The sequence below is a fragment of the Oryctolagus cuniculus genome, chromosome X (genome assembly GCF_051225735.1).
Source record: "Oryctolagus cuniculus isolate XC-2025 breed Fujian yellow rabbit chromosome X, ASM5122573v1, whole genome shotgun sequence".
NCBI lineage: Eukaryota > Metazoa > Chordata > Mammalia > Lagomorpha > Leporidae > Oryctolagus > Oryctolagus cuniculus.
In genome coordinates, this window is record NC_142888.1 from 131,518,035 (window position 1) to 131,639,930 (window position 121,896).

The 121,896-nt window shown below is 56.9% G+C and overlaps 6 protein-coding genes, 1 long non-coding RNA gene and 1 pseudogene across 25 annotated transcripts; 3 read left to right on the forward strand and 5 right to left on the reverse strand.

Moving 5' to 3' along the window:
* Window positions 1-12,051: 12,051 nt before the first annotated feature.
* PNMA6E (PNMA family member 6E) lies at window positions 12,052-15,431 on the reverse strand. The gene has a single exon (XM_017340195.4). The coding sequence runs from the start codon at window positions 15,410-15,412 to the stop codon at window positions 13,283-13,285; it is 2,130 nt and encodes a 709-aa protein (XP_017195684.1). The 5' UTR covers window positions 15,413-15,431; the 3' UTR covers window positions 12,052-13,282.
* Window positions 15,432-25,564: 10,133 nt separating this feature from the next.
* LOC127488382 (U2 spliceosomal RNA) lies at window positions 25,565-25,672 on the reverse strand (annotated as a pseudogene).
* Window positions 25,673-33,129: 7,457 nt separating this feature from the next.
* ZFP92 (ZFP92 zinc finger protein) lies at window positions 33,130-44,714 on the forward strand. 6 transcript variants are annotated; one of them, XM_089324604.1, is made up of 5 exons: window positions 33,130-33,422; window positions 38,686-39,297; window positions 39,382-39,592; window positions 40,141-40,245; window positions 40,521-44,714. In XM_089324604.1, the coding sequence occupies exons 3-5, from the start codon at window positions 39,559-39,561 to the stop codon at window positions 41,462-41,464; spliced, it is 1,083 nt and encodes a 360-aa protein (XP_089180730.1). In that variant the 5' UTR covers window positions 33,130-33,422; window positions 38,686-39,297; window positions 39,382-39,558; the 3' UTR covers window positions 41,465-44,714. The 6 variants fall into 6 exon arrangements, with proteins under 6 accessions (XP_089180730.1, XP_008251326.1, XP_089180729.1 ...); XM_008253104.5 differs by having other exon boundaries at window positions 39,466-39,592; XM_089324603.1 differs by having other exon boundaries at window positions 39,173-39,297; window positions 39,466-39,592.
* Window positions 44,715-60,078: 15,364 nt separating this feature from the next.
* On the reverse strand, window positions 60,079-61,988 carry TREX2 (three prime repair exonuclease 2). Its single transcript, XM_008250331.5, has 2 exons — window positions 61,443-61,988; window positions 60,079-61,049 (listed from the first exon to the last, which is right to left on the reverse strand). The coding sequence occupies exon 2, from the start codon at window positions 61,015-61,017 to the stop codon at window positions 60,307-60,309; it is 711 nt and encodes a 236-aa protein (XP_008248553.1). The 5' UTR covers window positions 61,018-61,049; window positions 61,443-61,988; the 3' UTR covers window positions 60,079-60,306.
* A 907-nt stretch (window positions 61,989-62,895) lies between these two features.
* On the reverse strand, window positions 62,896-85,760 carry HAUS7 (HAUS augmin like complex subunit 7). Of its 3 annotated transcripts, none has more exons than XM_008250330.5 (10): window positions 85,449-85,760; window positions 84,671-84,786; window positions 80,766-80,833; window positions 78,084-78,145; window positions 71,552-71,643; window positions 70,926-71,084; window positions 70,694-70,790; window positions 70,101-70,310; window positions 69,236-69,350; window positions 62,896-63,118 (listed from the first exon to the last, which is right to left on the reverse strand). In XM_008250330.5, exons 1-10 carry the CDS (start codon window positions 85,548-85,550, stop codon window positions 63,048-63,050), a joined length of 1,092 nt encoding a protein of 363 aa, XP_008248552.3. In that variant the 5' UTR covers window positions 85,551-85,760; the 3' UTR covers window positions 62,896-63,047. The 3 variants fall into 3 exon arrangements, with proteins under 3 accessions (XP_008248552.3, XP_089180496.1, XP_008248551.3); XM_089324370.1 differs by having other exon boundaries at window positions 70,101-70,364; window positions 85,449-85,635; XM_008250329.5 differs by having other exon boundaries at window positions 70,101-70,313; window positions 85,449-85,632.
* An 8,268-nt stretch (window positions 85,761-94,028) lies between these two features.
* Window positions 94,029-100,657, forward strand: LOC103345588 (extracellular matrix protein 2). Its single transcript, XM_051837491.3, has 9 exons — window positions 94,029-94,396; window positions 94,905-95,288; window positions 95,617-95,904; window positions 96,189-96,304; window positions 96,559-96,691; window positions 96,903-97,060; window positions 97,771-97,910; window positions 99,715-100,041; window positions 100,270-100,657. The coding sequence occupies exons 1-9, from the start codon at window positions 94,234-94,236 to the stop codon at window positions 100,442-100,444; spliced, it is 1,884 nt and encodes a 627-aa protein (XP_051693451.1). The 5' UTR covers window positions 94,029-94,233; the 3' UTR covers window positions 100,445-100,657.
* Window positions 100,658-104,324: 3,667 nt separating this feature from the next.
* LOC138847616 (uncharacterized) lies at window positions 104,325-107,177 on the reverse strand. 2 transcript variants are annotated; one of them, XR_011385499.2, is made up of 4 exons: window positions 107,043-107,177; window positions 105,854-105,941; window positions 105,204-105,450; window positions 104,325-104,574 (listed from the first exon to the last, which is right to left on the reverse strand). It is a non-coding gene; the product is annotated as an uncharacterized LOC138847616 (long non-coding RNA). The 2 variants fall into 2 exon arrangements; XR_016227732.1 differs by lacking the exon at window positions 104,325-104,574 and having other exon boundaries at window positions 105,362-105,486.
* On the forward strand, window positions 106,576-117,588 carry BGN (biglycan). 11 transcript variants are annotated; one of them, XM_089323637.1, is made up of 11 exons: window positions 106,638-106,777; window positions 107,721-107,811; window positions 108,461-108,504; window positions 111,961-112,064; window positions 113,537-113,791; window positions 113,946-114,058; window positions 114,355-114,568; window positions 115,098-115,208; window positions 115,292-115,385; window positions 115,485-115,623; window positions 116,446-117,529. In XM_089323637.1, exons 5-11 carry the CDS (start codon window positions 113,551-113,553, stop codon window positions 116,641-116,643), a joined length of 1,110 nt encoding a protein of 369 aa, XP_089179763.1. In that variant the 5' UTR covers window positions 106,638-106,777; window positions 107,721-107,811; window positions 108,461-108,504; window positions 111,961-112,064; window positions 113,537-113,550; the 3' UTR covers window positions 116,644-117,529. The 11 variants fall into 11 exon arrangements, with proteins under 11 accessions (NP_001182620.1, XP_089179763.1, XP_089179762.1 ...); XM_089323636.1 differs by having other exon boundaries at window positions 107,761-107,811; XM_070066302.2 differs by lacking the exon at window positions 111,961-112,064.
* Window positions 117,589-121,896: the final 4,308 nt, after the last annotated feature.

Sequence of the window (121,896 nt, forward strand, 5' to 3'; positions counted from 1 at the left end):
ATTCCCTCTCCTATCTGATGCAGTAACTTTAAACAGCCCTTGTCTCAACTGTTGAGGAACAATTCTTTTTCATACAATTTGTTGAACTCTTTACTTAGTATAGAGTTAATTGCATGTGTATAAAGTTAATTTAAAAATACATCTTAGTAAAAAAATGCATCTTAGTAAAAAAGAATGGGAATAGGAGAGGAGGAGAAAGAGGGGTGGGAGTGGGGGAGGGAGGGCAGGTAGGGTGGAAAGAATCACTATGTTCCTAAAGTTGTATTTATGAAATGTGTGAAGTTTGTATTCCTTAAATAAAAGGCTTCTGGGAGAAAAGGTGTCACCTTGTACAGAGACTCCCTGGCCAACCTCTGGTCCCAGCTCATCCCTTTAGTCTCTGGTCATTTCTCCTGACCTGCAGGTCTTTGCAGCTGCAACTAAGGCTGTGTATGCTTTGTCTGCTGCTGTCCCCGGCAGCTGGAAGAGATGGCCAGCGCACAGGAGAGCTACTTCTCCCTCCTCAGGCCTCTAGTGCTTTGCCTCAAGCTACTGCTGCGGCTGCAGCTGGTCCAGCCTTTGGGTCTCTTTGCTGCTGGCTCCACCGGTGCCCTGGGCCTGGAGTGTCCACTGCCACAAGCCTACCTTAAACTGCAAGACCCTGCTCAGGGAAGACCTCCTCAAAGAGCCCTTCCCAACCTTCTCCTCTTTCCCCGCCCACGTGAGAACGCAGCCAGCAGAAGATAGGGAGTAGTAACCCAGGCTCAGTGACCAGCAGACCCAGATGCTGGGCAGAACACTAAAGTGAGCCCCTATGAGTCACGTCTTATGTAATCTCACCTCTTGAGTACAGACAGACCCTACCGCGGGTCCATATGGCCAAGCCCACTGGACAGTGGTGGCCTCCAAGGGAGATGCATGCCTGGTCCCTGGACCCTGTGACTGGGCTTTGCAGTTACAGATGAAGGACCTTGAAGGGCAGATCATCCTGGGTCATCCGGGTGAGCCCCCAATGTAGTTACGTGCATCACTATGAGAACCAGCAGGGAGAAGACCAAGTGACCCAAGCAGAGGAGTTGGAAGATACAAGGTTGGAGGCAGAGACTGGGAGCTGCCCAAGCCCCCTGCTTCAGCACTTCTGACCCCAGCCCAAGTGTGTGAGCTCCCGAGCCCCTTGTTGACACAGGCCCCTCCAGGAGGGACGGCTCCCAGCAATTTTGTGTTGCTCATTTTACATTCTTTATCTTAAAGAGGATCTTCCAAACTTGTAAAGTTTAGGCCCCACAAACCACAGAGACAGCTCTACCTGTGCCTAAGCCTGTCACATCACGCCTGGAGCTTCTGACTGATGGAACTGCCAGCTGTCATGCTAGTGAAAACGGTGCACTTCGTGGTCATTTGTGGTGCAGAAGTAAAGACTGCAATGCGATTCTGCCCTGGTTGCAAGGCTGAGCACGTGACTGCGGCCAGCTTGCTCACATACGATGGGGCTCTGCTGGCAACGAGGGCACAGAACAGGGCAAGGTCAGCGAGTTGGGGGATGTGAAGCACCTGCCCAAAATTCACAGCCTTACTCCTGGTGGCTCTGAGGAGACATGGCGCCCTCCTGCCTGCAGTTAGATGATAACATGCATGAGGGCAGGAGACTGGTGGAAGTGGCCATGGTGCCTGGCACCAAGTCGGGGCTCAGGGCACACAAGTGGCAAACAAGTTGGTGCCCACTGCAACTTCACAGAATGGGCATGTGGAAGGCAGGGGTGCAAGGGTGAGGAGCAGTGCTGGGGTCCCAGTGGTGAAAACCAGAACAGCCTGCAGGGGGCTGGGACAAAGGCAGGTGGAACAGGGCTAGTGCCGTTTCCCATCAAGGTCACGGAATGTGGCCGGCGCCGCAGCTCAATAGGCTAATCCTCTGCCTAGCGGCGCCGGCACACCAGGTTCTAGTCCCGGTCGGGGCGCCGGATTCTGTCCCAGTTGCCCCTCTTCCAGGCCAGCTCTCTGCTGTGGCCCGGGAAGGCAGTGGAGGATGGCCCAAGTGCTTGGGCCCTGCACCCCATGGGAGACCAGGAGAAGCACCTGGCTCCTGGCTTCAGATCAGTGCGGTGCGCCGGCCATGGCGCCATTGGAGGGTGAACCAACAACAAAAGGAAGACCTTTCTCTCTGTCTCTCTCTCTCACTACCCACTCTGCCTGTCAAAAAAAAAAAAAAAAGGTCACAGAATGTAAAGAGGCCGGACGAGGGCCGAATGGGGGGTGGGGAGGAGATGCAGTGTGAGGCCTGAGTGGGGCAGGCCCAGGGTGTGCCTGTGAGAGCAGGGCACGAAGATGGGGGAATGACAACAGGGACACTTGAGATGGATGTGACCAGGTGGGGTGAGCCTAGGGCACCAGAATTTACCCACAGGTTCAGGAGTTCAGGTACAGGAAGTGATGTCGTAGGGCAAAGGGGAGTGCCGGACCTTTCTCCTGCACCTGTTGGCACGGGGGCGGTGGTCCCTGGAGACATGCAAGCCTCAACGGAGGCAGGAGGTGAGGAGAAGAGCAGGGAGGCGAGGTGGTGGCATCAGCTGCAGCCCAGATCTCCGAAAGGACACTCGGGTCTCCTGCAGGGGGATAGGAGCTGCTGAAAGCTTTCCAGCTCCTTCTGAACTTAAAGCCTCAGCCCTAGCCCAGGACTGGCCCAAGCCGGGGCTCCGTGAATGTTGTTGAGTTGAGGGAGGCTCTGGGTACCTCAGGGAGCCCTTGGGGAGCTTGTGTTCTCAAGAGGAAAAGAAATGATCCTTGCGCCAGTGAAGAAGCAAGGCTGTCAGGTAATTACACTGGTGACTGGCGCCCTGAGGAGAGTGGGGCTGTCAGCAAATCCAGTGCAGCAGAACGCACGCCACACTGCCAACGTGAGCCTAATACGAGGCCGTGCCACAGGTATCCCACTTCCATAGAGTTCTACCCTGCCCCTGGCAGGCTTCACATTCAAGTTCACGTGCTCAGAGTGCTTCCTTTGGCCTGCCCCGCATTAATCCCCATGCTGCTCCTGCACTTCCCAGAACTCCTCAGTGCATCCTTGGGCAGCTCCCCGGGGACCTCAAGCCCCCAGTACCAGGGAATCAGTGGGAGGAGGGACTCGCAGGAAGAGGCAGAAAGAAGGGGTGAGGAAAGGTGCCCAGCACTGCCTCTGCTACAGAGCGCCCCCAGCATTTCCTTGACCCGGGAGAGGCAGACACGGTGGACGTGTGGGCAAGTTGGTAAGTGCAGCAGCAGAGCTGGGATGCTGGCGCAGGGTGCCTGTAGCCCTCACCCACGTGCCCAGGGAGGGTGTGTGCAGCCCTTGCAGCCTGAGCCATGGGACTCCTGCAGTTACTAGTGCACATTTCCATTGGCTGAGCTGCCCACAGAGGACAGCTGCCCTTGAGAGCACTGGCCACTCGGCCAGCCCCAGTTCCTCCAGCTGCACTCGGGCTGAGGGCCAGTTCTCAACCTCCAGGCTTTGGGTTCTGTAAGCGGCTCCCTCAGGAGGAAGAGAGGTCAACTGGGCTCCAGGAGCTCCTGAGGGAGGCTCTCGGGCCATGGGTGCGGCGGTACCCAGGGAGAAGCTAGAGACCCTTGGGAGAGGATGCCAGAGGGGAGGAGTCCTGGCTGGGGAACGGATCAGGGTGTGCACGGAATGGAACCACCCCCACAGTCCTATCACCAGCCCAGCTGGTCTTCAAGGCCTGAGCAGGACACTCAGGCCGTTATTCCCAGGGGTCAACAGTGGGGAGTCCCCACTCACTCAGGTCGGGGATTTGGGGATCCACAGAGATGTTCGCCTTCACCCTGCAGGCGTGCATAGTTCCCGGCTCCTCCTCCTTCCATCATCCCAAACAGCAGGTCTTATGGACGGGTGGGTAGGTGAGTGTGTACGCACCAGCATTCTGCACAATGACGTCAGGCCCAAGCTTACCAGAACAAAAGGAGGCCCTGCCCTCTCGCTGGGCAGGGAAGAGAGGCGTGAGCTAGAGGGTGATCAACAATTGGCCTCGGCCTAGGAAGTTAGCAACGAGATCAAATCTTAAACTACAAGGTTTTGTCCTAGAACCCGCACTCATTCCTGCAAGTCCTGTGCACAGCAGGCGCCCACCCAGCTTGCATAGTGAGCTGGTGGCAGTTTGTCAACTCTTCAAACGGACTTGGAGCCACACAGGGCTTGTTTGCGAGAGGCCATGTTCCTCGCATGGATGTGTGCACTGAACTAAACCTGAGGCCAGCTCAGATAGGCTGGCTCCCGTTGTGACACGTTTGTTTACCAGTGTCACCATCTGCCCGACTGGCTCCATCTGGCAAAGTATATAGGCTGAGTTACACGGGACCCTGTGCCTTCCAGGGCCGTGCGTTCCAGATTTCCCTGGAGTTAAACCTCTTTCACAGCACAGGTCGCTGAGGAACTAGCAATCTGCATGTGGTTTTCGTAGCGAATCCCATCTCCCATGTCAGATGAGCAGTCTGCTGTTGCCGTGGTGAATCGGTATTATCCTGTGACCTTGATTCTGAGCCGAAATCTACGTTGCCTTGACCATGATCACACAAAATGCGTTGTCTTGGAAACAGCACAGTTCCGAGAACAGGAAGGGCTAGATAATTCTTGGCTTTCACTGGAAGCCACACAGGATTACCTTGTACCCAGCAGGGTCTCAGCTTCCCTCAGGGCCTCAGCTTCATGTTTGCGTGTGTCACAGAGCAAAAGAGAGGAAGCGGGGGCGGGTGGGGGGCAGGCAGGAAAGGGGAGAGTGCTCCACACCCCCACTGCCACTCTAGTTGGGATGCAGTACCCTCACCCATCTCTTACTGGGAGCTCCTGGAGTGGGGGCCATACTTCTGGCCTGTTGCCCAGCCACTATTAACCAATGCAGTTTCAGAACTGGGGAGGCAGACTCTGAGAGAGGGTATGTCCCACCCAAGATCGACAGACTCCATCTGTGGGAAGCTCCCAGACACACAGGCACACGTACACACATGGCGCCAAGCACAGCTGGACAGGACAGTAGCTTCTGGGTCTATTTCTCTCCTGTGAGCACCCCTGAGTACCCTCAGAACTGGATTCCCAAGCCAGCCGTCTGCACCCAGCAGAATGTATCAGCATGGTGGGGAGGCCATGTCCAGGGAAGAAGCTGCCCACAGGGAAAGCGGCCTGTGCTTGTACCCATCTGACTTCCAATGCAGTGCTTTCCTCTGCCCCCTTAACCAGGGGTCAGTTGCTCGGACAGAACATGTCAGCGCCACGCAGGACCACCAGCTTTTCTCCAACCACAAGCCCTGCCAAGGCGGTCTGTCAGGAAGGAGAGTTAGCTCCGCCCACAGAGGAGCACAGCAAATGCTTCTCCAGTCACTAACTGGAAAGGCGAGATTGGCAGGAGGCGAAGAGAGAACACATGCCTGCTGCAAAAAGCCACCTGTGAGAGAAAAGCCCAAAGATGAGACAGGTTGTGCCTCAAGTCCCAGCACCCAGCTACTCCCCACTAACATCATCCCAGGGCCACAGGCCTGAAAGACCAACAGTTGGACACAGATGCAGGAATGGGTGGGTGACATGGGACCATGCCACAGACTAAAGGAAAGAAGCCAGCCACAGACGGCTACTTGTTGTGTGATCCCATTGATACGAAATGTCCAGGATGGCTAATAATTCTGGCGTGAGAGGTTGCCAAGCACTGGAGCTGGGAGGAGTGGGCAGTGACCACTACGGGGTGCCGGGTCTCCTTTGGGGTGATGAGAATATTCTGGAGGCGGTGGTCGCACAACTTTGTGAACATACTACAAATGCCACTGAATCGTACACTTCAAAATGGTAAAGTTTATGGTGTATTAGATCAATAAAAATGAGATCATTTTATATGTATGCATGTGCATATTTTGTTGATACTGCAATTAATGTTTCTTCACAAGGAGTGTTTGATCCTAAGTCTGCTGAAGTGATAAAGGGAAATTATGGAAAACACCAACCTACTTGAAATACTATCTTCAGCTGCATGCCCCACCACAGGACCGAACAACTCCTCTGCAGCAGCTGGAAAACCCACCCTCACACTTCTGCCCACCTCCAGTCCTTGCCTCTGATTTTTGTCAATATTTCTGACACTTACATTCTGTCTGATAGCAGGTACACACAGACACTTAATTCCACCTATCTTTAATATTACTTTTGCATATACAGGGATTCCATGTCTGTGAGATTCTCCCACTCCTGAGTTCTTTCGACAGAGCTTGTAGGTGGCTAAACTTCACCGGCCAGTGGTAACTTTTACTTTTTTGCTTCTAGATTTGAAGGACATGTTGGATGGATGCCACATTCTTGAAGCAAACTGTTTTGTGCTCAGAAATTTGTAACCCTGGTCCCATGGCTTCCTGGCACTGAGAACTAAGGGGCAGATGGATGACGTCAGTGTGATTTTCTCTTCAGTTCTTTGCTGTCTGTCTCAGGGATACCGGTTGGACGTGTGTGGCATCTCTTTCTCTCTGCCATAGGTGCCATCGTCTCTCCAATCCTCTGCTCATTTCCATCCTTTCACATTCTTCCCTGAGCTCTGCTACATTCATTTCACCACCTTCTCTTTTCTCCTAATCTCTTCTTTGAACCCTGTATCTCTTCTCTGAGCTCTCTTTGGCCATCTGATTGGGCTGCCCCACCACTCTTGGGGCCCAGGGCCTTAAATGTCATTCATCTAATCAGAGGCCTGTTTTCTATTTCTCTACGGTGCTCAGGAATGCAACCTTTAACTTGGGGGCAATCTGATTTCTGCTCCACTTCTGAGGAGGCATTACTGGCTCAGCTTGCTCCCTGCTCTGTGTCCAGACTGAGCAGTATTTGGCTGGGCTGCTGGTTAATTTGTGGTTTGAGGTTGTAGCAGTTCCCAGTGGTATTTCTCTCTTTGAAGTTGTGTTTGAAGCAAGGCCAGTCCATCATTCTTCTGTTTAACGGGAAAGGAAACGAGCCCAAGGCCTTGAAGAAATTTCCTTTCTTGAGTATGTATCTTTTGCAGGCAGATAACATTACTAGGCCAGGAGCAGAGAGTACCCCAGCACCATCTGTTTGCAGGCCCGTCAGTCACTGGCACACAATTGACCAGAATTCTCCTCTGCACTGGGAAGGGGGCAGCTGAAGCCCTGCTCAAACCCTCTGTGCTGAGGGCCTGGGAGAAGACAGCCCTGCTCTCTGGCAGGTCTCCACCAGCGAGCTTTCCAAGGCCTTGGGAGGGAGCAGAAGGCAGTGCAGAGCAGATGCTGTCCCTGTGTCCCCAGATGCAGCTTGAAGTGGCTATTGGCCATGACTGCAACCCCCTGCCTCCTGTCCCTTTGCTGGGCAAGAGGAGAGACATGTCGGATGGCTGCTGTGCTCCTTTAACTGGGACCTGGGGTACTAGATAGAGGACCTTCTCACTTGCTTCCAGGACCCGTGGAAGGCAAAGGCAATGAGGTCTGCTGGAAACAAGGTCAGGGAGGCAGGAGCCCTGGGAGGAGAGAGCAGAGCCCAGAGTGAGGAGCTGTAGCCCCAGGCAGCCAGGAAGGGGTCTTCCAGGGAAACAGGCTCCTGTGGGTGGAGCACACGAAGGCTTTGCCAGTGGAAGACGCTTTGGGAGCTCCACTCAGGCCCCAGGGCCCTGAGACCCCAATCACCTGGAACTCTTTGGCTCCATGGGTACCTGGCTGGCAGGAGCCTCTTGAGCCTGCTCTGGGCTTTGCAAGACTCAGGACCCCACACAATGGCAGATGAAGGGGGAGTGGATTAGGCTGTTCTTTCTTTTCTTGTAAAGGGTAAACTTGGCATAAAAACCAATTTCTTTTCTTGTAAAGGGTAAACTTGGCATAAAAACCAATACACAGATCAATGGAAAAGAATAGACAGCCCTGAAATTAACCCACGTACATAGAGCAGAAATAATTGTTGGTGAGGCAGACATTTGGTTGTCACCACGTGCGATGCCCTCATCCCGTACTGGAGTGCCTGGTTGAGTCCCAGCTCTTCCACTTCTGATGCAGTTCCCTGGGAAGCAGCAGAGGTGCCCCAAACACTTGGGCCCTGCCATCCACTTGGGAGACCAGGATGGAGTTCTTGGCTCCTGGCTTCAGCATGGCCCAGTCTTGGCTGTTGCAGACATTTGAAGAGGGAATCAGCCAAAGGAAGATCTCTCTAGGTCTCTCTCTCCCTCTCTCTCTAATAAAATGAAAACAAGTCAAAATTTAAAACAAATGATCGTTGGCTTCCCCATCCCCCTAACTAGCCACTGACTGATCAGTGAGCATGGCCCCTGCCAAGTGTGCAATCCATGGTCCCTCTGCATGGCCCATGGAGCACAGTGGCAGCAGCTGAGGTGTGTAAAGAGCTTATGTGCAGACGAGAGGCTTGGAGAGGCTGTGGCTGTCATGGTGACAACACTCAGCTCCTGAGGTGAGACTTGCCTCTTTCGCTCTCACTGCAGCACTGGGCACAGGACAGAGTCACCTTCACCGATACTCCCTAAAGACCCACTATGCCTCAGCCCTGCCTGGCTGTGCCCTCCGACACAACAATCAACATGACACAGTCCCTGCCCTCTGGCTGCTCCACCTCACAGGAAGCTTTGCAGCGGCAGTGAGGACATGAGCAGAGTTGCAGGACGGCAGCTGCGTGGAATGGCCACATAGGGGCCAGCAGCACAGGCAGCATGTGTCAGTCAGTGAGCAGTACCAGCAAGGCCTGTGTCTTCTTTTCGTAATTTTTGTTTATTTGAGAGCCAGAGACAGAGACCTCCTATCCACAACAGCTGCGCCTGGGCCAGGCCAAAGCCAGGAAATAGAAACACAATGCATGCCTCACACATGAGTGGCGGGGACTCAGCTACTCAGAGCCATCAGCAGGCATCACCATACCTCCCAGGATCTGCATTTGCAGGAAGCTAGAGTCAGGAGCTGAAGCCAGGAATCAAGGCAGGCACTCCAGTACAGGGTGTGGGTCTCTCTCTCTCTCTCTCTAAAAGATTTATTTATTTATTTATTTATTTGAGATTCAGAGTTACAAACAGAGATCCATTCTTTGTAAATTCCATCCACTGGTTCATTCTTCCATGCACTGGTTCACTCCCTAAGATGGCCACAATGGCCAGGGTTGAGCCAGGCCAAAGCCAGGAGCCAGGAGCTTCATCCACGTCTGCCACATGGATAGCAGTGGCCCAAGGACTCGAATTATCCTCCACTGCTTTTACCAAGCCATTGGCAGGGAGCTGGATCAGAAGTGGAGCAGGCGGGACACAAACCAGCACCAATATAGGATGGCTTTACCAGCTATGCCACAATGCCGATCCCAGTATGGGCCTTTTAACCAGCATCTTAATCACGGTTAACTGCCCAGCCCACGTGACTCTTAAACACAGAAGGGGCCAGCAAAGTGGTGCAGTGGGTTAAGCTGCGACTCACAATGCCAGCATTCCATATCAGAGTGCCAGTTTGAGTTTCAGCTGTTCCACTACCAATCCAGCTTCCTGCTAATGTGCCTGGGAAGTACTTGGGCCCTGCCACCCATGTGGGAGATCAGGATGCAGTCACTGCTTACTGGTTACTGGTTTTAGCATCAGCATTGGCCCAGCCCAGCCTTTGCAACCATTTCGGGAGTGACCCAGCAGATGGAAGATCTCTGTCCGTCTCTCCCTGTCCCTCTCTGTTATTTGTCTGGCTCCTGAGAGGTCACAGAGCAAGCAAAAAGTTAGGGACCAGGTTTGGAACATAGGGATTCCCCAAGGGCTCCTCATAGGCAGGGGCCAAGAAGCAGAGCTGGCTGCCAAGCACACTGCCTCTGCCATGGCTTAGATCCAGGCCATCCCTATAGGATCTCCTATTCCGATTCAGAGACCTAGGACAAGGTATTTGATGAGCCAAGCATTGGATTGACCCACCTGGCTAGACCTGGGGGTAAAGACCGAAGCTGGTCCCTGGGTAAGAGGAGCCCATGAACCACTGCCGGGGGGGGGGGGCGGGGATGCTGGCTGGGCACTAAGAAGCGAGCCAAGGGTAAGTGGTGTCGCTGAGCTGGCCCAGGGAGGGGCACTTCAGGCACCAGCAGCTCAGATGGCATCTGCAGAGACTGGTCCCTCGCAGCTCTTAGTGGCGCCCAGCAAAAACACACTGGTTGATGGAGGTGCAAGGGGAACAGCCACGGGGCACCCCACCCGCGTCTCGGGAGGGTGGGGGAAGCCAGCTTGGGCGCTTTGCAGAGAGGAGCAAGGGTCCCGTCCCCCGCGGCTCCCACCCATGACGAGGCACAGACCCTGCAGGACTCCACACGCTGCCTCCAGTGCCCCAGCTGCCACAGCTCCTCGGGAAACAGGTGGCACTGCCCCTGCCGCTGCCAGCCTACCCAGCTGGGGTCCGTGCTTCTCCCATCGCAGGCCTCAGAGTAACTCAGCAGTGGGCGCAGCTGTCTGGCCATGTGCCTGTGGCCCGGCTGCGAGGGAAGCCAGGAGAGTGCACACCTGACATTCTTCACTCCTCTTTTGGAAGGTGGGCTACACAGCAGGTGAGCGACCTGCATGAGCAAAGGTCCTGGGGCTGAAAGGGACTTAGTGAGAGCTGGACTAAAAGATGGCTGATGTGGCTCAAAGAGAGATGGAGAGAGACAAGACAGATACAAATAGATAGATGATAGAGATAGCTAGATACATACACGGACACTAAGGTTGTAGAGGTCAGACCTTAAAGGTCTCAAGAGGGGTGGATCTTGGGGTCAGTGCTATGGTGTAGCGGGTAAAGCCATCACCTGCAATGCCATATGGGCACCAGTTCATATCCTGGCTGCTCCAATTGCAACCCAGCTCTCTGCTAATGGCCTGGGAAAAGCAATGGCAAAAGGTCCAAGTGTTTGTGCCCCTGCCACCCACATAGGAGATCTGGATGAAGCTCCTGGATCGTGGCTTTGGCCTGGCCTGGCCCAGCTCTGGCTGTTGCAGCCATGTGAGGAGTGAACCAGTGGATGGAATCTATCTGTCTCTCCCTCTCTCTGTAACTTTTAAAGTAAATAAATACACCTTTTTTAAAAAAAAATGAAAAAATAATAAAATAAAATGTTGAAAGAGGGATTGATCTTTATCCTAAGAGCCAGGCAGCAGGACATCCAGACCTAGCCCTCTACACTCCTCCTCATGGGAGCTGGGATCATCCTCATAACTCGTAAGGAAGCAACTCACTGGGACAGGACGAGTTCAATTGCCCACCATGCCTGCCTAAGTGGTCCAAGGGCATCTCAGGGCCCTTAGCAGGAAGTCTCACAACCCCCCATCCCCCAGAGTGCTGCCATGGTCTCATCTTCTGCAGTGTCTCTCCATTTGGGGCACAAAAATGCCAAGCTTGGACCCTTCTCAGAACCAGGGTTAAGTGCCAAGCCCTTGGCCTTGTTTTTAAAAATTAGGCTGACAGCCCTGGCATGTTGGATTCCTACGTAAGCAGTAAAGTGAAACACAAGTCCAGCCCTTCAGAAGGCTGTGCAGGCATCAGCCTGCTCATCCCCACACCTGCAGAGCAAGTGCCCGTTGGCAGTGGAAGGGTTATGGCCACCGTTAGCTCCATTCTCCCAGAAGAACCACAAGAGTCGGAGATCTGCTGGTGCTCAGTAAGCTGCCACTGGGGCCACAGGGGGAGATTTTGAGAATCTCAAATCTAAAAACATCCAGGGGTTTCAAAAACCCTGTCACTGACACTGCTTCCCCACAGGGGTGCTGTGAGCCTTTGGGGCACAGCCCAAAGCTCTGACATCACTCACGTTCAGCCATCCTGAACCCCAGGCACTGACCGCCAGTAGCATCTTACGCCACATCAAGGAAACAACCAGCACCACCTGCAAAGATCTTCAAAAGCCCCGAAGGACAGGACCACCCTGGCCACACAACTCACCTGTAACATAAAACCACCACCCTCATCACGCCCCGGCCTGCAGACGGTAGCATTCATCTGTCACTGGAAACGTCTCCAGTGGGCGCCGGGCACTTCCTCCACTCCTCCGCCATCCCATCCCCAGCCCACCGCCCCCTGAGGCGCCCACAGCAGAGGGGAGACAGCTGGAACATTAAACAAGCTTTATTGAACAGAAACACTACAACCATTGAAGAGAAGGGACGATGACATAGAGGGTAACTCCTGACGGTCACTGGAGGCCATGGGTCCCGGGCCTCCCTCCTCCAGGGTTCCTCATTTGCCCTGCACACCAGGGCCCTCCCATCTTGTTCTCCCCTCCTGAGGGCCCCAGGATCTGCCCCTCATCAGGACAAGACGCAGTCACTGCAGGGGTCCCCTGACCAGCTGGGCATGGTCCTGCCCATGGCCCACACGGGAAGTCAAGGGACACAGGAAACACTACAGGGAATGTCACATCAGGCTGGGAAACTGAGTCACAACTAACTCAGGGGGCAACATCAGAGCACAGTCCCTGTGGAGCCTCATGCAGCCCCCAGTCCATCGCCGGTTCAGTTCTTCCTCCTCTCCTCACCATCGCGGTCACCATCACAGTGGGAGCATCGGTTGGCTGCGCCCTCGGCTGTCTTTCCTGCTGCCTCCTGGGACTGGGCTCGGGGTCTCTGGGGAGGAGCTGCTCGGGTAAGTGCACACACACACACACACACACTCTGCAAGAACAAGCGGCAGTGGCCTACGTCTGCAGCGAGAAAGCAGAGGCGGGGCTCACCACACGCGATGGGGATGGGCAGGGCCTTGGCACAGGCCGCACAGGCCAGGACCTCCAGCCTGGGCACACACACACCTCCTGGCCTGCACAGAACGGTGGTCGGTGCGGCAAGGGACGCTGACTTGACACGTGGGTCACTACGGGGCCTACACAGGTAAGGGTGGGCTCCCCAGGACAGGGAGCAGCCTGCCCCAGGGGTGGTGAATGGGTCGGGGGCCCCCTGGGGAGCCCCAGGCAGCTGGCACCCTTGAGATGGTCTCTCCCCCCAACCCCATGTCTCGCAGGCCCAGGAGGGTGGCCAAGGTCCTCAGGTGCTAGGCCCTCAGGGGCATTTCCAAACTGGCCACCTGAGTTGTCAGGCGTAGGGCTAAGGTTGGGGCTACCATGGGGAGGGGTGCTCCTCCCAGCCCCATGTGGCAGCAAACTATCGCATTTGGGTCACCTAAAATGGCAGCTGGGAGTGGACAGGGCCCCTTGGGGGAGATGGGAGGCCGGGGGCATGGACTGGGCAGGGTGGGGCCTCGCGTGGACCATGGTACCCTCGTGGGGTGAGGGGGCACCCTGGCCTGGCCTCCCCCCCTCCAGGGCTCTGTGGCCAGTGAGGGGAGGAGGCCCCAGGGCCTTCTGAGCCTATTTGCCCGGCGAGGACTCGGGGGAGCTCATTTCCCCAGCCCCGCCATCGTTTCCCGACTCTTCCAGGGCAGGCCTGAGCCCCTCCTGGGGAGGCCCCTTGGCCTCCTGGTCTCCTCCCTGGGCAGGGGTTTCTGGCCCCCAGCTGGGATCGCCTAGGCCCGCTCCAAAAGCACTGCCCATGTGGGCTGGGGTGGGGCCCCCGGGGGCCTCCAAGGCTCCTGCCTGACCAAGTGCCACAGGGCTGAGAGGATATGCACCTTCCTGGGTGGCAGAGGGGCCCTCGGTGGCCTCCTCAGTAGCAGAGACAGCCTTTGTGGCCTCAGCAGCAGCTTGAGGGTCAGCAGCCAGCTGGGCGGCGTCTTCTGCGGCTGGGGAGGCCTCGGCTTCATCGGCACTGGGAGAGCCACCGCCTTCGGCAGCAGATTCCCCCAGAGGGGCTGCCGCCTCGGCATTCTCACCAGCCAGGGCAGCCTCGGCAGCATCTCCATGGGCGGCGCCAGCTGGGGCAGCGGCTGGGTCTCCATCATGTACTTGGGCCCCTTCCTCACCCTCCAGTTGCTCATTTCTAAATAGGGTGCCCTCCCACGCCTCTGTCTCCCGAATCAGTCGAAGCAGCCCCACGAAGCCAGGTGGCCTCCTCTCGAGCCGCAAGCTCCTCAGTTTGTTCTGCAGCATCTCATTCGGGCGGGCCCGCATCAGCACCTGCCGGGTGCGCACCTGGTCAGCCATGCTGGACTGGATGGCCCCCTTCTCTATGGCCACCTGCAGAAGGCTTTCCAGGCGCATCACGTACGCAAAGAGACTCTCCTGAGGCCGCTGGGAGCAAGTCAGGAACTTCAGCCTGGAAGTCATCCGGGTATCCTTGTTCCCAAACACCTGCACAAGCACAGCCAGGCAGTCCTGTGCGGGGGTGTCAGGATTTTCATCCAGCACCCCACATATGAGATCCAAGGCAGAGCCACCCAAGCTCTCCACCAGCCGCCTCCTTCTCTCTCCTTCAGATATGTGGCGCCACAGGTAAAGCATGTCATTGGCATGGTCCAGCCAGCTCTCAAAGGGCTCTTCCCCACAGTTGGGCCCTTCCAGCCCAGAAAAGGTTCTCAGCTCCTGGTAGGCCATGTTTTCCAGCACCGGCTGCAAGGCCTCCCTCCACTGGTGGGCCCAGGCTTCGGCTTCATCTGCAGCTCTGTCCTCATCTGGAGCTCCTGCCTCACCTGCCGCTCCTGCCATACCCACAGAGCCTATTACACCTGCAATCCCCGTGTCACCTGCCGCTCCCTCCTCATCTGACACTTCTTCTTCATCTGCAGCTCCTGCCCCGCCTGCAGCTTCTAAAACACCTGCAGCTTCTTCCTCACCTGCAGCCCCCTCCTCCCCAGGAACTCTGGCCACACCTGCCTCACCTGCACCTCCTATAGCACCTGCATCTCCTCTCTCACCTGCAACTCCCATAATACCTGCAGCTCCTGCCTCACCTGCACTTCCTGCTATGTCTCGCTCACCCGCACCTCCCATAACACCTGCCTCACCTGCACCTCCTATAACACCGACGGCTCCTGCCACACCTGCGGCTCCTAGGACATCTTCCTCACGTGCACCTCCCATGACACCTGCCTCACCTGCACCTCTTCTAACACCTGCATACTGGGCCTCACCTGCAGCTCCTCCCGCACCTGCAACTCCTGCCACACCTGCAGCTCCTCCCTCACCTAAAGATCCTTCTGCATGTGCAGCACCTTCCACACCTGCAGCTCCTGTAACACCTATACCTCCTGCCACTGCCTGCCCCTGGGGCCCTCCAGGGAGACCAGGTCTATTGTCCAACTCAGAATCAGGGGCCTGGGGCAGGAAGACCACAGACCAGGGTCCCCCCTTGCCTGGAATCTGCCGGGGGATCAAGTTCCGGTTTAAATACTCAGCAAACTCTACCAGGGCCACCTTGGCCCCCAGCTCGTTTCTGAAGACCTTGGCAAGCACTCGGAAGCGGCCCAGGGCCCACAGGGCAGCGTGCACGGCCTCCTGGAATTCCTCTTCCTCACAGTCGGCAGGGATGCCCAGGATAAGCAGAGACCTCTGGGCGTTGACGCCCATCCAGCCGCACCAGTCCAGCAGCATCTCCAGCGCCATGGCAGGGACCTGGGGGGAGGCAGTGTGATCAGTCGGGGAGGGTGCTGACCGGTGCAGTCTCACTGGGACCTGTGAGCAAGCACAAAGCGGAGGAAGGGAGGTGGGTGCCAGACAGCCCATCCCACTGCATAGCTATTCCCCACAGAGTGGGAGGCCCAGAGCGCTTCCTCTTCATTTTATTTATTTGATTTTAGAGAAGCTGTTTGAGAACAAATTAAATTTGTTTACAAGATACAGAGCTAGTGATATTTTCTATTTCATCTGGCATCAGTTTTAGTAAGTTGCTTTGTTTTTCCAAAGAACTTGCAACTTTAAGTTTTCAAATTTTTTTTCACAAATTTGTTCATAATACTCCTTCGTTATGTTTTTAATGTCTGTACAATCTTTAGCAATGCCCCTTTTCATTTCCAATACTGGTGATTAGTGAGTTTTTTCTCTATTACCTTGATTAGTGTTCCTAAGATTTATCAATGGTATTATTCTTTAAAAAGACTAACATCTGGGGAAATCCAAGACAGCTGAATAAGGTTTAGCCACACTAACTTCAGCTGCTCTGGCATACTAAAAGAACAAAGAAAGGACCACATTTCCAGGGGTCTGATGGAAATTTTTGTCGAAGAAGTGAAGAAGAAAAGAAAAAAAAAAAAGACTCTGTGGAACAAGAGGAGAGAGCCTCCATCTGACTATGTCAAGGTAGGAAGAAATCGCCGCTTGCCCCAGCACTCACAGTTTCAGCTGAGAGGGAATTCTACAGTCAGCCACTGACTTTGACTTCAGCCTGGGGAGCACTGGGTCTGTAAAACTGCCGGGCTTGGAGGAGGGAAGCCACATTGCTTCTTTTCCCTCTCCCACTCCTACAGGGTGCCATACACAGCAACAAAAAGTCACAAAGCGTACCTCTGTTCTACCAGCATCAAAGTCAGGGCAATGTGTGGGGCAAAGGACAGATACCCCACATCCTGCAACTGTAGGAATTTGGGTGATTTTGCCCTAGACATACACTTACACATTCAACATGAGCCAGGAGGGATTCACTTTAGCTTCTGGGGGCTAACACCAGAAGCAGCCCATTAAAAATCTGTTCCCACACTGGGGAATCTGGGTCATGACCCCACTATACCCTGCAACACCAGAACTGTAACAATCAGTTCTAAATATCACAGTACCACTGCAATCTACCTGGTGTACCTAGAGAAGAACCAGCCTGCATTCCACCACTCTGGACTCCTACCCTCCAGAGCAAAATCTCCTATACACCTAGTAGTCAATCTATAGGGCTGGAGCAGGGTCCAGTTCATATCCCCTCATCCTAGGACTAAGGCTTTTGGTGTTATAAGCTATAGCACCAGTTGGACTCTCCTGGCAGACCTGAGGAAGGGCCCATCTGTATCACACAGTCCTAGAGCCACAGCAGTTGGTGCCACAAGGCCCAGCATCACTCAGGCTTGCCAGTAGCATCAAGAACAAGGTCCTTGCTATCACAATCACCAGGGAGACTCACACCAAACTCTCTGTGGATCAAAGACACACATAGGATACCCATATTCATCTCAAAGCCATACTTCTCCCCCTACAAACTGCAGCAGACTAGACCATTGTGTCACTTACAGACACAACTGACATAGATTAAGGCAAAAGAAATCAGAGACTACATTCCTACGTACACCTAGAATCAAATCCAAAGCCACAAGCCAAGTGATATCCTGCATTCCAGCTAAACCATAAACTCTTTTACAATAAAACCTACTCCATACAGAAAAAGGGACAAATATACCACATGGGCAGATATCAACATAGGGACACAGGAGACATGAAGAAACAAGGTAGCATGACACCTCCAAAAGAACAAATTAATCCTCCAGAACTAGGTCCTCAACTGAAGGAAATCTACAAAATGACAGATATACAATCCAAAATAATGATTGTAAGGAAACTCAACAACATGCAAGAGAATACAGATGGAAAGATTAAAGAAATTAGAACAATCAATGAATGATATGAATGAAAATACTGCTAAAGAGATAGAACACTCTAAGAACCAAATAGAAATTTTCTAGATGAAATTTTCAATCAGTGAAACAAAATATATATATGTGTGTGTATATATATATATATATATATATATATATATATATAACCGAGAGCTTCAACAGCAGAATAGACCAAGTGGAGGAAAGAATTTCTGACCTAGAGGACAAGTCTTTTGAAAAAAACCAATCAGGGGCCAGCACTGTGGCACAGTAGGTTAATCCTCCACCTGTAGTGCCGGCATCCCATATTGGCACCAGTTTGAGTCCTAGCTCTCTGCTATGGCCTAGGAAAGCAGTGGAGGATGGCTCAAGAGCTTGGGCCCCTGCACCTGCTTGGGAGACCTGGAAGAAGCTCCTGGCTCCTGGCTTCGGATAGCCCAGCTCCAACTGTTGCACCCATTTGGGGAGTGAACCAGCTGATGATGCAAGACCATTCTCTCTGTATTTCCCTCTCACTGTCTGTAATTATAGCTCTCAAATAAATTATTAAAAAGTCAACTTCCATCAGAATTTAAAAAAAAAGAAAGAAAAAGCCCAATCAGGAAAAAATAAAGAAAAAATCCTTAAAAAGAATGAAGAAAGTCTATGCAAAATATAGGATACCATCTATAAGGAAAAAATTGTTGGGACTCTACTAAATGAAATAATAGTTGAAAATTTCCCAGGTCTTGTAAGAAACAGACATCAAGAAACAAGAAGCTCAAATAAACCCAAGCAGACTCAACCAAAAAAAAGATCTTCTCCAAGGCATACTGTAGTCAAACTGTCAAAATTTAAAGACAAGGAAAGAATCCTAAAAACAGCAAGAGAAAAGCATCAAGTTACATATAAAGTAAAACCAATCAGATTAACATCAGCTGTCCCAGCAGAAACCCTTTAGGCCAGAAGAGTGGAATGATATATTCAAGGTCTTAAAAGAAAAAAAAACTTCCAATGAAGAATTTTATTCCAGGGAAGTTATCCTTTAAAAGTGAAAAAGAAATAAGATATTTTCCAGATAAGCAAAAACTAAGAGAATTTAAAACCACCACACCAGACTTACAAGAAATTCTGAAGAATGTCCTGCATTACAACTACACATGAAACATGGCACCATCAAATTCACTAACAGAGCAGGTAGAATTGGTATCCAATCAACAAAATGCCAGGTCTTAGTTCTTATGTATCAAAACTAACCTTGAATATACATGGATTAAATTCTCCAACCAAAAGACTTGGAGTGGCTGAATAGATAAAAAACCAAGACCCCCCACTACATGCCGCCTACAAGAACCTCACTTCACAAAGATACACACAGACTGAAGAAGAACGGTTGGAAAAAGATATACCAGGCAACTGGAAACCAAAAACACACAGGAGTAGCTATCTTGATATCAGGTAAAACAGACTTTAAGTCAAAAACTATAAAAAGAGATAAAGAAGGACATTATATTTTTATAAAATGTTCAATTCAGCAAGAAGACATATCATAAATATGTATGCACTCAACACAAAACACACAGATATATACAGAAAATGCTATTAGACCTAAAGGGAGAGATAGATTCCAATATAATAATAGTGGGTGCCTTCAACATTCCACTATCATCAATGGACAGCTCATCTAGACAGAAAATCAATAAATGCACATTGGAGTTGCAACATGCCATCGAGCAAATGGATTTAATAGATATTTACAGGACATTTCACCTAACAGCTAAAGAATGCACATTCTTTTCATCAAAACATGAACATTTTCTAGGCTATACTTCATATTAAGCCATAAATCAAGTATCAGCCATTTTTGAAAAGATTTGAAAGGCAGAGTTACAGAGGCAGAGGCAGAGAGAGAGAGAGGTTTTCCATCCACTGGTTCACTCCTCAAATGGCTGCAATGGCCAGAGCTGGGCCAGTGCAAGCCAGGAGCCAGGAGCTTCCTCGGGTTCTCCCACATGGGTGCAGGGGCCCAAGGACTCAGGCCATCTTCTACTGCTTTCCCAGGCCATAGCAGAGAGCTGGATCGGAAGTAGAGCAGCCAGGACTCAAACCGGCACCCATATGGGATGCCCACACTGCAAACGGAGGCTTTACTCACTACGCCACAGTGCCAGCCCCAAGTCTCAGGAAATTTAAAGCTTGAAATCATACCAGGTATCTTCTCAGACCATAAAGGGATAAAACTAAAATTCAACAACAACAAGGAAAATAGGACAATAATAAATACTTGGAAATTAACCAACATGCTACTGAATGATAAATGGATCATTGAAGAAATTAAAAAGGAAATAAAAAACTTTCTTGAAATAAATAAAAATGAAAGCACAACATAACAAAACCTGTGATACAGCAAAAGCAGTATTAGAGGGATGTTTATAGAATTAAGTGCTTACATTTAAAAAGATAAATCTCAGCCGGCGCTGCGGCTCACTAGACTAATCCTCCGGCTTGTGGCGCCGGCACACCGGTTTCTAGTCCCGGTCAGGGCACTGGATTCTGTCTCGGTTGCCCCTCTTCCAGGCTAGCTCTCTGCTGTGGCCAGGGAGTGCAGTGGAGGATGGCCCAAGTGCTTGGGCCCTGCACCCCATGGGAGACCAGGATAAGTACCTAGCTCCTGCCATCGGATCAGCGCAGTGCACCGGCCGCAGCGTGCCAGCCGCTGCGGCCATTGGAGGGTGAACCAACGGCAAAGGAAGACCTTTCTCTCTGTCTCTCTCTCTCACTGTCCACTCTGCCTGTCAAAAAAAAAAAAAAGATAAATCTGAAACCAAAGAGCTAATGATACATGTCAAAGACTTGGAAAAACAAGAACAAACCAAACCCAAAATCAGCAGGAGGCAAGAAATAATAAGGATCAGAGCAGAAATAAATGAAATTGAAACTAAAAAAAAAAAAGATACGAAAGATCAACAAAACAAAACGTTGGGTTTTTCTGAGAAGAAAAACAAAAGAGATAAACTTCTAGTCAAAATGGCAAAGAAAAAGGAGAAATAACTCAAATAAATAAAATTAGAGATGGAAAAGAAGACATTACAACTGACACCAATGAAATACAAAGGATCATAAGAAACTAACTATGGAGAACTATATGCTAATAAACTGGAAAACCTCTAAGAAATGGATAAATTCCTGGATACTTATAATCTATCAAGATTAAATCAAGGAGATATAGACAACCTAAACAGACTCATAAAAAGCAATGGGATTGAAGTAGTAACTGAAAGTCTTCCAGGGCTGGTGTTGTGGCGTAGAAGGTAAAGCCACTACCTATGATGCCAACATCCCATATGGGTGCCAGTTTGAGTCTCAGCTGATCCACTTCCCATAAAGCTCCCTACTAATGTGCCTAGGAAAGCAGCAGAAGATGACCCAAGCGCTTGGGCCTCTGCACCCATGTGGGAGATCCAGAGGAGGCGCCTGGCTCCTGGCTTCAGATCAGCTCAGCTCCGGCCATTCCAACAATTCAGGGAGTGAACCAGTGGATGGAAGATGTCCCTTTCTCTCTCTGCCTTTGCCTCTCTGTAACTTTGCCTTTCAAATAAATAAAAAAATCTTTTAAAAGGGTTATGCTACTATTGCTTTAATTAGCTGAGATTACTTCTGAATTTACTGTATATGGGTGAAATGGTAATTTTTCCATTCAATTATTGTTTACAGCCATTGTTTATATTCTCACTAAGCTAGGCTCTTTTTGTTTTTTACTTGTTAAACTTCTTATTTGGGGAAGCATTAAGCCTTTTATTGCAATGTAAATTTAAAATTTTATGTCAAAAACTAAAAAAAACACACACAGAAAGGGAGAAGAAAGGAGAATGAGAAAGGGAGAGAGATAGGGAGGAAGAGATCTTATGTTCCAATGTATGGCCTATCTATGTTCCTAGAATTGTATTTACAAACCATGTTGAATCTGTTAAAAACTAATTAACATTTTTAAAACCAAAAAAGCAGGAAAAGTAACATTTATATTTGCTGTGTCCACAGTTCATTTTTTATCACTGATTTCCTCTCTTATCACTACTATTTCGTCATTTGAGTCATTTTGCATTTTCAATTTCTACAAATGGACTGTTCAGTCTTTGATCTATGCCTTTCTTCTTATCTAATATAAGCATTTAATGCAACAAATTCTCTGGTTGCCTCTGTAGTCTCTCGACACTAATTTTTGGCAAGTTGTATGTTTTGCTTGTTGTACTATATAGTTTTTATAAGTTTCTTAAGTCCCCCTGCAATTTCTCCTTTGACCCGTGGATTTCCAAATACTTTGACATCATGACTAATTTCAAATCTTCTTCCACTGTGATTAGAGAGCTTGCGTCAAAATGCAATCTTTTTAAAATTTATGAAGAGATCTTATGTTCCAATGTATGGCCTATCTAAGTGGATGTACAATATGCTCCAGTAATAAACCGGTATTTTCTTAAGACTAAGGCATTGCCGTCTCCCACCACGGCAACCCGTCACCACCCCGCACCAGGGCGCCCTAGAACCTCTGCAGTCTAACCGAAGCGGGCAGAGTCTGACACCGCTCCCGCCTTCTGCTGGAGCGGCTGAGGGCGCTCTCGGGGTCACCTACACCCCTACACCCGGGGCAGTCAGGCCGACGCCCTTTCCGCACCCACAAGTCCCTCAGCCGTTGTTCCCCTTCCAGCGTAGCTAGCTCCCGGCACCCCATAACCGTCCCATCCCACGCTGCACCCCCCAGCGCGCCTCCCAATGCACGTGCCGTCTGGCCCCAGGAAGCAGTGCGCTCCCGCAGACTTGGATGACTGCATCTCCTCTGGGACCTCCCCAAACCACCGAGCACGTGCCCACCACCACGCCGCGCTCCCCACACCTGGAACCAGTACCCGCCCCTATCGCCCTCCCAAGCTGGGCTCGCTCAGCTCCCGCACTCCCCAACCCCCCACCCAACCACCCGCTGCGATCCGTCTGCCACGCCCAGCCCACCCCCCACCCCGACGCCTGCAGCCTGGCGTCCTCCGCCGTCTTCGCTCACGCGCACCGCGGCCTGTGGGGCACCTGGCCCAGTCTGACTGTGCCCACCCACGAGCCCTAGCGTTTGCGCCTATGGCGGCCATGGCGTCCTCTCCTCAAAAGCGGACCGCCTCGGGGAGCCCTTCCTTTCGGGACTCCCCACGCCGCAGCCATATCCCTCCGTTTATCAACGGGCGCCCCAAAACTGGTGCCCTTCCCCGCCCCCAGTTCCCGGCCCAGACGCTCGGCCGCTAAGCGTGTTTTCCCGCCACAACCCAGCCCCCTAGGCGGCCGGTGGCCCGCACACCGTCCCAGACCCTCCACACTTGGCCAGGAGCTTCACTCTCCCGCCCCTTCACAAAGCGCCCCCTTCCCCTGAGCCGACAGCCAGTGGCCAGAGCTCCCGTCTAGCGGCACCACGCTTCTGCGAGCTGTCCTCTCAGTCCTTCCTCTTCCTCTGGGCCCAAGTCCTGTCAGCAAGGCCCCAGGGCTGGGAGCTCTCCGGTCTGTCCACCCCCACAGCCCCGCTACCAAAACCAAGCACGAAACACCCTGCACCTACTCCCCCAGCCCCCACTCGTGCCCTACCCATGCAGCCAAGATGCTCCATTGGAGTCCCAGAGCAACCCTGGGCTCCAGTGGAGTTGCTGGCTGTCCACTCGCCTTCTAAACTCCGCACACAACCCCGCAGTCCACTTAGAAGGGCCTCAAGAACTCGCCTCAGTCACACAGGCCAGGAACGGCGTCAGTCGCCCAACACCTCTGCGCTAACAGTCGCCTGGGCTCCCAGAAACCCCTGGTTCTCCCAACAACCTCAGGCAAATCGCAGAGAAAGTTCTCGGTACCTCTCCACAAGCAAATGATTGGATCAGCAGAACACGTAATGAGCCGCCCGCAGCACTCAAGTATAAATGGTAAAGACTCACTGTAACAAGCCTGGGAGCTTCCAAGAACACCAAGCACACGATTGGTCTTCCACCAGTGAAATGGCCTACCAACAGTCTCGTGGCGTTGGGGGCCTAAATTTGCAGAAGGAGGGGCGGGTGTTGTGCTTTAGCGGGTTAAGTCGCTGCCTGCCACGCCGTGACCGCGTATGAGTAATTCATATTCCAGCCACAATATGTCCAATCCACCTCCCTATTACTATGCCTGCAAAGCAGTAGTGCGACCATTTGGGAACGGAATGAACCAGTAGGTGGAAGATTTCTCTCTCTCTCTCTCTCTCTCTCTCTGCCTCCCTCTCTCCGCCTCTCTCTATAACTCTGCCTTTCAAATAATCTTTTGCAAATAAAATGTTTGCTCTCCATTATCATTGATAATCTCGCAAACATATTCTACATTTTTACTGGTTTTTAATTGTATCAATTGCTGAGGCATAAATATTAAAACTTCCAACTATAATTGTAGAAATACTTATTTCTGTCTTTATTCTGGTAACTTTTGTTTCATGTATTTGGAAGCTCTGTTTTTGAATGGAAAACCAATATTTTCATGTGTTCCTGATTAATTGACCCTTATTTTATTTCTACATTTTAAGTCTTTATATTTAAATTCAATCTCTTGTAGATAGCAAAAGTCCTGCTTTTTTTTTCATCCATTCTGACAATCTCTGCTTCTCAATTGGAATGTTTAGCTCATTTACATTGAATGTAATTTTTACATGATTAGATTTCAGTCTATTATTTTATTGACAGTCATATCCATTTTTATTCCTATGTTCATCCTTTCCTCCCTAGGTTAATCAAATTTTAATTTATTTATTGCCTATTTACCAATGCCACTTTGAATTGTGAATAGGTGTTACAATATATGTTGCATATATTTTCACTCTTTTCCTATGATTTGTATTGCACTATTTCACATAAATATAAAAACCTGTCCATTGTACACATTCATTCCCCCTGCATCCCATCCTCTATGCTGTGGTTGTTATATATTGTATATCTACATATGTTGTAAACCCTAAAATACACTATTAATTTAAATTTTTACTTTAAATTGTTATAATGTATTATGAAGAAATTAACATGAATATTATTTAATATTAATATGGTATTCTTCATTTCTACCCAAAAATCAATATTTCCCTTTTTCTTAGACTGAAATATTACCTTTACTATTTCTTTTAGTGAAGACCTCTTAAAAATTCTTTTAGCTACATCTATCTCAAAATGTTCTTATTTTAGTTTCATTCTTGAAAAAATTTCCCTGGATGCAGATATAGACTTCCGGGTAGAAAACGTTTTCTTTCAGCACTTTAATAAAGGCCACTGTCCCTTGTCTTTCATTGTTTCTGCTGAGAACTCAATGGATCATCTTATTAGTGTCCTGGTATCTGTAGTGTTTGATTTTACTCTGATTTCAACAGCTCCTCTTTGTCCCCTGCTCTCAGAACTCTGCCCGCAGCGTCTGCCTGTCGCTTCTCCCTGCACTTGGCCTTCTCAGGGGTTCACGGAGCTTCTTGAGTCTGTAAATCCCATCGACCTCCATACCCTGGACGATTCAATCACTCTTTCTCCAATAGACTTTCTTCTTCCCCACTCTTCTCCACGCACGTGGGATTGCATATGCACGTTTGTGAAACCTTTTTATGTTGTTCCACAGAATACTGTGGTTCTGTTGCTTTCATATTTTAGAAAAATCTTTTGTACTCTCAGTTTTTCACAATAGATCATTTCTACTTATTTATATTCAGGTTTATGACTTTCTCCTTTTTTGTCTACAATCTGCTATTAAGACCATACCATGAAATTTTCGCTTCATACACTATATTTTTCAGTTCTAGAATTTAGAATTGGATAGTTTCAATAGTTTTCCCTTCTTACATTTCCTATTTGTAAAAATTCATTATGAGACAGGACAGTTATTACATAGCAGGTAAAGCCGCTGTGTACGATGCTGGCATTGCATATGGGCAGCTGCGTTCATGTCCCAGCTGCTCCACTTTGATCCAGCCCCCTGCTAATGTACTTGGGAAAGCAACAGAGGATGGTTGAGGTGCTTCCGCCTGTACACCCATGTGGGAGACCCAGAGGAAGTTCCTGGCTCCTGGTTTCAGTTTGGCCCAGCCCTGGCAGTTGTAGTCATTTGAGTAGTGAACCAGTGGGTGAAAGATATCTCCCACCCCTCTCTCTCTCCCTCCCTCCCTTCCTCTCTCTTTCTCTCACTCTCCTGTGACTCTGCCTTTCAAATAGAATAAATGTTTTTTAAAAAATTCATTATTAAACTGATAAGAACAGATACTACACTTGATCTTAGCCAAAAGGGGCCATCAAACAAGGAGGTACCTTTCTCTGAAGGGAGGAGTGAACCTCCACTTTGACTATAACCTTGTCTGAATAAGATCGAAGTCGGTGAACTCAAAAAGCTTCCATAGCCTTGGCAACTTATGACTAGAGCCTAGGGAGATTACTGATGCCATAAACAAGAGTGTCGATTTGTTAAGTCAACAACAGGAGTCACTGTGCACTTACTCCTCATGTAGGATCTCTGTCCTTAATGTGTTGTTCAGTGTGAATTAATGCTATAACTAGTACTGAAACAGTATTTTACACTTTGTGTTTCTGTGTGGGTGCAAATTGATGAAATCTTTACTTAATATATACTAAATTGATCTTCTGTATATAAAGATAATTGAAAATGAATCTTGATGTGAATGGAATGGGAGAGGGGGCAGCAGTTGGGAGGGTTGCGGGCAGGAGGGAAGTTATGGGGGCAAAAAGCCACTGTAATCCATAAGCTGTACTTTGGAAATTTATATTTGCTAAATAAAAGTTTAAAAAATTCATTATTAGCATGATTTATATCCATATTTTATTTTTAATTATGTATTTATTTATTTATTTTTATTTGAAAATCAAGGAGATATAGACAAAGACAAAGAGAGCCCTTATATCTGTTTGTTGGCTTCCAAATACCTACAACAGTGAGGGCTGGGTCAAGCCAAAGCCAGGAGCCCAGAAATCAATCCAGGTCTCCTATGGGGGTTGCAGAGAACAACCACTTGAACTATCACTTGCTGCCTACTAGAACCAGGCACTTTTGATATGGAATGTGGACATTCTAAGAAGTTTCCTTTTTGTGTATTTGTTTGAAAGGCAGAGTTACAGAGAGAGAGAGAGATCTTCCATCCACTGGTTCACTCCTCAAATGACCACAACAGCCACAGCTAGGCCAATCTGAAGCCAGGAGCCAGGAGCCTCCTTTGGGTCTCCCACGTGGGTGCAAGGACCCAAATACCTGGGCCACTTCCACTGCTTTCCCAGGTGCATTAGCAGAGGACTGGATCAGAAGTGGAGCTGGCAGGATTCAAACCAGAGCCCATATAGAATGCTGGTACTACAGGTGGCGGCTTTACCTGCTACACCACAGCATTGGCCCTTCAAGTGGTGTCTTAATCACTGCACCAAGCTCCTGCCTCCTTAAGCACATTCTAAAACAGTGCAAAATACAATATCAGGATCATGCAAGGGTTGACATCCATTCAACGCTTTTTTTCTCCTGGTGGTGGTTGGGGTGGGGGGGGAACAGACATTTTCTTATTTCTCCGAATAAGTTAGTACTATATTATCCCAGACATCATCAATAATTAGTTCTAGGCAGGCGCTGTGGCTCACTTGGCTAATCCTCCGCCTACGGCACCGGTACCCTGGGTTCCAGTCCTGACTGGGGTGCCGGATTCTGTCCCGGTTGCCCCTCTTCCAGGCCAGCTCTCTGCTGTGGCCAGGGAGTGCAGTGGAGGATGGCCCAAGTGCTTGGGCCCTGCACCCCATGGGAGACCAGGAGAAGCACCTGGCTCTTGGCTTCGGATCGGCGCGGTGCGCCAGCTGTAGTGACCATTTGGGGGATGAACCAATGGAAAAGGAAGACCTCTCTCTCTCTCTCTCTCTCTCTCACTGTCTAACTCTGCCTGTCAAAAAAAATAATAATAATTAGTTCTAGTGGCTCTGGCTAGTTTTGGGAGTTCTCACGGTACTCTAGGCCCAAGGGATATAACCACCAACCATAGGTTAGCACCTTGGGTGTCTCTCTCTTCCTTTTGTCTCTCTGCCTCTCTCCCTCTCTCTTCTCCCCTTCACCATTCTCTTTCTCACTCTCCCATGGTCAGTGTCCCTGTGGGGATCTTTGCTGTGGGCAGCTCTGTAGAGAGACTCATGTGGGGGAGGAAATGATTCCCTTAAAAGCCAACAACATCTGGGGCCAGCGCTGTGGAGTAGCTCATAGAGCAGCGCCTGCAGTGCTGGCTTCCCATATGGGCACCAGTTCTAGTCCTGGCTGCTCCACTTCCAATCCAGCTCTCTGCTATGGCCTGGGAAAGCAATAGAAGATGGCCCAAGTGCTTGGGCCCCTGCACCCACGTGGGAGACCCAGAAGAAGCTCCTGGCTCCTGGCTCTGGATTGGCACAGCTCCAGCCATTGTGGCCAATTGGGGAGTGAACCAGCAGATGGAAGACCTCTCCTCTCTTTCTCTCTCTCTCTCTCTCTCTCTCTCTCTCTCTCTCTGCCTCTCTGTAAGTCTGCCTTTCAAATAAATAAATACATCTTAAAAACAAAAAAACTGAGCCAGCATCCAGGTCAGTGAGCTTGTGGCTCCCTCAGCCCCAGCCATGTCTTCAGAGCCTGCAGCCCTGGGTGACAGTTTGGCAGTCACCCTGTGAACCACGCTAAGCCAGAACTTTCCAGCCAAACTACAGGGGGTAGTTGGTTAGACAACTCACACTGTAATAGTCCCTTCGGGCATACGAGCTTCCAGCAGGACCAAAAATTTCCCCGCAAGGCCACTCTCTGAGAAGCACCGTTTCAGTAAATGGCACCAAAAGTCACCCACAGAGAGACCATCGGGTGGCACTTGAGGTTGTGTCATCCATCCGATAGGCAACAGGGAGCCTCCGAGCATTCCTAACCAATAACGAACCAGCAGTTTAAAGGCAGGCTGGGTAAGAGGAGCCCATGAACCACTGCCGGGGGGGGGGGGGCGGGGATGCTGGCTGGGCACTAAGAAGCGAGCAAAGGGTAAGTGGTGTCGCTGAGCTGGCCCAGGGAGGGGCACTTCAGGCACCAGCAGCTCAGATGGCATCTGCAGAGACTGGTCCCTCGCAGCTCTTAGTGGCGCCCAGCAAAAACACACTGGTTGATGGAGGTGCAAAGGGAACAGCCACGGGGCACCCCACCCGCATCTCGGGAGGGTGGGGGAAGCCAGCTTGGGTGCTTTGCAGAGAGGAGCAAGGGTCCCGTCCCCCGCGGCTCCCACCCATGACGAGGCACAGACCCTGCAGGACTCCACACGCTGCCTCCAGTGCCCCAGCTGCCACAGCTCCTCGGGAAACAGGTGGCACTGCCCCTGCCGCTGCCAGCCTACCCAGCTGGGGTCCGTGCTTCTCCCATCGCAGGCCTCAGAGTAACTCAGCAGTGGGCGCAGCTGTCTGGCCATGTGCCTGTGGCCCGGCTGCGAGGGAAGCCAGGAGAATGCACACCTGACATTCTTCACTCCTCTTTTGGAAGGTGGGCTACACAGCAGGTGAGCGACCTGCATGAGCAAAGGTCCTGGGGCTGAAAGGGACTTAGTGAGAGCTGGACTAAAAGATGGCTGATGTGGCTCAAAGAGAGATGGAGAGAGGGAGAGAGAGAGAGAGAGAGAGAGAGAGAGAGAGAGAGAGAGTATGATTCATGTACTGAAGCTTGAGAGACCAGATGGTGTAGTGACTGACATGATCGCCTATTTGAACAAATGAATGTTGTACTTACTGTCATATATACGAATACTTGTGCTTTTCTTTCCTTGGCCTTTTCAGGGAGAAATTGTGTGAGGGTCTGGGTGGATGCAGGGAAGACTGGCGAGGGGCAGTTAAGGGGCCGCTTCATGAGCACAGCCCCCTCACCATGATGGCAGCATCACAGAGTAGATGGGCATGACGGAAAGTGCAGCGTGAGCAAGGGGGCTTCCTTTCCCTGAAGAGGGGCCTCAGGCAGAGCACTGCTCGGGGGCACAGTCCCGAGTTCACCTGTGCCTGTGGCTCTGGAAGCAGCTAGCGGAGATGGCAATAAGGCAGCCCAAGCACAAAGGCCAGGAACTTGGAGGAGAGGTCTGCCCTCGGTGCGGTATCGGCGCACCATGCAGAGTTTCAGGGGAGCCAAGAACAACTCCACTCACAGACATGCCTCACTGGACCAGGGCACAGGCAAGCAGCAGCCTGGCTCCAAGTCGGCCTGAGGCTGGGCGGCTCAGGACAGCTTGGCAGTGCTGGATAGCTCTCTGGGTCCTCACCATTGATGATCCTCCCGGCTGTGTCCCCGTCACCTGCAGGAGGACTGGACCTTGCTGACTGCCCTCCCAACAGCAATTCTCCCCTCCTTCCTTGCCAAGGGGACCTTCTTTTTGTCCAAGTGTTTGTCCCTCCCCCAAGCGCCTCAGGCTTTCATAGCCCCCTTGCCACTCCCTGAATCCCTGAGCAGTGCAAGCAACACTGCACATAGCGTTCCCGGGGCCACTGTCAGTGGGTGGGTCTGAGCCACGGACTCCGACTCTGCCACACAGAAATTCTCTTTCCCCGGGCAGGAGCAGGGAGCACACGGTCGGCCTGACACTAATAGCCCCTCACCCACCTCCAGGGGGCAGCCGGAATCCAATGGCCGGAGTGGCCGGTGGGAAGACGTCGTCTCCTGTACAGCAGTGAGGCAGCTGGGGAGAGGGGTGTGCCGGGGACGGCTGGGGTCACAGGGGGAAGGAGGGCTTGGTGAAGGCAGTTTCGGGACATCCTGGGAAGGACAGTGAAGGGTAACGATAGCCACACCAATGACGGACAGCAGAGGGAAAGGGACAGCTTCCCTCCGGAAACTGCAGGGAGCAGAGACCCTGCAGCGCGCACAGGAGGTACACAGCCACCTCCTGGTGCCGCTGCCTGCTGGCCTGCAGCTCCGAGGAGTGAGGATGGCTCCTTCCCACCACCCAGGCAGGACGCTACCAACCCCCACTGGCCCCCCAGGCCTCAGAGGGCTCGGGGTGGGGGTGGGGGGAAGCACCAGGAATGGGCCACTTGCTTCTCAGAGCCAAGTGCCAGGTCAAGGAGCAGCCCATGTGACCTGGGGCAATGCCAAGTGCTGCTCCCCCACAGCCACTGTCTCCAGGGACTGCGGCTTGGACAGTCCCTTCCTCTGCCTGATCCAGAAACTGCTCACCCCATCCAGCCCCACGGCCTGTCCCCACACGAGCGCCCAGTGCGTGCCGATGCCCTCAGTCAGTGCTGGTGGCTGTCCATGGCCCCACACCAGCTCTCGGGGGCTCCCTCACTTCCCTCAGTGGGCTGGGCCTTACCCTGGCTCCTCCTCCAGCTGCTCCCTGCTAAGGCCCCTGGCCAGGTGGCTTCAATGGGTGCCTTGCTGCCCACTGGCCCGCGAGGGCCCTGGCTGTGGCACAGAGGGCAGCACCTGGCCCGGAAAGCGCCTGTTCCCCTGGACCCCAGCAACCCGTCAGCAGCCAACCTCAGACAAGAGGGGAACAGACATGGAGGGCAGCCCTCATGAGCAGAACAACACAGGGCGGTCCCCTCACCCCGTCCCTACTCTTCCTCCCCACTTTCTACATGTGGGTTTGCCATTCAAGAGACTCCTCCCCGGGGGGGATTGGCAGGGGCTGGGAGCTGGCCTGGGTAGCTGGGGGCATCCCTGTGGGTCCCCAGGCTGTGCACGCCGCTGCCCTGCCCTAACTGGGGCAGGCAAGGGACCCAGCCTGGGCTTGCTGCCCGCGAGGACCTGTCCCCAACTCTCGGAGAAGGTTCCAGGGCCCAGCAGGCAGGTGGTGGAGAAAGGTGGCCAGAGATGGCCAGGCCTGATGCTGTGGTGCCCACGGTGGCTTGTGGACCCCCACTCTCTCAGGCCTGGCGTGTGTCTGAAATTCTTCCTAATAGAGTGTGGAAAATTCTGGAAGGGGGGTTTCTCCATCCTGGAGCCACTGGTTTGGCCCTGTCGCCCGGGCCCCGAGCTAGGTTGGCCAGGGATCTTCAGAGCTCCACAGAGAAGCCCCCACGGGCAGGAGGCTGGGCCCCGGCGGCCAGAGACGGCGGGTGCGGGGAGCACTCCCGGCCCGGCCTGAGGCCCCTCCCCCAGCTCCCACGGAGGGCGGCTGCTCCGCTCTCGGGTGCTGCCGGGCCGGGGCTGCCCCCGCCACCAGCCCACAAGAGCAAGGTGCAGGTGCAGCGTCCCAGCCCCCTCCCCTGAGGGTGCAGGTCCTGGGGCAGCCCCCACAGATGAGCACAAACCCAGTGGCTCTCAACAACAGGAGTGTGGGCGTCCAGGCCTGGGGGCCAGAGCCCAAAGTCGGGGTGCCAGCTCCTCCTGGTAGCTCTGGGTGTCCCCATGCCTGCGTCACCCCGCCTCTGGCTCCATCTGCCCGGGGCCCTGTCTCCTGCCTGTCTCCTGGGAGGGCGCCTGTCATGGATGCCCACCTGGATGATGTCGTACGGTCTGCTCGCCACGTCCTTCATTGAAGAGCCCTTTCGCCTACAAAGCACAGACCCGAACCAGCGCCCAGGTTTAGTGTAGGATGTACCTCGGTGGGGGCACCGTCCACCCCACCACATCTCACTCAGCCCAGGCCTATCCAGCCCGCACTCCAAGGAGGGAACAAACGTGGGCCTCGAGAGGGCTACTGCTGCAGCGTAGCGGGCAAAGCCACCGCCTACCATGCCTGCATCCCACATGGGCGCCAGTTCGAGTCCCGGCTGCTCCACTTCCAATCCAGCTCTCTGCTATGGCCTGGGAAAGCAGTGGAAGATGGTCCAAGTGCTTGGGGCCCTGCATCCACGTGGGAGACCTGGAGGAAGCTCCTGGCTCCTGGCTTCTGTCTGGCTCAGCCCTGGCCAGTGCAGTCACCTGGCGAGTGAACCAGCAGATGGAAGACCCCCCGCCCCGGTCTGTAAGTGTAACTTTCAAATACATAAATAAATCTTAAAAAGCAAAAAGAAACCCTGGGCCTCAGGACACAGAACTGGGGGCCCTGGGGTCCGCCTTGGGCCCTGTGACCGTTATCTGTGCTCACAGAGGTGGGGGCAGCTCTGCCCCAGACCTGGGCAGGACAGCTGCTGTACTGGAGCACTGGTTGCCCGTGGCTGGAGGGCAGTAACCCCAGCTCTGGTTTCCTGAGGCAGGGACAGCCCCGAGACCAGGCCAGGAGGTGCCCAGCGGGCGCCCTATTCCTAACAGCCTGGCTGCGGCGGAGGGCTGGGTCGGGGGTTTGCTGCTTTCGCTTTGCTGCTTGTCTTTCGCAGGTTTTCCGATGCTCCTAAGTTTTCCTCAAGGGCCCCACAAGTGTCCGTCAGCCCTGGTTCAACCCCAGTTTCACCCGAGGACCATGACCTGTGGCAAAACGGGACACTGATGTCCACTCTGCATGGAGAGTGTCTGCCTCCCATCTCCATGCATCGGTCTCCCCAAGTTCCCCACCCCCATTTTCTGGGTGACCATAACCTGGCCACTTTCTGGTAGCTTCCCCGCAGAGGCTCATGGTCCCCAGAGAAACGGACAGATGAAGGTGCGGGCTCAGCACCCGGGACTCTGGCCCCTCCCCCTGCGTCCTCCGAACCTCAGGGCGCTGATCCCCGAGGCCCGACGCCTCCCAGCAGCCCACATGGGAAGCGAAAGTGCCCTAGGGTAAGCGAGGAGTCTGGCCAGACGCCCCTGTGGGGAAGGAGCGGGCCAGCCGCCCTCCCACCGCACCGCGCATGCTCCTTGCCCCCCCCCCCCCCCCCCGGCCGCCGCCGCCGCCGCGCTCCCCGAGTCCAGTTCCCACTCCGCCGTCGCCTGGGCCCCGCCCGCTCCCAGTCCAGCTTGTCGCGGGACAAACAGACAGCGGGGCAACACGGGCCTCCTAAGCAGCGGCCAGCGCCAGGGTGGAGACCTGGCCAGAAGCCCCACCCCACTCCACCCCGCCTCCTGCGGACGTCGTTCCGGAGGGCTTCTCGGAGGCGGCGGCCTTGATCGGGCCTGCCAGGGGGCGGGAGGGGAGGCCTACAGCCCCGGCCATCGGTGAAGCCCAGGTACGCCCCCACGAAGTAGGGTTGCCGGGGGAACGGATTGGGACCATCTCGGCGGGGGTTGTGGAAGGTGGGGACAGGTGACAAGGAGGGCAAGGGAGCAGCCGCGGCAGGGGACAGTCGAGGTCGCCCCTGGAGGCGGCAGAGCACTGACAGAGTGCCAAGGCTGCTGGGTCAGCCTGGGTGGGGTGGGCGCCTGGGTTTTGCCCTTATCTCTCTGGTTGATTTTCAGCGGCTGGGCTAGGGCTGGTCGAAGAGCATCCGGCCACTCCTCTGCCTGATAAGTCTGGATTTTACCCGTCCGGGTGTGGAAACACCAGCCACACCTACACCATGAGGTCGTGGCACTGTTATCCAAGAACACCGGGCCAGCTGATCACAGCCACCATCCCAGAGGAGCCCCAGATTGTGCTCCTGCAGTAATGGGTGGGGAGAGTGTTGACAAGTGACAGCACCAGGGAAGGTGGGCGAGGGGGAGAGAGGGAATGGAAGTCGGGTGGAAAGTTTGAGTAGTGTGAGCAGACTGTCTCATTTGAAAAAGAGGGCGAGCTCAGAAAAAGCCATGTGGGTGGCAAAGGACCCGCCCCGCCAGCCCGGAGGATCACTTTTCCAGGTCAGCCCTGCCTCCACAGGGGGTGACACCTGGAAAGCCATTGACAGGGGAGCTGCTCTGTGCAGGCTCCAGGGAGGCACAGGGTGGGAGTGACAGCGCGCCCAGGCCTGACTTCAGCTCTGGCTCCCTCAGATCTCCCTCCCTGGCTGCACCACCAGATGGGTAGCAGGTGACAAGGACCTCAGGCCTGGGAAAGCTGGTGGGACAGAGAGGGGGCAGTCAGGGTCTTGAGCTGCTGGACCCCAGAGAAGTTCCACCAGGAAGGAAGAAACCTCACCAAAGTGGCCCCGCCAGGCTCTCCTCGTGGATGCAAAAGCCCAAATTCCTGATGCAACATCAGTGACGTTACTGGATGCTTTTTCTGCATGTTTGCCTGGCTTTTTCTTTTTCTGGGGAAGCCGTGCCATCTAGTGGACACCTGCTGGGATGGCACAGAAGGCTGCAGTTTCGCTGCAGTTCACCATCTGTCTCTCTCGGTCCTGTCTTATCTTTCCCTCAGTGTGGCCGCCTGGCTCACTCAGTCTCCCTGCGCGCGGCGGTGGAGGAGTCACTCACGCTGTGCCACGATGCCTCCTGCGGAGACCTCCAAAGTGCATATTGAGCCTGCGGTTGTGGTGGCTAAATAAATAAATAAATAGGCTTATGCTGTTTTCCAAAATGATCATTTTATTCTAGATTGAAAACACATAGAATTCCCTAGAACCTTTCTTCACCCCACACGTGAAGCCAATACCCATCAGCAGTTTCTCCCCAGTCTGCTGTGCCCTAGCCCCTGGCAAGCACCGATCTGCTTCCAGACACTGTGGACCGGCCTGTTCTGGACACGTCCTATGTTTGATACAGTGTACCAGTTTTTTGGCTGGCACAGCATGCACCTGCCAATGGAGCACCCTTACCATTGGACAAGACGAAAAGCGGAATTCTTTGCTGCCTGCAGCCCTGCAAGAGAGGAGGCTATGAGGCGGGGCACACGGGGGCCACGCCCAGGGGTGGGGCGGGGCCCAACGAGGGGCCTGGAGCTGGAGGGGCACTCTGCAGATGGCCTGTGGCTAAGGTGGCCGGGGTTCTCAGGTGCTTGCAGGTGGGCTCCAGAGTATAGCGACTGTGCCCAAGGGTCTGGCTCCTGGCCCCAGAGTGTGGTGGGCCAAGGAGAAGTGCAGTCTGGGGAAGGGATTCAGCAGACTGGCCAGCACAGCTTCAAAACTGGGTGGAGACGGCTGTTGTGAAATAGCGTGTTACATCACAGCTGTGCAGTCACGCGCCATGTGGCCTTCCGAGTGTGTCTGCCTTTCTTCACTTACCACAGTGTCCTTGGGGTCGCGTACGCTGTGACACGTGTGCGGGACAAACAGTACTGCGTACAGGCACCATATTTGCTTTCTCTTGTCATCCATCGGTTGATGGCCACTCGGGTTGCTTCCACGTGTGGTTCATCCTTTCTTCTGCTTCTGCTGTTTTTATGTCTGCACTGAAATGTCTTCAAGTATGTTGCCGGCTGTCTCCTCCACAAATGCTTCCATATGCATGTCTTTAAAAGGCCATTTTCTGGCCGGCGCCGTGGCTCACTAGGCTAATCCTCCGCCTTGCGGCGCCGGCACACTGGGTTCTAGTCCCGGTCGGGGCACCGGATTCTGTCCCGGTTGCCCCTCTTCCAGGCCAGCTCTCTGCTGTGGCAGGATGGCCCAAATGCTTGGGCCCTGCACCCCATGGGAGACCAGGAGAAGCACCTGGCTCCTGCCATCGGATCAGTGCGGTGCGCTGGCTGCAGCGCGCCAGCCGCGGCGGCCATTGGAGGGTGAACCAACTGCAAAAGGAAGACCTTTCTCTCTGTCTCTCTCTCTCACTGTCCACTCTGCCTGTCAAAAAAAAAAAAGGCCATTTTCTTCCATCATCTGCCTAAGTCCCCGAGCACGTGCGATCCCCTGCAGTCCTCAGGGCTGGGGAACGTGTGACCCGCCAGCCGTGGAAGACCACAAAACCATTTGGTCTGGCCCTGCCAAGGCCAGTACAGGCAGGACTTGCGATTCAGTAAACTGACGGCCGGCTAATGTTGAAGTTGCTCATTTTGTATGGCCTGTGTATGAAGTGCTAGATAGCCAAATGGCCTCCGGCAGGAAAAAGGTCCACAGCCTTCATCTGCCATGGTTTAAATATGGTTGCCGGGTGAGCCCCACAGTCCATGCATGTTGCAGGCCTGCTCCTCTGTGTGGCGCTCTTGGGGAGGTCCTTACGGGACCCTGAGTGAGTTCTCTAAGGAGTGAGAGTTACTGATCTCTGGTTTCCTGTCCGGCTCCCGCACATGTGCCCGAGCCTACCCTGGGCTGCTTCCTGGTGGCGTCAAACTGGTGCCTTTGTCCCCACAACCCTTGAGGAATGTCACTTGGCAAGAGTGCTTCTCACCACTCCCACTGCCAACAGCAAACACTCAGAGGAGATGTCGCAGTCACCCTCAGGCTGTCACCTAAAGCTTCCAGTAGTGTCGTTCCACCTTGAAAGGAGCCTTTTGTTCCTCATGACTGAAAACTGTCATCAGAAGCAGCACAGATGTCGCAGGTACTAAGGCGTTGTGGCAGCTGTTGAGACACCGCCTGGTAGGTCCCCAGGCCTCATCATGGTGCCTAGGTCTCCCCGCCTAGCAAACAAAATAAAGAACGTAAGCCCCAGGTGAATACCGTAGCTGTGCCTATGCTCGGAGAGTCCCACCCCTCACTCGCTCTCTGTCCTCCCTCCCTCCTCTTTCCCACTGTCTTTCGCCTCACTCTCTGTTCCCACTTCTCTCTCTGCTGCACCCTACCCTCTGTGCCCCCTCTTCCACTCTGCCCCACCCCCTGGCTCTCTGTCACCCGTTCTCTCTCTGTCCCCATCTTTCTGTCCCTACCGGCTCTCTGCCCCCCATCTGTTCCCCCTTTCTCTGTCACCCCTCCTCTGTTTTTCTCCCTCCCTCTGTCTTCTCCATCTCTGTCCCAGCCCCTCTCTATCCTCCATCACCCCTTCTCCCTCTCCCCCCCTCTCTCTGTCTCTCTCTCTCTCTCTCTCCTCGCCCCCTTGCCTCTCTCTGTTCCCCTCCCTACCTCTCTGTAACCTGCTGTCTCTGCCCCCCCCCGTCTCCCACTGTCTGTCTCTGTTCCTTTCTCTTTTTCCCCCCTCAACTCTCTGTCCCTCCTCTCTATGACCCCCCTTTCTCTTTGTTCCCCCTTCTCTCTGCACCACTTTCTCCGTTTGCCCCATCCCTTGTTTCTCTCTGTCCCCCTCTCTCTCTTGGTCCCCACCCTGTCTCTGTGCCCCCCATCATGTCCCTCTTTCTGTCCCATCATTCTCTGTCACCCTTCTCTCTGCGTCCCCCTCTCTGTACCCTCAGCAACTTGGCTGGTCCCCTTCTCTCTGTCCCCTCTTCATGTCCCCTCTCCTGCCTCCCTCTCTCTGTCCCTCCTCTCTCTTCCCTCTGTTCTCCCCCTCCACCCCCCCCATTTCTACAATCTCTCGGCTCCCTTGTTCTCTCCCTTCTCTCCCTCACTCTGCGTCCACCTCTCTCTGGCCTCCCCCTCTCTTTCTTCCCCCCTGTGTCTTTCCTTGCTCTGTACCCTCATCTCTTCTCCCTCTCTGTCCCCACCCTCTCTCTCTTCAGCCCCTTTTCTCCCTGTCCCAACCATCTCCCTCCCTGTAGCCCCCTCTTTATATCTGTCCCCATTCTGTCTAGGTCACCTTCTCTCTCTCCATACCCCCTCTCCCTGTTCTATCTTTCTGTCCCCCTCCCTGTTTGTCATCTTCCCCCTCTCTATTCCCACTCTCCCCCTCTCTATTCCCACTTTGATCTCTGTCCTTGCCCTCTCTCTCTCTCTGAACCCCCTCTATTTCTCTCCCTGTCTCACCTTCTATCCCTCTGTGTTTCACTCTCCTCACTCTCCCAACCTTTCTGTCCCTAATCTCTCCCTGTACCCTCTCTCTCTGTCTTCATTCTCCCTCTCTGTCTTTCCCCTACCATTTCTGTCTCACCACTCCGTCCCCACTTTTTTTTAAAGATTTATTTATTTATTTAAAAGAATTACACAGAGAGAGAGGGGCCTTTCATCCGCTGGTTCACTCCCCAATTGGCTGTAATGGCAGGAGCTGAGCTGATCCGAAGCCAGGAGCCAGGAGCTTTTTCCAGGTCTCCCTTGCGGGTGCAGGAAACCAAGGACTTGGGCATCTTACCCAGGCCATAGCAGAGAGCTGGGTCGGAAGTGGAGCAGCCAAGACTCAAATGGGCTCCCATATGGAATGCTGACACTGCAGGTGGCAGCTTTACCCGCTACATCATAGCGGCGGCCCTGTCTCCACTTTTGTCTCTCTATGCCCCCTCTGTCTGTCCCCCTGCCTGTCCCCTATCTCTGTCCTGCCATTTTTCTTTGTTCTTCCACCTTCTATGTTCCCGTATCTCTCTCTTTCCTCTTCTCTGTCCTCCACTCTGCTTCCTTCTGTGTATCCCCATGTCTGTGTGCCCCCTCCACCTGTCCCCCTCTTTCTGTCTCCTCTTCTCTCCATCCACCCTCTCTGTCCCCAAGTCCCCTCTGTGTCCGCTTTCCATCCCCGCCTCCTGTTCACACCCTCTCTCTCTCTGCACTCCATCCACCACACAGCCCTCCTTCTCTCGCTTTCCCTTCTTTCTCCCTGCAGAAAACAGTTTGTCAAAGCACCCTCCAGCTGCTGCCTGGCGCACCTGCTCCTCTGCCTGGGACTTCCATGTTGCACTCTCCAGACAGATAGGAATAACATCTGCCTGCCCAGCTGGCTCCTGGCCATGAGAACTGACATGGAGAAGCACGCGGCCCTGGTGACTGCTGGCCCTTGTGCCCATTGCGTGCTGTCTGTGCTCGTGCTGTGAGAGTGACTCTCCCTGTGCCCACAAGGCCCTGCCAGTGCCTACATCTTTGACTTGTGGCCTCCAGACCTGGGAGAGAATCCATGGATGCTGCTTTAAGGACCCCAGGGGGCATTTCCAGAAAGGAAGCAGCAGGTGGCGCCTGTGCTCCGTGGGGTGTCTGGGGTCCTGAGTCCACGGGCCTCCCCGGGAAAGCCCCCTCGCTCTCTCCCTGCTCAGTGTCCCCTTGCAGGCGACAGGTGGACAGGAAAGACTAACCAAGCTTGTGCGACATGTCACCAGTGGCTCCCGAGCAGCCAGGAGCTGCCCCCGGCTGGACTCGTCTCACCTGGGGCTCTGTACACTTTCCCTAGTGTCTTGGTGGCTCCCTGGCGATGGCGGCCATCCTGTTGCCCACGAGGTCCAAGGTGAGTGGGTGGCCCTGGCACGGCCTGCCCCCTAAGCTGGCTCCTCCCGCAGCCCACCCACTGCCGTGCACCCTGCCCCGCCAGGTTTTCTTGCCGTCGCCTCCTCCTGGGACCTGGGGAGCAGAATCCCCCTGCCATCACTGGATGACTGGATGTGGCTTCTCTTAGGTACCGGTATCTTTTGAGGACGTGTCTGTGTACTTCACAAAGACAGAATGGAAGCTTCTAGACCTCAGCCAGAGGCTGCTGTACAAGCGGGTGATGCTGGAGAACTACAGTCATCTGGTGTCACTGGGTGCGTGTCCCCAATCTCCCACCTTTATGACCCTGTGACCAGAGGCGACCCTGCCAATTCAAAGGCAAAGCCAGGATTCGCCGGCTTGGAAGCCAGCCCACGCCGAGGTCTTTCCAAACATCTCCCTTGCTGCTGCCCCAGGCTTGACAGCTGAACATGGCTCCCTTTCCTCTCCTAGAGCCTCCACTGAAATCTCACCCCATGGGAGACCAGCTGCTTCTGCTGGCTTCTTCCTGACCCTCACCGGGTAGCTGTGGGGCTCCAAAGACAGTTCTGGAATCGTGAGCTTTGAGAGCTCCCGGCTATTGGCATGTCGGCAGGCATTCCCTAGGCCACGCCCCCCCGCCCCCCGCCACCACCACCCCCCCCCCGTGCCCTTCTTCCATGACCTCCCTGCAGGCCAAGCAGCAGCATGGCTACCCTTGGCCTTCCTCTGGGACCCTTGCCGGTGGCACTTTGTGGCGGATTCTTTGTTATCCGGGTTGAGCAGTGACTCCGTGCCCTTAGCCACAATGCTCCTGACTCCCTGCTTCGTTTCTCACGAACAGGATTTGCCTTCTGCAAGCCTCACGTAGTGTCCCAGCTGGAGCGAGGAAAGGGGCCCTGGGTGTCAGACTTCCCCCGGCTGGGGGACCCCGCAGGACTGCGTGCAGGTGAGTGAGGGGTGCTCGGCGGTTTCTGTTGGTGGAGCGCAAAGTGGAGGAGGGTGGGAAATTCTCTCCACTGGTCGATGTCCCGCCCTGGGAGCCCCCGGCATAGTGCCATCCCCTGTGTTCACTGTGCACCTGCTCTGTGGGCATCTAGGGGCATCTGGCGCTCTCCCCCAGGGTCCTGCACTGCTGCTCCTAGCTCCCCGGTCTTGGCCTGAGGGTGAAGAAGCATAGCGCCCTCAGTAGAGACCCAGGGAGGGGTGGCATTGTCCTTACAGGTGACAGGGGAACCAACAAGATGCCGAAGGCAGGGCAGGAACATTCTGGAAGAGAACTCCCCATAACAGACCTTCCAGCTGGCAAGGAGAGTCACGCCTTGGGGACAGCAGCCCAAAGAGGCCCTCAGGGCTTAGGGCAGAACCTGGCCCCGAGGCCACAGCTGCCCAAGGGCGCCGAGAAGCGCTACCCGTGCCAGCAGTGCGGGAAGTCTTTCAGCCGCAGCTCCAACCTCATCAAGCACCGGGTCGTCCACAGCGGCGAGAAGCCCTACGCGTGCCCGGACTGCGGCAGGCTGTTCCAGCGCAGCCTCGCGCTGCTGGAGCACACGCGCGTGCACAGCGGCGAGAAGCCGTTCGCGTGCCCGGACTGCGGCAAGACGTTCACGCGCAGCTCCAACCTCATCAAGCACCAGGTGATCCACAGCGGCGAGAAGCCGTTCGCGTGCCCCGAGTGCGGCAAGCTGTTCCGGCGCAGCTTCGCGCTGCTGGAGCACGCGCGGGTGCACAGCGGCGAGCGGCCCTACGCGTGCCCCGAGTGCGGCAAGGCCTTCCGCCGCAGCTCCAACCTCATCGAGCACCAGCGCACGCACAGCGGCCGCAAGCCCTACGCCTGCCGCCAGTGCGACAAGGCTTTCAAGGGCGTGTCGCAGCTCATCCACCACCAGCGCAGCCACAGCGGCGGCAGGCCCTTCGCGTGCGTCCAGTGTGGCAAGGCCTTCCGCGGCCGCTCGGGCCTCAGCCAGCACCGGCGGACGCACAGCGGCGAGAAGCCCTACGAGTGCAGCGAGTGCGGCAAGGCGTTTGGCCGCCGGGCCAACCTCTTCAAGCACCAGGCAGTGCACAGCGGCCCAGCTCGTGGCCAGGCCTCAGCGGCCGCCGGCACTACAAACAGCCACGCACGCGTGAGCCCTGCGGCTCGGCCCCCGCGGCCTCGGCGCAGCTGAACCGCGGCGGCGCACCCCTGGAGGCGGCGACAAGCCTGCGCGGGTGGCCCCCGGCGCCCTGCTGCCGCGAGGGCTAGTCGCTGCCCGGCCGCCACCAGCAAAGCTCAGGGTCCCGCCTTGAGGCCCAGAAACTGGGCAACGACCCAAAACGTGAGCAAGACCCCGTGCGCCCGGGGCAGGCACCGCTGTGCGGCACAGGTGAGCATGCAGTAGGGGCCGTGCCAGCAGAGCTGGGTCCAGGCGCTGCCCAGTGCTCAGGGCCCTCAGGGGCAGAACTGCCTGCTGGCCCGGGGCAGGGAGCTGCAGGAGCTCAGGCCCACTGGGTTCCTTGGAGTTGAGAAATGGCCTCACCCTACAAAGCGCTGGGGTTTCCCAGGATTTGCCACTAAAAGCACTTTAATCCTTTCAGAGGTTATAAATGCAGAGGGCTGGGAACTTTAGCTGCTGCAGAACTTCTAGGTGATGGGGTCCTCCCGACCCCGGGCAGGCTCGGCACAGGGGTGTGCTCTGACTTGCGGTGGTTGTGGGCAACAGCTGGCTCAGGAGACTGGCTCCTGGGCTCTGGAAGCTTCTCTTGAGGAGAGGAGCCCTTTGCCAGCGGTCCCTCACGGTGCTGGTTTCGCTGTCCCCCCTGCTCAACATGCCCCCAACTCGCCCACTGCAACCTTCCGAACCCCAGACCCCACCAGCAGAGGCCAGCCTGCCCCCCCCACCCCACCAGTGCCTTCCTTGTGGCTGGTGACAGGAGGAGAGCAAGACGGGTTAGGAATTTGCACTAAGCAGGCCCCGAAAGCAAATCGTGCATGGCCATTTTTGGCATGTCGGAAGGGTTGGCCTGCTTTGAGTGTTTTTGTATTCAGGGCTGATAATGTATGTTGGAAGCAGATTTTTTGCATATGAGACTGTCAGGGAGTCACTCCTTAAATGAAAAGCTGCCCCCAACCCTCTGAGAAGACCTCAGGAGGAAGGGAGCAGCCCCAGGGCGGGCCCTTCAAATGGCACTTTACTGCAAGCTGTAGCCCGAGGAGACCTGCTGGCAGGTCCCGGCCTGTCCCCGAGCCCCATGCTCTCCCCAGAGTCCTGGCCCTGAGCGTTGGGTGAGCTGCCCGGTTCCTTTCAGCCCTCTGCACTCCCAGGGGAAGGGGCTCTGTCATACAGAGAGGGCCCCAAAGGCAGGCGGGGCGAGGGGTGGCAGGGGGCACCCCTGAGATCTCCCAAGAGGAGCTTACACTCTGTCTCAGGACACTGCTCAGAGCTCCGATCACTAAGACAACTCCAGAAATTTTAGACACACACACACACACACACACACACACACACATTTTTACCTAAATTATCTTATGGAAAGTTCTAGAGCTTTTGTCTTTTTCAGTGCACCCCTGCCCCTTTATTCTAGGATTGCCTTCTTGTCTGTTGTGTTCAGCCTTGCATCCTGAACCCTGGCTGCAGACCGTGGTCTCCAAGGCCTTACCATGAGGCAATCCAGAGTATCTGCAACTTTGGGTTTTCCGTGGGAAAAATCTTTGAAGTCCCGGGTGAGGTGACTGGGCAATTGGGGTTTGTCTGAGACACAGACCGTCAGGGCCAGGGCTAGCAGGGATGCAGGAAGTACTCTGGTAGGTGACGGCCTGGGTTCCTCCAAGTCAGAAAGTCACCAAATCTTATTAGGTCGTGGCTCACGGCCGTTGGTTGTCCTGTATAAGCTAGCTTTGTTTCCAGGAAGTGCCTTTTTTCACCTCAGAAAGCACCCCGCCCCCAGCGCTTCCCGAGGTGAATGACATTGGAAATGCCAGCGCATCTTTTTGTTTGCCGGCTCTGGCTTGGCCTCGTTTAGCTGCTCTTAATGAGGCTCGTGCCGCAGGGTAGCTACAGGTGGCATTTTGTTGGTCCTTTGAAACTCTGCACACTTGTCAAGAGCTGGAGCAGTCTCTCCGTGCAACTGGTAAACCGGCCTGCCGAAGTCATTATTTAAACTGAGCAGATAGGCAGCTGGGACCAGGAAGGGCGGCTAGGCTGCTCCTGCATGTTCCTGAACCAAGTGCACATCAGTCTCCTGAGAAACACAGGCTAACTTCCAGTTGTTTCTTGAGAGACTGATTTCAGGCGAGACAGCAGCATCCACACTGGCCACCGTGGGTACAGGGCGGAAGGCAGCATTCCAGACCGGAAGTGGAGGTTGAGGGACTTCTTGCAGTGACGGGGCCATGGACAAGTTTGAGTTGGGACAGCCTGGGGAAGAAGGGAGGGCGTGGCGTGTTCATTCCAGGTCAAGAGGTCAATGAAAACTGCAGTGTGGAGAGCCTGGGGTGTAACCCGCCAAAGATCTGGAACCCAACAACTCTGAAACGTGAAAGATCCTAACAGTGAGGACAGAAAGTTAATGTGAATGATAATTGCTGTAGCATTTGAGTGTGCACATTCAGGTCCACCCGTTTTGTGCACTGTAGACATCTAGATGGTTCTGATGCCCCTGAGGTGGCGATGTGTGTGCCCACAGTACACAATGACACAGTGTGAGAGGGGATGGCTTTGACGCCAGGGGCCCCAACATTCCTCAGGAGTACCCTAGCCATGCTTTTGGTACCTGCCCTAATGTGTGTCTCTGACATCACCAAACGGGCCCTCCAGGATTCCTGGACAGCTTCTCTGAAGGTTCAAGGCCTTGGACCCTCAAGGGGGTACAGTGTCTCCTTTTGTACTCAAGAAGCCCCACAGTTAGTCCTTCTCCAGCACCTGGGAACATTCAGGCAGAAAACTAAGGCTGTCCGAAGATTTGAGGTGACTGGATTTTTGTTTATCTTCTGTTAACAGCTCTATGTAGGTACAAAAGGTACATGATAAATTCCACATCTTTCACGTGTACAATTGCATGAGCTTTGCCACGTGTGTATACCTGTGAAACAACCCACCCAATCAAGATGGAAAACATAGCCATTGTCCCTAAAAGTGGCCTCCACTCCCAGGAAGCCCTCCTTCCTGCCCCTCCCTGCCCCTAGCCCCACAATAACTGCCCCCAGTTGCTTGCCCTGTAGCTTAATTTGTGTCAGTAGACTCAGCCAGTGTGTGTGTGTGGCCTCTCACTCAGCACAGCTGTCTGGAGGTTCATCCTGGTGCCGGTGGGATGTCAGTACTGTGTGCTTATCGCTCAGTAGCATCCCATCAGATGCGTGGACCACAATGCCTGCTGGATGCTGTTGCTACACATTGAGGTTTCTAGTCATGACAAATAAAGCTGCTGTGAACATCGGTAGACAAGTTTCTATGTTCTCATTTCTTGCGGATTTATAGCTGGCAGTGCACTTGCTGGGTCATGTTTAACTGCCCAACTGTTGTCTAAAGGTGTTGCGTCACTTTGTGGTCCCAGTTTCTTCCAGTCTGCTTATTGTCTGTCTTTCTGGTTCTCACTATTCTGGGAGGTGTGAGGTGATCTCTCACTGTGGTTTTGCTTGGCAGTTCCATGATGAAGTGTCTGTTCAAACTCCTTGCTCATTTTTAATTATGTTGTTTGGCTTATTACTAAATTTGAAGAGTTATAGACACAGCCACTTTGTATTTTGCAAATATCTTCTTCCAAATATCTCCTTGCCTTTCCATTTTCCCACCAGTGTCTTGTGAAGAGCAGAAGTTGTAATATCTTGATGAAGTCCAAATGATGGATTTTAAAAGTTTATATTTTATGCAAACTCACATCACTAAGAGCTTGCCCTATTTTTTCTTAGGGAAGTTTTATAGATTCCACTCTTACATGTAAATTTATGATCTATTTTGTGTGTGGTGTGGGGCAAATTCACAATTTCTTTTGTTGTACATAGATACCCAGTTTTCCCAGCACTCTGTTGAAAAGGTGATCTTTTCCCCCCTTGAATTCTTGTGGCATCCACGTGGAAAATCAGTCAGCCATTGTGTGTGAATCTTCTTCTGGAGTCTTCTTGGCTTTCCATCAGTCATATATGGGAGCCCTGGCCCACAAGACCATTTTCTTTTTTTTTTGGGGGGGGGGAGGCTTTGGGAATTCAATCGGTTTACATGAGCTTATGAGAGAGAAGCTCTTGGCTAGGATTAGTGCCCAAGCTTCCTGTCTCCACCGTGTGAGGCCATAGCAAGCGTGCGGCCATGCACAAGAAGAGTCCAAGAATCAAACGTGCCAGCCCCTTGATCTGGGACTTCTCACCCTGCAAAACTGTGAGAAGCACATGTGGATTTTCTTACAGCAGCCCACACGGGCCAGAGCAGATAGTCTCTCTGTCTCGATGCCAGTGACACTCTCTCTTGATTACTGCAGTCTTACATGAAGTCTTGAGATCGGGTCCTGAGTGTGAGTTCTCCATTATTCTTCTTGTTCGACTTTTTTGGGTCTAGTCTAAGTCTCTTGCATTTGCACAGGAGTTTTGGAATACCTTGCCAATTTCTATGAAGGAAAAAAACCTGCTGGAATTGGGATTGGGATTGCATTGAATCTATAAATTATTCTTGACATATTTTAAAGATTTATTTGTTTATTTGAAAGGCAGAGTTACAGAGAGGCAGGGGCAGAGAGAGAGAGAGAGATCTTCTGTCCTCTGGTTCACTCCCCAAATGGCTGCAATGGCCAGAACTGCACTGATCTGAAGCCAGGAGCCAGGAGCTTACTCAGGGTCCCCCACATGGGTGCAGGGGCCCAAGGGCTTGGGCCATCTTCCACTGCTTTCCCAGGCCATAGCAGAGAGCTGGATTGGACATGGAGCAGCTAAGCCTTGAACTGGTGTCCATATGGGATGCCGGCACTGCAGGTGGCGGTTTAACCCACTATGCCACAGCGCCAGCCCCCATTACTGACATCTTAACAGTACTGAGCCTGTCAGTCCGTGTACATGCTAAAGTTCTTCATGCTGGCGGTCCTTCTGGAATTCCTCTGGGCAATGGTTTGTAGTTCCAGTGCCAAGATCTTCTTCATGCAGAACTGCTTAAATGGGTTGCTGATTTTGAGGTTATGGTCTTATCCATCCATAGGCATATTCATTTGTTTCTTTGATACTTTCTGTTAGCATGGACCTTATTTGACAATAGACAACAGGCTTGACTATAAAAAAACTGTGTGTCCCTCAATGATGGTTCTGAGAACTTATAATTATTCACGGATTTTAAAAGAACACCTTTTCTGTGAAAATATTCCTCGATATATTACGTCCTTCCCTTCCATATTCTTTTTTTTTCTTCTTAAAGATTTATTTATTTATTTATTTGAAAGTCAGAGTTACACACACACAGAGAAGGAGAGGTAGAGAGACAGAGAGAGAGAGAGAGGTCTTCCACCCACTGGTTCACTCCCCAATTGGCCACAATGGCCGGGAGCTCTGATGATCCGAAGCCAGGAGCCAGGAGCTTCTTCTGGGTCTCCCACGTTGGTGCAGGGGCCCAAGGGCTTGGGCCATCTTCTGCTGCTTTCCCAGGCCATAGCAGAGAGCTGCATCGGAAGTGGAGCAGCCGGGTCTCGAATCAGCGCCCATATGAGATGATGGCCCTGCAGGCAGTGGCTTTACCCGCTAAACCACAGTGCCGGCCCCTTTCCCTTCCATATTCTTGCTAGTTAAGTGGGAACAAAATGAGAGGATGCAAGCAGCTAAGGGGCAGAGACAGCAGGACAAAGGAGGAAGCGAAGGAGAGCAGCTCTGAGGGACTGAGCACCTGGCGCTAGGTGTTCTGCAGGGCTGGTGTCCTGGTACAGAGGGTTAAGCCGCTGCCTATGGTGCCAGCATCCCTTATGGAAACACTGGTTCAAGTCTCAGCTGCTCTGCTTCTGATCCAGCTCCCACGAATGGGCCCAGGGAAAGCAGTAAAAAATGCCCCCAAATGCTTGGGTCCCTGTACCCACATGGAAGACCCAGATGAAGCGCCTGACTCTTGACTTCAGCCTGGCCCAGCTCTGTTGGCATTTGAGGAGTGAATCACAGGATAGAAGACTCTTTCTCACTCTGCCATTCAAAATAAATCTGCTGTTTTGTTTGTTTGATTTGGTTTTGGTGTTTATGTCTTGGGGAAGAAACGTTCGATTTTCTCACATAAGGATTCTGAGGGTGGTCTTCTGGCCGTGGATCAGGAACCAGCATCTCTCTGATTAGCTCACGTTTGTCTCATGAAGACAGTGATGTCCAGCCATCACGAAGGCTTTCCAATCTGGAAGGAGGACTGGGCAGGGACAGCTTCATCTGTCCCCTTCGATCAAGAAAGCAGCAATTTCCCCAGGAACTCGCCTCCAAGGTCCCCAGGGGGGCCTCTGCAGCCAGAGCTGGTTCACATGATCGCCCTTATCTACAACAGAGGCTGGGAAAGCGGGGGATGGGCCGGTTCATCGGGACAGGTCACCTGAGGCTGAGCGCACTGATGCTCTGAGCTATGTTGGGTGGGAGCCGTGCAGCCACAAGCCCAGGAATGCCTGAGGCCACCTACGAGAGGCTGGAGAGGCAGGAAGGAGCCTCCCATAGAGCCTTTGGAAGTGAGAGTATGAGGCAAGCCCGGCTCCATGCAAGAGTTGGGCTGAAAACCCAGATACGGGCAAAGGAATTGCTTCAAAGAGATCAGACGCTAATTACAATGCATCCCCGTGGTAGACATCGCTCCCCTTCCCCTCTCGCACCAAGCCTCACATTCGCTTCTGTGTCTTGTAACTGGTTGCTATCTCTTGACAATGCCATGAACTCAGCCGTGGCCCACGCGGGGTCCCTGGCTGTCATTATCTGCAGGGGCATGGACCCCGGCTCTCTCTTTATACCAGGCCAGGAGCTGCTGACTGAACTCTGCTCCAATTTCGCAACTTTGTCCATTTGGGAGTGACTGCGTGAGTTTAGCCAAATGCAAAGATAAAATCACCTCAAAGTAGATTCGACTGTTTTTAAAGATTTATTTCATTTATTTGAAAGGCTGAGTTACAGAGAGAGAGGGATAGAGACAAAGAAATCTGTCTGCTGGTTCACTCCCCAAATGGCCACAACAGCCAGCACTGGGCAGTTCTGAACCCAGGAGTCAGGAGCTTCTCTTGGGTCTCCCACGTGGGTGCAGGGGCCCAAGGACTTGGGCCATCTTCTGCTGCTTCCCCAGGCCATAGCAGAGAGCTGGATCAGAAGAGGAGCAGCTGGGACTTGAACTGGCACCCACATGGGATGCCAGCACTGCAGGCAGCAGCTTAACGGCCACAATGCCGGCCCCATAATTCGATTTTCTGAAAAGGATTGTGCAAAAGAAAAAGGCAACCTTAGTTAAGCCCTGCTTTGGGCCTAGGTTCTCAGCAGCTTGCATGCTGTGGGCTGGGGGACAGGGGCTGGAGGATTCAGCACAAGGGCTCAAAACCAGGGCTGGAGCTATCGCAGCGTCCACTGCGTGACCCCTCCTCCCAACACCCTGGGACTCAGATGGTCTCCAATTGGCAGGGGAGCAAACTGAGGCCAGCTGGTGGAGTGACTTCTGGGTACAGAGCTGGGAGCCCTGCCCCTGCCCGCCCAACTTCCCGTGCATCTCCTCCACCTGCTCCCCGTGTACCTGTCCTGCCGGCCCTCCCTTGCCTGCCACTCCGTCTGTCTGTGAGGCTGGACTCTTCCTCATCTCTTTCCGTGGCCTCCTCCTGTGGCTGGATTTGAAGATGGGTGCAGCAGAATGGCCAGTGCACCCACCAAGGACACTCTGGCTGTGCCCCTGCAGCCCCAGCACAGCTGCAAGCTCCCCACGCCCACAGAAAGCTTTATCTGCTTCCGACAAAGGCCCTTCAGCAGCCCGAGGGCCACACCGAGCTCTAGGCTCGCTCGTGGTAAGATAGCGTGCCTTACAGTGACATTGAGGTAGCATCTGTCTGGCAGGGACCAGCACCGCAGCTAGCTGGAGAGAGCCAGATCCGGGCTGGGGGCCGCTGGCCAAGACTCAGTGACCTCCCCAACCCTTGAGCAGGCAAACCCAGAAGGCTGGGGTGTTTCTCTTCTCTCTCTCTCATACACACACACACACACAAATAAATTTGTAACAGTTGAAAATCCATGTATATGAGGAGCCTCCAAAGAGTTCATGGAAAATATATATTATGGAAATAATGCATGGGTTTCAATTTATTTATTTGTTTGAAAGAGAGAGGGAGAGGGAGAAGGAGAGAGAGAGATCTTCTATCTGCTGATTCTCTCCCCAGTTGCCTACTACAGCTGGGACTGGGCCAGGCCAAAGCCAGGAGCTCAGAACTGAACCCAGGTCTCCCATGTGGGTTGCAGGTACACAAGTATTTGAGCCATCACCTGCTGCCTCCCAGGGTGCGCATTAGCAGGAAGCTGGATGGGAATTAGAGCTGGGACTTGAACCCAGGCACTGTGATATTGGATGGAGGCATCCCAAGAAGTGTGTCTTAACTGCTATAGGATTTTAAGTTTTTGAAGCAAAATAAATTTATCACTTAATTTCATTTTTCCACAAACTTTTTGAAGTACCCCTGTAGTACCCAGTTTTTGGCCAAACACCAGTGTAGATGTGGCTGTGAGGATAATTTTAGGTGAGATTAACTTTCTTTTTTTTTTAAGATTTATTTTATTTATTTGAAAGAGTTACACAGAGAGAGGAGAGGCAGAGAGAGAGAGAGAGAGGTCTTCCATCCACTCGTTCATTCCCCAGATGGCCGCAATGGCCAGAGCTGTGCTGATCCGAAGCCAGGAGCTTCTTTTGGGTCTCCCGTGTGGGTGCAGGGGCCCAAGGACTTTAGCCATGCTCTACTGCTTTCCCAGGCCATAGCAGAGAGCTGGGTCAGAAGAGGAACAGCCGGGACTAGAACCGGTGCCCATATGGGATAAATGAATTGAACATAAATGAATTGAACAGCACAAATATCAAACTAGATTTCAGAGGCCACCTCTCGTAAGGAAATGCAGTTTTCTGAAAGTTACTCTCAGGGTTGGTGCTGTGGCGCAGTGGGTTAATCCTCTGCCTGTGGCGCCATCATCCCATATGGGCACTGGTTCTAGTCCCAGCTGTTCCTCTTCTGATCCAGCTCTCTGCCATGGCTTAGGAAAGCAGTGGAAGATGGCCCAAGTGCTTGGGCCCCTGCACCTGTGTGGGAGAGCTGGATGAAGAAATGAATATATTAATTCCCACATAGATCAGTACATTGAAGGCCTAGAGCAAAAACAGCGAGCCGCCTGCAGAGGACTCACATGACAGTGTTCACTTTTCCTGGGCCTCCAGCCTGCCAGCCCACCCTGCAGAATTCTGACTTGCCAGCTCCCAACCCAGTTCCTTAAAATCTCTGTCTCTGCACACACACACACACACACACACACACACACACAGAGGCACTTGAAATGGGCATGGAATGAAAAGATAATTTTATTTTGGTGCAAAAATTCTGAAACCCATGCACAGGTTTTTCATGATCCACATTTTCCATGAGCTTTGGGAAGACTCCTGTGTGTGTGTGTGTGTGTGTGTGTGTGTGTAACATGCAGACTCTGCCAAGTACAGTCTTAATTAAGTAAGTACAAACCCACCGCAACAAAATGTGGAAAGGAAAACTACTAGACGTGGAGAAGCACCTCGATAAAATTCAACTCCATAGGAATACTTTAACATTACAGAATTGAACAGATGTAGGCAAAAGACAAGTAAAAACATAAATGAATTGAACAGCACAAATATCAAACTAGATTTCAGAGGCCACCTCTCGTAAGGAGAAGCAGTTTTCTGAGTGCGTGGAGCATTTTTAGAAATGATTCATGCATTTGAGCTCGGTTATGCTTTGAATTGTGTCCCACTTCCCCTTCAAAAACCATGTGGGAGTGCAACCCCCAGAACCGCATAATCTGACCTTGATCTTGGCCTTCTGGCAGCCCCACACATAGTGTTCACTGAAAAAGCTGGTATTTTAGGCAACACATCATCCAATGCAACCAAAACACAGACTACAAGGAAAAGCAAAATGACAAGCTTTCTCTAAAGCAAAGCCAAGAAAAATGATTAATAGCAAACACAGTCAAATCTGCACCCAGAGACTGCAGACTTTGAATGCCTTGGTTATTCAAAAAAAAATGATGGCAAAGGACATTAGTCTTCATCTTCAGAAATTAGAAAAAAAAAAAGAACAAAAACGAAACCAAATAGTTGAGGTGGAATTAAACAATATGAAAACTGGATTTAATGAAGCAGAAAATTTTGAAAGGATAAAGAAAAGGCAAAATTCTGTGCTGTTCTTTGAAAATGCCAATAAGGTATATAAATCTCTCACAATCCTTGTTAAGGACCAAAAACTATATGCTGCTACAAAGGAGAAAGGAGAAAACACTACAGATACTAAAGAAATGAAAAGAATTATGCCAATATGCTTGAAAGCCTAGAAGATGCTAACTGTAAAACAACTCTTAAACAACAAAGGTGTTGGGGCTGGCATCGCGGTGCGGCGGGCTCAGGCACTGCTTGCAGCACCGGCATCCCGTAGTGGAGTGCCAGCTCAAGTCCCGGATACTCTGCTTCCAATCCAGCTCCCTGCTAATTCACCTGGGCAAGCAGCAGATGATGGTCCAAGTGCTTGCTCCTGGCTTCTGCCTGGTCCAGCCCTGTCTGTTTCAGCCCTTTGGAAAGTGAAGCAGTGGATAGACGATCTCTGTCTCCCCTTCTCTTTCTGTCACTATGCTAGTAAGATCCCATTAAGTCAATGCGTGGGAGTGGGATGCGTGTGTGTATGTGTGTATTGTATAGGGGTTATGTGTGTAGTATACATATGTCAAGGTGTGTCTAAGTGTGTGTGAGCATGAATGCGTGGTGGGGAAGTGGGGACTTGCATGTGTGCCTGTGTGAGTGTTGGTGGCGTGCTGTGGTCTGAATGTTTGTGTCCTCCGAATTCCTGTATTGAAACCTAATCACCGAATGGGAAGTGATAGGGTTACGAGGGCAGAGCCCCGTGAATGGGATCAGTGTCTTTTAAGACATCCCAGGAAGCTAACTGGTCCCTTCCACCCTGTGAAGACACCACAAGAAAGCACCATCTACAAAGAACAGGCTGTCACCAGACCCTGAATGACTAGAGTCTTGATCTTGCACTTGCAGTCTCTCACACTGGGAGAAATAGATGTGTGCTGCTTGAAGGCCACCCAGGAATGGATGTTTAGCCTAGCAGTTAAAAGGTCACTTGAAACACCGCTGTCTCACAATGGGGTACCTGAGTTCAATGGTCAGCTCTGGCTCCTGACTCCAGCTTCCTGTTAAAACAGACCCTGGGAGGCAGCAGGTGATGGCTCAAGTACCTGGGTCCCAGACAGCTATTGCAAGCATTTAGGAAATGAATTAGCAAATGAAGGCTCTCTCGCTCGCTCGCTCGCTCGCTCTCGCTCTTGCTCTCGCTCTCTCGCTCTTTCTCCTCTTGAAAACCCACACAGGCAACGGATGACAGACTAAAATGAGATGCAAATAACGCTCCCCAGGTCTTCATGGAAGTGATTCCCTTAGGAGAGGTTGATGTTCCAAAGACTTTGAAAGGCAAAAAAACAGGTGTGTGTGCATGTGTGTGTGTTGTGTGTGTGTGTAAGGATGCTTGTGTTTGTGTGTATTTGTGTGTAGGGGTGCCTGTGTGTGTGAGTGTGTGAGCATAGGGATGCTTCTGTGTGTATGTGTATGTGTGAGTGCAGGGATGCTTGCGTGTGTATGTGTGTGTGTCAAAACACCTATGTGTGTGTAGGAATGCCTCTGTGTGTGTGTAGGGATGCCTGTGTGTGTGTTAGGATGCTTGTGTGTGTGTGTTAGGATGCTTGTGTGTGTGTATAGGGATGCCTGTGTGCGTGTAGAGATGCTTGTGTGTGTGTGTAGGGGTGCCTGTGTGTGTGTAGAGATGCTTGTGTGTGAGTGTAGGGATGCTTGTATATGTGTAGAGATGCTTGTGTGTGTGTAGGGATGCCTGTGTGTGTGTGTAGGGATGCCTGTGTGTGTGTGTGTGTATGGATCTCTGTGTGTGTAGGGATGCCTGTGTGTGTGTGTAGGAATGCCTGTGTGTGTGTATAGGGATGCCTGTGTGTGTGTGTAGGAATGCCTCTGTGTGTGTGTAGGGATGCCTGTGTGTGTATGTGTGTATGGATCTCTCTGTGTGTAGGGATGCCTGTGTGTGTATGTAGGAATGCCTGTGTGTGTGTGTAGGGGTGCCTGTGTGCGTGTAGAGATGCTTGTGTGTGTGTATAGGGATGCCTGTGTGCGTGTAGAGATGCTTGTGTGTGTGTGTAGGGATCTGTGTGTGTGTGTGTAGAGATGCTTGTGTGTGAGTGTAGGGATGCTTGTATATGTGTAGAGATGCTTGTGTGTGTGTAGGGATGCCTGTGTGTGTGTGTAGGGATGCCTGTGTGTGTATGTAGGAATGGCTCTGTGTGTGTGTAGGGATGCCTGTGTGCGTGTAGAGATGCTTGTGTGTGTGTGTAGGGATCTGTGTGTGTGTGTGTAAGGATGCTTGTGTGTGTGTGTAGCGATGCCTGTGTGTGTAGAGATGCCTGTGTGTGTGTAGGGGTGCCTGTGTGTGTGTGTGTAGAGATGCTTGTGTGTGTGTGGTGTGTGTAGGGATGCCTATGTGTGTAGGGATGCTGTGTATGTGTTAGGGATGCCTGTGTGTGTGTGTAGGGATGCCTCTGTGTGTGTGTAGGGATGCCTGTGTGTGTGTGTAGGGATGCCTGTGTGTGTGTAGAGATGCTTGTGTGTGTGTTTGGGGATGCCTGTGTGTGTGTAGGGATGCTTGTGTGTGTGTAGGCGTGCCTGTGTGTGTGTGGTGTGTGTAGGGATGCCTGTGTGTGTGTAGAGATGCTTGTGTGTGTGTGTGTTTAGGGATGCTTGTGTGTGTGTGTAGGGATGATTGTGTGTATGTATGTAGGGATGCCTGTGTGTGTAGGGATGCCTGTGTGTGAAGGGATGCCTGTGTGTGTAGGGATGCCTGTGTGTGTGTGTAGGAATGCCTGTGTGTGTGTGTAGGGATGCCTGTGTGTGTGTGTGTGTGTATGGATCTCTGTGTGTGTAGGGATGCCTGTGTGTGTATGTAGGAATGCCTCTGTTTGTGTGTAGGGGTGCCTGTGTGCGTGTAGAGATGCTTGTGTGTGTGTGTAGGGATGCCTGTGTGTGTAGCGATGTCTGTGTGTGTGTAGGGATGTCTGTGTGTGTAGAGATGCTTGTGTGTGTGTGTAAGGATGTCTGTGTGTGTGTGTAGGGATGCCTCTGTGTGTGTAGGGGTGCCTGTGTGTGTGTAGGGATGCCTCTGTGTGTGTGTAGAGATGCTTGTGTGTGAGTGTAGGGATGCCTGTGTGTGTGTAGAGATGCTTGTGTGTGTGTGTAGGGATGCCTCTGTGTGTGTGTAGAGATGCTTGTGTGTGTGTGTAGGAATGCCTGTGTGTGTGTGTAGGGATGCCTGTGTGTGTGTGTAGGAATGCCTGTGTGTGTGTGTAGGGATGCCTGTGTGTGTGTGTGTGTATGGATCTCTGTGTGTGTAGGGATGCCTGTGTGTGTATGTAGGAATGGCTCTGTGTGTGTGTAGGGATGCCTGTGTGCGTGTAGAGATGCTTGTGTGTGTGTTGTGTGTGGAGGGATGCCTATGTGTGTAGGGATGCTGTGTATGTGTTAGGGATGCCTGTGTGTGTGTAGGGATCTGTGTGTGTGTGTAGGGGTGCCTGTGTGTGTGTGTAGGGATCTGTGTGTGTGTAGAGATGCTTGTGTGTGTGTGTAGGGATGCCTGTGTGTGTAGCGATGGCTGTGTGTGTGTAGGGATGTCTGTGTGTGTGTAGATATGCTAGTGTGTGTGTGTAGGGATGCCTGTGTGTGTGTAGCAATGCCTGTGTGTGTGTGTAGAGATGCCTGTGTGTGTGTAGGGATGCCTCTGTGTGTGTGTGTAGAGATGCCTGTGTGTGAGTAGCGATGCCTGTGTGTGTGTAGGGATGCCTGTGTGTGTGTGTAGGGATGCCTGTGTGTGTGTAGCAATGCCTGTGTGTGTGTGTAGGGATGCCTGTGTGTGTGTAGGGATGCCTGTGTGTGTGTAGCGATGCTTGTGTGTGTGTGTAGGGATGCCTGTGTGTGTGTGTAGCGATGCCTGTGTGTGTGTAGGGATGCCTGTGTGTGTGTGTAGGGATGCCTGTGTGTGTGTAGGGGTGCCTGTGTGTGTGTAGAGATGCTTGTGTGTGTGTAGGGATGCTTGTATATGTGTAGAGATGCTTGTGTGTGTAGGGATGCCTGTGTGTGTGTGTAGAGATGCTTGTGTGTGTGTGTAGGGATGCCTGTGTGTGTGTAGCGATGCCTGTGTGTGTGTAGAGATGCTTGTGTGTGTGTGTAGGGATGCCTGTGTGTGTGTGTAGGGATGCCTGTGTGTGTGTAGGGATGCCTGTGTGTGTGTGTAACGATACCTGTGTGTGTGTGTAGGGGTGCCTCTCTGTGTAGCGATGCCTGTGTGTGTGTGTAGAGATGCTTGTGTGTGTGTAGGGATGCCTCTGTGTGTGTGTGTAGCGATGCCTCTGTGTGTGTGTGTAGGGATGCCTGTGTGTGTGTGTAGGGATGCCTGTGTGTGTGTAGCGATGCCTGTGTGTGTGTGTAGGGATGCCTGTGTGTGTGTGTGTAGGGATGCCTGTGTGTGTGTGTAGCGATGCCTGTGTGTGTGTAGGGATGCCTGTGTGTGTGTGTAGGGATGCCTCTGTGTGTGTGTGTAGGGATGCCTGTGTGTGTGTGTAGGGATGCCTGTGTGTGTGTAGGGATGCCTCTGTGTGTGTGTAGCGATACCTGTGTGTGTGTGTGCAGGGGTGCCTCTGTGTGTAGCGATGCCTGTTTGTGTGTGTAGAGATGCTTGTGTGTGTGTAGGGATGCCTGTGTGTGTGTGTAGCGATGCCTCTGTGTGTGTGTGTAGGGATGCTTGTGTGTGTGTGTAGGGATGCCTCTGTGTGTGTGTAGGGATGCCTGTGTGTGTGTGTAGCGATACCTGTGTGTGTGTGTAGGGGTGCCTCTGTGTGTAGCGATGCCTGTGTGTGTGTGTAGAGATGCTTGTGTGTGTGTAGGGATGCCTCTGTGTGTGTGCGTAGCGATGCCTCTGTGTGTGTGTGTAGGGATGCCTGTGTGTGTGTGTAGGGATGCCTCTGTGTGTGTGTGTAGGGATGCCTGTGTGTGTGTGTAGGGATGCCTGTGTGTGTGTAGGGATGCCTGTGTGTGTGTAGGGATGCCTGTGTGTGTGTGTAACGATACCTGTGTGTGTGTGTAGGGGTGCCTCTCTGTGTAGCGATGCCTGTGTGTGTGTGTAGAGATGCTTGTGTGTGTGTAGGGATGCCTCTGTGTGTGTGTAGCGATGCCTCTGTGTGTGTGTGTAGGGATGCCTGTGTGTGTGTGTAGGGATGCCTGTGTGTGTGTAGCGATGCCTGTGTGTGTGTGTAGGGATGCCTGTGTGTGTGTGTAGGGATGCCTGTGTGTGTGTGTAGCGATGCCTGTGTGTGTGTAGGGATGCCTGTGTGTGTGTGTAGGGATGCCTGTGTGTGTGTAGGGATGCCTCTGTGTGTGTGTGTAGGGATGCCTGTGTGTGTGTGTAGGGATGCCTGTGTGTGTGTAGGGATGCCTCTGTGTGTGTGTAGCGATACCTGTGTGTGTGTGTAGGGGTGCCTCTGTGTGTAGCGATGCCTGTTTGTGTGTGTAGAGATGCTTGTGTGTGTGTAGGGATGCCTGTGTGTGTGTGTAGCGATGCCTCTGTGTGTGTGTGTAGGGATGCCTGTGTGTGTGTGTAGGGATCTGTGTGTGTGTGTGTAGGGATGCCTGTGTGTGTGTGTAGCGATACCTGTGTGTGTGTGTAGGGGTGCCTCTGTGTGTAGCGATGCCTGTGTGTGTGTGTAGAGATGCTTGTGTGTGTGTAGGGATGCCTCTGTGTGTGTGCGTAGCGATGCCTCTGTGTGTGTGTGTAGGGATGCCTGTGTGTGTGTGTAGGGATGCCTGTGTGTGTGTGTAGGGATGCCTCTGTGTGTGTGTGTAGAGATGCCTGTGTGTGTGTGTGTGTAGCGATGCCTGTGTGTGTGTGTAGAGATGCTTGTGTGTGTGTAGGGGTGCCTGTGTGTGTGTGGTGTGTGTAGGGATGCTTGTGTGTGTGGTGTGTGTAGGGATGCCTATGTGTGTGTGTTAACCTTTCACCTGATGGTGGACACTGGGGTGATTTCCAGGTTGGGGCTGCTATGAATAAAGCTGCCATGAACACTCTGGTACCAGGCTTTGGATGGGCTTACAAATCCCCTCTCTCAGCTAGCAACCTAGCAGCGGAAGTGTTGGGTCGCACCTCGTGAACACTTGGTATGCTTAGCCTTTTTGCTTTTAGTCATTCTAAAAGATGTTACATGTTTACGAATTTGGAGAGCTGATTTTTAAACATGACCATCACTAAAAATTAGAGCATGGGCAGGAATTTAGTCCAGCACTGAAAACACCGGTTCAGACCCCGCCATCCTATTCTGAAGGACCTGACTTCCTGGCTCTGGGCCCTGACTCCAGAGTGCCTGCCACCCGCTTGGGAGGCCCGGATTGAGTTCCAGGCTCCTGGCTTCAGCCTGGCACAGCCGCAACTGTTGTGAGCATTTGGGGAGTGAATCAGTGGATAGGAGTGGATGCTCTCTCCCTCTGTCTCAAATAAAGCAACTTCTAAAATTACATTATAGGGGCCAGTGCTGTGCCACAGCGGGTAAAGCCACCACCTACAGTGCCGGCATCCCATATGGGCACCAGTTCGAGTCCTGGCTGCTCCTCTTCCGATCCAGCTCTCTGCTACGCTATGGCCTGGGAAAGCAGTAGAAGATGGCCCAGGTCCTTGGGCCCCTGCACCTGTGTGGGAGACCTGGAAGAAGCTCCTGGCTCCTGGCTTCAGATGAGCACAACTTGGGCCTTTGTGGCCATTTGGGGAGTGAACCAGTGGATGGAAGACCTCTCTCTTTCTGCCTCTCCTCTCTCTGTATAACTCTGACTTTCAGAAAAATAAATAAGTCTTCTAAAAATTACATTATATAAACTGACAAACAGTGACAAAAATAAAGGAGATATTCAAAATGCATTATTGCATCTTCCCGTTCGGGCCACGTGTTATCAATCTGTGAACTTAAGAAAGCAATGGAGAACATGTTCACAACGCCCTATGGGTAGCCTTGGCAGTATTGGAAAACTGCTACCCGATTCAGCAAGGAAGTAGCTGCCAGTACTCAGGGACGCACGCAGCTCTGACCCGCATCCTGGCGTGGGCGGGGACTGGCACTTGTGCGTGCTTCCCTGGAGGGCTGCCTGGTGGGTGTTTATCAGCAGGACACTGCCGGGAGGGCCAGGGGCAGGTCGCAGCATGCAGCGCGTCTGAGCAGCACAGAAGCAGTGCTCTTGGCTTGGCCCGTCCCAGCATGGACTCACGGAGGGCATGTGAAGCCAGTCCACTGGGGAGGCAGGGGAGCCCCAGGTGGTGGCAAAGTGAGACTGGGCAGCGGACTGCGAGGAGCTGAGCCCCTGCGGACTGCTGAATGAGGAGCGGCTGAATGCGACCCGGCCGGGCAACACAGTGGCAGGCCTGCATTGTTAGGGTCCCACCTCTCAATTCAAGCTGCATGGAACCTGGTTAGCTCGGTTAATGGGAGCAGGCCCTGCCTGGACACCACATCTTCAGCACCTGCCTAGTGCTGTGTCCTGCAGGGAGGCCCAGCCTGGCCGACCCCGACCTCGTGACACTCCACATACTAAGCAGGTTGCCACACCAGCCCTTGTAGGTGCTGCCCCATAGCGGCCCCTCCCCCAGCCCTACCCCCAGCAGAGCCCAGCTTAGCCCAGCTTCTCCTCCTCCTTGGTGGCTGCCCTCTCCTCCTCCTCTAAGGTCATTCACCCAGCAGCCAGAGAGGCAGCGTAAAACTCCGATCAGATTTTGCCCCTGTCCTGCTTACAGCCTCCCGTGGCTCCCTGGGGCCATGTGGCTCCCTGGGGCCATGAGGCTCAGCGTCAGCACGGGCTGTGACGTGGCTGTTGCCTGCTTTCTGGCCTCCTCACCCGGCCAGCTCGCACGTTGCTCCATTCATTGTGACCTACTTAGCGTTCCCCAAACGGGCCTGGCGGGCTCAAGGCTGCAGGCTTGGCTCATGCGAGTCACTCCCGGGTGTGGCCACCACACCCCTTCTACCTGCCCGTGTGTTTGGTGACACAGGTCTCTCCTCGCCCGCCTCCCCACGCCCGCGACTGGGAGTGCCTCCGGGTGGGGCCCCACAGGCAGGTTAGCCAGCACCCTGAAGCTCAGCCAACGCAGCTGATGACAAGGGACACAGGACCCCGGACAGGTTCCTGGCCAGGTGTCACCTTCTGCTCCATGCCCCAAGTGAACCTCGCAGCCAGGCCTGTCTAGGCTACACACTTCACACGGACACAGCGTGTCGGCATCGGCAGCTTCTTGTGGGTGGGGGTGACTCCTCCCCGCCCCGTGTCCCGGCACAGAGGTTGGGGGCACCGGTGACACGAGGTTCTCGCCACAGGCCAGGGCTGGAGCTGGGCGTGCCCCAGGCAGGCGCAGCCACGCAGGCTCAGCTCCCCCTTTCATTGTCCTCGGTGGCACAGGGTCACCCACGGGGCTCGCTGCAGCCCCTGACAAGATCAGCCAGGGGGGCGTCTGGCCCCAAGAGTTGGGTCAGGTGCGTAGTTAGCCATGATGTTTATTGAGAAAGAGGGTGAAGGGTGGAAGCCAGGAAGCAGCGAATTCCCCTGGGGCATGCATGGGCCAGGGTGAGACAAGGCTCCAGGGTCATGGGAGGCCAGGGCAAAGCGGGGGAAGGGGGAGGGGAGGGAAGCGCAGGCCCCGCAGCTGCACAGGCCTGGGGCTGCTCAGCTAACAGTGGGGGGCAGGGGCAGCACAGCTCCAGGCCTCAGGCCTCGAGGTGCAGGGAGTCAGGCGGCGTGTACATGGGCTGGATGTGGAGCCAGCTGCGGGCCTGCTCATCGGCCCAGGAGAGGAGCTCAGCGGCGCGGTGCAGAAAGACCATGAGCAGGGTGTGCACGTCCCCCTCGGCCGAGTGCGCCGCGCTGGGCTCAGCGCCGAAGTAGCGGCGGAAGAGGCTGCCCAGGCTGTAGCCCTTACGGCCCTGGGCGCGGGTCCCATGGCTGTGGGCACGGTCCAGGCCCCTCAGCGCCGGCAGTGTGTCCAAGCAGATGGTGTCCCGTGGCAGCTGGGCACCGAGGCGCTGCAGCTCCGTGCACAGCAGGGGGAAGTCATAGTCAAAGCCGTTGTGAGCCACGAGGCAAATGGGGCCCTCTTGGCGGCTCAGGAATGCCTGCAATGTCCGCACCACGGCGCCGTCGAAGCCAGCCTTCCGGGACCGCGCCAGGCCTTCGCTGCTCAGGCCGGTGATCTCGCTGGCCTTGGCCGTGAACGGGCGTGTGGGGGACATGCACAGTGTGAGCTTGTCCAGGACCCGGGGCAGCACAGGGATGCCCAGCTCGTTGCGCTCCGGGTTCTCCAGGGAGGAGCGGTGCACGGCGAAGAGGGAGAGCTCGGCGATCTCGGGCTCGGCGCTGGGGAGCCCGGTGGCTTCCAGGTCCAGGAAGACGAAGGTCTCAGCCCGGGGTGCCTCAGACATGGTGACGTCCGCACGGGGCAGGAGGCCTACAGCTACCAGAGCAAGAGGCACCAGACCTGAGAACTACGGACATCGGCACGCCCGGGCCCTGCTACACACAGCCACCGCTCTGGCCGAAGCTCGGGCCCCCGGGACCTCCAGAGCTGGGACAAGCAAGCAGGGCCTGCTACTGCTGTCCACGAGGAAGCCCCATGGACCCATCACTCCCTCCATGCAGTCCCTCAGGGCCCTCCCTGGCCGGCTCGACCCCACCTGATTTTCCCTAAGCCCAACCCCTGCACCCGGGACACCTAGGGTCGGATACCAGGCAACAGCCCCCGCCTCCCCGGACCGCCTCCCTGGCACACAGGTGCTGGCCCCAAAGTGGCCTGTGCCTGCCTCCGGGCTCCTGGCAGCGGTCGTGGCCAAGCCTGGTGCTGGCTTACCTGGGGCGGGAGCTGGCCGGCTTCCTGGGCTGCTGGGTACCTGTCTCCGCACGGGCTGCTCCAGGCTGCCTTTAATCAGTGGCCACGGCCCGCCCCCAGCCGCCTGTTGGGCAACCAGAAGACCTGAGGCCGCAGGACCTGTGCAGCCGGCTTGCTTGCCACCCCCTCCTAGCTCACAGCCACTGCGACACACGCCCGTGTTGACACATTAGAAGGCAGGCTCTGGCCACACGCAGGCTCCTGAAGAGCGTGTGGTCACAGGCAGGAGGAGGGAGCCACAGGGGCTGGAAGTGCGATGGGGGCCAGGCCCCAGCAGCCAGGCCCAGCAGACTCCACCTTGGTGTCAAGCCACGTGCTGGGACGTGGCACCCAGGAGCACAGGGTTCCCTTCTCGAAGCCTCCGTCTCCCACTCCAGCCCTGCGCGTCGGGCTGCCCCTCAGCAGGCCGAGGTGTGCTCAGGATTGTGAGAGAAGTGCTCCACACGGCACGCTCAGCCTGTAAAAGGCCAGGGTACCCTAAGGACAAGGGCCTCAGTGCCGCCCCAGGTGAGCAGCACAACAGAGTGGGCGGGAGGCTCCAGGACCCCCGGCCATGTGGACCCTTGACTCCAGGCGAAGAGCACCATCACCCCAGGAGGGTGGCTAGAAGGCCCTCCGTGGTCCTGGACATGGTGACATCCCAGGGCCCCCACTGCAATGGCAGTGCAGGCTAGCCATTTGACACTTTCCAAATCCACCCCAATCCCTTGGCCTGTTGAACAGCGGCTCTGCCTGGAGAGTGGTGACCACAGGCCCACCTGTCCTCTCACCCCTCCTCCCCCAGCAGCTGTCTGGGGAGTGCTCCCAGGACCTCCATGGCTCAAGTGCACACAGCAGGGCTTGGGGGAACAGGGTGGGGCAGGCAGTAGCGCAAGAGCCCCTCCCACTACCAGCAGCCCAAAGCGGGGCCGAGGCCCCAGCACTCATGCCTGTGCCCGCTCAAGGGAAGGGGGGGCGGCTGTGACAGGCACATTGCTCAGGAGGTACTGGGTCAGCCCAGGAAGCCGGGAGCAGCTTCCTGGACAACCAGTCGGGCCACTGGCAAGAATTCCCCAGTCCAGCCCTATGCTGTGGGCCCTGGGAGGCAGGGGGAGGAAGCAGATGCCCCGCCTGCAGGCCCCGGGGCACCACATGGAGGGCAGCTGCGGGGCTGCAAGGAGCCCTCCTCTGGACTCTGAGGTTGCCCGGGGGAGGAGGGGCAGGGAGACAGGAGGGTGTGGGGCCCAGGCTCTGCGTACACGCAGCTGGGGTCAGGGTACAGCAGAGGCCTCTGGGGCTTAGCAGGTGCCGGGGAGGGAGAAGTGGAAGCTTCAGGAGGCCAGCAGCCGGGGGTGAGGGGGCACAGCTGGAGCAGTCGCAGGGAGAGTAGGACACAACGCAGAGTGACGCAAGCAAAGAACAGGCTGGAAGCAGCTTTTCAGATCCTGAGGTTTCCTTTCTCTTCAAGAGCCCTCCCACAAGGCCAGAGGCTGCAGGCAAAGCAGGGCGACCCGGACAACGTCGGGGCCGCAGCTGCTTCTGCTGCGAAGGCTCCGCGGCGCCTGCCCGTGGCCATCGCCTTCTGTACTAGCCCGAGCCCTGGCGCAGGCTGTCACTGGAGACCGTGTATGTCTGTGTAAGTTCCTCCATTTTAGCGGCTGCAAAGAGAAACACAAACAGCCAAGTTAGTACACTGCTTTCTGGCCTGCAGGAGGCCACGACAGGCCGTGCCGGGGTGCCCCCCCCCCCGCCGCCGCCGCCCTCCCTTCACGGTCCTCCGCAGGCTCAGGAGCAACCGGGGTGGCAGAGGGGCTGGGGACTATACTTGCACTGTGGCCCGGAAACTTGGAGCTGGGAGCTGCTAAGGAGACCCACTGGGGGTGCTGGGCCAGGGGCCCTAGACTGGGGCCCAGCAATCACAGTACAGAGGCTGAGGCTTAGGCCAGGCCATGTCTGACGCGTGCAGCAGCCCTGGCCGCGTTCATTTTCATCAGATGAACAGCAGGTGCACAGAGCCAGCTGCCCGAAGGCTGTGCGCAGGGCAGGGCACCGTGACTGCCCTAACAGTCAGACGGCGCCTCCGGGCTGAGGACTCAGTGCCTTGCGCCCCGCCCGAGTTCCGTTCTTCCTTCGGGTTTTCCTGCTTACACACACACACCCCTAGTGTTTCCCCCAGCCCTGCCCGTCCTCTCCCCTACTACTGCCCCACTACATCAGTCACATTGGTCTTTCACAAGTCAACATCATTAACACTGACACAGGGCCTGTGCTGAGGAGTGACTCGGGTGAGGGGCTGCGGGCTGATGCCCAGGTAGCTGGGTCCTCGTGTCGCAGATGCATTCGTTGAAGACTCTGGCCCTGGCTGCTCGTACTATCATGTACTAAAAGCAAAAATCAACATATCATGCTATTTCCTGACCTGTCGCAGCACAGAAATCTGGCTGAGTACAGCGGGTCAACTGGAATCCCAATGGGGACCATGCTCAGCCCACCCCCTAGATTTAGTGGGCTTCCTGTCGCAACCTGCATTTCTCTCCAGGCTGTGCTGTCCTGGGCTCTGGCCTGCCTCTCTTATATCCTTGATTTTCCCAGCCTCCAGCCCCTGGCCGCACCCAGTCCTGAGCCCCACCCCCACCCCACCCCCCGCAATTCTCCGCCCGGCCCAGTGGTCCTGCCTTGCCCTAACTCTCCGCAGAGCGAGTGGAAGCCAAGAAGCATAAAGCTTGCCCATAATTTTGCATGTACTCTGACTCAGAACCGTAGCCTGCCCAATGGGATTGCTATGGTACAGAGTGGGGCTTGGAGGAGGAGTCTCGTGGGAGGAGCAGACGGGGCAGCCCTCACAACACCATACATCCGAGACCAGGAAGCCGTGGGCCTCGCCTGGGCTGCCGCCAGTCACAGCGGGAAGCTAGGATCGCACAGCTCCCGGGCACCCCTCACATCCCAGCCGTTCACTTCCCCCTCCTGGGCAGGTGCAGCACCTCGGCTCCTCCTCAGTCCTCAGAGCACCGCCAGGTTTTCTAAATGTGCTCAAACCCTGGGCATCGTGGGGCAGGCCTGGCATGTGGCGAAGGAGAATGGGCAAGGCCCTCACTTCAGGGCCCCAGTGTCACAGCACGCGTGGGGCACACTGCCGCCATAAGCCCAGTGCTGGCACCCAGGCCGCTGGGAGAAAACAGCAGAGGAACACAGCCTGTCTGGTGGGAGGGCTGGAGGCGGCCATGAAGACCAAGGCCGTCCATGTGTCAGGCGGAGGTGGGACAAGCGAAGGGCCACTGCTAGCAGCCAGGAGCACACACTTGACACTGACTCCTGAAGACTGGCCTTGAACCAAATCAGAAAGCTGCACTGACCAGCGCTGAGTCAGCAGCCAAGAGCAAGGCTCTCCTCCCCTCCCAAGTCCAGTGCACCTGTGCCATGGTCCCAGGTGAGAGGCACTGTGTTAGGAATATTAGTGATCATTATTATAATAATGGCAGCATGGATTATAAGCAGCTTATTAACGGCAATTACACAGAGAGAGGTGAGAATGAGCAACGGGCTGATTAGGGCCAGTGCTCTAATAACCTTTAACGTGGAGGACTCTGCTGCCAGTTTCCAAAGAGAGGCCTGAGCCTGGGCCTGGGCCTGAGCGGCGGCCTGGCCGAAAGGGACGACCTGGGGATGCGGCAGTGGAAGACGTTTCTCGCCAGGTGCTGATGTTGCTGCTACCTGAGGGCTCGGGCAGCCACTGGGGCAGCCCAGAGAGTAACCCAAAAGCCGGGACTCTCAAAGGTCATGCACACCCAGAGCTACGAAAGCACCCAGGAGAGACCTGAGAAGGCTCTGACCTCTCACCTCTGGCTGACCTTGAGGCTCTGAGCAAGCAAGATATGCAGAAGGAAAAGCGTCAACTGCCTACCTGATCGCTGATTAAAAAAAAAAACAAACTGGGGCCGACACTTGCTGGCATCCCATACGGGCGCCTGTTCTAGTCCTGGCTGCTCCTCTTCCGATCCAGCTCTCTGCTGTGGCCTGGGAAAGCAGTGGAGGTTGGCCCAAGTGCTTGGGCCCCTGCACCCACGTGGGAGACCTGGAAAAAGCTCCTGGCTCCTGGCTTCGGATCGGCCAACCTCCAGCCATTGCAGCCATTTGGGAAGTGAACCAGCGGATGGAAGACCTCTCTCTCTCTCTCTCTCTGCCTCTCTGTAACTCTGCTTTTCAAATAAATAAATTCTTTAAAAAAAAATTAAAGAATAAAATAAAATTCATCTATACCAACAGAAAAGCTCAGAAACCTTCAAATAGGATCCATGCTGAGACACATTACATCAAACGGGCCGAGCCAGAGACGAGCAGAGCTTCTTCTGCTTCTTGAACGGAAAGAAGGGAGTGAAGAGACTCCTCACACACAAGGTCCGCAGTAACATTAACAGCCGGCTTCGCAAGTAGGAAAGCAACACGCTGTCAACCAGGAATTCTATATCCAGAAAAACTAGCCTTCAAAACTAAAGGAGAGGGGCCGGCGCTGTGGCTCACTTGGTTAATCCTCCGCCTGCAGTGCTGGCATCCCATATGGGTGCTGGATTCTGTCCCGGTTGCTCCTCTTCCAGGCCAGCTCTCTGCTGTGGCCCAGGAAGGAAGTGGAGGATGGCCCAAGTGCTTGGGCCCTGCACCCACATGGGAGAGACCAGGAGAAGCACCTGGCTCCTGGCTTCGGATCAGCGCAGCGCACCGGCCGTAGTGGCCATTTGGGGAGTGAACCAACGGAAGCAAGACCTTTCTCTCTGTCTCTCTCTCTCACTGTCTAACTCTATCTGTCAAATAAATTTAAAAAAAAAAAAAAACTAAAGGAGAAAATTAAGACGTTGTCACTTAAAAAAAAAAAAAACGGGCTGGGAGCTCGTCACCAGTGGATCTTCTCCCCACAAAGTAGCAGAGGTGGGCTGAAGGGAAACAGTACAAACCGCAACTCCAATCCACATGGACAGAGCTCTCCGATAGGCGGGCGCTCAAATACGCGTGCCCCAGAGCGGAACGTCTGCGTTCAATTCATGGCTCCGGCCCCTGACCCCAGCCTCCTGCCAGTGTATACCTGCGAGGCAGTGGTGATGGCTCGAGTAGGTGGCTTCCTGCCGCCCGCGTGGGACCCAGCTTCAGATAGCACTATCCACTCGACAGCGTTTAAGTTAAAAGCTACTGTACATCAAAAGCCCACATGAAAGGTACAGCTGAACTAGAAAAATCAGTAGGACTTAAACAGGCCCCTCGCACGGGAGGAAACGTGCACAGTTGATAAATCAAGAAGAAAGGCTAAGCTTGCTAGTTGTTAAACACAAAATACAGACAACGACACAGCATTCGCCTCCTACAGAGAGGCACCAGTGAGAAAGCGGAACCAAAGGAGGAACCGAGGAGCATGGAGCAGTGAGGTGTCTGACGGTGCTGCGGGGACAGGCAACGAGGCAGCAGGCAGCCGGGTGCCTGGGAGACACACACACGCATCCACACCCGCACCCGTGTGCTCCCGGGGATCCCACTCACACGAACACAAGCTGCAGCTAAGGACCCCGAGCCGACACCAGCCACTTGTCCGTGAACAGAAGGGACAGGCACAGGACAAAAACCCGGGCAGCAGGAGCTGGCCAGCAACAGCCCATTGCCCCTTCTGAAAAGTTCAGCTTTACTGAAACCCAGCCAGACACATTCGTTCTATGGCTGCTTTCAAATCCACCAGAACTGCAGAGCTGGGGAGTTGCCACAGCGACGCAGGGCACACGGCAATCAACGTGAACAAAATACACACGACAGAGGGGAAGCTTCCAGGGAAAAAGTGTCACCACGTCAAAACAGCCATCACTTGGGGGCAAGAGAGCATATGATAGCAAGGGGCCCCTGGGGGTCTAGCTGGCCACGCCCTACTTCTCCCTCACTGTGAAGTCACCTGAGCTGGAATAACACAGGGAAAATGCGAACCAGCCCCACACACTGACATTCCCTTCACGATTCTAAGTTCTCTTATTAAACCAAACCTTTCCGCATGTGTATTTCCACTGCAATACTGAAAAAATAACTTCCTCAGATTACAAAACGGTTAATTCAAGTCAAAGATACAATTTTGCCCCCATCCAATATCAAAAAAAGTTAAAAAAAAAAAAAAGGCTCAAATGCAGTTGCGGAGCCTGGCTTATTGACTGGCCTTTGGGCCCTCCATCATGGGGACGTAACGCGTGTCTGAACACGGCCACGGCATCCTGTTTACAGACTGGAAATGCACAGGCTAAGTCAGCTGAGCAGCACCTGAAGCCTACAGCGAAGGCTACGGAGACAGGCAGCACCTGTAAACACCTGGCTCATCTCTGCAGCCTGGGAGCTGCACCTCCGTGTAGCCAGGCACCCCCTAGCGTTAGATGTTGGAACTGCGTCCACCTTGCACTAGCACAGCGGCACAGGGGGCTACATCCAAAAGCTCAGGGAGAAAATGGAATGGAGAGGCCAATGTTGGTGCAGAACGTTTGGAAATCCAGCATCTGTGTGACGACCCCTCAAAAGCAGCCAAGAGCTGAGAACGACCTCGAGACAGTGACAGCACATGTCTGAACGCAAGGATATTTGGCAACAAAAGCTGTTACCTAGGACACCTGGGAAAGCGCTTACAATCAGGTGAAAGGGAAAGAACACGATATCAAACAAACTATGCACGTGTTACGCCTACACCTCATTTATAAAAAGTGTAGAAATGGTAATGCTAAGAAGGGAAAGAACTGAAAGAGACTAAAATCCTAACACCAACGAGCCCTGGGAGTTTCGCCTCTGCATGTCTTTGGATTATCCTAATTTTCTACAGTGAATGCTTTTATTCTATAACCCACTGAAATTGTCTTCCAAGAGAAGGAAAATATGTATGAGAGAAAGAGGAAAGGAGCCAGCTTGTGGCCCAATGGGTTACACTGCTGCTTACGACACCAGCATCCCATATCAGAGCGCCAGTTCAAATCCCAGCTGTGTTGCTTCCCATGCAGCTGCCTGCACGTGTGCCTGGGAAGGCAGCACAGAACGGTCTAAGTGCTTGGGCCCCTGCAGCCACATGGGAGACCCAGATAGAGTTCCAGGCTCCTGGTCTCAGCCTGGCCCAGACCCAGCCATTGCAACTATTTAGAGGGGGAACCAGCAGATGGAAGATCTCTTTTTCTTCTCTCTCCCTCTTTCTCTGCCACTTTGCCTTTCAAATCAATTAAATAAAAGCAGAAGCTGTGGGCTGGCACTGTAGTGTAGCAGGTAAAGCCGCCACCTGCAGTGCGGCTTCCTATATGGGTGCTGGTTCTAGACCCGGCTGCTCCTCTTCTGATCCAGCTCCCTGCTGTGGCCTGGGAGAGCAATAGAAGATAACCCAGGTCCTTGGGCCCCTGCACCCACATGGGAGATCCGGAAGAAGCTCCTGGCTCCTGGCTTCAGATCAGTGCAGCTCTGGCTGTTGCAGCCAATTGGGGAGTGAACCAGTGGATGGAAGACCTCTCTCCCTCTCTCTCTCTCTCTCTCTCTCTCTCTCTCTCTCTCTGCCTCTCCTTCTCTCTCTGTGTAACTCTGACTTTCAAATAAAGAAATTTTTTAAAAAAAGGAGAAGGAGAAGGAAAACAAAGACAGACAGAAAGAAGGAAGGGAGAGGGGGGAGGGAGGGGCAGGAGGAGGAGGAGGAAAGACAGAAGGCGCTGAGCAGAGAAAAGAGAGTGCCCGCATGCGGCAGGCCCAAAGGGTGCCGGGAGCCCCAGCAGCCCGGCCCCCCGGCCACATACCTAGACTCTTCACGGAGCTGCTGCTGCCCCAACAGATGGGCTCGCCCTGCTGCTTCTTGGCCATCTCCGTGGCTTTCGCAGCCGTGTCCGTGATCTCTACAACCGCTTTCAACAGCTGGCGGGGAGGGAGGGTGGGGGTGCACATTCAATCTCTGCTTCCCACTCAAGGTCACAACCGAGCACGTGGCTCTCGTCCACAAAGACAGAACTCCCAGAGGGAGAGTGGCCAGAGTTCTCCACCTGGCAAGCCCTCCCTGCGTGTGCTCCCAACCCAGCCCAAGCACAGGGCAGGGCATGAAAAAAAAAAAGTGTCCCAAGAACCAAGGGCCTTTGTGACAGAACACAGTACCCAAACCACCCATCCAGGAGTCTCGCAGGGCAGGCTGGCCAGATGGTGGGAAGATTTGGCACCTTCCTGTTAAAATAATGTGCGCCTGCATTTTGCCTTGGCTGCTGGGGATCTGCAGGGCAGAGCCAGGTGGTCAGTGGACAGTGACTGGGAGGGCCTAGCAGCCTGAGTGCGCTCTCTCCCGTCCTGCCACAGCTGGCTCACGGGCCCGGGCCTCGCTCCATGGGAGCACGGTGTAAAAACAGAGCGCCACCAGCACAGGGACAGAAGCTGCAGGCTGAGGCAAGCCAGCAGTACACAAGGCTCTTCGGGGCCCGCCGTCTCAGCTGAAGTGCAGCGGGCTCTTGGGGACCACGCTTTCAGCCCTTGCAGCTCACAGGAACAACGTCTGCCCCATGCCGCTGCCAAGCCCCAGTCCCTGATCCCAGCCCTCAGGTCCCTCACTGGGGGCAGCAGAGACCCCTGAGTGCAAGCAGGGCACAAGCCGCAGGTGTGGGGGGCAGGGCTGGACCTTACTTGGCTACAGGAAGTCAGAGTCTGCGACACAGACTGGACCGTGGGGCCGCACAGGTGCAGGTCAGGGCGTCGGCGCTGGCAGCACTCACTCAGCTCGTTATCGTAGACTTGGAGGAAGGCCAGCACGAGCTGGTGGAAGTCAGAGGTGACCAGGCGCAGCTTTTGCTCCAGGGTGCTCATGTCGGTCCCACTGGCGGCGGCCCCTGGCTTCTGCTGAGAAGCGCACCGTAAAGCCAACGGGGCCAGCGGGGACTGCAGCGAGCCCTGCTTGGCAACACCCGACAGACAGGTCAGCCCAAGGAACAGACCCGCGACGTAAGAGGAGGAGGCTGAGCCCAGGAGCTGCTGGCAGGGTCGCAAGCCACAGAGTGTGGGAAGCCGGGAGCTCAGGCCGGGCGAGGGGCCTGGCTTCCAGGCCAATCCCTTCCCTGGAGAAAGCTTCCTGGCTCTGTCACCTTCATGTGCACCAAGTACCCAGCACGTTCTAGAAGCCCCTGGGTCCTTGTATGAGCCATCTCACATGAGCCTCACGACAGAGCATGCTGGGTAGGTGACGTCACTCGACCTATGACCCAGGAGCCAGCGTCCCTCACCTCTGCCCTGAGTGTCTGCAGCTTGGCAGTACTCTCCCGCAGCTGCTTGGCCAGCTCCGCCACCTTCTCCTCCTCTGACCGGGGCGAGGGGCTGGCACTGCAGGGAGAGAAGAGGGGACATGCTCAGCTCCCACTGCCACGGGCACTGGGCACCCCGAGGGGTGCACACCCAAGGGTCTATCTGAGGTGACAGAACCACGCAGGGCTGCCCCACGCCTCCCGGAACACCCACCTCTGCCGCTGCTCGCTCTGCTCCTCAAGGACGGGCTGCACGTCCAGGGGCCACGGGTCCCTCCGGGGACTCAGCAGCGCCTGCAGGTGGGAGCTGGAGAAGACCTCCTGCAGCAGCTCCTCGTTCTTCTCCCTGGTGTCCTCCAAGTGCTCCTGCAGGCTGCAACGGCAGCGCCACGGCCACACCGTCACGGGGCGCAGCGCTGGCCCGGCAAGCCTGCGTCCCCCACGGAAGAGCCAGCGGGCGAAGGAGAGGCAGCGAGGCCAGGCCAGCCCAGCCCGCCCCGCCTCCGCCCGCTGGGGCTGCTCCGAGCAGCCCGGGCACTCACTCTCCTCCTGTGGGCCCAGCCTGACTTTCGAGGCCTCTATCACCCCTTTTGACAGCCCGCCCAGCTCTGTGGGCAGCAAGCCAGCACCCACAGGACACGGCTGCCCCTCGCTCACATGGTGGCTGGCCCCACAGACTGGCCAGCCAGCTCCCCGGGGCGGGGGGCGCAGGGATCCTACCTCAGCTTGCACCCCCGGATGCTGGACCAGTGACGTGGCTGCTGCCACCACAGGGGAAAAGCAAGTCCGCACTGCTGCAGATGCAGGACTAAGACGAGCCCATCCACGGGCCACCGTTACCTGGAGCAGGTGGAGCCTCCGACGCTCAGACTGCGGATCACGTCGAGCAGCCGGTCCATGAAGTGCAGCTGCTTCCAGGGGCAGGCGCAGCCCTGGGCAGGGAAGACCGCACACTGGCTGACTACACCTAAACAGGCCTCGCCGCACATGCTGCCCCAGCTGGGCCGCTGGGAACGACGGCTGGGCCCAGCAGCCTCCAGGGCCGCAGCCACAGAGTCCAGGAGCAGCTCGGGGAGCTAGGCCACGCAGGCTACCGGCCCCGAGGGGCTGCCACGATGCTGGGACAACTCTGCTAAGTGCCCGGCACCAAGGGAGCACTCAGGGATGTGTGCTTGCCACACAGCAGGGCCCGCAAAGGCAGAACACAGCCCACGAGGACCCAATGGTGGCCTGCTCCCAAGAGCCACCTCCAAGACAAGGCCTGTTCTTGGCTGGCGATACAGAAGCCGATGGGCACAGCCAGACAGAACCCAGCAGGCGCCCAGAGGGCAGTCCGGAAGGCTCCAGGCCACCCGAGCAGCCCGGACAGGGAGTGGCGGTCACACAGTCACACTGAAGGGTGAGGAGCAGACCCGGGGGCAGGGGCACACTCCGCCCTGAGGTTGGCAGCTCGCCCCCTGGCGGTGGACACTGAGTCTCATGGCTGCAGCTGCCTGGCGTCCTGGCGCGCCTAGCTCCCAGCTGCCACCCATGTCAACGCAACCGGTGCCTCTGGAAACTTCCGACTGCACAAACTCAGCCTGCCACTGGCTTCCCAGACCTCCTTGCTACCTTCGGTTGACTCACTCCCCTCATCTGCCCAAGGGTAGCCCCGGGGTGGGGACAGGACACTGTCTAGACAGGACATGGCTCAGACAGAAATGTAACATTGAATGTCACTCCGGACCTCACAAGGCCTTCGCCAGACACCCTCCAGCTGCCATCCCTTGCTCAGCCAACTCCAACGGCCCCCTGCCACAGCGCCAATGCCTGGGAAGGGGGAGACGGCCTGGTCAGCGAGCCCATCTGCAGGCCGCATCCCAGTGGCCAAGGGAGCCCTCTGTAAAGGTCGGCAGAACGAATGTGCAAAGCCTCCACCCCCAGCCCCCTTCCCCGCTCCAACCTCCCCATCAGCAAATCCCATGCGCTGGGTTCAGTCCAGTCACTCCACCTGCCTTCTACACCACCACCACCCAGGCTAGCAGCCATGGGTGCTGGGGCACTGCTACAGCCTGCCAGCAGGTCTCCTGGAAGCAATGCCTGCCCCGTGAAGCCACCACCCTTGTCCCTGCAAGTGGCCACTGCCACCCTGGGGCCTCCCCCAGTCTCCAAAGCCCTGCCTGGTCTACACCCACGCTCCCCGCCCCCAGGACCTTTGCACACTCTCTCCTCTGGCACTGTCTTTCCAGAGCTGTTCAGGGGATGTTAGGACGCACCTAAAAGAAGCACCGTCCCCATTAGCAGCCATTTGCTATTCCCGACACCCCAGCTCGGCCATAATCTGTCTCTGTGCATTTGCCTCTCCCAGGCGGTCGCTATAAATGGGCTCAGACGCTGCGTGGCCTCTGGTGTCTGGCTTCCTTCACTGGGCACAGTGTCTACAAGGACAACCTGTACCACACCACACCACACCACACCACACGCCTGAAGTTCATGTTCCATTACTGCTGATCCGGTCACCAGATGACGGGCATTTGGGTTCTTTCCATTTGCAGGCTGCGGTCAGAGCTTATGACCGGCCGTGTGCCGCACGTTTTCAGTTCTGTTGCCTGTGTCCCCAGGAGTGGAACGGCGTGGCCGTGTGCTTATTCCACGGCTGCTCTTCTAAGCGGCAGCCAGACGCAGCTGCGCTCTTCTACGTTCCTCTGAGCTGACTGGCCATTTGCATATCTTTAGAAAAATGTCTCTTCAGATTCTTTGCCCATTAAATTTTTTTTTTAATTTATTTGTGAGCCAAATGTATCCGAAAGCTCCAATTTGCTAGTTTAGCCTCCAAGTACCTGCAACAGCTGGGGTTGCAACGGTTGGGTTGGATTGGCTGAAGCTGGGAGTCTGGGGTAGAATCCAGGTGCCCTGTGTGGGAGGCCTGCAGGCATTGAATGCAGGCACTGCAAGGTGGAACGCAGGTGTGTTAACTGCTAGGCTAGACGCCTGCCACTCCCCCTCGCCACCCCCTCTCCCACCCCCCCCCCATTCCTGAATTGGGTTTTGTCTGTTTCTTATTGAGTTGTAATTCTTACGAGATCCTGGAAACACAAGTCTCTTACAAGCTAAACAACTTCCAGACATTTTCTTAATTTTAAAGCAGTCCCCGTGTTTGCTACACTCGTGCTGGTGGCTTTGGGCCAGTGAGGGTCTCTAGCACTAGTGGGTTCCTGAGCCCCTCGGATGTGACCATGAGTCTCGCGTGGCTGCCTTGCTCAATGTGGTCGCCACTGTAACTGTTCTAGGCCTCTTCAGGGCACACGGCAAAGAAACCCATACATATGCGGTTTTTAAGTTACAATAGCTCCAGAACCAACACTGATGTGTGCAATTACAATTCAGGGCTCCAAAGGGCCAGCATCCATTTGCTCGTTGTAGTCCACAGCAAGGAATGAGAGCGTGAGAGGTGCTACGGCCACCCGGAGGGAACTTGCGAACGCTGCACAGGGCCTGGGTCCATTTCCACGACACAGACAGAGGCCGTAATCAGTGGCGGTCAGGGCCAGTGGGGAGCAGGCAGTGACTGCTTTGTGGGCAGGGCAGTCTCTTTTCAGCGTGATGAGCAGATTTCCAAACAACATCATGCGGGGGCTCTGCAGTATTGTGAACGCGCCAAATGCCACTGACTCGCATGCTTTGAAAGGGCTTAAAAACTGAGCACAGCAGCACTTTGGGAAGATGAGAAAGTTCTGAAAGTAGATGGTGGTAATGGCCACGCAACCAAGTAAATGTGTTTAACGCCACTGGACTATGCATGTGAACATGGTTACCATGGTACATGTCATGGGATGTGCATTTTACCACAACTGTTTTTCTGTTTAAAAAAAGAGTAGAGCACCCTCAAGGCCTGCTGGGAAATCTCTTAAATATGATTGCAATGGTAGATTTCGCACTATGTAGATTTTAGCACAGCCAAAAAATGTGACAAGCCTTAAGAGTAGGGAAAGGTTCCTGTGGCAGGAAGGATGGAAGGCACCCCGACCTGAACTCAATCAACCTCAAGGCCAAAGCTCAGAGAGACTGGGGATGAATCCCTGGCTTGCTCCGGAGACGTCAGCCAGGGACAGTGAGGTGCAGGCATCCAGACTGTTCCTGCTTTGTCCCGCCACCCCTGCGACATGTCATGGAAGTGGGTAGTTGCTGGTTGAGGAACAGCAAAGGGGAACCCCAAGGAACTAGAAAGTATCAAAGATGCAGCGGAGGGAAAGAGCTTGAGAAAGTGACCCCCAAATCCGTGAGAGGACGCAGGCAGCCTAGCAAGACCCAGAGTTAAAGCAATGCTCAGAATGTCCCGGGTGCAATCCAAAATGACTGGGCCCCCGCAGAAACCTCCAAAGTAACTCACATGAGCAAAGCGAAGCAAGAGACCCCAAGGACCAGATCACACAAACACTGGAATGATCGCACGAGGATTTTAAAGCAGCCAGTATCCAAACACTTGAATAAGCAATCAGGAATGCTCTCGAAGCAAAAGGCAAAAGAGAAAATAGAGCAGAGATGTCAATGTCACGTCATCACTTCCCCGATGATGCAGGGACAGGGTGGAAAATTACGACTACAGGTTAAGCAGCCCTAATCTGAAACTCTGAAACCCTGTTTGTGAACACCAACACGAAGCAAGTGGAAAATCCCAGCCCGACCTCACGCAGGCCTGCGCAGGAACAGTCTATAAAATGTCCTCAGGCCATGCGTGTAAGCTGTTTACAGGCAACAGAGAAAAAAAGATGGAAACGTGGAGAGCCCCTGTGGTATCTGTGTCACGGGAGGCCCGGAGGGAGAAGAGAAAAGCACGTGGTGCTGAAAAACACGCTTGGAGAAATGATGGCGGGACTGCTCCCGATGTCAGCGAATGGCACAAACGCACCGATCTGAGAAACTGAGGGAATGCACACAGAGGACCTGGGCCTGGCACAACCTCCTCCGACGGCGATGAAAGATGCCAGGAGGAAACGCGCACACTGTCGCATGAAGCACAGACCCACACAATCATCTCAAAAGCTGCAAAGGAAGCAGCGGACAGAAGCCATCCTACGTTCTGGTTGAACCCACGGAACGGGGGCCGGTGCTGTGGCACAGCGGCTTACACTGCCACCTGCAACATCAGCGTCCCAGATGGGCACCAGCTCAAGTCCTGGCTGCTGCACTACTGATCCAGCTCCCTGCTAATGCACCTGGGAAAGCCGCAGATGGCCCAAGTCCTTGGGCCCCTGCACCCACGTGGGAGACCTGGAAGAAACTCCTGGCTCCTGGCTTCGGCCTGGAACAGCCCTGGTTGTTGCAGCCATCTGAGAAGTGAACCAGTGGAGAAAGATCTCTTCCTCTCTCTCTCTCTCTCTCTCTCTCACTGACTTTCAAAAAAAATAAAAATAAAAATAAATAAATAAATAAATAAATAAAAAAAAAAACAAGAATGGAGGAAGAGCATGAAATTTACTCAGCCTGAGAAAGGCATCCACAAAATCCTGCAGTTAAGACCACACTCGAAGGTAAAAACCGGTAGGAAGCACTTGCTCAGACCAGGAGCAAGACAGGATGCATCTCCCACCACTCCTGCTCAGAGCAAGTGGGCAGGAAGCGAAGTCAGCAGCTCCCAGGTCCTTGGGCCCTGCACCCGTGTGGGAGACCAAGAAGAAGCTCCTGGCTCCTGGCTTTGGATCGGTGCAGCTCCAGCCATTGTGGCCATCTGGGGAGTGAACCAACGGAAGGAAGACCTCTGTCTCTCTCCCTCTCCCTCTCCCTCTCACTGTCTGTAACTTTACCTTTCAAATAAATAAGTAAAATCTTAACAACAAACAAATAAAAGCTCCCAGGTTGCCAAGGAAGACAGAAAACTCTCTCTCATGCACGCGTCCCAGTGCTCCATACAGAAAACCCTAAGGAAGCCACGAAACACCTGGAGAACTACAAATAAACAAGATAAAAATGAAATTAAGGGGCAGGCATTGTGGCGCAGCACGTTAAGATGCTGCTTGGGCATCCACAGCCTATATCAGAGTGGCTGGGATCAATTCTCGCCTCCACTTCTGATCCAGCTCCCTGCTAATGTGCCCGGGAAAGCAGCAGAAGACGGTCCTTGGGCCTCTGCACCCACATGGGAGATGTAGAGGAAGTTCCTGGCTCCTGGCTTCGGTCTGGCACAGTCCCAGCCATTGCAGCCATTTGGGGAGTGAACCGACAGGTGGAAGATCTCCTGTTCTCTCTATCTCTCTTTCTCTAACTCACGTTTCAAATTAAAAAAAAAAATCTTAAAAAGAAAACTAACACAAAATCGATCAAAGGCCTAAACAGAAGAAAACACAAGTATAAATCTTCAGTACCTTGGATTTGGCAATGGATTCTTAGATACAGCCAAAGCACAACCAACCAAAGAAAAAAGTAGATCAGACAGACTTCATCAAAAGTACAATGCTTTTACCCCAGAGGACACATTGAAAAAGGCAAGACAATACACAGCATGGGGATAAAAATACTATAAATCAAATATAAGATGTGACTTGAATCCAGAATATATAAATAATTCTTAGACCTCAACAGCAGAAAGTCAAGTGATCCCATTTAAAAGGTGGCAAAGACCTCGTGTGCAGACATTGCTCCAAAGAGGACAGATACGCGGCCAAGAAGCTCGTAAAACACGAGCAACACTGCTAATCCCTAGGGGCAGGCAAACTGAAGCCACAGCAAGACACCGCCTTACACCCACCGGGACGGACGCAGCCACACTAATGAAACCGGGACATCAGGAGTGCTGGCAGGGCCCGGGGAAGCGGCAGGCCTCCTTCGGCGTGGCTGAGGAGGTCGTGTGGTGCGGCCGCCAGGGGAGACACTTGCGTGGCTGCTCAGCAAGGTAAGCGGAGAGTGCCCGTGCCACACAGCGGTTCCGCTCAGGCCATGCAGCCAACAAGTGAGCACATGTGCGCATGCGGCAGCAGCAGAATTCACCACGTGCAAGTAGCTATCAACATTCAAGAGATTTTAGGGGTGGGGGCTGGGGTAGAGTAGCAGCCGCTGTGCAGAAGCTCTTGGGCAGGCAGTCTGCGGGGGCAAGTGCGTGGCCTCGGGAGGCAGCAGCCTGCGTTTGAGGCCGGGCTCTGCCACCGTGTGACCGTGGGTGAGTTGTCACCTCATGTGAAATGAGGTTAAGCCAGACACCTCCTGCCAGGGTGGCTGTGACAATTACTGGCATGTAGTATGACGTCGTCAACCTCCACAGCCACCCTCCTCTCCTCCTCCATGGGCCCTGGCAGCTCTGCTCCGCTCCGCTCCCATCCCCACGCGGGCAGCACCCAGAGCCCCGGCCAGGGCAGGAAGCGTGCACAGCTGCGGCGGGGACAGACGAGGGCCTTCTTACCTTCAGGAGCTCCTGGTCGTCTGGCGCACACAGCATGAGCTCATGGCCTAGCTTCACCATCTCTGCGGAAGCACAAACCCCCGTTACCGCAGACACCCACTCTAACACAGGAGAATGCTCGTACACGCTGGCGGCCAAGGTGACGGCGCTGGCAGACCCTGAAGCCCAAAGGCGGTGCTTGTACACAGAGCGGACAAGGCGGGTTCGTGGACAACACACAGGGTGCCAGCGCTGCCTCTGGCTCTGTGACCTGCTCCCAGGCACTACCCTCTCTGGGGGCCTCCTTGCCTGGAACAGGGCTGAATGCCTGGGTCTCTAAGCCTGGCTGCTGAGGCCACCAGAGGTCAGGGAACCTCCACGACCTGCCCTGTGCCACCCCTGAGAGACCTCGGGAGGCTGCAGTAACAGGAAGCAACACCGCATCTGTCAGCCTGGCCTTTCATACCACCACCTCCTATGAGCTTGCCAGCAATTCTACAAGGTGGGCCTTGGTGCCACTTCACAGATGGGAAACCTGAGTCCTTGCCCAGGGCAGACAATGCCTAGCCACATCTTCCAGGGCCCCAGGCCATCTGCATAGAGTACAATGCCAGGACTCAGAGCCAGAAAGCCTGGGCAGGCCTGACTCCACCCCCCACCCCCCCCACACACACCCCTCAGCAGAAAGCAAAACCCTGCAGGCACCTGCTCTAGCAAGCTCCGGCAAGAAGGGAGCAGAGCGGTGATGCCACACGTTCCACAGAGGCTGGTGTGCTCCCCAGGCCGTAACCCAAATCCTCAGGTCCCCCGACCCCTGTCTTCCCCTCAGCAAGTGCAGCTGGCCCTCCCGTCACTACAAACGCAGGATCTACCCACAGCAGCCCTCCCTCCCCATCTCGCACCTGGATCAGTCACTGCAGGAGCCCTGCGCTGCTCTCCCTGCCTCTGCCCAATGGCCCTGTTCTCCGCACAGGGTGCCCAGGGAGCCCGTTCAGCCCTACATCAGACCACAGCCTTCCTTGGAGTAGAAGCCCATGCCCTTCTGTGTCCCACAGGACCTGGCCTGACCTCCCCTTCCCTTCCCCTTGCTCTCCACTCTGCTCCTCCTCCCTCAAAGCTGCCAGGCACAGGTATACCGCAGGCTCTTTGCACCTGCTGTTCCCTTATCCTGAACGGTATTCCTCCTGCTCTCTGCCGGCTCGCTTCCCCTCTTTGTGCCTTCGATGTCAACAGGACCACCCTTCCCGTAACCCTCCAATCCCCACTGAACTCAGCCCTCACCCTGGCCACATGATGCTGACACAATACTGCCTTCTTGGTTTACTGTCTGTGTCTCCCAGCTACCATGCAAGCTCCATGAAGGTTGCAAAATCTACCACTGTGCCCCCAGCACCTCAAACAGTGCCATGCACTGTAGTAGGGGCTCCTTCGGCATTTGTCAGAGGGGGGTGGGCATTTGGTGCAGGAGTTAAGACGCACTTGGGATGTCCACATCCTGTATCAGAATGCCTGGGTTCAAGTCCCAACTCCACTTCCAGCCCCGCTTCCAGTTAGTGTTACCCTGGGAGGCAGCACTTGATCCCTGCCACCCACCTGGGAGACCAGGCTAAAGTTTGAGGCTCCCACCTTCAGCCTGACCCAGTCCCTATTGCAGGCATTTGAGAAGTGAAGTAGCAGATGGAAGATCTTCTGTCTCTCTCAATCAGATGGAACACCCATCTCTCTTCCCCTACCCCCTCTTTTCAAATAAGTAAAAACTGAATGAATTTATAACTTGAAACAACAATACTTGTCAGATGAATTCAAGAAGAATCCTAACCCCCTACTTGTCCTGGTTTTCCTGCTTCCACTCTTTGACAGGCCTGACACCCAGCACACTCTGATGAGCGAGACAAGGCTGGGAGTGGGAAAGGCTGTGGCCATGATCATCCTGAGGGCTAGGGTCAGTGTGTGTGCCTGGGCGTCAGCCTCTGGGCGGCCCATCAGTAGGACTGTGCCAGACACAACAGCTCCAAGACACAACATCACATTCTCCTGGCGCTTCCCAGGTGCATGGACAGCTGTCTCTAGATCACCAATCTGGCAATGCCGCCTGGTGCGGACAGCAGTTCCAGGGTCCGCTTTACCTACCTTGGAGTGGTTAGAACAAACACATGTTCATCCTGAGTCTAGAAAGTTCTACCAACATCCACAAGGCTCATTTTTAAGTTGATAATTTTGTATGGCCCACAAGTGATGTTATAAATATCCAAGTGGGGCTGGCACTGTGGCACAGTAGGTTAAGCCACAGTCTGCAGCGTCGGCATCCCATATGGGCACCAATTCAAGTCCTGGCAGCTCCACTTCCCATCCAACTCCCAGCTAATGTGCCTGGAAAAGCAGGGGAAGATGGCCCAGGTACTTGGGCCCCTGAAACCACGTGGATGAAGCTCCTGGCTCTTGCTTTCTGCCTGGCCCAGCCCTGGCTGTTGTGGCCATTTGGGGAGTGAACCAAAGGGTGGAAGATTCTGTCTCTCCCTCTCTCGCTCTGTAACTCTGCCTTTCAAGTATATAAAATAAATCTTTAAAAACAAACAAAAATGTCCAACTGGCTCTGGGCAAAAAAAGGCTCCCCACTCCGCTAGAACAATACATCAGTCCAACGGACAACGCACTACAAGTCCAGAACCAGAGCTTACCAGCAAATCCCACAGCGAGACCTACCTCGGATCTTCAGCTCCGGCGGGGCCGCCTTCAGTGAGCTGAACTTTTCCTGCAAGGAGGGGCAGGCTCTGCGGGCAAACAGCGCAGGCAGTCAGGCCCGGGAAAGCCAGGGAGCCCCCCGCCGACCCTGTGCCCATGCCACACGCCACTGAACTCTTTTAACTTGGTAAACTCTACGCCATGGGAAGTGCATCTCTATCAATTACCAGATAAAAGATACTTCAGAAAGCTCACCTGGGAAATGGGAATTTGAACTCTGAAAATAATTCTCACAGTACAAAAGACAGGGCAGCAAGTGCGCAGCAGAAAGGGCCCATTCCTCCATTCCTCTGAGCTCATCCTTGGACGGGTGGCACAGGCCACTCTGCAGGGTGCCCCCCCCAGCCCCCAGCGCTGGAAGAAAGACCGCAGCCACCTTGAGGTCCCTCTGTCCCAGACTTTGGGCTGGTGATGCCAGGAGCTGGCTTCCTGCCATGCACTTCCAGGGCCTAATAGATCTCTGTGCCACAGCCAGCGAGAGTGGAATGAATGAGCGACCGTTGCCTCTACATCAGTAAATGCCGATGCTTTGTTCTTTCCAGAGAGGGCAGGAGCCTAATCCACAATTTAAAGCAGACGTCGGCTCACAAGCAGGACCATTTCCGTAAATAAAGTTCTACTGGCACCCAGCCTCACCACCAACATCGATTGGCCCTGGGTGGAAAAATCTTGCTAAGCGGATATCCAGAGCCGGCGCTGTGGTGCAGTGGGTTAACGCCCTGGCCTGAAGCACCGGCATCCCATACGGGCACCAGCTCCTGCCCCAGCTGCTCCTCTTCCAATCCAGCTCTCTGCTAATGGCCCAGGAAAGCAGTGGAAGATGGCCCAAGTCCTTGGGCCCCTGCACCCACGTGGGAGACCCAGAAGAAGCTCCTGGCTCCTGGCTTCGGATCAGCCTGTCTCCAGCCATTGCAGCCATCTGGAGAGTGAACCAGAGGATTGAAAACCTTTCGCTCTGTCTCTCCTTCTCTCTGTAACTCTGTCTCTCAAATAAATAAATAAATGTTAAAAAAAAAAAAAAAAGATGGCAAATGACACAACTCCAGCCTTCCGCCAGGTCTCAGTCCCAAGCTCACGCCCAGCACAGTGGCAAGGCCCCAGGATCGGCTGCTGAGGCTGCCCTCGCTAGGGAGCCACCATGGCAGGCCCCCAGTGTCCAGAGAGAGGCTCTGTCCACAGGGCTACGGAGGCTGGCCTCCACCTACTAGGGGCCTGCCAATCCAGCATGGTGGGGAGGTGCACACTGGCTGCCCACAGAGTGGACTCACTGCCCCACTCCAGAGCCACACTTGCCCAGGACTGCAGGAGGGAAGCAGCCTGGACCCAGCTGCCTTGGCCGCATCACCTGCCTTCGTGCCTCCTTAAGACACCCCACACACACACAGGGACAGGAAGAAGACGGGCTGTCACTGAAGTTCATCTCACAGCAGGGAGCAGAGCCGAAACCAACAGCGCTCAAGACCTTGAAAGCACCAAAGAAACCCCATGAAGCCTGGACCGTGGCAACCCAGGGGTCCGCAGGGCTCGGGCCCACCCCACAATGAGGGCCAATGCGCAGCACACACTGAGCCCTCGGCCACTGCCAGGTACACGTTCCAGGTTCCACCGGGATAAGGTATAAAAGGCAGCCCTGAGTAGGGGAAGACAGCACGCAGCCAAGTGCAAAGTCAGGAAACGTGAAATGTGCAGGAGACCTGCAAGCTGTCCCCTGAGGACCCTTCAAAGGCCTAAGACACTGTTGCCACGTGCCACGGTGTGCTATGTTCCCGGGCTACTTCTTCAAAGGTGTTGGTTTCTGGTACACAGAGAAGTACTAGAAGCATCTGGGGCCACAGCCTTCGCCTGCTACCTATCCACCCTTCTCCAGCCAACAGAGCACCCTGGCTCCCAGCCGGCCCCCAGCTTCTGCCTGAGCCCAACAAATCTGGGCCTCATCCTGGGACCTTGCTCAGGACCCTCCCAGTTGGCCAGGCACTGCCCACCACTGTCTCTCTTCCCAGGTTCCTGGAGCAGGCACTGGTCCCTCCAGGACCGGCAGTGGCTGTCACAGAAGCCATCTGCCACACTGAACCAGGTTCCTGCCATCTTTGCCTGGGCTACTGGTCTCCTGCCTCCAGCCTCTGCCCTCCAAATCCATCTGTCACAGAGCCCCTGAGTCACCTCGCCAAATTGCTGATTTCAGGAAGTCACTCCTCTGCTCCTATGCTTGCCCTGCACAGGGCATAAAGTTCAAAGGCCTTCACGTGTCTTGTAAGGCCCCAGGTGGGCTGCCCCAAGCTGCCACTTGGGCCACCACTGCCAGCCCCCCAACACACACACACACCTGGAGTTCCTGCTCCTGTCCAAACAAGCACCTATCATTTCCTCTGAAATCAAATGCCACCCCCTCCCAGCCCAATACCAGGACCTGCACCTGCTAAAGCCCCAGCCCCTTGAGGGCCACTGCAGCCAGGAGCACCTCCCAGTGGTGCACGCTCTGTCGAGCCAGACCGGGCAGCGGGCCAAATGAGCACCGACCGGCTGAGGACTGTGGCAGGCACTACAGCTCACACAGTTCTGGGTGCCCATGGAGAGAGCAGGAAGGCGTTTCACTCTGTGAACAGGAGGTAGTTTAAAATGAAACGTGACAGGGCCAGCGCTGTGGCATAGTGGGTAAAGCAGCCGCCTGCAGCAGCAGCATCCCATAAGAGTGCTGGTTCTAGTCCCGGCTGCTCCTCTTCTGATCCAGCTCTCTGCTATGGCCTGGGAAGGCAGTGGAAGACTGCCCAAGTCCTTGAGCCCCTGCACCCACGTGGGAGACCCAGAAGAAGCTCCTGGCTCCTGGCTTCAGATCAGTTCAGCTCCAGCTGTTGCAGCCATCTGGGGAGTGAACCATTGGATGGAAGACCTCTCTCTCTCTCTCTCTGCCATTCAAACAAATAAATAAATAAATAAAAATATTTAAAAAAAAACGAATTGGTATGTGAGCTCTGGGTATTCGAAGGCTGTGTAGGAGTGATGTAGAACATGTAGACACCTGAACAGTGTTTTCCAGGAGGCAGAACAAGCTCAATGAGAGAAAAGGCTTATGAAGCAGTGGTACACTGAGGCCTAAGGAAAGGCCTAGAAGGTGAGAGGGAGGCAGAGGTTCAAATATCGGGCTTCTGCTCAGGCCCCTCTCTCAACACCAAGGGTTGGCAGGACACAAAAAACTGCAATACTGGGGCTGGCACTGTGGTGTAGCAGGTAAAGCCACTGCCTGCAGTGCCAGCATCCCATATTAGCGCCGGTTCGAGTCCTGGCTGCTCCACTTCTGATCCAGCTCTCTGCTGTGGCCTGGGAAAGCACTGGAAGATGGTCCAAGTGCTTGGGCCCCTGCACCTGCATGGGAGACCAGGAAGAAGCTCCTGGCTCCTGGCTTCGGATCAGCCCAGCTCCAGCTGTTGTGGCTAACTGGGGAATGAACCAGTGGATGGAAGACCTCTCTCTCTTTCTCTCTCTCTGCCTCTGCCTCTCCTTCTCTCTGTGTGTAACTCTGACTTTCAAATAAATAAATAAATCATTTTTAAAAAAGACTGCAATATCAATAGACCACGGGCATTCCAGTGAGGTCTCTGAGGACCACACCAAACACCGTGAGAGCCAGTGACTCCCAGTGGGGTTGGCACAGACCTTCTCCACCCAAGCCTCTCAGAAGTCCAGCTGAGCACCCCAGCGAGGGGACACTTCACCCCTAGTCTGAGCACACCCGCAGGGCCAGCACTTCTTATGCACCGGGCTGCTGCGGCAGCGTGTGCAGCCCTGTGGGAGGAGAAGCCCCATGCTGCCAGGGTGGGCTGGGAGCTGCCCCGGGCACCTACAGGAAAAAGAAGAAACCTGGGCATTACCGTATGCACATCCATTCCAGAATCTCCAAGCGGTACTTGGAGGGGTTGCACAGCAGTTCCTGAATCGTCTTTGGTTCTGTGATGTACAGGCCCTCCAGAAAGGAGCATTTGAGGTCCTGGGCAAAGAAAAGCAAAGTCACAAGCTTTTGGAAGCCACCATCACACCACGGTGGAGCGGCGCTCAGGACCCCTTCCTGCACACCCATCTCCCGCCCCGTGCTCTCTCTGTGCTTTGCCAGGAGTTCCAGTCTCCTAGAGCCCGCCGCCTTAGAGTCGCCCCTCGGATCCCTGGTGACAGCAGGACTAGGAGCAACGCCTCCGTGTGCGCTTTCAAGCTTCAGCTCCCGGCCACAGCTGGCAGCAACAGGAGGGATGAGGCGGGGCCGGGGAGTCGCTAGCAGCCGAGTGGACCCGGCACAGCTCCCTGACCTGTAGGTCCCGGGTTCCTCACTGTGGCTCCTGACACCCAGCCTAGCGCCCAGGTCCCACCTGGCGCCCATCTATCCCACCGCCCAGGTCTCCCAAGCTCCTTGAGGCCAGGGTCTGCGTCTTCCATCTCTGTACCCGCCCCGAGCGCCCAGCCTGGGTCTCGCAGAGTTCGGTGCATGACGCTGGCCCCAACTACCAGGCACAAGCCGTAAAGGCAGGAACGTGCAGGGCACGACCGTGACTGGTACTGCAGCTGCATGGCGCCGCCGACCTCCACAGCGATCGCGTCCGGGCTTCGGACAGGGCACTGCCCAGGACGCCCGGGAGTGGCTCCCTAGGCCTGAGGCACCTTAAGCTTCTGGAACACCTCCACGGCCGCTTTGAACACGCTGTCTTCGTTCTCCTGGTAGCAGTCGCCGACGCCGCCGACGCAAGATCCCTGCCCCGCCATGTTTCGCGCTCTGCCCCGCGCCCCGCCCACAGTTCCGCCTCACTGGCCGGCCTGGTTGCCAATCACGCGCCAGGCCGGCACTCGTTTGGGGCGGGAGCAGAATCTCCGTGCTGTGGCCCACCTCTCCCCGCCAAGCCTTCCCATTGGGCCGCGTCTTCTCCGGAGGCCGCGCGCGCCGGGCTCTGCACCACCCGGGAGACTGAGCACAGCGGTGAGGGCGGGACAGGAGGCGGGCGGGGTGGATCTAGCAGGAGCTCACTCGGTCGCGGGCCCAGCTGGCGGCGGTCCCTACAGGCAGCCAGGAACTAAGACATGTAGAGGCGAGGCTCCTCCGGCAGGGGGCGCTCCCGCCTTGCTCGGGTTCTCCCTGGCCGCTGTCGGCGGCGGGGCGGGGCACGGTCCCTGTAAGGGCGAAGGGAATCCTTGTGTGCAGAATGGAACTGGGACTTGAGCAATCCATCTGCCACCGAGGGGTTCATCTTGTGTTTCTCACGCTCCTGCTATATAGTTAGAAGTTTATTGACTTCAAGCCCAACCTCACTACTCATAGCTGTGTGACTTCGGATGGGTAAGCAAACCTGTCTGTGCCTCCGTGCCTTCCGCTAATGGAGACAGTGAGAGCACCTAACTCCCTGGATTGCTGTTGAGCATGACGTGAGGTAACAAATCCTACCAAATGCTTACAAAAAGCGCCGTGAAAATGGCTGCTGCATGGTTCTTCCCGGCCCTGCTTCTTCGGCTCACCGCAGCTCCTTCCCGCTACGACAGCGTTTTGTGGTATCTCTCGGAGCCCTGAAACAAAGTGAGTCTGGAATGGGTTTGTCAGTCGTCCGTTCCTGAGATCTGCAAAGTCCCCAGCTCAAGGAATGCCCCCAACCCTGAGACCTGCTGACTGCACAAGACAGGAAGGAGCTAGAAGGTGGCTGGTGCCAGCAGCCTGGAGCCGGCCCTCCTCCGTGGCCCACCCTGCCATCTCCTGCAGGGCGGCGTCAGGAGGCAAGTCTTGGGAGGACGGACTGGGCAGGAGCCAGGGACTACCTGGAGGGGACCTCAGCCTGGCCGTGGGAGGCCCTGCCACAGGCCCCGCTGGCCTTGGGCAGGGTCTGATCCTGACGGAAAGTTCTGGAATTTCAGGCTGTTTGAAGGACATGGAGCCTCTAAACTGGAGCTAAAGGGACCCGGGGAGACAAGGCACAGCAGCCCCAGCCCACCGCCCGGAAACCTGCAAAGCGCCTTCAGGGCTCTTTCCACCCCACAAAAGGCTGCTGCCTTGGGCCCTTCTGGAAACTGAGAAAGGACTTTGGGTTGCTTTTTTAAAAATTTTGTTCCTTTTTTTCTGTTTTGATTTTTCTTTCTTTTTAGAAAATTTCATTTCGATCATAGCCCCAGCCCAGACGTTCAAATTCTTGTGGGTTTGTCTGTGGCTCTTTCCTAGGACTGGGGAATTTGGCGGGACCAACCATGGCAGTATGGCAGCCCCCACCCCCGCCACCCTCCCTATATCCTTTGCTCCTGAGGATCAAGAAGAGACCAGCCCCTGTGTATTCTGGAAGAAAATTCCCCTTCTCCACCCATTTCCATGGAGCCAGTCCACTAAGCAGGCCTTTCCCCAAGTCAGCAACTCTGTCAAGGGGACAGGGTGGGACGTGGCAGCATCGGCAGGGCCTTGGCCGGAGGACACCATCTCGCGAGCTCTTAGAGGCCATGCTCATGGATGAGGGGCCTGCAAGCCAGCCCCCAGCTCATGAGGATGGCTGCCGCACCCTGACCACATTACCCCAAATCCTCCTGCCTCCCCCACTGGAAAGACTGGAGACTGCTGGATCTCTCAGGGAAAGAAAGGACAAGAGGCCCAGTGGTAGAAACTTCTGGAAAGATGGAACCAAGCTCACAGAAGCTCTTCTACCAGGGAGCACTGTCTAAACATCAGCTGACAGCCTGGAGGGGGAGGGAGCTGCCTGTCTTGGGAGGTGTGCGAGCCCAGGGATGCAGGTAGAGATGCAGAGAGCCCTGGAGGGAGGAGTGGGCAGATCTCTAAGCGGCATTCCTTCCCAGAGACCCAGGGTCCTGTGAGGGAGGTCTAAGTGCAGCAGGGACTGAAAATGAGGCTCGAGGACCCACTGACCTGGAGTGAGGCAGGGCAAGCTGCGGGGTCCTGGACAGACGTGGATGTAACACGTAGCAAGAGTCGACCTCCCGAGCATGGGACGGGGAGCGGGGGAGGCTCCGACTCGAGCTGCCCGGCAGGGCCTTAGCCATGTGTCAGTGCTTGGCAAACGCATTGGAAAATGAGAGCCTGTGCGACGCCTCCGTTTCTGCCATGGGTACAGAAATATATGGCCCAGGACTTGGGGGTCACCGAATCGGCCTCCAGCTCTGGAGCACTGGGCTGTCCAGGGGAGCTGTGGAGGGCACCAGGCCAAGTGACAATGAACCTGGAAACCTTCACAGGATTGAGTCTCCCTCCTCCCTCAGCCCCATGCCAGAGTTCCCAATAAGGGTGGTAAGTGCCAAATGAAGACTCAGAGGGAGAGAGACAGAGAGAGAAAGAGGGAGAGAGAGGGAGAGGGAGAGGGAGAGAGAGAGAAATTTCAGGGGAGGACCTGCCATTGGCTTTGGGGGAGAAATGAGACAGAGTAATGAGGATGGTCTCAGTAGGGCCTCTCTCCAGGTGAGACACAGCCCGGATGGGAGCTGCCACTGCCTCCTGCCCTCTCCCTCCTTCCCTTCCCCCTCCCCTGCTCCTCCCCATGTTCCTCCTCCGCCTGCTGCACGGAGTGCTCTGCTCCTGCCACGCAGAGCTAGTGGTGCCCAGGTCTTGCAGCCAGGCCATGCCATCTGTGCCAGCCAGGACCCCAGTCTTCATGCAGGTGGGCAGAGAGTTGCGTGCAGACGAGATGAGAAAGACCCACAAGGCTTCAGCAGCCCCCAACTTTGGAAAAGAGTTCCTCAAATGGGAATGACACCGATTTCCCTCCAGTGCCCATCATTCATTCCTGTGCCCTGGCCCAGCACATGTCTCTGATGCCTCTAAGCCCACAGGACGTGAGAGCCGCCGTCAGGGGCCTTACAGACAGGGGTCTGCTGTGTCTGCAGCCTTGGGGGAGTCCAGGGCTCTCTGATCTTGGCTCTGCATGGCCACCGCTGTCATTCTAGGAATTGAGGGAAGACTGTCAACTGCAGAATGTTCTCATTCTGGACCTCTGGGTCCCCCTTGGGAAGCTACTGGCACAAGAGGATGGAGAGGCTGCCAGGGGACTTTGATCGCCTCTTCCTGTCACTCCCATGCTGGGGCAAGGGCCATGGTGACGCAAAGCAGGGGTTGTTCCCCACTGGGAGCCCTACACTCACCTCCTGCCATTGAAAGGCCCTTAAAACCCAGGGGATGCTGCTGTCACCTGCCTCTCGGGCCACAAGCTCCTGGGATCCCAGCCCACACCTAGGGCTCAAAAGGGTCTGCAGTGTGTGTCCTGTGTTGGGGGTGGGGGAGCGGGAGTGGCCAGAGCCTGGCTGTGTGTCTGGGGTGTCCCCAGGAGAGTGCACCTCAAGGAAGCTTGGCTGCAGTCTTCATTGGTCTCCTTGCCTCAGCTCCCATAAATAGAGAGGATAGGCGGGCATCTTAGTTCCTCGCTCACGCTCCCATGCCTGCGCAGGGCTGGTTCTCGTGGTCCAGGGGGATGCGCAGGTCGCCGAGCAGGCGTGGCGGGAGCGTGCGCGCGCCCCTGCACGTGCGCGGGACTCAGCCGGCGTGGCCAGCAGCAGAGGAAACGGCGGGCGGGATCGCCCCCTCCGCGGGGAGACGCTCGGGTCTAGACGGCTTGGCAAGGCCGGCGGGGCTGAGTCACATGCGTCTGGAGCTGGAGACGCGGGCGCCAGGACTGGAACATGAACGTGCCCGCTCGGACGGGGGAGGGGGCGTTCACCCTCGCCTTCTCGCCTGAGCGGAGCCTGAGCCCCAGCGTCTGTCCAGCTAAAGGGGCAGGACAGGGACAGCTTTCAAGGGCGGCAGACGGGGTCCACGTTATTGGCAGGAAGAGACGGATTTCAGATGTGGGAAGAAGATGGCAAAGTGTCCCCCTCCCCAAGTCCCCATCCCAACCGTGGTCTCAGTTCTCCCCAGCCACATGGGCCAACTCGGAATCTCCAAGGTCCTTTCCAGTCAGCCTCCCTCTGGCGGCCTCCCTAGGGACACCGGCAGCCCAACACTCCAGCAACTTAGAGTCTGGGGGAGCCCAGCAGCTGGAGATCTGGGGATCCTCTACTGGGAAATGAATGCTCCTCACTCTCCTTATCCCCAGCCGTCGCCATCCTGCTAGGAGTCAGTCTCTCTCTCTCTCTCTCTCTCTCTCTCTCTCTCCAGGTCTGAGGCAAGGAAGCAGGAAGAATGAGTCTGAATCGGCTCATGTCTTTAGTGCTCGCAAAAGCATCTGCAAGAAAAGTCATTTAATTGGGACCAGATCCTTTGAGGTTTCGATGGCATTAAAACATGATGAGTTTCCTCTAGGGAAGGGCTGCTGGCAACAGGAAGAGGGCAGGGAAAGTCTGCCCGTTCCTCCTCACAGCTTCAAGGATGCAAAGGCCCTTGTACCTTTAACGCCATCCAAGGTAGCCGCATGGACAGAGGTTCTTGCCCAAGGAGACGTGAGTAGGCCCAACACACACACACACACACACACACACACTCACACTGGTGCCCATGTCACTCAGACAAGATGTGAAACGCTCCAGAATGAGCCTATTCCCTTTCCCCAGGGCCCACGCTAAGGGTGTGTCTTTGGCTATCAAACAACTACTGTGCCCTGGCCCCTAGCAGGAGGGCTGGCATGCAGTGGGCACGCCATGCACTTGGCAAATGACAGCCCTTGGCCCCGAGCCCCAGGGACATACATGGAACTGCCTGCTAGACGTCAGCTTGGCTATCTTAAGAACCAACCTCCCAGTCTAGCTGCCTAGCTGTCAGATGTGAGGTTGGCTGGCTCCGCCCACACGGTCCTGACTCCACCCACTTCCCACAGCTGCAGCTTCGGCCAATCCAATCACTAGCACTTCTACCCTGGGGGGATTCAGCTGCCTCCCACCTTCCTTCAGGCACTCAATACGTCACTGCACCCCCAGCAGCCTGGGGGACCCTTTTGTAAGTCAGGTCGTGTGATTCTGCCCCTCCTTGTGCTCAGTGGCCCCTTCTTCCCTTCAAGGGCAAAGAGAAAGCCCACTGCCCTTCTGTGCCCTCACTCAAGCCGGCCGCCTGCTTCCTTTTGGGGGGCTCCTTCTTGGGCTTTTCAATCGCGCCTTCGCCTGGCCCTTGCCTGTCCAAAGTGCCCCTTCCTGCAGTCACCATGGCCAGCCCCTTTCTTCCCATGGGCCTGTGCTCCTGCGAGCAGGGGCTTGGGGCTGTTCACTGAGCAAAGACTGTCTTCTGATCCTCCCCTAATGAGAGGCGAGCTCTCAGCTGTGGAGATCTAAGGAGCCTTGAGGGACAATGAGCGCCGTGTTGGCGTCCTCGCCACTGCTGGTGGAAGTTCCAACTCAGGGACATATGAGTGAACTCATCTGTGGGGAGTTCGCTACGTGGAAGGGAAAGGGGAGGGAAGAAGGAGCAGGAGTCCCTTCCTTGCTCTTAGAATCTTGGCACTGGGGGCCGGCACTGTAGCATTGTAGGTTACTCGTTCGCCTGCGGCACCCGCATACCATATGGGCCCTGGTTCAAGTCCTGGCTACTCCACTTCTGATCCAGCTCCCTGCTGATGGCCTGGGAAGTCAGTAGAGGATGGCCCAAGTGCTTGGACCCCTGCACACTCACATGGGAGACCTGGAAGAAGCTCCTGGCTCTTGTCTTTGTATTGGCCCAACTCCAGCTGTTGCAAGCATTTGGGGAGTGAACCAGCAGTTGGAAGACTTCTCTGTCTCCCCATGTCTCTATCTGTAACTATGACTCCCCAATAAGTAAATAAAATCTTTAAAGAAAAAAAAAGAATCTTGACAATGGGCAGCTAGAAGTGACCTTGATCATCTGCAGCTTCTGATGGTTCCTGCCAACTCTCAGATTCTAGAACTTTCTCAGGAGACCACCACCATATTGAGATAGGGAGACTAAGGCACTGGGCAGGGAGGCTTGCTCCTCAGATCACATGTCCAGTCGTCAGTCCACAGCACAGCTGGGAGCCCAAAGCTCTTTCCAGCAACCCCCAGGCTACATCCCTGGTTCCTGGAAAATCCCAGACACCGGGCTCAGGATTAGTGTTGGCCTGAGGCCCCGCCTGTCTCAACTCAAGTCCACAGTGAGCTCAGGAATGGGGGAGGGGTGAAGGGGGTGAGGCAGAAACTTGCTGGGAACCTCTGGTTCTGCTGAGACCCCCCCCCCCGACACGCACACACAGGCTGGCTCTGCTCTCTGGGGTTTCTTTAAGGTCCCCATGGTAGCTGAGTGCCCTGAGACTGGACAGAATAGGTGGCAAGAGTGCCACTCCCCAGAGGCCCACCCAGGGAAGGGAAGAGAGGTCAGGACTGCGAGGGAGCTGGGGAAGCGAGAGCGCCGAGGCCTCGCCCCTTCCTGCCTAGGTGGGTAGGAGTGGGTGCCTCCCCCCTCCAGGCTGGTTGTGCCAGAGAAACCTGGGAGCATGCTCCCCCACCCCCAGCCAGCTAATAGGAACCAGATGGCAGGATGTTTAGTCAGCGCCTGGGGAGCGCCGCACGAACAGGGGAAATGGGTAGGGGGCCAGGATTCCAGAATCCATCCCCACACAGGGGGAGGGGCAGAACCAGGGCTCACATGCAGTCTGCCTCCAGGGGCCAGGCCCACTCCGATGCAGGAAGCCTGGCCTCTGCCTGGTGACTTGTTCTTTCTCTGTAAAATGGCCAGGACCCCGGGCCAACACACCGAGCCTCTGCATCGCCGTGTCTACATGCCCCGCCCCCAGCTCCAGCAGTGCCCCCCACCCAGGGCAGAATGCTGGGCTCAGGCCATCCTGCGTCACCCACAGGGTGCATAGGCAGACAGTGGCCTGATCACTGGCTCCCAAGGCGTTTGCTCGCTCCCCAGACAGTCCCTGTCTCTGTCCTGTCCCTGTCTGTGGTGTGTGTTGGGGGGGGGGGTGTGGCATGCTCCCAAATTCAGGCCATAAGCCAGAACCTTGCCAGGCGGGGTGGGCAGAGGGGTGATGGGGGTCCCACACTGGCTTCTGAGGACAGTGACCTCTGTGTCCATTCATCACACCCGGCACGCAGACCTGTCGCCTCCCATCGGAACCCGCCCCCACGCCCCGTGGCCATGGCCAGGCTGCTTCGTCCTTGCTGCTGGCCCTTCCAGGCCATGGCCCCTCCCCTGCCACATCCCCTCACCACCACCACCAACACCACCACACCGCCCCCCCCTTAAGTCTTGCCCACAGTTAACTCATTTTCTCAGACTGCTTCCAAACATAAGTCAACGCTGGACAGAGCTGTAGGAAAACCTTCCTCAATGCTGGCCCCAGGAACCAAGCCCTGCGGTGAGCTCAGTCCTCCCTGCCAGCCCCCCGCCCCCTTCTGCCTGCCCTCAGCCAGGTTTGGGGGCCAAGGCTGCAGGGGCAGCCTGGTTGGTGCAGGGGCCCAGTCGCTGGGGCAGGGGCTGCCAGCAACCCTCTGCGATGGACTCGGTGACCTGTGTCTGGATATCCCAATGTGTTTTTTTTACCACTTGCTCTGCCCTGGTTCTCTGCCCCCCCCCCCAGGGCAGCCTCTTCTTTGGAGCTCAGCCTCAGGCTATGCTGACACACAGGGGTCCCAGAAGGTGTGCGTGTGGGAGGCCCAGGGGCATCTGGGGATGGCCTGACCACAGTGGTGCTTGGACTCTTAGCCAAGAAGTCTGGGGAGACCTCTGAGATGGCCAGCGTGCCAATGTGGTGGGGACAGCCACAGGACATCCAAGCTGCCTCCCCCCCCCCCCCAACGCCACCACCACCAGACACACACAGGAGCAGAACATGGAGGCCCGCAGAGGCAGGCAGAGAGCCGGTAGAAGAAGCAAGAGCCAGCCCCAGCCCGAGGCAGGCCCCCGCCCAGCTTGTAGGGGTGGAAGGGTCGAGGGGTTGTGCTCCCTGCCCCTGCTCTGCCGTGTGCCCCATTTCCTCTGGAATGGAAAGGCCTCGGCACTGGTTCCCAGGCTTGGCAGGTTCCACTGGGGCCGGCCCCACCATTGCCCATTGGCTCTGGCACCTGCCCCCTGTCCTGGACCCCCAGGAGGCCCCCGCCCCTCTCCTTTCACGGCCTTGGAGGTAGGAGCTGGCAGCCTGTGGTGAGCGCCTGCTCCGTGGTGGCCCACAGGCCCACTGTGTGTGGAGACAGATGGCCATTCACGGGGGCCACTGGGCGCTGGCCAGTGGCGAATCAATGCGGGCTTTACAGGAAAGAGCAAGAGCACTCAGGGCCAGGAAAGGAACTCGGCACTTCTCTGCTCGGGTGGGAGCAGGGCACGCTGCGGGAAGCCAAAGAAAGGCCTGGGGAGGCGCTTGCTTGGCAGGCCGGGGACCCCCCCCCCCCCGCCAGGAGAGGGTCCAGGGAGACTCCCGGCACCAGGGCCAGGCCCACGAGCACAGGCAACAGCACTGTCGCTCTGGGAGTGTGCGTCCCGCCTGCCGCGGCCAGTGCTTCGCCTCTCCCAGCTCTCCCTGCCCTCTGCCGGCTGCGGGGCCTGCCCTCCGGGGTCATGAGGACAGTGCTTGTCCTCATCTTGGCCCTTTGGGTGGGGTGCTGCTCTGGAGGGGCGCTGGCCAAGCCAGGGCAGAGCCTCCGAGAGCCCGCAGCCCCACCGACATGCACAGGCTTGCCCACCCTGCAGCCGCTGCCCAGCCTGCCTGGGTGCCCCGACGGTGAGTAGCTGGCCCCCCACAGGAAGGAGGGCGCCTTGTCCGCTGCCAGAACACCCCCAGGCTGGGGCACAGGGAGAGAAAGTCAGTGACCCCAGGGTGCCCACCTGCTGCTCACTTGGGGTGCACGCTCTGAGCAGCCTCGTGCCCAGGCCCTGGAATGGGGTAAGGAAAGAGACGGGCTCACGATGGGTCAAGGACAATCTCACGATGAGGCAGTGGGGGAGGGTGGTCAGCAGGGCAGGGTTCACAGCCCTAGGGCTCGAGCTACAAATGTGGCCTTGGTCTTGATAGGCCAGCGGTTGGCACTGTTTGGTGGCTCCACCCCAGGCCTATCTGTCCCCTCTCAACTCCCACCCTCTGGAGGGGAGAGACAAATAGAGGGAGGCCTGGATGAAGAGGGAGGTGGGGGAGCTGGCCCTCCGTGGATGCCCCACTGCGGGGGAAGGGTCAGGCCTCTTTGTCACGTAGGGGTCCCAGCCACCCCTGCTCTTGTTGGCTCCTTCTACAGGTCGCATGAAACCCATCGCTGGGAACAGCGGCCAGAATCCACCCATTGCTGAGGAGGGAGCCCATGGAGCCCACACGGAGTCCCCTGAGCCCCACCAGAAGGCGCCTACCAGGCCAGCTTTAAGGAAAGAGCGGCCCCCAGCATCCCTGGAGCGGAAGCAGCTTCAGAACAAGGGGCTGGGCCCCAAGCGAGCTTCGCCCCAGGCCACGGCTACCTTGGGGACCGGGACAGAGAAGCCTCGCACTGAGAAGCTTGTGTCCTTGCCAGCCAGCAGGGGCCTTCGAGCGGAAGAGGGGGTGGTGGCTCCTGAGGAGGGCCAGAGCAGGAAGGCAGGGGGCCAGGAAGCCAGGCGAAGAGGCCTGAAGGCCAGGAGGCCCCCGAAAGGTGAGGACTGGCTGGGCCAGCTCACAGGAGGGCTGCTGGGGGCTGGAGGGGCACACATGAGTGTGCAAAGTGGCCCGAGGCCACCAATCGCACCGGTGACACTAGCTGCTCAGCCCTTGCCCAGGTCTCCAGGAGCCCAAGTTGCGTGCGCTCACGTCCAGGGCAGGAGAACCTTCCAAAGCCTTGGTTCCCAGCCTCAGAGCCCCCCTGTGGGCCTGGGCCCTCGGTGCCAAGGGAAGGGGCTGCTGTTCCAGCCCAGGCTGGCCTCTCCAGGATGCCCCTGACTCTTTGCTCGTGACCAGGCCAGTCTGTGCATCTGTTTCCCCAGGGGCTCCCCGCCAATCTGGGCTGGGGACTTGGCAGCGCCAGAAGAAGCACCGCAGAGGCTGGGTCAGCAGCAGCAGCCCCACAGAGGCCACTGGCGGTGGGCAGGGCAGGCCAGGAAGCAGGCGAGGACACGGGCCTGGCGCTGCAGAGCCAGGCACCCCAGAGCACACCATGCCCTCCCTGCCAGCCTCATGCGTCCTGGCCCAGGCGGCCATTGCCTGCCGCAACGTCAAGATGAAGCACGTGCCAGCCCTGACCGACCCGGGCCTGACCACACTCTACCTGGCAGGTGAATGGCCCCTCTCCCCTGTGACAGAAGCAAGAGGCTCTGTGCCTGAGTCCCTGCCCTGGTCACCCTCTAGAAGTTCCTATCACCGTGCACTGAGGCCGGCCCACCTTCTGAGAGGTCCTGGGTGGCAGGGAGGAGATGCCCCAACCTGGGACAGTCAGAAGAGCTGTCTCTTTCAAGGACTGTGTCACTGCTATCCCCAAAGCCAGGAGTGTGCGAGAGTACAGAGAGGCAGAGGGCAAGGGAAACGGGTGCATGAATGTGGCTGCTGCCTGTGTGTACAGAGAACGAAATTGCCAAGATCCCGGCCCACGCGTTCCGGGGGCTGCCGAACCTGGAGTGGTTGGACCTGAGCAAGAACAAACTGGATGGCCACGGCCTGCACCCCCATGCCTTCAAGGTGTGCCTGGGCACCTAGCAGGGAGGGGCCCAAGGGTGCGCAGTGCTCCCCATGATCTCAGCTGCAAGCCACGTGGCAGCCAGCGGCGACCACAGACAGGCCCATTTGCCATGAGAACTGGGAGTCCCCCATGCCACCAAGCAGAGTGCCTGTTAGCCAGGGCAGGCCCCAGTCATGCCTAGGAAGGTCTGCCCTGAGTGACAGCCACGGGTGGCGCCCCAGACCCCAGCCTGGCTCTTCTCCCTGCCCTCCAGAACCTGACACGGCTGAAGCGGTTGAACCTTGATGGGAACTTGCTGTCCACAGTGCCCGCCCTGCCCGCCTCCCTGCTGGAGCTCAAGCTCAATGACAACCTGCTGGAGGGTCTGCAGAAGGGCAGCTTCCAGGGTGCGGCAAGGCCCAGGGGCCGCGTCTGGGCAGGGGGGAGGCTGGGGAAAGGTGCAGGCGCGGGGAGGGCCTACCCACTGGGTGCTGGGGCAGACTGGGAGGAGGGCCGCCAGCCAGGGAAGGTGGCCCGGCCCCTAGCGGCAGGTGGGGTTCTGTAGCTATGCCCAGGGGCTCCACAGCCTGCCCAGGTGTCCCTCTACTCACCCCGCAGGGCTCAGCCACCTGCTGACGCTGGAGGTAGAAGGCAATGAGCTGCGGGATGGGGACATCTCCCCTTTGGCCTTCCGGCCTCTCCGCAGCCTGCTTTACCTGAGGCTGGACCGGAACCAGCTGCGGACCATCCCACCAGGCCTGCCGGCTTCCCTGCAGGTGAGCTGAGAGCCCCCAGGAGGGGGCGGGCGATATTGCCACAAGCGACCTGAGCTCTGGCTGAGGGCGTAGAGGGAAGGTTCACAACACAACTCAACACCAGCTCTGAGCCAGGAGGTCTCAGCCTGTCCTCTAAGCTGCCACAGCCTTGGACTTGGACCTCCTCCACACCTGTCTGGGCCACATAGTACCCTGAAGAGTGCATCAGTGCTTGGCAGTGGGGCTCCTTTTTACAATCTTCCATCTACTGGTTCACTCCCCAAATAGTCACAACAGCCAGGGCTGGCCCAGGTGGAAGCCAGGAGCCTGGAGCTCCACCCTGAGTCTCCCATGTGGGTGCAGAGGCCCAAGCACTTGGCCCACTTCCACTGCCCAGACCCCTTAGCAGGGCGCTGGATCGCAAGTAAGCAGAGTGGACTCAACCTGCCGCTCCCATACGGGATGCCAGCACTGCAAGTGGTGGATTAACTGGTTACACCACAACATCAACTCCCTTGACAATGCTCTTGGGGGCTGTGTTTTGGGGGGTCTCAGGACCTACCCACGTAGCTGGCAGGTGGCCCCAAGATCCTTTGCACAGATGGCCGTGCTCCCCACTTGCAGACACAGTGGTGCTTGGGGAAAGGGGGCAGTGCAGGCAGGGCACGGGGACACTCTGAGCAGGGCACCAGCGAGGGGCAGGGGTCCCTCATGGTGACCCCTGGCCCTAGGAGCTGCATCTGGGCACCAACCTCATCGAGGAGGTGACAGAGGGTGTGCTGAGGCACAGCCACAGCCTCGGCGTGCTGGTGCTTAGCAACAACCGGCTCCAGGAGGACCGGCTGGCGCCCCGGGCTTGGATCGACCTCCCGTGAGTGCTCTGCCTCAGTGGGCTCCACCCTGCTGGGCACACAGAGGCCAGGGAGGCAGGCAGGGTGGGCAACGAGAGTAGTGTTGAGCCAAGAAGCCCCAGAGAGGGCCAGGCGGACCAAGGGCTCCAGGGGGAGGGTCTGTTGCTCGGACCTGGTCTCACGTGCGCCACTTGGGTGTCTTCTGTCCCTGCCCACCACTCACCTGCTCTCAAGGCTTTGCCAGCTTCTGAGGCCCTTCCTCTCCCTCCCGCCCAGAACACCCCTCGCCCACCCATGCCCAGGCCTGCCCTGCTGGCACCCAGAGAGGGTGTCTGGGAGATGCTGCGGGCCTGGGTGCAGGGGTGCTGGTGGAGGGGAAAGGTGGCCCAGGGCTGGCTTTCACTGGAAGGCAACCAGGACAGGAGAGGTGTGGCATGGAGGCGCACAGGAAAGACAGACGTGCAAGTGTCCTGGGGCTGCCATCACTAACCAGGCAGCTGCTGGCAGCAGGTGGCTTCTCCCTGAGTTCTGCAGTCCAGAAATCTGACATCTAGGCATGCGGGGGGCAGATGCCCTCAGAACTCTCAGGGAAAGGATCCTCCTTTGCCTCGGCAGCTTTCCGGGGGCCCCATTTGTCCCTTGGCTGGTGGTGAGTCTCCCTCTTCGTTTCTGCCTCTTTTAAGGCTGAGTTCTGACCAGTGAGGGACTGGAGGGGGGTGGAATCACCATTCCCCTCACCACCAGAAGGGCCTCCACTAGCTCCCAGATCTGGTTTGGACAGCTGGGGCGGGGCGCTGGCGCTTCCTGGCCTCTCACAGCAACCAGAGGCTACGGAGCTGAGGAGCCAGGACACGGCGTGGGAACAACAGGAGGGCCGGGGAAGGCTGGGGAGGGCCAGGCAGGAGGCTGAGGAGGGTCTGGTGGCCACCAAGGCCGGGGGGCGGGGGGCTGGAGAGACAGGGGTCCGCAGACAGTCCGCCAGCCATTCCAGCGCCTCCCGCCCTGCATCCTCGCGTTCCAGGAAAAAGTTACCAGGACGTTTGGGTTTAATTATTCCTTTTTCCTCTCCCCCTCTTGCCAAGGGGGCAAAGGAAAGCAGACGGCAGCCTGGGAGGGACCGCCCAGCCGCGCTCCACTCCCGCCGCCGCGGGGCCTGGGCAGGGGGCTGGCGGCCAGTCAAGCCAGGGCGGGCGGGCTAGCGGGTGGGGCTGGCCTGCTTCTCTCTCTCTCTCTCTCTCTCTCTCTCTATTTTTTCCTCTGCTGGTGGAAGGGGAGAGTGCTGCTAGCTCCATGGAGGAACGAGGCAAAGGGTTGACCGCACCCACAGGACAGGCGGAACGTCACTGAGCAAGGCCACTTTTGCTGGTCGCGTGGCCACGAAGCATCCCCACTCTCTGCTCCTGCTGCAGAAGTGCAGGCCTCAGGGATTGGGCGTACTAAGGCCCACATGATCAATCATGGCTGCCCTGATGCAGTCTCTCTCTGAGAGCCTGGTTTGTGGCTCCTCCCCACCCCCGCGCCCCACCCCCACCGCTTTCTGCACAGCTGGTGATAAGACAGGTGAGGTGGCAGAGGCCAAGAGGAGTGTGAGACACGAGGAGAGGGCTGGACAGCTCCACGCCCTGCTCTGAGCCCAGACACCAGGCACCCTCCACACTTGCTGAGAGCCCCACCCACCCACATCCCCTCTCCTTGGGCCCGAGCTGTGGAGAGTTCCAGGCTGTGGCTGGTTCCTGGGGATCAGTGAGCACTCTCCTGCTGGGCGTGGTCACCCCACGTGTGGCGCCAGCAGCTCGTCCCGCTCCCGTGTGCCTCGCACCGCAGGAAGCTGGAGACCCTCGACCTCTCCCACAACTGGCTGGTGCACGTGCCCTCCTTCCTGCCTCGGGGCCTGAGGCGTCTGCTGCTGCACCACAACCTCATTGAGCGCATCCCCGGCTACGTGTTCGCGCACATGAAGCCCGGCCTGGAGTTCCTGCACCTGTCTCACAACAGGCTACGTGCCGACGGCGTGCACGCCGTGTCCTTCTGGGGCCTGCGTGGCTCCCTGGCTGAGCTGCTGTTGGATCATAACCAGCTGGAGGCCGTCCCCCGAGGCCTCCTGGGTCTCAGGGGGCTGCAGGTGCTGCACCTGAGCCACAACAACATCAGGTAGGAGCCCTGCCCTGCCCGTGCCATCCGCTGTGCCCCCATGGCCCACCAGCAGTCAGGGGAGGAAGACGCGCCCTTCCTGCTGGGCTCGGGCAGATCTCAGAGGACGCCAGGGGCAGCGGGGACCCGGTGTCAGGAGCCCACTCCTCTGACTGTGGGGCTCTCTCTTCCTCCCTTCCTGCGTGACGCCTGCCATCCTTCCCGGGTCTTCTCGCCACCACTCCACAGACACGTGCCCCTCAATTCCATCTGTGACACACGCGTGGCCCAAGACTCCAACCTCATCTCCACGCACCTGGAGAACAACCTCATTGACACGCGCCGCATCCCGCCCACTGCCTTCTCCTGCATCCGGGCCTACCACAGCGTTGTCCTCCAGCCCCAGCGGAGGGAGCCCTCCTAGCCCCGCCCTGCCTGCCGGCCTTGGACACACACAGCGCTCACTGGGGCAACGGCCCAGACCCGAGCTGGGAGAAAGATCCAGAAGCCCTGCTGTGTGAGAAGCACCCACTTCCCTGTTGCGCTCATGAGGCCCCTTGGCTTAGCAAACGGCCCAGCAGGGAGTGAGGGGGCGATGCTGGTTTGAACTTGAACGTAATAAACGCATCTTGTTTAAGCCAAGGTCTCCATTGCCCATGAACTTCCTGGGCCACACCCGAGACTTTGCCTCGTCAGCAGGGGCTTCACAGGCCTGCTCCCCACAGCTTCTCTGAGAGCCTCCCCCACTCCCCTCTTTGTCCCAAAGCCACCCACAGCTGCAGTGAAGCCAGGGGCTGGTGACACGGTGGCACCACCGTGAGAGCACTTTGCCTCTCCTCCCTCCATTCCAGGTTCCAGAATCCTCACCCTGGCCCCCTCCCCATGCACATCCACACCCCACCCCCACCCCATGGCCTGATGCCAGAGGAGGCAAAGGATTAGCAGCCACTTAACAATTCCTAGAGAAGCAGCACTTGGTCTGTGCGAGGCAGGCCCAGCCCTGGGGACTCGGCAGCGAGCAGCCCCTGGCTGGAGTTGCTGACCGCATCATGTGCCAAGAGCCCCGCCATGTGACGGTTCAGCCCTGTCGGGCCCAGAAGCCAGGACTGGCCGGCCGTGCTGGGCGGGGACTCAGGGTCTGTGTAGCCCCCTGAAGCCACTGGGCGGTTGTGAGGGGGCCATCATGCCCTGTGCCCTAGAGGAGCAGGGCAGGAGCAAGATGGGCCCAGCCCTGAGCCCTGGGGGAGTGGGGGCTCATGGTGGTCTGGGGGCAGGGACACAGCCGGATGACAGGCAGGCAGGACGTGGCAGGAGGAAGGGAGCAGACCCTGTTCTGAGGCCTGCTGGAGGCGGCTGGAGTGAAGGAGGAAGAGCCAAATGCCCATCACAGAGACCTTGCCCCGCCACCAGCTCCGGCCAGGATCCGGGCCTGAGAACGGCCTTGCTTGCTGCTAGCCCGAGCCGATTCCCCCATCCCCCTACCTCCGCCCCCATGTTCTCCGTGGAGACAGGACCAGACTGTGGCAGGGGGTGGGGAGAGGCCTGGGAAGCTGGTGGAGTGTTTGCTTTGGACTCGTCCCTGCATTCCTTCTCCTCCCAGGCCCGGGCCACCAGATAGGGCACTTCCTGTTTGGGCTGGGTCAGAGGTCAACAGCCCCGCACTAGCTTTCCCAGATCTCACGACCCCTCCTCAGGGGCCCAGCCCCCGCCCCTCGCCCCTCGTGCTGCAGGCACCCTCCAGCCCCCACCCTCCTCACGGTCCCTTAGGCTGGGCTCCGGGCAGTATGGGAAGGGCAGGCTGCAAGATCTCCCCCCATCCCCTCCCCATCTCACATCCACTGAGTGAAGGAGCTAAGGAGGCTACTGCTTGTCAAGCAGCCTGGCCCCAGGCCCTCCCCTGGCCACATGGCAGGGAGAAGGGCGAGGGGGGCTCCCACAGGGTGGGGGCAGGCAGAGGCCAGGCAGCCCACAGGGGATTCCCCAGGTTCATTTCTCTTCTTAGACAAGAAACAGCTTGGCAGAGGGGGTAGAATCAGGGCATTTTTCCTCAGGGGCTTTTGGGGTCACCACCTGGGCTGCGACCCATAAAGCAGGTGTAGCCAGGCGTCAGGTAACCTCACAGGCACTCAGGAGCTGGGCAAAGGGGGTGAGCGGGCTTCGCATCACCGTGCCATTGTGAGCTGGGGCTGCCCAGGGCCGAAGGCATGGCTCGGTCAAGAGCATGCTTTTCAGCACAGGTAGGTCCCCCAGAGGGCTGGAGGCTTGGGGCTCCTCAGTGGTCCCAGCACTGGCAGGCCCACGGGGATGAGGAGGGGCCCGCACCACAAGGGACATCCCCAGGTATTTCCCCTGACACCCTGTGCCCATGCTCCCGCCGTCAGCTTCTCCAATGAGCTCTCCTAGGGTCGCTGCACGAGTGACTCACAAGACCAGCAACAGTTCAAGGGGTGGAGAAGGGCCGGGGAGCCAAGTGCCCCTTGGGGTTGGGCCTGTGTCCCCTGTTGGGGACCACAGTATGACTTTGTTCCTCTGCTCCCCTTCGCCTGACCCCCGTCCCACAGTGAGTCCCACTGGTCTGCAAATTCTCCAATCCATCTGTTTGTCTCTGGCCTCCCTGCCTCCTGTTCCGAGTCTTCTCCCCTGCCTTATACGGCAGGCAAGCTTCACTCAAGCTCCTTCCTCCGTGGTGGCCACAAAGGGACAACCCCAGACACACTAGCTAGACTATCCGGCCCTCGGGCTAGGTGCTGGCCTCTGCCAGGGATCTGATCGGATCACCGCTGAGGGCCAGAGTTGAGGCTCAGGATCCTTGGGGACATCATGGCCTGCATCCGTCTCCTTGGCTTTGAAGGCTGGCCACGGAGGCCTCCCCATGACACAGCCCCTGTCCACTCACCCTGCTCTGGCCACGCCCCAGACCACGCCTTGCTAAAGATAGCTAGATACAGGCTGGACCTCTGCGTAGCCCCCCACGGGCCCTGAAATTACAGCCCTGGTGGCCCAGAGGGGAGAGATGCTGTGTGATTATGTCCTCAGGGGAAGGTCAAAAAAAGCTCTTGGCATGGAGAGTGCCAGCTTTCACCAGCCACGCCTCGGCCATCCGGCACTGGGAAGCTTCCAGAAAGTGGAAGCTCGGCCCACTCAGCACCAGCTCAGCTATCTCTCCGGCATAAGGGCAAGAGGTGCCTTCCCAGATGCCCCGCTCCCTGTACTCCGATGGTCCCCCTAATGCCCAGTGCTGTGCCACAGCTCTGCCCCCGCTGGCCCTGCCCAGGCCCCATGGGGGTGGACAAAACCGGCAGGCTGGGAGCAGCACCTGGAATCTTGGGGTGCTCTGGGCATGGCCACTCAACTCAAGAAGTGGCCTGGCTGAGGATGAGTCCGGGAAACTGAGGCATCAGGGTATGCTCATGGGAGAGAGCCCTGGCTCTGGGCTGACCCGACACACTCTCTGATGGGGAGGGAGGCCCTGCGGGACAGGGCCTGAGAGCCTGGGGGCTGACTCGTAGAGGACCCGCTTTGAAGCCAGGGCACAAACAGCTGCAAGCCAGCTGTGGGGGGACAGGCTGCAGCTGACACAGGGTCCTTCTGCGCACACGAGCCAAGGGAGTGGCAGCCGGCTGCACTCGGACACCCCGGGGAGGGGGCGTGCCCTCCCCGCAGCCCTTCCCTCCGTGGGACTCCAAGGCACAGGCCTATGCCTCACACCCACCCATCTGCCAGCAGCTGCCTGCGGGAGGGCTAGGTGAGGCTGGCTGCTCTGAGCACGGAGTCCGAAACTCCCCGAAGCCTGACGGGGCTGAGAGCTCGGTGGGAAGTGTCCCAGCTTGGGCTCCAGAGGCTTGTCCCAGAGTCGCACACACTGGCCGGCCACCATGCTGGAGGAGCCCCGCTCTGCCGCCCCCACCCCTTGCTCCTGGAGAGCTGAGACAGCTGTGCTCTGGCCTCCTCCTCCTCCTTGGGAGCCCTGGGGGCCTCCGGAAATGCCTGCTCTTCCTTCCTGCCTTGCCCCCCCTTGCACTCCTCCCGCCCTCTGCCTGCCTCCTCCCCCTTCAGGGAAGCCAAAAGGGCAGGAAGCCACCTGACCCCTCTAGCCAGTGAGGGTGCTCTGTACCCCTGCACATCAGCTGGGGTCTAGATGCTTCCTGCACAGCATGGGGGGAGACCCAAGAACCGAGGTGCTCCCTGGCTGGTGTGGGAGTGACCCCCAAATTAAGGAGGCAGGCCCAGTGACTCAGTGGGCCTGGGAGCGAGCGTGCAGTTACGGCTTATTGCAGACTACAAACCACAGACACAGAACCTTCCAGGCATGAGAACCGTATTTATGCAAGGATCGCCCAGATGCATCCCCCGCCTTCAAGGAAGCGCTCCCAAGTGTATCCGGTGCTTCCTGGTCCTGTGTGGGGTGGCCGGGGGTATCACCTTATCATCATCCCCAAGCCCCTCCAGGAACATGCCTGGTGCCTGTTGGAGTCCTGAGAGCCAGCTGCGTGCAAGGGCTTCTGCTGCTCCCTGCTCTGTCACCTCCTTCAGGAAGCCTTCCTGGGTGTGGCCCTGCAGGGGCAAGACACAAGAACACGACAGTCCCCTGCTCGTGCCACAGTCTGCCTCCTGGGGCTCTAGGAGGCCAAGGCCAGAGTGATCCAGCGCCTAAGGCCCCAGCCCCCGGGAGCAGGTGGCTCTGTGCTCAGCAAAGGGCTCCTCAGGTAAGCGTGTGTGGGCAGCTGGGTACCTTCTGAGTTTTTCCTTTTGCAACACTGCTTTTTTTTTTTTTTTTTTTGAGACCTACTTTGCATCCCCATATGCGTGCGTGGATTTCAAGATCTGCATTTCTCTAAATTCCATTCTCCACGAACTTTTTGAAGCTCTTTTGCACCATACAATCTCCTTTAGGATCTTCACAGAGCTGCAGCCATCCCCAAGGTCACTTTTAGAACATTTTCATTCCCTCAGCAAGAAAACACAGACCTTTCGCTAGCCCTGCCCCCCCCCCCCACAACCCCTCCCATTCCCGCCCATCTCTTCTCTCCTCTCAGTCTCTTACGGATGGGCCTGGCCTGGCCATTTCCTCTGAATGGGACCAAGCACTCCGGGACTCTGCACCTGGCTGCTCTCACAGAGCAGAGTGCCTTGTGGGCTTTGTGTCCCTGGTCCCCACCAACACGCTTAGCCCTGAGTGATACCTGGCTGTGAATCCAGGGCAGGGCAGGAGCAGAGATGTGGCCAGGTGGCCACGAGTGGCAGTGCTGCAGCTCTGCGGGGCTCCAGGGTGCCCACGTGGTTCTGTCTGCTGCCACACGTGTCGGGAGACATCTCGCGGCAAAAGGAAGACACGAGGTCTGTGCTCCCAACCTCCTGGTCCCAACTGTGCGAGCCAGAGGGAACCGCAGCTCCTTCTCTCTTCTACGTGGTCCGGCCTGGAAGCTTCTTCTAGGACCATAGCTTGGTTGAGCCATCGCGTGTTCCCTGTCCCAGTAGGGCCTCGAGCTGACACGGTGCCCAGCCATACCTTAGGGCCCTTATGAGAGGGTCTGGCCCCGGCCTGTGCTATTTCAGACCTCATGCCATGCCAGGTAGGCAGAGCTCCCGGGGGTCCCCCTCCGCCCCTTTGCCCTTTCCTCCTCCCCCCCAGTCCATGCCCAGTTTTCCTGGCCTCAGTGTGGCGCCCTACTGGGGTTTCTCACTCCTTCCAAGCCCTGGCTCAGCAGCTGCTCTGACGGGAGGGAGCCACCCCCGACAGGGAGGAGGTGTGAGGACCCCTAGCTGCGGGGGAGCGGGACTCCCTGGGGCCATCAGGAAGCAGCTCTGAGGCTTGGCGGCCTAACCCTGTTACCTCCTGTAAGTGACCAGTGCGGCAGTCAGCACAGAGGAAGTGCCACCCACAGAGCGGTGAGCTGGTCCTCCTCCTCGCCCTAGGGGACCTGCGGGATTGAGCAAGAACGGTGACTCGAGCCTCGCTGGGCGCCTCTTCTCTTCTCGGAATGCGCTTTCCCACTCACAGCCTCTCCCAGGCTTCCCTCCTTTCACAGAGAGCCACTGGTGCTCTCAGTAAGGAAAGAAAGGCTGGATGGGAGGGAGGGAAGCAAGGAAGGGAAGGGAGGTACAGAGCGCCCGGGAGCCTAGATCAAGCCCTTCCAGAAATCCACACCAGCTCCTTCTCCGATCCCAGCGAAGCCACCTCCTTGTTCAGGCCCCAGTGGCCGCAGGTTCTGGGCGGGCGTAGGACAGAGTTCCAGGACCCGTTCACTGGCCTAGCACCCCGAGGCCACCTCCCCCTCGGCTTCTTTCCTCTGCCTGGCAGGTCTCCAGCAAGCGCCTCAGTGTCCCCATCTGGGCAGTGGAAAGTTTGACGCTGGGCCCTTGTGTGAGTGAGTGTGAGTGTGCGCCCGGGGGAGGGGGCTGGGGAGCGGGGGAGGGGAGGGGCGCAGCTAGCCTAGCCCAGCCGTCTACGAGAAAATTGCTCCCTTTGAAGCTGCCAGGGGGGCGGGAAGCCTACCCCTCCCTCCGGCCCGCCCTCCGGCCCCCTCCCTCCTTGCCTCCCTCCCCGCCCCCTCCCCGCGTCCCCTCCCTGTCGGCCCGCCCGCCCAGCCTTTAGCCTCAGCTCCTGCCGCCTCTGCCTCCCTCTCTCCACCAACTGCCCAGGAGCGAGCAGCTGCTCTCGGTCGGCCCCCCCCACCCCGACGGACGGAAGTACGGACAGCCTGACATCCCAGCCCGCCACCTAGCCGGCCTGCGCCTGGCCACTTCCCCTCCCCAGGTAGGGCCCCCCCAACCCTGCGCCAGCTCCACACTGTCCCCACTGTCCCCACAATGGCCTCAAACTGTCTCCGCTGCCTCAGTCCTGCCCTGTTGCCGCCTGCTAGCCCCGTTCAGATTTCCAAGGCATCCGCTGCAGGCTCACGGTCCCTGCCCCATCACCGCCACCCTGCAGCTCCGCTGGTCCTCATCCTGTTTCCGCCTCTTTTTCCCCGCCCCCCCCCCAGGTGCCTTCCCTCATCCCACCCTTGCCTCTGCACTCTGACCTTACTCTGTCCCATCCAGTCTGTCTGCCGGGAGCATCACCGAGGCATGGCTGCGCGGCTAGCACCCCACCTCTGCCAATGACCTTGCCCTTCCTTGCAAGCCCCAGGGGCGCCCTCAACTGTGCCGGCCTCGCTGGGCCTGGCGCCTTCCCCGCCCTGGGCACCCGCTGAGCTCAGTGCTCTGAAGCAGCCCCTACTGCCTGTGGCTCGTGCTTGGCACGGACTGCGAGACTTGGTTTCCCAGGCACGCCCCAGGCACCCTGCCCAGATGGTTCTGGCTCGCTCACAGGCCAATGCCCTGCCTCTACTTCCCCCTGAACGGGGTGTGGGTCCATGGAGCCCTGTGGGCAGGGGCCCTGAGTAGGGTTGCCTGAGTGGCTCAGTCCTATCTGTCCCCCAGAACCCCCTTAGACTGGAATGCAGAATGATCGGAGGAGGGGAGCAGGACCCAGGAGAAGGAGAACCGAGCTGTCCGGGTGTCCCCTGAGCGGCCTGGGAGGTTGGGGGAGGGAGCACCCCAAGTTGAGTGCCCGCATGCCTGGCCCCTGGTTAGTGAGGGTTGCCCTGCCCAGTTCTGCTGAACAGGAGCAGGAAGCCCCCTCTCCTGAGCCATCAAGCGACTCCCGCCCACCGTGTGCGGGCTCCTGCCTCTGCCCTCACCCCTCCCTGGCCTGCCAGCTCTCCGCCCTGCACTGACACAAGTTGGAGATGTTCACAGGCTCCCTCACGACCAGGGAGGCTCCTGGGGGACCCGCATCCGGGAGGGCAGGTGAGCACCTTCAGTGCCAGCCGCCTCCGAGGAGAGCTGGTGCACAAGCAAGGGGCACCTTGGTGTGTAACATGCCCATGTATGGCTGCTGGGAAGGAAGACCCGGGGCTGCCACTGAGCCGCCAGGACTGGGTAGCGGGAGCGGGCTTGGAGCAGTGGGGCGTGGGGGGCGGGGGGCTGGCCTGTTGTGGGAGCACCCCTGGCCTGTCTTTAAGCCCCCTGGATCCCAGCGGCCTTGAGCACTTTGGCCCAGTCCCATGCCAGCTTGTTCTCAGGTGCAGTCACGGGCATTGACTTACAACAGCTGGAGGGTTGCAAGTGGGGAAGGGTGGAAGGAAGGGGTGTTGTCCGTGACATTGCAGTGGTCGCCGTGACCTCTGCGTGGCTGGGGCCAGTACAGGACCCCCTCCCTGTCTCCTGGGTTTCCTGGGCCCACTCAGCACTGGCCCTCCTTCACCTTGTGCAGGGGCCTGACCCAGGAGGCCCTTGTCCTTGGTCCCACTCTTTCCAGGGAGGCAGTCCCCCGGCCTCCACCCCCTGTGCTGCTCCAAGCCCGTCCACCAGCCTGTCACCTTCCTTACCCACCACAACACCTGTGACCTTGACAAAGGTCTTCCTAGGCCCACGCTGACCTCCCTTCTGCTTCCAGGCTGACCAGCCATCCCTACACACGCTGTGGCCCATTGGTGGAAGGTGATGGGGGCTCTTCTGGGGCACGCTGCTGTGGGCCGTGGGGTGCTGGGTGGGCATGGCTGAGCCTTTCTCCAGCCCAGCAGGAAGAACCAGCATCCCAGCCTTCCCTGCAGAAGGGCAGGTTCCTTCTCACAACTGGTGCCCCCAGCCAGACGGCTCCCAGGGGCCTCCTGTCCTACTTCCAGGCCCCCAGGCTCCTGGGAACCACCCCATCTCCCCCTGCCCCGTGCATTTGCCTTCTTCCCCCACTCTCCTCACTGCTCTGGGATAGACTAATCCCTGGGATGGCCGTGTAGGGCACCTTCTCCCCCAGAGCCCGCCAGCCTCGGGTCATCCACATGCAGTAGGCTGCCCGCCTGCTCAGCTCCAACCCCGCTCTCCACCCCCTGGGGCTCTCCCCAGCCTCCTTATATCAAACTCTCCTGTTGCACACAGACCAGCGTGGCCTGAGCTGGAGGACATGGGGCAGGGGCCAAGCCAAGACTCTGGGCGACTCTTTAAAAAAAAAATTATTGATTGATATGAAAGTCAGAGTTACACACAGAGAGAAGGAGAGACAGAGAGAGAGAGAGAGAGAGAGGTCTTCCATCTGCTGGTTCACTCCCCAATTGACCTCAATGGCCGGAGCTGCGCCGATCCGAAGCCAGGAGCCAGGAGCTTCTTCTGGGTCTCCCATGTGGATACAGGGGTCCAAGGGCTTGGGCCATCTTCTACTGCTTTCCCAAGCCACAGCAGAGAGCTGGCTCAGAAGTGGGGCAGCCGGGACTAGAACTTTCGCCCATATGGATTGCCGGCACTGCAGGTGGCCCGCTTTACCAGCTACACCAAAGTGCAGGCCCCTGGGTAACTCTTGAACCTGCCCCTGCTTCTCCCTCACAAGCTGCCAGCTCTCTGGTCTCTGGCCAAGGGAATATAGCAGGCAGAGGCCTGGGTGGCGCCGGGATTGGGAACTTCATGACCAGAAGTGAGACTTGAAGGAGAGGGATAGAGCACCCCTGCTTGGCCTTGAACACCTTCCCACGGGCATCGGGGGCTTCCTGACTGCAGGGAGGCATGCACCCATAGGAGCCCTGGTAGCTCTGGGAGGCCTCACCTCCTGGGCCTCTCCAGCTGGCTAAAGAGGGCTGGGTCCCACCCCAGCCAGAGCCCCTGGCAGAGAGTAAAAGCCAGCACAGAGGAGGGTGCAGGGAAACCCCGGGCCCAGGAGAGGGAAGGCTCCCCAGCCTTCCAGATGCCTGGCCGCTGTCCTCGCTCGGCAGGCAGGCAGGCAGGCAGGCAGGCAGATGCACAGTGGAGTCCCAGCTCCGCCACGTCCTCCCTGTGTGGCCTTGGACAAGAGTTCTGGGTAACCTCTCTGCGCCCTGGTGTTCGGATCATAGCTTCTTTCTTATGGTCAACAGCGTAGAGGTAGGGTCAGGTGAAGAAATCGCTTGAGTCCCTACCCCACCCTTGGGAGGTGACAGCACCCTCCCTCTTCCTGGAAGAGTCTAGAACATGGTGAGTGGAGGCCAGGAAATGGGAGAAGAAGGGAGAGCACACGGCCCAAGTGCAGGGGGACCAGGAAACCCCTTCCAGGTCTAGCCTGCTTCTCCAGTGCTCCGTCTGGTTACCCAGCAGTGCCAGGGCCACAGCAGGGAGGAGCTGGGGCATCTGCCTCCCTTGCAATGGCCGTGGATCCAGGGGGCGGCCAGCATGCAGATGGGGGGATGGCCTCCGGGTCTCCACCCCTCCCACCAGCGCAGACACACATGAGTGCAGAGCCTTCTGGGGCATGGTGGGATGGCAGGCAGGGCCCGGGCACCCCTCTGCTACTTGAAGCTGGGCCCAGAAGACTTTGGTAGGCAAAGAGGGGAGAGAGGGAGATGGGGCAGCATCACCTGTCTCCCAGCCTTGCAGGCCCAGAAGCCTGGCGGGGCCGGGGGAAGACAGCACGTGTGTCAGAGGTCAGGTCAGGTTACGAGCAGGGCGTCCGCGTCCGCGCAGCTGCCAGCGCACATCTGCAGACGAGCTCCCAGGAGCCGCCAGACCTCAAACCCTGCTCCCGCCGCCCTTGGCCTGGCCTGAATGCCTGGCACGGCCCCTGCGTGTTCTCCGAGGCTGCCAGCACGTCTTGTTGGGCTGTAACCTGGAGCGATCAGCCCGCAGAACTGCACTGGCTTTCAGAGGCCCAGACAAGGAGGGCCCTATTGAGGCGGCTCCGAGGCTCCAGGAGGCCCGGCCTCTGCCCTCACTCACACCTGCGGCCGCCGCGCTGGCACGGGCCGCCGAGACCACTTCTTTCCTTTGCTCTGAGGAGGCGGCTGCCAGCGAGCTCAGGGCACATTTTGATGAGGCTCAAGGCGCCCCTGAGTCCTTGGGGATACATCCCGGAAGACCAAGGAAGGAAAAAAGTGCAGGGTGTGGGTGTCCCAGTGTGTGTGTGTGTGTGTGTGTGTGTACACGTGGCGGGGTTGGGGCTCAGTGTGAGGTGTAGGCAGTGTCCTTAAGCTACCACCTCATCCTCTCTAAGCCATCCAGGCCCGGAGACCCGCCAGCACCCCCACTGCTGAAGGCCAGGGCGGAGGCAGGGCAGGGCTGAGGCCAGGAAGTTCCAGGCCTGCAATCCCCAAAGCTGGGCTCCAAGTCTCAAGCTGACGGAGTCGGAGCAAGTCAGCTCCTCACTCCAGGCCTCAGTTTTCCCATCCACAAAATGGGGCCAGTGCTTGTGCCCCCTGGGCTCCCCCAGCTCCCTCTGGCCCTGCTGGCATCCCTTGCCACCCCCTGCTGGCTCCGTGTCTAAGGGGAAATGAAACCTTTACTGGGAAGCCCGGCCAGCCCCCAGCCCACCAGCTAGGAGCCGTGGAAAACTGGCCAAGCCTTGCCTTCAGCTTCCCTCCGCCCTCAGGGTGAGCCAGAGCTGGAACTCAGAGGTAGGCCGAGAGCCAGCCTCTACCCTGGACCCCTCTCAGCCCCTTGGGGACACCCAGGTTCACGACAAGGACACTGGACTCGAGCTACTGCCACACATCCTGGACAGCCCCGGCTCCCAGGAAGGCTCTGATGAGCTCCTCCAGTCTTGCCCTGGCTGGCCTCGCAGCATGCCAGCAGGCTGCCCACCTTCCCAGAGTGCCCAGGGGGAGCCCCAGCTCCCGGTCATCTCAAGAGACTTGAGGCCTAGGGAGGGGTGTCCCGTGGAGACCTCCAGGCCGCCCCCGCCCCGGGCAGGCTGCAAAAGGCCTGCCTGCACTGGCCCTTCCCTGCAGCCTCCCCTGCGCCTGGCAGCCCAGCCCAGCCCACCCCCACCCGTCCAGGTGGGCTGCAAATCGCAGAGCCTCCCAGGGCCCTGCGGCCTCCCAGCCCTGACTCATTCCCCTGGGAGGTAGTGGCTTTGGCAGGGGCGGCGCGGGCCGGCCTCTCCTCACTCGCTCCCATACTGCGTCTCCTCTCCGCCTCGGCCTCTCTTCCTCCTTCTTCCAGCGCTTCGCCATCCAGCGGCAACTAGGCAGGGGCACAGGAGACCCTGCCCCGCCCTGCCCTGGAGGTTGCCAGCTGAGGGGAAGAAGAAGGGAATCACCATCCGGGTAGGCGAGCACGGCTCCTTCTACCTAAGCTTCGGCCAACACCCGAGGGCTCCCCGGGGCAGCCCCACTCGCCCTGAGCCAGCCTGGGCCCCGCAGCTGGGGGTGGATCACGCAGGCTCCCAGGAGCGAGGGAAGTGAGAGGGAAGTGGAGCTGAGCCTTGAGCTCTGCCCTCTACTTTGCTGTGGGATCTGCAGCCATGGCTTGGGGGGGCAGCTGGAGCCTCTCCAGGGACCCCTGTGTCCGGGCGCAGGGGCCAGCAGGGCACTGGGGCAAGCCACATGCCGATGCACCTCCAGGGCCCCGGAGAAACAGCCCTGGCACTGATGGGATCCGGAGGTACAGTGCTTGTGCCGAGACACCGAGACCCGGCCAAGCCTGGCCTCAAGCCCACAGCCTGCTGGTGGCGAAGACTCTGAAGCTGCAGGCCCCAGTGGCCAGCTGAGCCCCCTGCCCCCTCACCCTGCGGACTGGGTCTGCCTGCTCAGATGGGCCCCAAGTGGGGAACTCACTGGGCTGTGGCGATTCGGTGCCTCGCTGGGCTTCCTGTCCACAGAGGTATCCAGGGCAGCCCCAGACCCCCAGCAGACATGTTTCTTCCCATGGAACAGATGGGGAAAATGAGGCAGGGACAAAACCTGGGACTTTGCCAAGGGTGGGAGAGGGGTCAGGGTAGGTGAGGGTGGTAGGAGAGGCCAGGGCAGTGTCTGAACCAGGAGGCAGGAGGCAGGCAGAGGTGGGTGCTGGGGCAGGCTCGGGCAGGGCAGCTTCCGCTCCACCCCCACCCTGCTGCCTCCCTCATCCTGGGGGGTCTCCAGCAAGCCTGACCCTGCCCGCCACCCAGGCGGCAGCCTGCTCCTCACAGGGCCCCTCCAGGGGCCGGGCTAGAGGCACCAAGGAAGGGCAGGAGCAGAGCTGGAAGCTGCAGGCTCTGCAGGTCAATCCCGGCGGAGGCTGGCGTCCAGAGGAGGAAGCCCAGGCCTCAGGAACAAGCTGGGGGGGGGGAGGGGGAACGGCGCCGTGCCCCCTCCAGCCCAGACCCCCCTGCTCAGAGCTGATCCCGCCCCTGGCCTCAAAGGACAGTCTTCCCTTCCTGCAGCAAGGAAAGCATGAGACCCAGACCCTCCCTCGCTCACTGCAGCCCCCTGGCCCCCAGCCCAGAAGTCCCAGCAGCCGTGGCCCAGGGTGGCCCTCGAGGGCTTTGCCCTCCAGCTCAGCTACTCAGCCTTGCTGGCTTCCCACCCCTACCCCCAGAGGCGCCGTCTGGTATCCTGTGTGCTGGCTGCCTCCTGCTCACACTGGTTGCTGCCACCTCTCGCTTGCCCCGGGGCTGGCTATGTCTGCGGAGAAGCGAGGGCCACAGACCCATCATGCACTGCATGCCAGCTGCTGACAAGCGGTGGTTGGGGGAGGGGCAGGTGGGAGGGGGCGCCCAGGATGTGTGGAGTGCTCAGTGAAGAACGCTTCCTCCCAGGTACCACGTCAACCATGCGGCCCCTGTGGCTCCTTGCGGCTCTGCTGGCCCTGGGCCAGGCCCTGCCCTTCGAGCAGAAAGGCTTCTGGGACTTCGCCCTGGACGACGGGCTGCTCATGATGAATGATGAAGAGGCTTCGGGCGCCGAAAGCACCTCGGGCGTGCCCGACCTGGACGCCCTCACGCCCACCTTCAGCTCCATGTGTCCTTTTGGGTGCCACTGCCACCTGCGGGTTGTTCAGTGCTCTGACCTGGGTCAGTACCCTGGGCAGTGCGTGCGTCCTGTGGGATGCGGGGTGGGGGAGGGGCACAGGGTGAGTGAGCCCGCTCAGGTTTGCGGGCAGGCGCGATGCGAGGGAGCAGCTGAGTCCCCGGGATCACATCAGGGACCCTGTGTGTGCCACCCCAGGTCTGAAGACGGTGCCCAAGGAGGTGTCGCCTGACACCACACTGCTGGACCTTCAGAACAACGACATCTCCGAGCTCCGCAAGGACGACTTCAAGGGCCTCCAGCACCTCTACGTGAGCCCCTCCCCTTCCGGCCCGCTATGCTCTTCCCAAGGGGCTGGGGGGGAGGGGAATGAGTCCCTACGGGTGCATGTGCACGGATGCATGCGCTGTGCAGGGACCAACCGTGGTGCCAGCCGCCGGGGTTCTGGGGCATGAGCAGCCGCAAGTGCGGGACCAGCAGCTCTCAGCTCAGCGCCCTTCTTGGCCCTGCTGGCTCCCAGTCTGGTGCCCAGCCCACAAGGAAGAAGGGAGCAAGGGCCGGGGTGGACCGGGGAGCAGACATTCACCTCCCGCCTCCTGTGCCTCAGGCCCTCGTCCTGGTGAACAACAAGATCACCAAGATCCACGAGAAGGCCTTCAGCCCGCTGCGGAAGCTGCAGAAGCTCTACATCTCCAAGAACCACCTGGTGGAGATCCCGCCCAACCTGCCCAGCTCTCTGGTGGAGCTCCGCATCCATGACAACCGCATCCGCAAGGTGCCCAAGGGCGTGTTCAGTGGGCTCCGCAACATGAACTGCATCGGTGAGTGTGGCTGCAGGCCGGGGTCCTGGCGAAGGGGCCATGGGCGAGCCCGGGGAACATTCCAGAAGCTTATCTCAAAGCCCGGTGAAGGGAGACCAGGGCCAGCTACAAAGCGTTGGCTCGAGCAATAGTCCTCCGAATGGTCAAAGGAAAGGCACAGAATCTCAGCACAGCCCCAATGCAGGCCAAAAAAGCAGCGTGCAGGACCGCTGCACCGGGACAGAGGGGAAGGCGGGAGAACTGGGGCAGCCAGACCTGCCAGCATCTCTGGCTTGCTTCTCTCCTCTTGTCCCTCTCTGTCCCTGGAAGCCAATGCCAGGGCCAAGGCCCTTGAGGCTAGCAGCCTTGACCAGTTAGGAGTTTGCAATTAGCCCTCTAAACTGCTGTACTGGCTTTCAGGAGGACTTGGGCAGAGCTGGCCATCAGCAGGGCCCATCACGTGGGCCTGAGCCCAGAAACACCAGGCTCCAGGGGGCTGTAGGCAGCCACCAGCTCCTGGGCTGATGGAGTCTCTCTCTGTCTTTACCAGAGATGGGCGGGAACCCCCTAGAGAACAGTGGCTTTGAACCTGGAGCCTTTGATGGCCTGAAGCTCAACTACCTGCGCATCTCAGAAGCCAAGCTCACTGGCATCCCCAAAGGTAGGAAAGAGGCACTTGCTTCAAGGCCTTTGCACCTGCCCTGGCGCCCATGTTCACCTCAGTATTCCCTCACTTCTGGGTAGATCTGCCAGAGACCCTGAATGAACTCCATCTGGACCACAACAAAATTCAAGCCATCGAGCTGGAGGATCTGCTCCGATACTCCAAGTTGTACAGGTGGGACCGGAAGCCCAGAGGGAGGGGCAGCACAATGGCCCCACACACTGCCTTGTTCCCCCTCCAGCCTCTGACTGCGCCTCGTGTGCACCTCTGCAGGCTGGGCCTGGGCCACAACCAGATCCGGATGATTGAGAACGGGAGCCTGAGCTTTCTACCCACCCTGCGGGAGCTTCATCTAGACAACAACAAGCTGTCCAGGGTGCCTGCTGGGCTGCCCGACCTCAAGCTCCTCCAGGTGAGGGGAGGCAGGGGGAGGTAGCAAGGGACCCTTGGCTGCCAGGTACCAGAGGACTGCAGGACCAGGACCTGTTCCTGGGCTCCCGGCCCCTGCTTTTCAAGGCACAGTCCACAGAGCTTCCCCTGGCCATCCCGGGAAAGGAGCAGTCCCCATGGCCCCTCCCTCAGGGCCAAGGCCTTGGCTTGCAGCACATGGGTGAACTTGGGCTCGCTCAGCCCTGCTTTGGGCCTCCACCTCTCCCTCAGCCCCATCACACACGACTGGAGTGCTCTCCTCCTCCATCTGGCTGTGTCCTGCCTCTGGCCCGCCCAGCTCTGGGACAGTGCGGCGCAAGCCGGGCTGAGCGCGCCCTCTAGCGGCCAGCGTCCTCCTCAGCACCACTGGGTTCCTGACTCCGCCTCCCACGCAAGATGTCGTTGTTCTGAAGGTCCAGCAGGCTGTAAGGGCTGCCCGCAGGGCAGCACCTCTCACTCTAGAGACAAAGCGCCTTCAGCGTGCCTTCCTTCCTTGTCTCGGTAGTCCTCACAGCACTTCCAACCCCTCGACTCAAGGCAGCCCTTACAGCCTCATTCCACCCAGTACAGCCCTACGGCACCCCACCAAGCTTCTACCTTCAACCCACCCCCCAGCCGGGGCCCCGGGCTCAATTTTCTCCTCCTGATGCAGGAGAGAAGCCTCTAGGGCAATGTGGGTATAAGGTGATGCGATGACACCTGCGAGGCTGCGGCTGGGGCGGAAGAGGGCAGGGGGCCAGACCCTCCCGGGTGTGCACTCCCCTCCCCGGCCGTGACAGCAGCCTGGGCCGTGCTCCGTCCACAGGTGGTCTATCTGCATTCCAACAACATCACCAAGGTGGGTGTCAACGACTTCTGCCCCGTGGGCTTCGGGGTGAAGCGGGCCTACTACAACGGCATCAGCCTCTTCAACAACCCCGTGCCCTACTGGGAGGTGCAGCCGGCCACCTTCCGCTGCGTCACTGACCGCCTGGCCATCCAGTTCGGCAACTACAAAAAGTAGAAGCCGCAGCAGCTGCCATGGTAGCCTCGCTGGGGTCTCTGGGGAGCGAGGCCAGAGGTCCTGAAGGAGGAAGGCAAAGCAAGGGAGCTCCTGCCTGGCTGCATCCAACCCAGCGCCTCCCCTGCGTTCCCAGTTTACCGCCCCCTTGTGGCCTCTGTCTGCCGGGCCACTCTTCCTGAGAGTGGCTACAAGGCACGGGCCCCTCGGCTGCCCAACTGCCCCCGCTCACGCACCACAGCCACTCAGAGGCGCCCCTGCCAAGCTTCCCCCTCTCACCCTGAAATCCACCTGTCCCAGGCGGCAGTCCTAGGACAATGGTCCTCCCGCTCATCTACCCAAGCTGGGCACCTTGCTCTAGCGGCCCCTAGACCAGCGTCTCTCTCCCTCTCCATCTCTGTCTTGTGCTAGATCTTTTCTCCTTTCTGGGTTTGCTGATCTGTTCCCCTGCATCTTTATGGACCTGGCTTCATTCTCTCTCTCTCTCTCTCTCTCTCACTCTCTCTGTCTCAGTCTCCCTCTTGCTCTCACACATACACCGTGATCGACCCTTTGCCTTGTGGTGGTTCTGCTTTCTGTCTTCCTGGCCTCTGCCCAGCCCGGTCCAAGCCAGCCCGGGGGCAACTGCCTCCCCAGCTTGCCCCTCCCATTCCTTGCCCCGAGCCCAGACAGCCTTGGAAGAGGTGGGAAGGTGGGGGCCCAACATCCCGCCAGAGTCCCAAGTGGTGGTTCCCGTTGGCTGCCCCCCCCCCCGCCCGCCCTGCCATGGTGGCAGATCCTCCTCCTTGTCTCTGGGCCCTGCTTGGTGGGAGGGAGCCTCACCCCCAGCTCGATGAGGCCATGCTTCTGAGGTCGGCTGTTGTCTTTCAATTAAAGAAACACTGTGCAAGCGGGCTCCGTGTGCTGTACTCCAGCGCTGGGCCTGCGGACCGCGCAGAAAGCAGTGCCTCTGGCTGTTGGGCTTTGTCTCTGCGCCTGAGATGGCCCCTGCCGTCTCCTGGTTGAGCGTTTGCCAAGCACCTCTTGGCTGTGGGGCCCCTCGGACCCTTCACACCAGATGTGTGTGCAACACTCGAGGCCACTGCTCCGGACAGGATGGGGACAGGGCTGTGCACAGGGCCCCGGGAAAGCCCGTTTGTTGGAGACATGGGTGTGCCTGGGAAAGGGACAGAGCCCAGAGCAAGGCCCCGGTGGGCTGAGGTGGCCTGGGCTAGACCTGGCTGCACTCCCCTCTGTCTTGCGCAAGGGGCCTCTGGCTCAGCTGCGGGGAGGAGAGCAGGCAGAGGCTGCTACGAGTGACAGCCCAAGAGGGACGGAGCCCAGAGGAGCCGCAAGCAAGCAGCGTTGTCCTGACGCCTGGCCTAGCCCCAGGGTACCCCGCGTCCCCAGGTTTCTCCTTTTTGGGATGGGAGGCGCCGCTCAGCGTGGCGGCCCAGCGATAGAATGTCAGCCGGCGACATCATAGCACTATTCTGGGGCATGTGCTCCATTGCCTGACAATCTCTGCTGAGCTGGGCAGGCCGAGGGCAAGGCCACTGGCCGCGGGCCAGGAGTCGGGGCCTCAGTCAAGTCCCCTCGCTGGCGGGGAGGAGTGGCAGCCAGCGCCAGGGCCGGGCAGACACGGAAACATGGAGCCTCCCGCCTGTGCCTCTGCGGCGCTGGGTCCACACTGTGGGTGCCACAGAGTCCCCCCGGAATCTCTGTCTCTCTGCCTGCCTTTCCCTCCCATTTCAGGAAGCTTGCCCAAGTCCATCCTCCTCACACCGCGGCTCAGAGACACAGTGGGACGGTGGTGTCACGTGGGTGCTGCACATGGGGGCACCCCGCAGGCAGCACCCATGCGGCCCTGACCGAAGGCCGTGAGCTGCCTGGCTGCGAGGGCTTGTGGGTCACGGTCAAGTAGCATGCTGCGTTGTCAGTGCGGTTGCTCTTGACCACAGCCTGAAGACAAAAGACAGCCTCCCTCTGCTCCCAGGGGCACTATGAAGGAACAGAGGGTAGTCCCACAGCCGACACGGAGCAGATTTCCCACTGATGTCCACAGTGACAGCCGGGTTCCTGCTCACACGCCCACTGCCCACACATTCACCTGCAGGCAGCCCGCCGAGGAGGGTCAAGCTCAGGGCCGCGCTTCGGTCACAGGTGCCTCAGGGTGGCACAGCTGTAGAGCGTGAGGATAAGGACCAATCAGAAAGCGGCAAGACAGGTGGGGTGAGGGTGCAGCCTCTGGCCCTGCACATGGGGACAGAGTGGCTGGGGGTGGCAGGTGAGAACCACGGAGCAGCTGGAGTGGGTGCCGTTTTACCTGCTAGTGACACCCGTTCCCCACAAGGGGGCTGAGAGCACCAAGCAGTGGGCAAGTCAGAGCGAGGGGCAGCTGTCCACACACAGGCACAGGCACTGTGAAAACATGCACGTGTAAGCACATGTCAACACACATGCGCACATATACACATGCCTGCATGCGGGAACACACCAGCACACGGACACCCATGATTGCACGCACGCACACATACGTACAACCATGCACACAGCCAAAAAAGTCACAGGAGCGGCTCACGTGGCACGGGGCGGGAGTGGGCTTTGGGGGCCTGCGCCGGGGACGTTCCTGAGCCCCAACTGCAAGTCAGGTGCCTCTGCGTGCAGTGGGGCCCAGCGGGAGCCTAAGCCGCGTCCACTGCTGGGGTTTAGACAAGTTGGGGCTTGTCACCGGGCAGCCAGCCAGGTAGGAGCAGGGCCGCTCTAGGGACACAGAGCTGCGAGAGCGTGGGGGCTGAAGCCATAGTGGCCGACCATTGAGAGTGCACCAGAAGCTCCGGGCATGGAGCTCGTGGACACCAGTCAGCCTGGGAGGTCCAAGGTGCGCAGTGGGCGCAGCTCTGGGGGCTCCAGCTCCTGGTGGCCCTGTCGCAGATGCTGCAAATGTCCTGGGGCTGCTGTCACCAATGACCACAAACTAGGGGACAAAAACAGTCACAAATCGGACTCCCATGGTTCTACGGGCAAGAAGTCCAAATTCAAGGTGGCTCTAGGGGAGGAGGCTTCTTGCTTCTTCCAGCTTCTTGTGGCTCCAGCTATTCTTTGCCTGCAACTGAGTCAGCCCAATCTGCCCCTCTGTGGTTACAGGGCCCCCAGCTCCCCCGGGCCTCCTTCACACAGAATGCTTGCCATTGCACAGGGCCTCCTCCCCTTGACATGATCCTCACCTTCTTCATATCTACAAAGAGTTGATTTCGACATAAGGTCGCATTCCAGTTCCAGGGGTTAGGATGTGTGTATGTGGCTGCAGCTGGTAAACACGCAGGCCCCCGAGGCCCAACTGTGACCTCAGCCAGGGAAAGGGCAGGCATGGTGGGGAAGACGAGGGGAAAACAGCCCGGACTCTGAGGGAGGAGGTGGCTGAGAGGCACAGGAGGGCCGAGAGAGTGGGGTGACATGTGGAAGAAGGGCAGGGGGCGGACGCAAGGGTCCTCTCGGAGGGTCTTGCTCCATAGCCCGAGACAGCAAAAGGTCCCTGAGGAGCCAGGCCCAGGCCACTGCAGGGCAGCTAGAGTCAACAGGAAGGGAGGGGTGCAGGGAGGGTTGGGCAACTTGGCCAACCCCATGTCTGATGTCCTACTTGCAGCCCAGCCGTGGGCCTCCCTGGGGCTTCCTCCCTAAGGATTTCTAGTGCAGAAGACACAATTTGGGATAAGGAAGAACTTTCTAGCAAAACTTCCCACATTTCTCTTTAGGGATGCGGGGGCTGGCCAGGTAGCAAGAGTCACTTAATAGGCATGGGCCAGGGCCAGTGCTATGGTGTAGTGGGTAAATCCTCCACCTGCAGTGCTGGCACCCCATATGGGCGCTGGTTCGAGTCCTGGCTGCTCCTCTTCTGATCCAGCTCTCTGCTATGGCCTGGGAAAGCAGTAGGAGATGCCCCAAGTCCTTGGGCCCCTGTACCACATGGGAGACCAGGAAGAAGCTCTTGGTTCCTGGCTTTGGATAGGCACAGCTCCAGCCATTGCAGCCAGTTGGGGAGTAAACCAGTGGATGGAAGACCTCTCTCTCTCTCTCTCTCTCTCTCTCTCTCTCTCTGCCTCTCCTGTTCTCTCTGTGTAACTCTGACTTTCAAGTAAAATAAATAAATCTTTAAAAAAAAAAAAGGCATGGGCCATCCATCCTGGCTCCAGAGCACATGGCGGGGGTTCAGCTGACTCAAACCACACAGGGCCACCTCTACTGCTGGTCTTTCGCTGCTTGGGGACCACATTCTGCTAGTGACTGGGGACGTCTGTGACACTTGTTTCTCGGCCCTGTGATCTGGGCCTCTGTGGCCAACTCTTGTTTTCTGTCTCCAGCCTGTGTCTGAGGTTGGGTCGGAGGACAGGCTTCATGTAGGAGCAACAGCCATCAGTTCAATGAACACACCCCGGAGCGATCAGTGCACGCCCTGGTCCCCAAGGGGCGCCCTGACACAGCCCCGCGGGGTCTTCTTTCTTCTTTAAGGCTGGCATGTTCCCATGCTCTCTCAGCACCCCTTCTTCATGGGGCCACACTCCCGGCAGCCCGACTCCTTCCTATGCTCCCGCGGTCACCAACCAGAGGGCATGGGGTGACCCTTGGAGCGTCCGTGTCCCCATCCAGAATGTGGGGTGACACGAAGTGCAACTGGAAGTTGGCAAGGTTGTGGGAAGCCACAGGGTGTATGTAGGAGGGGGTGGGGCTTATGAGACTGTTCCAGACCCTAAGGAGCCAGCCTGCCTGTTCCACTGTGCCTGCTTCAAGGCTGCCATGCGCCAGGGGACACTGCAGTGCTGAGGCCCTACTGCCTGGCGGGGGTGGGGTGGCGTGGGGTGGGGGTTAGCCTCCTTACCCTCGGAGTTGGAGCTAAAGGAGAGTGTTGGTGTGAAGGGGTGTGGGGGGTGTGCGTGACTGTGTGTGTGTGTGAGGAACTCTTCGGGGGCTCACGTGTCGGTGGTACGAGAGGATGTGGGCAAGTGCGTGTGTGAGTGAGGCCTCTGTCCACGCTCAAGGGTGCTGGGGCCTTGGCCCTGGCTCTCAGGAATGCCAGATCCCCCAGGGGGCTTTCCCTGGGGGAAGGGCAGGTTGTGGGAGGTCTGACAGGCCCCTAGCCTTGGGCGGGGCACAGCTGCACCTCTGCGAAGAGGCCTTTCGTGAGCGCCCAGCACCCTCTGTGTTTTGCCCGCACGGCTCCTCAGGACACGCCCTTGGCCCCTTCCAGCTGCCTGCGCACCACTCCGTGTTCCTCAGTCA

Coding starts and splice junctions, on each gene's coding strand:
- PNMA6E (XM_017340195.4), bottom strand. CDS start 15,412: ATGGCGCTGGAGATGCTGCTGGACTGGTGCGGCTGGATGGGCGTCAAC.
- ZFP92 (XM_008253104.5), top strand. CDS start 39,265: ATGGCGGCCATCCTGTTGCCCACGAGGTCCAAG. Junction 39,298..39,465: donor TGTTGCCCACGAGGTCCAAG/GTGAGTGGGTGG, acceptor GGCTTCTCTTAG/GTACCGGTATCTTTTGAGGA. Junction 40,246..40,520: donor CCCCGCAGGACTGCGTGCAG/GTGAGTGAGGGG, acceptor TTGTCCTTACAG/GTGACAGGGGAACCAACAAG.
- TREX2 (XM_008250331.5), bottom strand. CDS start 61,017: ATGTCTGAGGCACCCCGGGCTGAGACCTTCGTCTTCCTGGACCTGGAA.
- HAUS7 (XM_089324370.1), bottom strand. CDS start 85,550: ATGGCGGGGCAGGGATCTTGCGTCGGCGGCGTCGGCGACTGCTACCAG. Junction 71,644..78,083: donor ACGACCAGGAGCTCCTGAAG/GTAAGAAGGCCC, acceptor TTCCCTGCCCAG/GGCTGCGCCTGCCCCTGGAA. Junction 63,119..69,235: donor CAGCTCCGTGAAGAGTCTAG/GTATGTGGCCGG, acceptor TTCTCTTTGCAG/CCGCTAAAATGGAGGAACTT.
- LOC103345588 (XM_051837491.3), top strand. CDS start 94,234: ATGAGGACAGTGCTTGTCCTCATCTTGGCCCTTTGGGTGGGGTGCTGC. Junction 95,289..95,616: donor GGCCAGGAGGCCCCCGAAAG/GTGAGGACTGGC, acceptor CTGTTTCCCCAG/GGGCTCCCCGCCAATCTGGG. Junction 96,305..96,558: donor TGCACCCCCATGCCTTCAAG/GTGTGCCTGGGC, acceptor CCTGCCCTCCAG/AACCTGACACGGCTGAAGCG.
- BGN (XM_089323635.1), top strand. CDS start 107,751: ATGTTCACAGGCTCCCTCACGACCAGGGAGGCTCCTGGGGGACCCGCA. Junction 114,569..115,097: donor CCGCAACATGAACTGCATCG/GTGAGTGTGGCT, acceptor TGTCTTTACCAG/AGATGGGCGGGAACCCCCTA. Junction 115,209..115,291: donor GCTCACTGGCATCCCCAAAG/GTAGGAAAGAGG, acceptor ACTTCTGGGTAG/ATCTGCCAGAGACCCTGAAT.